Source organism: Urocitellus parryii, chromosome 1 (genome assembly GCF_045843805.1).
Source record: "Urocitellus parryii isolate mUroPar1 chromosome 1, mUroPar1.hap1, whole genome shotgun sequence".
NCBI classification, from domain to species: domain Eukaryota; kingdom Metazoa; phylum Chordata; class Mammalia; order Rodentia; family Sciuridae; genus Urocitellus; species Urocitellus parryii.
In genome coordinates, this window is record NC_135531.1 from 214,025,743 (window position 1) to 214,147,638 (window position 121,896).

Here is a 121,896-nt window from a genome sequence, read left to right on the forward strand (position 1 = left end):
ACCTGGCTTATGATTTTAAACCACAGAAACTTTCTCTTTTCTTGGATAAGGTTATGTCATGCCTTGACTCTAACTAAATGCCCACAGAAGCTGAGGTATGTATCACAGGGCTGATTTACGACTATTTGACCAGTGAATAAGCACCATGCCCTTCTACTGGAATCACCACAGCAAGACAGGTTCCTAGGGTCTTGACCCCCTTTCCGGTGAGATTGCCCACACCTGTGCATTCCCTAGAGCAACGTTCCAGAGCACCACTGCCCAAGCAAAGTCTCACACATGAGAGAGGGGAAGACATCAAATGCCAATTTACTAATTTACAATTAGAAATTCAAGGTGAAAATACACAATTAGCACCTTTGCTTAAGTTGCATGGGGAATGTAAACTCAATCACATGTCTTTTCCTTTAGTATGACAGTCATTCTGTAGAACCCTATCAGACAATCAGTCTCTCAACACTAGGCAGAACTACCCTAAAGACCTAAATCCTAACTAGGATTTTCGGTGAGCATGAATATGGAACAAAGGAAATCATGCTCATAGCACAAGGTAAGATAGTCTAATAACGTATCCATCTCACCTGAAGGATGTCCTGAGAATCCTAAAAACCTAAAAACTCCTAGGAGCCTTGCCTTTGGAAATCCAGGTCTCCTCCCTCCTAGACTGCAGAGAATATTTTTCTCTGGGCTTGCTTCTGCATGGGGGCTTTCCCCTCTCACCCTCTCTCTAGATACCTTCTTGTCTTCCTCCTTCAAATTTGTTTAATCAAGCTAAAATCAGGACAGATGGCCTAGGGAGCAACCCTCTATCTTTCTTGCTAATTTGTGCTCAGATACACTCAGAGTTTCATAGTTCTTTTTTATTTTTTTATTCTAATTTGTTAAACATGACAGCAGAATGCATAACAATCCATAATACACATATAGAGCACATTTTTTCATATCTCTGGTTGTATACAAAGTAGAGTCACAATTGTGCTCTATATGTGTAATAAGAATTGTAATGCATTCCACTGTTGTCGTGTATTTAAAAAATAATAAAATCAATTAAAAAAAAACAAAGCAGAGTCACACCATTTGTGCCTTCATACATGTACTTAGGGTAATGATGACCATCACATTCCACCATCTTTTTTATACTCTTGCCCCCTCTTTTCCCATCTCACCCCTTTGCCATATCTAGAGTTCATCTATTCCTCCCATGTTTCCTCTCCAACCCCACTATAAATCAACCTCCTTATATCAGAGAAAACATTTGGCATTTGGTTATTGGGGATTGGCTTACTTCACTTAGCATTATATTCTCCAACTCCATCCATTTACCTGCAAATATCATCATTTTATTCTCTTTTATTGCTGAGTAATATTCCATTGTGTATATATACCACATTTTCTTTATCCATTAATCTACTGACTTAAAAACGGCATACTACAGGGACACAGCCACATCAATGTTTATAGAAGCACAATTCACAATAGCTAAACTGTGGAACCAACCTAGATGCCCGTCAGTAGATAAATAGATATAGAGTTAAGTTCTTAGGGTAAGTCTCCAGTCGGGGGAAGCCTTCTGTGGAATATGGCCTGACCACCTGCTGTGCCCACTGGCTCCTTCATACCTTTAACACCATTTGGCTGTTGGTCCTCTAATACACTTATGCCAATTGTAGTGGATATTGTTAATTTTACAATTTAATTTAATTCCATAATGTAAAACATGAGTATAAACAGAGAATTCTTTTATGGAAACAGCTAAAAGCTTTGCCAAGACTCCATATATGTGAGTACCTAAAAATCTGTCATTGAGCAAGATTAGTTTCAACTATGGAGGAAAATTACATAGATTTAAAACATACTCAGATTGGTCAACAGACATTTGTAAATTTTTACCTAATAAATACATTGAAACTAAAGATTGTGAACAAAACTTTATAGATATGCTTTATGCATAAGGCTGACTAGCAGTAATATTAAAATGAATGATACTGTCCCTATGCTAAAACATTAGTATATAAATGTATATTTTTGTGTTCTAGTAGAAAATAAAGTGTGTAAACTCAGTACGCATCTCTCAGTTTTTGTGATCCCTTGTTATAAATGATTTTTTGGATTCTCTTACTGAGATCCCCAGTCAGATATGAGTGCTTCAAATGCAGTGTAATATCAATATGATAATTACCATAGCTACCATCCATAAGATTACATTTTGTAACAAATATAAGTTATTATTAAATTTACTTAAAACATGCAATTGCAAATTATCTTCTAAAACCACACAAATAGGAGGACTTCTTGCTCAGCATGTCTCTTTTCTCCCTACACTTCCCTTGGAAAGTATAAGATACAGTATCCAAAAAAAAGATACAGTATCAACTCCAGGGAGTTTATTGAGCTGGTTTCACCAAGCTTTCTGATCCTTCCCTGTGGCCAAGAGGTGCAGAGGCATTCTCTGTTAGTGACACCTTTAGGTATCATCTAGAGTAAAAATGGAGTAAACAATTTCTTGTCTGATTAGAGAAGCCCTTGCCAAAAGACTGAAGGTGGCAATGACTTGGATAAACACTACCTCTATGAAGGCACACTTTCTTCCTTTTTTTTTTCTTTTTCTTTTTTTTTTTAAATTAAGAGTACTGAGGGTCAAATTGGGGCTTCTCAAATTCTAGGGCAAGTGTCCTACCACCCAGCCCCTTGGTCTTGAACAACTTTCTCTTCAGCCTCCTGTCACAATGGGCAAACGTGCAACTTATGCAGTCGATGGGGAGAAATAAAGAATATCCATGTGCTTCTGCCCTTTCAATGCTTTATTTACTCAAATCACTGAATACAATTTCACTCTATAGGTTCTTAATCAAGAAAATGACAATCTTTAATGCTAGGCACTGCAATAGACATAGTCAATCCATAGCAAACAATTCTAGATTAATTCTAAACACTGTAAACACTCTTAATCATGACAAGCTCACCACAGATATTGTCTCTGTATGCTAAGCTCAAGTGCCAGATCTAAAGTCTCAAGCCTTAGGCTCTAAATCCAGCAGATGCACACTCACGCAGACCACGGTGATCAGGTCAGGGACCGAGGCAGGCTTCTCCTGGGGTGGATCTCACAAGTCCTTTGAAGAGAGGGTCGTAGGGAGAAGCTGCAGTTCTCACCAGGGTTAAGATGTGGCTGTAGAGTTTGAGAGTGGTAAGGAAGATGCAGGGGATCAGGAAAACGATGAGAAGAGTTGGGATGTCAGTCCAGGTCCTCATCAGGCTCTCTGGCATGAGGGCATCAGTGTTGGCTAGCTGAATGTCTCTTCATTTGCTCCATCATTTATACTAAATTTTGGGGCTTCTGACCACCCTTTCAATCCTTATCAGCTGCCACTGGATTTCTCGGTGACGTCATTTGTTCTGGGGTTAAGCATCTGGTCTGGTGGCTCCCCACCCTGATTTTCTTGCCTTTCCCCTTTATGGGGCAAGGGCAACATAACAGAGACTTCATTCTGGGCTTGTCAGGATGGTGAGAAGTGACTTGTTTATGTTAGGCTCTGCCTGATGATCATATTGGAGGGCTCCTTAGGCGTGCCTGGTGAGACTGCAGGTTTCAAAGTGGAGTTTTAAAATGGAGTTGCTTAGGTTAAGGCCTAAGGCCATCCTTACACCTCCATAGCACATTTTTAAAAAATATTTATTTTTTATAGTTGGACACAATACCTTTATTTCATTTATTTATTTTTTACGTGGTGCTGAGGATTGAACCCAGGGTCCCGTGCGTGTGAGACAAGCGCTCTACCACTGAGCCACAACCCCAGCCCCCATAGCACATTTTTAATTAGGAACTTCAAAACCCTTGGTGATTCACTAAGGTGACATTTCCTGTGAAGTCCCCACTCCTCCTGACTCCTTTCTGGGAATCTTTCCTGGTTCTGCTTTCTGTTCTTTATCTCCCCTTCCCCCAGTCCCTCTGTCTACCCAAGCAAGAGCCCTGCTCATTCCCACATCTATACATTGGGTTTCCAGCTCTGACCAAGCTCTATCTTCTAAGAAGTTAAAAAGTAAAGTGTAAGTAACTTCTGAGGACATGACCTCATAAATTGGGACTCAGGGAGCTCCAGCTAATTCACCAATCACCATGTGAAAATAATGATAAAGTCACAATTTCAAGGTTGGGGGAGAGGCAGAAGAAAACAGAAATGATCCTTTAATAATTTGTCATATTAAATTCAAAATATATTTATTTGAAAAATATCTAGAAAAATATACACTGAATCCAATGTAAGTATGAGACATAAAGGGAGAATTGGAAAAGGGCATTTTATATTAATTTTGGGAATTAATTTCCATTAATAAACAGAAACACAGGAAACAAATTGAAAATAGCATAGGCCAGGATGATGATGTTGTTGTTGTTTTTAAAGATATGGCATTGCTGCTTACAATTACAAGAAATGGATGATAATATTTTAAATGAGTTAACTTTGGTCCATCATGCTTACTTCATGGTGTGAAGAAAACAGCACTTGAATGACTTTTTTCCCTTAATTTGTTCTAAATTACAGCAAAGTGCTCTGCAAGAAGCAAGTGCTTGCGTTAATTAACTCTGAGTAAAGAAGGTCACTGGTATACAGAGGGCTCATTTTGTGGTTTTAGTTATAGATTTTCTTCTGCAATTAGAATTCATCATTAGGCATTGTAAGCACGTGCGGATTCTTGCTTTTTTATCCGGTACTTCAGAATTGGGCACATTTGTTGATTTTCCTCTAAAAACATTTAAAATGCAGCAACAATAATCAAACTGACTTATAGGATGAAACAAATGTACAACACATTTATAAGTATATCTAAAATACTGTCGTTTTCTCTGAACCTGAGTATTATTATAGCTCAATTTTTAAAATTGCATATAAATGATTGTACAAGTACTTCAAATTTTGCAACATAAAGAATGAACAAATCTGAATATTAGTCATTTTATATTGAATTGTGAGCACAGAGAAAAAAATTATAAATGCTGTAAATTCTTGTATATAATCCATGATACCAAAAATTTAACCAAAGCTTTAAAGAACCATAAACAGCTAAGTTAATATTTCTAAAATAGATATACATTTTAATGCTTATTCTAATGTTCACTTAATTTTAGTTTTTTTAAATGTAAGCCATTATTTTTATGCCTAACAATTATAAGAGCCATACTACATGTTAATTATGTTGCTGATACAACACATGATATAATATAAATGAAAATTGTTTATGTAAGTTAGTGTTTGAATATCATGATGATGAACAATCCAGACTTATTTACCTCTTCTAATTCACTCCAGTGTTAACTAAGAATCACTATAAACAAGCTGACTTAAGTGGATTTAGCCACAGTATAAAGGTAGTAACATGTCACTTCTGCTATCATGTTTTCCCTGAGTATTCAAAAGTTAACAGCACACAGATTTGGTCCATCTTTTCTTTGTAGTTGGCACTAAATGTAAAAGCTGCTTTCTGATTCAAAAAGATATCAAAGAAGCTGTTTTATCTAAATGTCCTACCACTTATTAGGCTTTGCTTACCCTATTAAGTCTTTTTTTCTGCCTCTGACAGGGTTAATTAGTACCTCCCTTTTTTTTTCCTCTCCAGATTCTGTTCCTCTTTTTCTTGTTTGTATTACTTGAGAAGTATCCCATTGTCAAACCAATGAGCCAAATAAGTCAATGATCATAAAAAGTCTGATTTCATTTTTAGTTAAAATAAACATGTTCATACTCATCTTCACTACTCAGAAATCCAACATAGATAAAACCAAAAGCTTTTTACCTTGATAACACACAATGTCAGTTTCTCAGCAGTATCTACACTCTCTTCATGTTGTTTTCACCAGATAGTCTTTCTAGAAATACATTCTTAAGCAATCGACAGTGGATGGATGAGCTAAGGTCTCAAACAAAGGTAGTTAGCACTGCTGCTGTTGCACTGTATGATACATGTCCATTTATCAATACAGAGTTATGAACATGGGGCCCAATAACTCATTTCTGACTCACTGTTTCATCCTTAACAAATGTATGAAAAGGGAAAATGTATGAAGGCAGGGAAAGACATGGGGCTCTTCAAATACAGTTTATGATTTCTTTATTTGAAGAAACTTCACTGATACCAATATTTTGCCTTTTTCTTTCTTTCTTTAGTGCCTTGGAGGAGTTTCCAAAGGCAAGCCATTGTAGCAAGATTTGGTATGAAATCTATGTTTTTAAAAAAGTTTCATAGATTTTTTTTAAGGTAGAAAAAAACATTTATACAAAGAGAAGTGGGAAAGAACCAGAGTGGTATTTTAAGTCACTTCCTATCAGGAATAACACATGAAGTTAAAATTCTAGAAATTGAGATCCTTAAAAATACCCATAGCCCTGTGTTCCTCGGAAATTTTTATTTACCATCTAGTGTGTGTCCCCAGCTTGGAGACTGTTGACTTCAAGATTGTACTTCAGTAGTACATGGGGCTTAGGGGTGTAGCTCAGTGGTAGGGCACATGCTTAGCATGTGCAAGGCCTTGGGTTCAATCCCCAATACATAAAACAAAACATAAATAGGCTCATATAAACTACATAAATCAAACGTAGATATCCAGTTAACTTACTCTGTCAGCAACAGGTAGGAGACCCATTGGAAGACTCCAAGCACTTAGGAAGTGCAGGTCCATTATGCAGCAGGGTCCTGTACCTATAAATGGCTGCATAAAACAAAGTCCTCCTGCTAGTTCATGTAGATGTGAGTGAGAAATAAACCTTTGCTGAGCTCTAATTCCAAGATTTGGAGATTGTTAATAGTGTTTAGCCTGTCCTGACTAATTGAGTAGCTGATGTGCTGGATAGGGTTTCTCCATTGTAGGCATGAAGTGACCTTGTAGCCAAGACTGCGGTGTCCTGTGAGGGTGCTGAATGGGAATCACAGCCTGTTTTCAGGAAATGAGGCAGTGCCAGAGAAAGTCAGGATAGGGCCCAATCAAAGAGAAGAGATTACAAACTACTCTACCTACACCCTCCTGGCAGTTGCCAGCAGATCTCTAGGGAATGGGTTCAGACAGCTGCTCTCAGTGGACACCAGATGACACCTGTCAGAGGTCAGTTATGGCCTTCTCCTCCCAGTATCAGAAGGACACAACAACTTCCCGTATATTCAACTGCCATTTTAAGGAGGGAAAAGAAATCCAAAAACAAATGTTCATCTAAAGAGATCATCTAATCCACCTTTGATGGGGGCGGGGATCCTTCAATAGAAGAAACATTTAACCTGGCAGAATACTGTTGGAATCAGAAATGAAGATATCCTAACTTGGAAAACCCAATATTCTTCATTACCTAGAGTTTATAAAGATACTCTATTAGTCATAGGAAATGACTGACTTTTAAAAGGGGAGAACATATTAGTTCTGTGTGAGTTTGTGACCCTACTAATCTTTTTTTTCTTTTTATGTTGTGACTATAAAATCTAGTTCAGATTAAAAATAGATATGAAAAAAGTTTTTAAAAGTATACATGCATTAGAAAGCATGTATGCTTTTAAATATTTTAATACTTTCTATTTCTGAAAATTCAGCAATGGCCAAGAATACATGATTTGTTTAAAGGGACAGTTTCTCTGGAGATGTGGCTCAGTACTAAATATCAAAATACAGAGCACTGACAAGCAATAGTTGTTTTTTTTCTTCAAAAGTACTTTCCTAATGACATCCTTTGTCAAATTGTTATGCGTGACGATATCCTTTGCCTGGAAGGCTAATTGGTTATAGTTTTTATCAAATCTGCAGAACAGAGCAGAATTTTAATTTCACTTGACAGATTGTTAAATTGAGCTTTTATGCCATCTGGTTAGCTCAAGTCAATTGTTATTCTTTTGAGTTGTAAATATATAACTTCCACATTATGTATCTTTGAAAAAATGAAGTCCTCAGACAGAAAAAATTATGAAAGTCGATTGTCCCAGACTACACAGCAGTAGCAAAAAACTGCTGTTGGAAGTTGTATGAACTATTTCAGTCCACTAGCACTCTGTTCTTAATAGTATGCTCTTCAAATGTGTTTGTCAAGATGGCTTGTTTGCCACTTGGAAATTCATTCATATTCTCTCTGGGAGCTCCCCCTTGTGACTAATGGTCACCAGTGTTGAGGCAGTTGGTTTTAACAATTAAAATGCACACTCTCAGGGAGGCCCTGAGATTCCCTATTTCTGTCACAGAACTGTATTTAATTTTCCTAACTACTTACTGTTTTCTATGTATGGACTCTTTGCTGGGTGCTATTAATTCTTCCTCATTGGAGAATAAGTGCCACAAACACTGAAACACTGAGACCTCCTTGATTTGTGTACTTCTTCTCCTTCTCCTTCTCCTTCTCCTTCTCCTTCTCCTTCTCCTTCTCCTTCTCCTTCTCCTTCTCCTTCTCCTTCTCCTTCTCCTTCTCCTTCTCCTTCTCCTCCTCCTCCTCCTCCTCCTCCTCCTCCTCCTCCTCCTCCTCCTCTCCTCCTCCTCCTCCTCCTCCTCCTTCTTCTTCTTTTAAGATTTTTTAGTTGTAGTTGGACATAATACCTTTATTTTTTAAAATTTATTTTTATGTAGTGCTGAGGATGGAACCCAGGACCTGCACATGCTAGGAGATCACTCTATAAAGCTGAGCCCCAACCCAGTGCTCTACAGCTGAGCCCCAGCCCTAGCACATTGTTCTTACTAGGAAATCAGCAAACACTTCTGCAATGAGTAAATTTGTGATTATTGATTTTGGAGCCATTTTTCTTTGTAAGAAATTAACAAAGGAAGATCAAACCTGTGATTTTTTTTTAATTTGATGGTAGTAATTATTATTAACTAACCAAACTATCTAGCCTAACACAAGGTATCTAGATCACTAGCAGAGGGCAATTTATTTAGTGCTTCCCGATGCAACCTCTAGGCTCATTCTTATGGGACTATAATTCAGACCCTCAATTTTTCCCTTTTAAATTCAAGTTTCATATCTCTGGTTGTTGATAAAGTTATGTATTATTTTATATATTTATAATAAATCCCACAGATTTTTAATAGTATCAAATATCAATATATTCCTTTAAGTTTATCTATAAGGTATCTTTAAATATCAAACTTGATAAGTCATTTAGCAGTTGAAAGATTCAGAGGTTCAGGCCACATTTCAACTATGTGGTTGCTCATGAAAGTGCACTGTTCACCAAGAGCTGTACTATTTAAAGAAAGATAATTTTTCTTCCCTTTAGCTTGAGAAGTCACACCTACTAAAAATTAATATATACTTGAGAGCCCAAAAATTGTTTGAAATTTAGAAATTTAGAAATAAATTAGTACTTTTCAAATCTGCCTATTATAAATGATTGACTTAGAAACAAACAAGAAATGTAAGAAGCCTATTTCTCTCCTAAATAAGTGTAGAATTTAGAAATTTGTTTTACTTCCTCTTTCTTGCTCTTTTAATGGAATGAGTTTTGGTGAATGTCTCAGGAGGTACCAGCTTGGTTTTACAATACCAAAAAAAAAAAATTTAGTAGGATTATATTAGTGCAAAAGCAATTATTCACATTGGTTTGAGAGTTTTCAATAGGGGTTTCTTTTAATAGTTCCTGTCTTTCTGAATAATAATCATTATATAATTTCCCCTTTCTAAGAATGGATCACAGTTTATAATAATGAATAAATCAAACCCAACCTGATTTGATTACAATTAAAAGCCAGTAATCACTTTAACAATAGTTAAAACGGTGACACAATTCCATTCTTATGGCATCTAGTTAAAGGGAAATACAGACAGGAATCCCCCCTGCAGTCTTCTCTGCTTATCTCCAGAGCTGTGCTAGTCTCTGACTTCATTATCACTGGTCATTCTTCTCAAGGTCAGAAATGAGAATATTTTCTTCTAAATGTGTTGTACTAAAATTGGTTGCAGGATAGTAAGGATTCCGAAACGCTGCAAGTCTCCGGAAGAAGCCACTATTCTGCTTGTGTATGTAGAAGGACAGTGTGATAATCACTAGGATTATTATCAATATCAATGCAACTGCAAGAGGAATAATGCTGTGACTTGGTCCTGAATGAAGATTTAAAAAAATTTAAAAAAAGAAAATAGGAAAAATTTGAGTGACAATGAGGAAATATGAATTTTCTTACCTTGTTGCTTTCTATTTTATTGTTTCTAAGAAGAATCAAAATACTCCTTCTGCTCCAAACCTACCTTTTCCTGGGTGCTCCATTACAGTGTGAATATCTAAAAGAAAAGAAAAGAAAAAAAAAAGTTGAAATGAATTTTTTCTTTTAATTCAGCAAAATTATCTCATTACTTATAGCAAGGATCAGCATACTATGGCCCATGAGTCACCTGTTCTTATGAATAATGTGTTATTGGAGCTCAGCCATATTCACTTAACGTATTATCTGTGACTGTTTATGAGGCAATGCCAGTGTTGCAGAGATCCTATGGCCCCCAGAGCACAAAATATTTACTACCTGGAAAAGCTTAGTGGCCCTTCATTTATAGTGATCATTCTATTATTATTAGCATTACAAACGTATGCACTGCAATCTTCTTAAAAAAATTATTTTGTACATATTTTTCTTTGTTGATTGACCTTTATTTTATTCATTTATTTATATGAGGTGCTGAGAATAGGTCCAGTGCCTCACACATGCTAGACAAGCGCTGTACCACTGAGCCACAACCCTAGTCCCACTGCATTCTTTTCTAAGCCAAAGAATTCCCATCCAGTGTGAGCACTGTGCTACAATGGAAATGAAAGTAAAACACGGTCCCCACACATCAGGAGCTCATGTTTTTTTTTTTTTTTTTTTTTTTTTTTAAATCTGTTGTGGAGTTTATCCAGCAAGGATAACCTGTCTACTTCTATGCAAGGATTTTACAGGCAGCATTTTCTCACCTCTGTGATCCCAAAAGTCTTGGGAAATTAATAATAGCTCTTCCAGTAAAAAAGTGAGATGGCTCCTGTTTTAAGATTTTTACTGTAAACATATATATTTTTCAAGTAGACTACCTCAAAATTCAACCTCTGCAATTTTTGATCTAGGTAAAGATCCAAAGGAAGATAGAGAGGATAATCTGGAAGAAGACGAGTGAGTGGATGGTGAGTGGAGGCGGTACCTTGAACTCTGTTTACACCTACTCACTCTGACAGACTTAAAAGAAACATCATTGTTATTACCTACAGCAAAGCTTCATTAAAAAACCTTGTTTCTATAATTTAAAAATAATGTCACATAATTTTACATCAAATTATTAAAAACATTTATTATTATATGTGGGTAAAGATACTTCTTAGTGAAAGACAGTTAATAGATATTTATTCTCCTGATAAAGGCAGTGGAGGCATAGAAGGAACTCTTAGAGAATTGGAACTATAACCTTTGATGTAGCCTCAATTTGGACAAGCATTTTTCTCATTTGCAAAGTGGGGATTTTTAAAAATTTGTTCTTTTTAGCTATATACCACAACAGAGTATATTTTGACATATTATATACACATGGAGTATAACTTCCCATGGTTGTACATGATGTGGAGTTACACTGGTTGTATATGAACTGTTCATATATGAATATAGGAAAGTTATGTCAAATTCATTCTACTATCTTTCCTATTCCCATCCCTTCTCCCTTCCCATAATTCCCCTTTGTCTAATCCAATGAACTTCTATTCTGCCCCTGCCCCTACTTATTGTGAGTCAGCGTCTGAATTTCAGAGAGAACATTTATTTGGCCTTTGGTTTTTTGGGATTAGCTTATTTCACTTAGCATGATTGTCTCCAACTCCATCTAAAGTGGGAACATTTTAATTGCTCCACTATCTTACAAAGTTGCTGTGAAGGATGAAAGAGGTGTCACGTATTATAAAAAGCTTTAAAGTCCTTACAGACATGAGGTACTTCTGATTTGTTCTTTCACTTTCTCTTATTTAAAAAATACTTATTTTTTAGTTGCAGTTGGACACAATACCTTTATTTCACTTATTTATTTTTATGTGGTGCTGACGATCAAACCCAGGGTCTTCCACATGTTAGGCAAGCCCTCTACCACTGAGCTACAGCCCAGCCTCTGATTTGTTCTTGATCCTATGTGCAGGTGGTAACTTGAGCACACCCTAACCATGTTTCCCACACAGAATGATACACTATTGGAGCCTCAAACATTGATGTCCACAGCAAGTTTTTTTTTCTTCTTTCTCAGTGTCTAATCAGTCATGAAGGCCTGGTGAGTCTCTCTTCCCACATCCCCCCCTTTTTTTTAATGTTGTCACTCAGGTTACAAATACTTCTCTTGACATTGAATACGTGCGTCGTGGCAGGTGTCTACAGAGAACACTGGGTGCTTTTCTCCTCTCCCATGTACTTGGCTCTTCAGCCTGAATTCTCTGTGAATGGACCTGCTTCACTGGTCAGTTTTATTTTCACCACTCCCAAACATGAGCCCCCCCCCAACTCTAATCTAAGCTTATTGTCCATTCTGCCTTAAGCCATGACGGGCTTTTTGTTTAAAATGCCTCTTTTCTCCTCTGTTCCATCTTCTAATAGTCTCTTCATCATTTTAGATTCCACAACCTTATCTCTCTGAGGTCTTATCCAGCAGCTCCAGGCATATAAATTCCTCCTTGCTGATAAGATTGTCATCTAGAAATTGTTCTGATTATTATAGACACCTTCTCACAGTTAATGATCTTTCTTGACATCTTACCTTAAAAATCTTTACTGTTGTTTGCAACTGACTACAATCTTCTGACTTGATTCCTAAATTATTTTTTGATCACTCTAAGCAAGTTACTCAGGATGAAGTTATGACTTTTATGACATATCATGCTTATGTCATGATATGTCATGACACAGAGAATCACTTCTACCTGTTCATGACAAATATGCCAGATATATAGAGTGTATTTTCTGAGGCCAAAGACAAACTTAACCTTGAGTAGCATCACCAGAATGGAGTTGACTGGTTTACATTCTAATTCTATTTGCTTGTTGGGCTAACAGCCAAGAACAAGAGTCTTTGAATGAGTTGGTTTATAATGTTTTTTTTTTCTTCGCATATAAGAGGAAGTAGCTGAAATGTTCTCTGACTTGTTTTATGCAGAACAAGATGATAATTCCAGAGTCTATCTGAATAGTCTCCAAATACTTAGATTTAAAAACTTGAAATGCTGAAATGGTGGGTCAACGTTAGTTAGGGTAGAATCAAAATGAAGACTTACTCTCTGATTAACCCACCTGCCTCCATTTTACATATGAACCCCTTTTTTTCTTCGCATGGGGTTAACTGCCACACTCCTTCGGGGACCTTCAGGGCAACACACTGGTGGGACTGGAGGTGGTCCATGTCTGGCTTCCGAATGCCCCAGTTTGATTGGTCTGTGGGTGTTCCATCAAACCATTTTATGGTTTCATCTATGAAAATATTACTGACTTATTATACGTTATATGCATGGTTTCAAACCCACTAAGACTGCAATGAACCCTAGAAATAGATCCCTAATTTAATGAGACTCTCTCCTCTGATGCATTAGCTCTGTGAGGACAGTCATGAACTCAATATCAAAGGTAGGTATTAATGAAGTTGACTTGTGAATCACCCTTTATTTATTTTAGATACATTGTTCTATTTAGTACATTTAGAATATCATGTTTATTAGTGTAACAGTTTGAAACATTCCATGTAATTTCTAGCCAATTTCAAAAAATTATTGAGTAAATGAAACTAATCAATGTAAGGACACTCTTTTGAGTCCTAACCTCCAAGTCTTTATCAAATGATTTACGTTCTAAAAGAATTTTACAGTGAATGTCTTTAAATAGCAAGCCAGTCATATGCCAAGGGATTAGAGGCAGTGGGAGACCATCCCATATACAGGAGGGATGCACTGACTGAAAAGAATTTAAAACTAAAACTAGCTAAAAGTTTATTTGCTTTTTATTATCACCATCTGCTAGAAACTCTATAAGGTTAGTGATTAAAATGCTCCCCTTAAGGGTAGGCTCACCCCACTGTTACAAGCTCTTCATGCTGATGAAAATAATTTTCTTTACAAGTACCTTTCAATAACCATCAATTACATAAAGAAAAGAATACCAGGCTTCCATTTTATTACAAACTCTGGTTTTTATGAGTAGCAAATAGGAATTCTAATAGCACAATTTATCACTGAAACATTTCCATAACTCTATTGTGCTTTTATAACATTTAGAAACCTGGGGCATTTTCCAGTCAGTCTGGTTTTGGTGTGATATGCTGAAGTCTGTGAATTCACAGTTCCAGCCAAGCTGTAATCGTAAAGGTAAACTTGTTGTTGTTCATTTTTATTTTTGCTATTCTGGGATTATTCCAGAGGATAAGAAGGTATAGAACAGGGTAGCAATGTTGTTTGTGGAAGAAATGGCTTCAGGATTCATGCTATTTTTTCAAAGCAAATGTGTGCAAGGAGATTTTTCTGGCTCACAGATGCCATTATCATTAGCCCTAACAACTGTGTATTTATTCATGCCCTCTCCTTTTCTCTACCCAAATCACTTACTGTTACTATCAAATTGAGCATTCAACCAAACCATCTGGACAGAAGAACCAAACGCAAGAAGCTCTTCCAGGAGAAATGAATTTTCAGCCTCATCCTTGATTGTTAAAAGATTAGATCCTATAAAAGAGTCAAGTAGCAAATGAGCAAGTATTTGTGTCTACACATTTTTAAAATGTCTTCTATGCCACTATTTGCAAAGTGCAGACTTTGAAAAGTAAAAATCTTTGTTATGAATAAAGTGATTTTGATTAAAAAGTTTAAGATAAAAGCACATTTACTAAGATTGCATTTAAGAAGTTAAAACATAGAATATTAATTTTAGAGAACACTAAAAATTCACAATGCAAATGCATTCAAAATGAACATTTCCTTCAGAAAATGCAATATACTGAGACATCATCTCAGGTTTTCAAATTCTACACTGGACATTAAGTTGCATATATTATCTGTCCCCAAACAAGCAAATTTAATAGTATTTATTGCTTTCTATAGTTTTTGTTGCTCTTAACATAACTAAATAATCAGACAAATGAGAAAAACACATTGTTTACTGAAATGTCAAGAAGGAGCACATGAAAGAATTTTACCATCACAAAAGAATTACCTTCCTTTTTGCAAAATTCATGAGCAGCCTCAAAACTCGTGCTGTCTAGGACTGTAGAAAAACTGTAGCAATTACTTTTAAATTTTATCCAGGGAATAGATGTTTCTGAGCACAACACTGGGTGTTCAAATGGTTTTGTTTCTATGAAGAAAAACCAGTTATGATTTCAGGGTGGTGACTGGCTCCATTTATTGAGATAAACATTACATTATATTCTATGAAAGACCAAGATAAATATATGTAATAAGGTTTTCATGGTAATATTCTGAAAGATAGGATTTAATGTAAATGATTACAAAACTAGGGCCAGTTTCTAGCATTTCTGGCAGAAACAATATTTACCTAAACATAGCAGTGTATATTAATACATAGCTTAGTTTTAGTGGTGACTGGGTGAGGGGGGCTATCTTTCATGTTTGCAATTGGTATCCTAAAGGTTGGGACATCTGGAGGATGTGATTCATAGAAACAGTGACAGCTCAATGATTCTGGCAAAAGGGACTTCCAAATGTACAAAATGTGTTTCATGCAGTGCTGAATATCATAGATTTAAAAAAATCCTTCCTTACTAATAAACCTATGAGAGAAAATAATGCAACATGACATGAAATAAAACAAATAAGATACATTTTTTAAAAAATATTTTTTAATTGTTGATGGACTTTGTTTATTTATATGTGGTGCTGAGAATCAAACCCAGTGCCTCACACATGCTAGGCAAGCGCTCTTCCACTGAGCTACAACCCCAACCCTAAGTGAGGTAAATTTGAGGGGACTTTACTTCAGAGGGCAAGCATGAGAGTTAGACTCAACCATCCTGAGATGGCTCTGCCACTTATTGGCTGTGTGACTGTGGGCCCATTACCCACATTGATTCCTTTATCTATAAAAGGAAACTAACAAGAATATCTTTTTTATAATCTGGGACCTTAAATTCATTAGTGCTGGATACTTCTAAAGTACTCAACGATGCATTGTTCTTGAAAAGAGAGAGATAGCTTTTATGGTGTTTCAGAAACAGAATTAATTTTTTTCATATACATTTAAATATACATATATTTATTTACATTTAACTCTGAATTGTTTTGATCTAAAGTTACATATTGTGTATGCTATTTGATATAGTACCAAAAACATAAGTAAGTCTTACATTTTTATGAAATGAGAGATTTAAAAGGAGAATAGCTAGTGCTATGGAACTTAAAAAAAATAACAAATATTTATTGAGGATTTACAGTTTGCTAAAGGTATATCAGAAGTACTTGTGACTTTACAAAGCTTATATTTTAGTGAAATATATTTTAGCTAGCCTCTTTGCTATCTGACTTTTGGCATATATAAGCCATCTCTCTAGTTTAGGGAATTGTCTATACACACTATAGTAATAAAGGAGGAGGGATCTTTTCAAATGGGATTAACATCATATTAGAGAGTGGGGGCATGTGGCTTTTGATTCTGGTCCTGTTGATTGACAGCTGAGATCTCAGGAAGCTATATAGTGCTCTGAGTTAAGTTTCACCTTTATTGTCCTATTTTTTCTTATTTACATGCCACCTATTCTTCAAGGCTCATCTTCACTGTTATATCCTTCAAGGTGCTTTTCTTGGGCTTATGGTTGTGGCTCAGTGGTAGAGCACTTGCCTAGTACGTGTGGAGGCACTGGGTTTGATTCTCAGCACCCCATATACATAAAATAAAAGTCCATCAATAACTAAAAAAATATTAAAAGAAGAGAAGCCTTTCTGCTTTTTCCTTTTTCTTGATAACTCCCACAACAGATGCTACCTCTCTTATCTCATTTGGTACCCATACTGGAATAGCAGTTATTTGTCTTTATATCACTGACCAGACACCAGAGATTTACTAGGGGCTGAGACTTCTACTACTCATGCTCGTATTTCCTGCTCAGTCCAGCCTTGCATATAGTTGAAGCACACGTGTTATTTGTTCAGTTGAATAGAATTGTACCTACCAGTGGGCACATGACAAATGGCACCTTGCAGAAATGACTCACAGGCTGTACTACGCCAGCGTCCATTAGTATCGGCGAAAACACAGTCACCGAAGAAGGATGACTCCTCATCTTTCCAAAAAGTGAAAGAGGATTTGGTGCCATCTGACCAGTCAAAATGAAGACCATTCTGTGGAGGAAAGGTGAGCCATCACTTCCTCACAACAGACTGCTGTGGTGTCACCCCGTGCTGTGAGCATCCACCCTTCCCACAAATATCTCCACTTCTATTCTTTTTTGCAGAGGGCCTAGAACTGCTTATGAATATGGCCTGACAAAAAGGAGCATCTACCACAAGTGATATATATATATATTTTTGGTTCTGAGAAATCATTGGCTTTTTGCAACCATAATTTCTTAGTAAGTAATCAGAGGGAAATAAGGTCAATACCTTGATTTTTACACCAAAATAAAGTCTAGATTGATTGAAGATTCAAGCATAATGTTGAAAACACAAAAACATTAATGAAAACTTTGCTTTTTTTATACTTTTGATGTGGGGAAAATCTTTTCAAGTCATACAAAATCCAGAGTCCATAATACAAAATTTACTACATAAAGATAAAACATTCTGTAAAACAAAAAATACAACAAATAATCGTAAAATATCATTCTTTTAGCTACCCCACTGACAAGGTTTAGAATTTTGATAATAGTGTTAAGGATGTAAAAAAACTGAGCTGGGATGTGGCTCAATGGTTAAGTGGCCCCTGGGTTCAATCCCTGGTACCAAAAAAAAAAAAAAAAAAAAAAAGGTATAAAAATTAGATGCTATCCTTTGGCATATAAAGTGGTGCAAACTTTTGAAAGGCAATTTGGCAGTACTTGTTAAAATTTAGTGTATTCAGCAATTTTATTTCTAGGAAATTATCCTACCTGTACAAGAATGTTTGTTGTGCATTGTGATGGTAAAAAAATGAGAAAAAAAATCAAATGCCCATTTTCAGGGGAATAGTTTAATCAATTGGGGTGTATTCTTACATACTGCTGTTCCAAGTGAATACATGAGATTTTTATGTGCTTACAGGAAGGTTATAAAAACTATACTAAATTAAAAGAGCAAATTTAAGGATAGCAAACACAGTGTGATCTCATTTGTATTTTAAAAACAATGTACATTTTCACTCATTATAGCTGCATACATGTATATCCATTGAAAATTTCTAGATGGCATACAAGAAACTGCTTACAACACAGGGAGTAGAACTAGGGATCAAGAGAGAATAGAATTTACTTTTCATTACTTTTATTAAAAAACAATAAAGCAAAAAACCTTATTCTCCAAATCACATTCCTAGAGGAAAACAAAAACACTGTTTAAATTTTAAGAGGTATGGAATTACTTAAAAATCAGGCAAGAAGTGTGAGCCATTTTTCTTGGTGATTCCTGAAATGTCACAAATGACCCAATTTGACCCAATTGCAGAGCTTGGGTTTAAAATGTGTTCCAGTATTCGTATGGGATGGAATTCAGATGTGTCTGGAAAATTTCAGAGACTTTTGAAGGCTCTTTATTATGTCTAGAAATCAGGCAAGTGGATGTTTATCCCCAAAAGACATATACTCTTGTTTTCTAGTTAAGCTGCTCACAAGGTTAGTCAGTTGTTTTAGTAATTATTTAAATGTTACATTTACTGTTATTTCTGGGATTTTTTTTTCTGTGCTAATTTCACTGATCCCATCATGAAGGAGGTAGACATGAAATTTAATTATGTAAAGATATTCCAGGGCACTTAGGACACTTACATCTGTGGTGAACAGTCCAATCCAGTGGGCGTGTCCTAGCCGGTTGAGGACAACAGTGAGGAAGGACTGGTGATACTGGTCTGTAATGCTAACCAGCTCTGCTCCATGCATCAGGCAGGCTTTTATTGCTGCATACCAAGTCATATTTGCCTTAATTATTTTGTACGTTCTGTTTCCATATTCCAAGGTACTGGGGATTGGGTACATATCAGATGTATTCACGTGGTGTCCAGAATTATCTACCAAAAGAACAACAACAAAATCATTTGTAGCATTTGGATGGGAAAGGAGGAGGAAAAATCTAGCATGGATCCCTGTCATGATGATCCAGGTTGACCAGAGAGTTTTTCTTCCTGAATTAGTATATGTATTAAATGAGGGTACCACCTGAAAGTATATGGGATGCTAAAAATTAGAATCTTAAGGGAATTTAATAAATGAGTTTCTTCAAAATTGTAAATATAGATTGCATTAATTTTGAAAGATTTCCCATTTTTGACCCTCTTTTGTCAAATAGACCACTTTTAGTAGAGCTGCCGGTAGTTTCCTCGGGCATTTTTCAGTAGCTACCAACACTAGCCTAACCCACTGTTATGGCAGAAATTCACACTTCATGAAAGAGTATTAATATATATTGTGTTGTCATCAATTACATTGCAAAACTAGTTTTACAAGTATATATTCTCAAATAAAACACTTATTACACTTTAAGACTATAAATCATTATCATATTTAGTCTATAATTTCTAAAAAGAAATTTAAAAACTCAAGTTAACAAATGCTAGAAACATATACTTCCTATAAAAAGTTACTATTAATATGTCACCTGTGAGAGTCAAGATTTATAAGTTAAAAAGGAAGTTTTTCCAGCCTGTAATTATCAGTACTTCCCTGTTTAGGAGTGGCTATGATCATGGGGAAAGAGAGTCTTCTTTGACTTACAGATATTTCCTTTTTAATATGTGTGTTTACCTTTTTGTTTTGTATTACATTGTGTACTAGGATAGGCTGAGTTCAGAGCAACTAAAACATGAAAACAAAATAAAAGTTTCTGCACTATCCAAAGTGCCTTGAGTTTCTCTCTGTGGTTTTACAACACTTAGGGTTAGAAAGGAACATGGCCAGGTGTGGATAGGTCAGAAGGTCTGGGGCTCAATCCCATTCCTCCTTCTAACTCTTTAAGAGACACTGAGCAAATTGAACTCAAATTTCTGGTCTATGAGACATTGATATGATCTCCCTTATAGGAGTGTGAGTAGGATTCCTTGAGATATCCACAGGGGATACATACTGTTATTCCTAGGAAACAGCAGGCACTCAATAAATGATGCTTCTTGCTTCCCTTTCCTTACTTCTAGACATAACTCCTACCCTCTACCTACTGCCCAACCCGTAAACATGGCAAAGTGGGAAATTGACTTTTACCTGAAACTCTTATCTCAATATAGCAACATATTGCAAAATCAAAGTGAAACTAATATATTTACCAACTTGTGAAGATTTGAATTCTATTATCAGTTTATTTATTGCTAGAAGTCTGTTTTCCAGTCTATATGCACAGTCTATGGTTATTTTTATAAAATCAATATAATAACGAAGTAGTTATTTATAAATGATTAGTGAAATTAAAGACACAAATTCTTACATATGTGCCCCAAACACCAATTTGACTGCCCCCAACTGAGTTATATATCTATATTTTTACACATATGAATTTCTTCCTATGTAATCTAGTCTATCAAATTTTAAAATAAGTGAATTTGAGCAACATGATCTTTCCATTCTTTCCCCTGAAAAAGAAAGATCTCTTGGAAGCCAAGTTCTAAATTGGGGGCTCTTAGATGTTCTTGTGGGATTTGTTTGTTTGTTTTGCAGAACCAGGGATGAACCCAGGGCGGTGTCCATGCTAGGCAAGTGTTCTACCACTGTGCTACATCCTGAACCCCAAACTGGGAGGGGTTCTTGACTTTGCCTTTCTCTTTTTATTCAGATTTCTTTGTTCTTTCAGGCAGACGAGTGATTTAGTTTCAAGCCCAAAATGAGTACATATATATAAGAAAGAAGAGCAGAACTTGTGTATTCATTGTAATTTGCAAGCATTTGTTAAGTCAAATAGTCTTAATTGAAAATACTCTATCACTTCTTAAACATGTGCTGGGAACAGTACTAAGCATTATATATGCACAGAGCATAAACGCTGAAATCAAAGTTTGCAGAAGATAAATAACTTGACAGAAGCTTGTTTACAGAGGTGGGGTAGGAAACCCTGGGTGGGGCACTCCAGGGTCTCAGTTCTCACCCACAACTGCTCTACACTGTCTCGGAAAGAACATCCCAAAATATCAGAGAGAGCAAGTGATCTGAGGTTAAATTTCAAGAAAAAATCAGTGTTACAGTAGTAGAATAGAATCATTTTGTTTAACTGAGAGACATCCATCACCCTCAAGGTAGAGTGCTAATTATTTTTTTTAAGCCTCAAGTTCTTTGTAAAATGGGGAGACTTTGACCTCTTTCATAGAATTCTTTATGGTTTTATGGCATAATGCTCATAAACCCAAGGTACAGTGCCAGGTCCATGTTAAATGTGAATGTACATGCTATTCTGATATCATTTCTTCCCTTACAAGGTGCTTTCCATATTATTCTTGCCATTACTGATCCAGTATCTTCTTATAGTTCCTGGCCGTTGTGCCTCAGTGATAACTGAGAACCAGAAATGGAGCTTCTCTGGAATTGCTGAGGATGGGTTGATACTTAGCATCCTCAGAGAGCTCACAGGTGTGCAGGACTAAGAAGTGTGATTCATATTCCTGGTAAGCATCATAGGCTAGGCTGCCCAGACTTCCACATAGCCTGATGCAAACTTCGACCATCTAGGGTGCTGTGGTACCAGTGCTCAGTGAAAGGAAGCTACTGTTTCTATTTTTATTACTTGAGATCACTCAAAATGCATTCATGTTGCTTGCTGAGCCCGTTGTCTATGTGTAACAGTGTGGTGATAAGATTTGGACAATAAATATCCCCTAAAAGTCCAAATGTTACGGGCTTGGTCCCCAGGGTTCATTGTTGAGAAGTGATGAAACCTCTAAGAGGTAAGGCCTAGTGGAAAGTCTTTAGGTCGTTGGAAGCATACCCTAGGAGGGGATTGTGGAACCCTAGTCTCTTCTTTTTCCTTTCTTTTTGCTTCTTGGCTATGAGGTAAGTGGCTTTGCTCTGGTGCATGCTTTAGCCATCATGTGCTGCTTTGAAATAGGCCTCAAGCAACAGGGCCAATCAATCATGGACTAGAACCACCAAACCTATGTGCCAAGATAAATCTTATCTCTTTATAAGTTGATGATATCAGGTATGTTGTTACACTGATGGAAAGATGATGAGCTAACACACATGGCTTTGGTAATTTATACCAGAAGTCATTGGGGGTTCTGCCTATTAGATCTAGAAACATACTACACGTCATATTTAGCCACAGAGACCATTTTTAGGGTTCCAAGAAGGTGTATGAGTTGGTTTATTTCTCTGATTCTTTTCCAATGTTTTCTTGGTGACTTTTACAAAATTGCTTGAATAGATGCTGCTATGGTTTATATGTAGTTTGACTATGTTCCTTAAAAGCCACATGTTGAAGTTTCATTCTCATTAATGAGGTATGAAGCCGGTAGAGAATTTATCTGACTACGAGTTTTACAAATGGGACTTTTAGGAGGTGATTAAGATTAGATGAGGTCATCAGGGTGAGCTATCATGATTTGAATGCTGGTGGCTTTATAAGGAGAGACAGACCAGAGGGTACACTTATTCTCTCTGTCTCTTGCCATGTGATGCCCTGTGCCACCTTAAGCCTGCCATCAAGAAGGCCATTACCATATATGAGCCCTTTACCTGGGATCAGAACCATGGGCCAAGATAGCACTCTTTTCTTTATAAGTTAGCTTGCTAACTTTGTTATAATACTTCATTATAGTGTCAGAAAATGGCCTAACACATACATGTAATCCCAGAATAAAGAAGGAAAATTTTTGAAGAGGCCAAAGTGAATGCATAAACTTAGTCACCAGTCAAGTGGTCTCTGCAGTCCTTTGAACACAACTAAAGGGCATAGAACCAGGGTGCTAGAAATTACATGATCATAGGTAAAGAGAAAGAATAAGTGCCTCATACTGTTAGCTGTGGGACTGCTAAGCAGTTGAGGAAAACAAATATGGAAGATAAGGGGGCTGAGACTAAGGAAATGAAAGGAATAAAAAAACCATATTTTTATATATGGAATAAAAAGAAATTAAAAAAAACATGTTTCTTACCTTGCATTTTTTCACAAACAAACCCATAGCGTTCTTTTCCACAATCTTCAAAATACCATTTGCCAGTGAAATGAAAATTAGGATTACTTGACAGCAAGGCACAGAGAGGAATGTGTTTTTGAACTTCTGTAGTGTTATGACTTGGAATCTTTAAAAGAATATAAATGTAATAAAAATATGATAATATAAAACATTGAAATTTGTATTTAGGACATTAAAAGAGCATTAATCCCTTATTAACATTTCTTTCTCTTTTCTTTTCTTTTTTTTGTAGTACTGAGGATTGAACCCAGGGCTTTGCATATGGTAGGCTAGGGCTTTACCATTGAGCTACATCCCCAGCCCCTCTTTCTTTGCATTTAATAAGTCAGTTCACAAATCTCTTCATAACCTCCAAAACAAACAATAATTGTAATGAGTAAAATAATTACATTTATGAAACACATGAAAATTAGGTGAAATTGCATTATTAAAATTAATGTTAATAATAAACTAATATAAATTTAGACCTACAAAATATAGGAAGAAAAAATCTTTAGTAAGCAAGTCTTGAATGAGAGTTCTGGCTAAAATGATTTCTACAAAATAAATCTTAAAACTTACATTTATTACATCAAATGGAGACCAGTTAGAATATGTCACAGGCTTTCCATTTAGCCATTTTTCATAATCGTTATTTTGTAACCCTATCCACACATTAGTGTTATGGCCAAAAAGATTCATAGTGATGAAAGCTGAAAGATAGGAATACATTATCTAATTTAATACCATATAAACCATTAGGGTAATCATCAAATTCTGTTTATAACTATAATTATATTTAAATGACAGTGAAACTTAATTATGAATCAATTGTAGGAATGTGTTACTTTGTCCTTGTTAAGGTAATGGAATTTTTTTTTCTGCACTTTTGTTTGAGTTTAAATTGACAGAAATTAGCTGGATAACAAGAAATTTTATCATATCATTAACAAAACAATTTCCAGTGCTCATTCAATGCCTTTTTAAACAAAAGAGGATTTATCTATTGTAGTTAAGCTACAGTATATAATTACCTAAATATCAAATAAAAGTGTGTAGTTAAATCTAAAGGGATCTAAAAATCATACTGTGCAATTATAGTAGACTGTACTTGAGATAATTTTAGCCATTTTGAAATGCAGATCTTATTCTTTCTATTACCTTCAAAACTCAGCAGCTTATGATCAATGCAGTACGAAGACATGTATAGATGTCATGACATAAAGCTTACTGGGTAAACTGAAAATTTATGTATCATCAGTACAATGTTTTAAATGTTGATTTGGAAACGTTAATATGTTTTGGAACATTTTAATTAATACCTGAATAAAAATTATTATTTTGGCCTAGCGGCACCCTGAATACTCTACCTTGTTCCACCTCACTTTCAATGGCAACCAGTGTCCCCCCTGTTTCAATGCAGAAGTCTTGAGCACCCATCCAGTTCTTCAGATCACTTGGGTCTTTGGGGATCCTCACCAAAAGGCACTATGAAAAACCACCAAAACAAAGTGCTCATTTCTGTAGTTTTATAAGTGAATTAAAAATTTCCTATAGATCAACCTTGAAAATTACTTAGGCAGAAAGAACTCATTCTTCTTTCAGCTGCTCCAACGACATTAAAGTAACCATCATATACACCTTAAAAGGGCCAATGCCTGTGTTGACATCAGGCAGATAAGAAACAAGGATGTGTTTTGTCATGTGGGATGTCAGAGCAGTGGCCATGGCTTCTCAAGAGGAGCCAGTTTGCTCACAAAGTTTGCAGTGGCAGATTTAATCTAATAAAAGAAGTCTATGAGTGGCAAGGAACAGCTTAGCTTGAATCGATTTCCAAGCATCCTTCCTCACTTTGAGTGAGAAAGGAATACGGGGAGATGGAGCCACATCAGGTGTTTCAATTTACCAAATATGTAGAGTCAGCCATTAGGTCAGTAAGTCCATCAGAAAAGCCAGAAAAGGAAAAAAAAAAATGAGTCCAATGGGAGGAGAAGCTAGGGCAGAACTAAGGACACCCAGGAAAAGGAGAAACAAAGGAAGGCACAGCCATCAGTGTTAAAGGGAACACAGAAAGGCTATGGGATTTGGCACTGAGAGTTCATGTCTCTATCATGGTGGAGGTTTCTTATTATGGGATGGGTGAGAAATGGAGGACTGGCCTGGCTGAAGATAAGCTTTTCTTCCCCACCGCCACCCCTAAAGCTCAATGAAATTTAAAATGTTGGTAGGACTCACTGGGCTTAGGTGAGAGGGAGACACAGAAGAAAAAGGTTATAATGGAAAAGGCAAAGTTCCAGAGAAGTCAGGAGACACTTTATGCAAAGCACAGTCCATCTAGAATTTCCCGAGAATTCCTCTCTCATGCTCAATTTGCTTATCAATGAACATAGCAACCCTAGTCTTTGATAGGTCAGATTCCAAGATCTCATTACCGAGAGACACTTCCAGTTACATGAGGATGTCACATTATGTAGAAATCCGACTTGAGGAAGCATCCTTCCTATCTTGCCTTAGAACGACGTCCATCCTTTCCCATCATTCTTCTAAATTCGTCATTTCCCACTGCTTCCCCACCATCATATACACCTTAAAAGTGAAGAGTAAGTCTTGTTCTTCTTTGTCACACCAGGGGAATGTGACTAATAAACATTTATGGAAAAAAAATTAGACAACAGATCCTAAAGTGGTTATCAAACGACATCCTCGGGCATTCTAGATTGAGCCCAGTGGTTCTCAAACAGTTTAGCCCCTCAGGGATCAGGTGACAATGTCTGAGGGTTGCCATCGACGTTGGCAGTGGAGTCCAGGACAGCAGCTCCACCCTGCAAGGTTCAGAACAAGTCACTAGTCCGCAGCCAAGAACCACCCAGCTCAAAGTGTCAACCTCAGGAGACCATCCTTTTCAAAACTCAGTTCTGACATATCATTATTTTTTTTGTTGTTGTTTAGTTATACATGACAGCGGAGTGTGTTTTGACACATTGTACATACATGGAGTATAGCTTGTTCTCCTGGCTATATATGACTGTGTAATCATGTATGAACATAAGGAAAATAATCGGACATGTCCTCCTCCTCCTCCTTCTCCTCCTCCTCCTCTACCTCCTCCTCTTCCTCCTCCTTAATATTTTTTATTTTAGATGGACACAATACTTTATTTTATTTATTTATTTTTATGTGATGCTGAGGATAGAGCCCAGTGCCTCACATGTGGGAGGCCAGCGCTGTGCCACTGAGCCACTACCCCAGCCCGGACATGTCGTTCTTGAGTTTACGCTCCTCAGAGGGTTTCCATTGCTTTTAGGATAAAAACCAGAACCCCCAATCTGGCCTGAAGTTGAGTTACCAACCAAAGGAGGAAGAGTATTTTCAATTCTTCTGCTTCCCTTTCCCTTGTTTGCTTCACAAAGAAACTGAATTGGCTATAAGGAGTTTAATTTTATAACAACTATCCTTTTATCTATTTCTTTTCATTCTGCCTCTTTCTTCTAATTACAAATTCCGAAGAGTGGCACACACTAATTATTGGGAAGTCTTATCACTTAATGCGAATTCACCTTGTGTTCAGATAGTCACACTAATGAACCATTCACAAATACCAAGGAACTTCATTGGTTCCGTTAGCGCATTAAATCTCTCCAGAAAAACACTCCGTCCTCGCTCCCCACACGCTCGCCTCAGCCAGGATTGACTAGCTCGGCAGTGTGGAGTGTGGCCTCCCCTTTCCACGACTTCATTGTTTCTGAAAATATAACATATTTACTAACACTCTCTGAAATGGTGTTGTTAATAATTAAAGCACAGCAGCAAGAGGCAGTACAACATCCTTAACATTGTTTACTGACTCATTTGCAAAATATGATCATCTTGCATAATGTACCTCTGATTATTGCTGTGAATTAAGGAGGTGCTATTGTTTCTCTACAAGTTTCACATATAAGATTATTTTATTCATTTATTTTGGGTCTCAAAATTGTTTCTAGCTCAACATTTGGAAATGGAATTCTTGACATTGGGTGGTTCCCCAGTGTTCCTGCTGACAACTGAATGGCACAGTTAGCACACAGTAAGCCTGGGCCCTGATAGGCATTTCACCAGCCCTCCTGCACTACCATTTGGAATTTCTGTTTTGCAAAGCACTCCCCCTTCTCCTACCCCCACTACCCAATGATCTTGGCCACCACCCTCTTAGCCCAAGTTACTAATTTTGCCTGTACTATTGCAATGGCTATCTAGCTGTTCTCACCCTGCCCACCTCCAATCTATCCTTGGCACTGTAGCTAGAGTGATACTTTTAAGAATTTGGTCCTGGTTATGTCCCTCTTTAGTTAAAAACCTTTTGGGGTTTTCCCATTTCTTTTAGGATAAAACCAGAAACTCTACAATGATAACACTTGCCTACTTCTTTTGTCTCATCTTCTATTAGCCTAGTTCTTCAGTTTCTTAACTGTTATATTTCCCCTCACCACAGGACCTTTAACACATGCTACTTTTAATGATCTTTATCTTATGACCACCTTGGTCAGGTCCTCCTATGACATACTTTTAAAGAACTGCATGACTTTATCACATACATCATGGTTTTAAATTATATAGTTATTTTCCTGGCTGGCTTATTAAAGTTTATTCTCCCTCTTGTCTGTAAGCTCCAAAAGAGAAAACATTGTGTCCTGTTTTTGAATTCTCACTATGCAACATAGTTAAGTGAAGGAATGGATAAAGTGTAAAGTGGGGACATGGAAAATGGTAACCCCCAAGACAATGTGCCCCAGGAGGAGGGAGGGAGGAAGGAGGCAAAACATTAATTCTTCCTCAGTAAATCCTTTCCTAGTGACAAGACAATCCCCGGGAAGGAGACATACATCAATCCTAAAATGGCAGTACCTAGAAAGAGGATAAGTGTTGATCCTTTCCCAGTAAATTCTTTTCCAATGACAGCAAAGCTACACATTAATCCTGTCCCAGTCACAATACGATGACCCCCAGAGGACAAGATAAGCACTGGGCACTGAGCTCTAAACCTTCCATCCTTTCCCAGTAAAACAAGTCTCAAGGGCTGGGGTTGTGGCTCGGAGGTGAAGCGCTCGCCTAGCACCCGTGGGGCACTGGGTTTGATCCTCAACGCCACATAAAAATAAAATAAAGATGTTGTGTCTACTTATAACTAAAAAATAAATATTTAAAAAGTCTCAAATTTTTACAATCTCTTTCCTGAATGCCCCAACTGACAGGTCACCTCTCAGTGTAACCTGTAAAACCCCAAGCCCCTTCTATAACCGGTGACCATTTTCTACCCAGAAAGTGAGTATATCTAGGATATACTTATATAGTCATTATCACCCACTTGTGAAAAACTAATAGTCACATACACGAATGAACAAGAAATGAATGAACAATCCAAATATAAGAGCTAACCCCAAAAAGCACTTAGAAGAAAACATAGAGGTAAATCTTCATGACATTGGATTTGGCAGTGGATTCTTAGGTATGATACCAAAGCACAAGCAACGAAAGAAAAAATAGATAATTGTGTTTCATTAAAATTACAAACTTTTGTGCATCAAAGGAAATTATACAGTAAGTTAAAAGACAATCTAATGAATGAGGGAAATATTTGACAGGAATTAAGTATATAGAAGGTATTCAGAATTCTTATAACTCAACAATAAAAAGACAAGTAACCCAATTAAAAAATGGACAAAGAACTTGAATAGACATTTTTCCCAAAGAAGATAAACAAATGGCCAATAAGTACTTGAAAAGACTCTAAACATCATTAGCCAATAGGGAAATGAAAATCAGAGCCACAATGAGATAACACCTCAGGTGTACTAGAATGCCTACACTCAAAAATGATAATAATAAGTGTTGACAAGAATGGGGAAAAATATAAATCCTCATACCCTGTTAGCAGAATAGTAAAACGGTTTAGTTGTTGTGGCAAACCATTTGTTCCTTAAAAAGATAAGCAAAGGATTACCATATGAACCAGCAATTCTACTCCTAGGTATATCTCCACAAGAATTGAAAATAGGAACTTAGAAATGTACATGTCAATGTTCATTGCAGCATTAGCCACAGTAGTTAAAAGGTGGAAATAACCAAAGTGCCTATCCACAAATGAATGGATATAGAAAAATATGGTAATTCATAGAATATGCAATGGGGTATTATTCAGCTATCAAAAAGAAGGCAGTTTTGATATATGTTAAAACATAGATGAAGCTTGAGAACACCATGCTACATGAAATAAGCCAGACAACACTGGGTGAGTTCACTTAAATGAAGTATCTAGAAGAAGCAAATTCATAGAGATAGAAAATAGATTAGAGAGGATGGGTGCGGGGGCACACACAATAAAAATGCTTTAAAAACCAATTGCTAAACGTTTTAGTAAAAGACTTAGTAACACTCAGTGTCTTATTGAATATAAGTGATACAATTTTCATAATGGAATGTAAAATTTACGACTGGTAGAAAGATTCTATAGTTTGAGAAAATGGGAAATAACAGAAAGTACTAGCTACTAAAAAATAGTATACCTCAATGCTATAGTAATGTATAATCTAGAAAATATTTCATAGTGCCACCAGGCTGACTTTATCATGGGGCTAAGCTGATGTGGCAATTATTTTTATTATCATTATAATTGAAGGCTTTATTTTTTTAAAACAGTTTTAGTTTTAGAGCAAAATTAATAGGAAAGGCACAGAGATTCCCCATAATAACCTCAGTTCTGCACATGCAGAGCCTCCCCCATTATCATGGCCCCCCACTAGCGTGGCACATTTGTTACAATTGATGAACCTACACTGACCTGTAATTATCACCCAAAGTCCACAGTTTTCATTAGGGGGTCATTCCTGGTGTTGTACATTGTATAAGTTTGGACCAATGTATAACAAGGTGTATTCCCCCATGGAGTGTCATATAGAGTATTCCAGAGCCTAAAACATCCTCTGTGCTAAGCCTGTTCATTTTTTTCTCTCCCCTCAACCCTTATTTTTTTGTGTGTGTGTGTGTGTGTGTGTGTGTTGCTGGGAATTAGAACCCAGGATCTTGTGCACACAAGACAAGCACTCTACCAACTGAGCTATTTCCGCAGCCCCCAACCCTTGATTTTTAAGTTGTCTTTATATAATTTACCTTTTCTAGAATGTCATGTAGTGGGAATAATATAGTATTGGAGTATTTTCAGATTGGCTTCTTTTACTTAGTAATATGCATTTAAGGTTTTTTTCATGTCTTTTCACGGCTCCGTAGCTTGTTTCTTTTCAGCACTGAATGATACTGCATTGTCTGGATATATCAGAGTTCTTATTTATCCTTTCAGTTACTGCAGGACATCTTGGTTGCTAAATTTAGTAATTATGAATAAAACTGCTTTATCCACATGCAAGACTTCACACAGATGTTGTTTTCAACTCCCTTAGATAATTGTCAAGGAGTGTGATTGTGGAATGTATGGTAAGACTATAATTAGTTTTGTAAGAACATTCCTACTGTTTTCCACTGGGGCTGTACCCTTTTGCATTTCCAACAGGAATGAATGAGACTTCTGGTTGCTTCACCTCCTCATCAGCATTTGGTGGTGTCAGTGTACTAGGTTTTGGCCATTCTAACAGAAAGGCGGTGTGTTCCATCATCATTTGCAATGCAGTCCTTAAGTTCTAATATGAAGTAGACAGTGTAGGAAAAGAGTAGGACTACCAGATTCAGGACAGAAAATGTGAGGTTGATTTTCAATCTAATGCCTGTTTACTGTGAACGTTCAGAAAGGTAACACAATTATTCAATATGCAAATTGTTAATAGTAATTCTGTATCTTTTAAAAGTTCAATAGGAGAAATGCATATGAAATCATCCAACAAAGTCAGTTGGAAGCAACCTAAATGTCTACCAATGGATGATGAATGAATAAACAAAATGTGGTATATACATACAATGGAATATTATTCAGACTTAAAAAGTAGGAAATCATATCACATGTTACAGCATGAATAAAACTTGAAGACATTATGCTAAGTGAAATGTACCAGTTATAAAACAAATATTGTATGCTTCCATTTATGTAAGGTATCTAAAATGGTCAAATCTATAGAGATATAGAGCAGAATGGTGGTTGTCTGAGGCCAGGGTGATGTGGGGAAAAAGAATAGGAAGTTATTGTTTAATGGGTATAGAGTTTCAGTTCTGCAGCATCAAAAGAATTTGGAGATTCCTTGCACAACAATGTGAACGTACTTAACACCAGTGAACTATTTACTTAAAAGTGGTTAAAATGGCAAATTCGGTGTTATATGTATTTTACCACAGAATAAAAGAAAATTAAAATTAAGTCAATGTCAAATATGTAGAGGGTGCTCAATAATTGTGTAGAAAATCCAAGTGACTTCATTTCATGAATTAACAATGAGAGGAAAATCACAAAGAAGGAGAAAATGCCCTGCCAGCATAACGGAACACTCAGATGGAAAATTGGCTGTCCACAATTGAAGACCAATTTCATATTAGCATATGAAATTATGACACAGTTTGGGTTTTTTAATTCTCTAGGAGTTAAACAATTATAATTTGGGATGCATTTTAATTACTTCCACCTAAGGCCTATAAAGTTATTTTATTATAAAACATAAGGAGTAGAAGGAAAGTCTAGGCCTTAATTGAAGGCAGTATCAGAAATAATAAATCTGGTTTACAATATCCCCACTGGCGATTTTTTTTTCTTAAATTCAATTCTGCATGGAAGCAGCAGCTTTATGAGGCTCAAGATGACATTGACCAAGCTAAGTTATTAGTTCATCAATTCGCAGGTGCATAGCGCTCTTTGCTGATTCCAGGCAGGGAAGACACAAAAGGAGAAGACCGAGTCTGGGTCCTCTGGAGTTCACAGCTCATTTGGAGCAGAGCCTAGACACATAAGCAAGCAGGCACATGTGCACACATACGTGTGCACACACATACACACTGCATATGTACACATACACACTTGCACACACAATACACACACCACACATGCACAAACATGCATCACACCTGATGAAACATTCAATACAGTGAAGGGCTGTGCCAAAAATAAGAACCAAACTGAGCATACAATGAGGAGTGGTGTCAAGATTGTTTTTGTCAGAGCCTTTTTAGTTGCAAAAGATTTGTTCCTATGTGGAAAACTTCTCCAGTCTCTTGAAAGTTGGACAAAAGCGGTCCAGATCTGATGGATAACTCATGGCTTTTTAAAGTCACCCCAACTTTTTGAATACTTTCCAAAGTGAAAAGCTACAACAGAGGCAGCTCATTGAAAACAATTTTACCTTAGAGTTAAAATACAGCCATCCTTTGGGACACGTTCCATGTTCTTTTGGTATCTCTTTCTTCTTCTCGATGATCCAAAACTTGGTTCTCTTACAAATGCTAGGCATAGAGACTGAACAGTCTGCACTGCCCCAGAGTCCTGGAGGAGAGAGTGGGTTAGAAATGGCTCAGAAACAGTGGTGACTCTTTGTAGGTATCCTCTATGTTATGCAACTACTATGGTTTTCCAAAATTTATTACTTTAAATATAGAAATGGAATTAAATTTAATTACTGACGATAGTGACACCAGCTATCTGGGAAAGGTGCTAAATCAGTAATTCTTAAGAATGTAAAGATTTTTTAATGCAAAAAATAAATAAAATAAGTAAACGAAAGTAACTCAACTAAAATCCCAGAATTGATTAAAGTTCTAAGAATATTTGACTTGGGTAGAATAATACTAATAGAGTAATATTTTTGTTTTCAGATATACAGCTTCAATGATCAGAAAAAAAGATTCCAAAACAACAGATGATCATTTTCACTTTATTATTATTATTTTTAGAAAATTCAGATTGAACATCCTCAATCCAAAAATCTGAAATCCAAAACTTCTTAAGCACTGCAATAATGCTCAATAAGTTTCAGATTTTGAAGGATTTCAGATTTCAGATTTTTGATTTAGGGATTTTCACCTGGCATAACCTATTCAAATAACCCAAATCCATAAAACCCTGAAATCTTAAATACTTCTGGTCCCAAGCATTACATGTAAGGGTGCTCAACCTGTATAATAATTTAGAAAAATTAATTTAGGAACTTCTAAGAAATTGGTAGTTCTCTAGTATTGACCCTTCACAAAACCAGACTCATATAAACATGTCCACTGCAAGATACATCCTCCAGTCCTTAGCTTCCTGAAAACTGATTTTAAATGTAGAAGAGTTGTTTTCAGAATAAGTGTTATAGAGTGCATTTCATTAGCATTCAAGTAATAAATTCCAGAACAGGGCAGAATGCATGCAAATTGTAAGGGCAAGTTCAGGAGTCCTAGTATCAGAAATATGAGCCAAAAAGACGCTGGCTTTAAAGTAGGGGCTGGAATGCTATTTTCAATACAGATGAGCTGCTAGTTTCCCAGACTCAAAAAAATAGCCCTTTTCTGTAGGCTATTGTGACACCTGCTGGCAAAAGCAAGCTGATTAACCACATGTTGTTTTCTTTTCCTAACTCTCTGCAGAGGCCCTCCCACTCAGGTTTGCTTTCCCTCTCCTGACATGGGTCCCAGGTTAGTTATGAATCTGTTAGATTCCAGGATATTGTGATCTTTAATTAGAAAGTGTGGGAGGAGACAGTGGACAAGCAACCCCAAAAGCTCTGTGCTGATGAAAATAAAGCAGACTTCAGCATCAGTGTGCTTTTAAATCCAATTTGTAAACCCTTGCTCTCACAAAGCATGCTTAGTCAATGCCAGGTATGTAAAGAAAAGAAAAAAAAAAAAAAAGCAAAAGAATGCCGAATTGAATCAAAATGTTTGCTAGGGAAAAATAGAAGTAAATTTCATAGAGGTTCAAGTTCTGAACATTTTTAGATTGGATACAAGAAATAGATAAAACATGGTTCTACATTGAAATTTCTTAGAGAAAACAGATTTGTCAGGCACATTTTTTTTTTTTAACAGTCTCAATGGGCCCATTTTTGGTGCTGTTTTGGCTCATGAGGAGGAACTTATCTAGATGTACATTATTTTCAAGGACACAAATACATGGATTAAATGGAAGGAATGTCATTAAGCCTTAAGATTATGACATTAAACGCAGTCAACTGAAAAGTCACCAAACTCCTCACTGAACTGATATAATAAAAAAGGAGATTTCAAGCCTCCAGAAAAGTCTGTATTATAAACTGAATCAAGAATAAATAAAATAACCTGTTATGGAGGAAATGAAGCCACATCTCTGGCTCTGATTATTCACAGATCTTTCTCTTTCTTTGTCCCAATTCTGGTATGTTATTGGTGATCCATCTCTCCAACTGTAGGAAAATTAAAAACTTTAAGGGTCTTTCATTTTACATTTTTAAGTATTGTTAAGCTTTAAACAGTATTAACTCTTAACACTATTCTGGAGTTCTGGGGCATGGATTAAAAGTATAATATTTTGTTAAACTCAGAAAAATATTATTGTACAGCAAAGCACTTATAGTTAACAATATTGTATCACATAAATATTTTCTAAGAGGGTAGATTTTATTTTAACTGTTATTATCACAAAAATAAGCAAAGAAATAGGGCAGGACAAAACTTTTTAAGGTGTGAATATGTTTATCGCGTAGAATGGGGTAATGGTTTCATGGGTGTAGACTTCAAAAAATATGTCGTTGTCTAGGGAAATGAAAATTTATAAGTTAAAGATAATGTTTGAAGGTTGTTTAACAAATTGATCGCTAAGATCTAGTTAGTCTAATCATTTTGTACATAAATCTTGTCAAACAAAATTAAGTGCAAATTAATCTAGGTTCATACTGAAATTCATCGTTGGCTCTTTCTTCTTGAAGTCCAATCCACCAATTTGCACCATACTTTGATAGCTATTGAAAACAAAAAAAAATAAAGAAACTGTCAGCATTTATTCTCCTTGTTTTCCCTTTTCACCATTAAGATTAATGGAGTCGAGGTTAATAGCTTTCTAATCTTGAATACTTCACCCAATTATCTAAGAAAGAGGAACTAAGGCCTAGGATCTTGAGAAAGCCTGAAACTTCATTATTCTAAAATATTATCCCCTCATTATGAAGGAAAATTGGAATCAAATATTGAAATCACTTTGGTTCCATACAACATGAAAACTAAATTTTCTAACTCTGTAAAAGGGATTTAAAGAGTTTATAAAAAGTAAAATAGAAGATGAATTCTTTTTCTGACTAAAAAAATTAGTGTTGTTTTCCTCTCAGTGAATTACAGAAGTTCATTGCAGATGTCACATTTATTTGAAAAACAATTCAAGATACAAAGACATCAATAGAATAAAGATTTTGAAATTTAGGTGTTAGTCTGATTGTTAAGCTTTAAACAGTATTAGCATTCAAATAGAGAGATAGAATACAGGACAAAAGAATACTACAGAATTCCAGTGTCTGACAACTAGAAAATTATCTTTATATGTTTTATTAATTTTATACCAGTTGTAATCCTTCAGTCTTAAGCACAAAAAGTATAAAATTGAAATATAATCTATATGCATGTGTGTATGCACACATAAACACATATTACAGCTGATATAATACTGGACTCATGACCTAGGGAATTATAATTTCTTCTTTATCCATAAGAGAGAAAGAGGGAGTTTCTCTGAGATCTCTGAGTCAGTATTTTTATGATGTATGTATTGTATGTTTGTGTTGAATTGGAACTTAGTTTTCTATGCTAAAAATCTGTTAATTTGAAGACATATATATTTAAGTCTGCATTCGTTTCTTTTGTAAAGATGGGAATAAATTTTAAGATCTATTATTTTTCTGCATGAATTTCAGGTCATCATACAACAAAACCTAATAGCTTGCTAACATTCCAGTTTATAAACAGGTATTTTTACTCCTTAAACAGTGTGGCTGTCTGCCATATCAGCAATTTGAGAATAAATGCAAGGTGGAACAATTGTAATTTTGGATCCCTGAGGTGTCGTTTCGTGGACATGTTCCTACATGCTGAATTTAGATTCTCATTGTCAGACTTGGGAATGGGTCCACTGAGACTGGCTGGGAACTTAGTGGGAGAACCACAACAATTTCATTCCATCTAAAGAGGACTCCTGTGCCACGATAGTGCAAATCATGGCCTGATTGTTCACTCCCCCAATTAAGGATCTCTAAAGGGAAATGGTAACTATTGCATCTTAAGAGGCATATTGATTACCGCCTCAATTATGGTACAGTCATCTCCCACACAGCCCATCATGACCTGTTGTGATAAGGCACAAAGCTTCACAGGACAAGCTAGAAGATACCCAGACAGAAAAATCCCTGTGAAAAATGGATCTTTTGCATTTTAGCTTAGGTATAAGATCACGACAATAGAAACATTATTAATAAATGCGATATGATCATGAATTTTATAAGATCAATTGTGTTTTGTTGTACCTAGGTAACATCATATGGGAAGAGCTTACCAAAAAGATATAAAATACAACAGTCAATATATTTAATTTACTAAACTATATAAAGAGGAACAGCCTGTCACCTTTTAAAATGTTTCCATAGAAAATGGCAAAAACCAAGTTACCTTAAGGGCTTAAAATTAGATTTTGGAGGAGGACTAATGGATTTGATATATATTTATAGGTATTTAGAAATAAAATTTAAAAATAATGATAATAGGGGCTGGGGCTAGGGCTCAGCAGTAGTGCACTTGGCTGGCATGTGTGAGGCACTGGGTTCAATTCTCAGCACCACATATAAATAAATAAAAATAAATAAATAAAGATCTATCAACAACTAAAAAAAAATAAAAAATAATGGTAATAGGTTGTTTTCATTTTGAAATGCAAATATTGTGTAATATAATATAAAAATGCTAATTTGTGTTAATAATATAAAATATAATATAGCTAAGTGAACTGATGATAGGTGTTCATATCTAATAACTCTTAAGTGCTTTTTACCTAAGGCATTATCTAACTATCAAGAATACTCAACAAAGAAATACTCAAAATTCACTTTGATGGTGTCTGTGGCCTTCTATTATTCAAAATTTCAGGGAGAAGGCACTGGCTGATTTCTTCCACAAGATGGAAAGATTTTAAAAACTGTATCCAGGTTTCTGGTACATAATTCTTTTATACTCCAAGTAAACTTTTTTTTTTTTGCAGTTCTAATAATAACTATTCATAGGGAGGGAAGCTATATAAAACACATTCACAATTTTAAAAGCATTTAGTTACTTACTCCAGTTTTTCCTACGTTTATAAGATGGATGTGCCACAGAAGCTAGTGGCATGACCTCTATGAGTTTGGCTCTTCATTCTTGAATAAAATAATTTCTCCTAGATTGACCCATTGCAGTAGTACATTCTTAGTTATGGGATTTCTTACTTATACATTAACAGATACCATTAATACCACCATCACCCCCACCAAGACAAAGTGGCCAACATAGCAGATATAATAATTGCTTGGAAATTTACAACTTTCCTTTTTCTAATTTGATACTCTTTTCCCTTGGCCCCTGCTTTAGGCTGAATGTTTGTGTTCTCCCAAATTTACAGGTTTTAAGCCTAATCCCCAAGGACCTTTGGGAAGGTGATTAGGTAACAAGGGTGAAGTATTTATGAATGGGATTGGTGCCCTTTTAAAAGGGACCTCAGAGAGTGAACTCATCCCTTCTGTCATGTAAGGACACAGTGAGAAGACAGCTGTCTTTGGACAGGAAGCAGGTCCTCCTCAGACACTGAATTTGCCAGTACCTGGATCTTAGACTCCCAGTCTCCAGGAATGTGAGAAATAAAATTTTGTTGTCTGTGAGTCCCCCTCCTTCAGTCTATGGTATTTTGTTTTAATAGCCCAAACGGACAGAGAGAGTCCTCATTCTCCTTTCTTAGTCTCCATACTGTGTATCTTCCAATAATTTTCTTTTGTGGCACAGTAGGCTATACCCATAAAGGGCAGGTCACCTATAACCTGACAGGGCACTCTATATTCCCACAGGCATAGGTAGAGTTACAGTTTTGCTGAATAAGGCGCTGCAAGGTTAGATCAGAGTCTTCAACTACATTATGGCATTGGCTGTCACTTCTCAAACTGCTGAACCCATGGAGCCTTATATTCTCTTCTACGGGAGGTATTAACTTTGCTATCTCCACTGTCTTCCTACCTCCCCAAAATTAGGAGATGAATTAAGAGGCAAGACGAAGAGGGACGACCTACAGAAATACCCAGAAGAGCTCAGCTCTGTTGGAAAGAAGTCCTTCACTGGGCACTCTTGTTCATTGCTGGTGGGACTGCAAATTGGTGCAGCCAATTTGGAAAGCAGTATGGAGATTTCTTGGAAAGCTGGGAATGGAACCACCATTTGACCCAGCTATTCCCCTTCTCGGTCTATCCCCTAAAGACCTAATAAGAGCATGCTACAGGGACACTGCTACATCGATGTTCATAGCAGCTCAATTCACGATAGCAAGACTGTGGAATCAGCCTAGATGCCCTTCAATAGATGAATGGATAAAAAAAGTGGCATTTATACACTATGGAGTATTACTCTGCATTAAAAAATGACAAAATCATAGAATTTGGAGGGAAATGGATGGCATTAGAGCAGATTATGCTAAGTGAAGCTAGTCAATCTTTAAAAAACAAATACCAAATGACTCCTTTGATATAAGGGGAGTAAACAAGGACAGGGTAGGGACGAAGAGCTTGAGAAGAAGATTTACATTAAACAGGGATGAGAGGTGGGAGGGAAAGGGAGTGAGAAGGGAAATCGCATGGAAATGGAAGGCGATCCTCAGGGTTATACAAAATGACATATAAGAGGAAAGGAGGGGTAAGACAAGATAATACAAATGGAAGAAATGATTTACAGTAGAAGGGGTAGAGAGAGAAGAGGGGAGGGGAGGGGAGGGGAGGGGGGATAGTAGAGAATAAGACAGACAGCAGAATACATCAGACACTAGAAAGGCAATATGTCAATCAATGGAAGGGTAACTGATGTGATACAGCAATCTGTATAGGGGGTAAAAGTGGGAGTTCATAACCCACTTGAATCAAACCGTGTAATATGATGTATTAAGAACTATGTAATGTTTTGAACGACCAATAATAAAATAAAAAAAAAAAAGAAGTCCTTCACTGCTCACATCTGAGACATAGCTGACAGCCACCTTTGGGAAGGGATTTTATAATGAGCATTTTAATATAGTGTAGATATTGTGCTTTTATTCACCCTGACCCTGCTGTCTGCTGTCACAGGCAGCATAGTGTAGGGTTTTTTAAAAGATCTGGGTTCCTTTCCAAATGCCATGGTTTAGTTGCTGTGTATCCAAGTTGCTTAGCTTATTCGGAGTCTTAGCTTCCTCATCTGTAAAATATACTAATAATAGACTTTCCACAGAGGGCTTTTGGAAAGATTAAGTGGAATTAGATGTTAGTACTTAGCCCAGTGCCTGGCTCTGTTCAGTAAGTATTGCAAAATCACAGCTCCTTTTGGAACCTGTACTTTGCATGTGGTAGACTGGTTTTCAGCCATTCACCTGATTTCCTGTTATCGCCACCTACAGCCAGAGTCTGGTATCTGGCTAAAGAAAAAAAAAAAGAATTTTCTGACATTGTGGTATGTGATGTGTTAATATTGAACATGACAGTTTTGGTTGGAGTGTTCCATTTGTAGCAGTAAAGAGGTGGCAAAATAGCATATGATCCAATAGTGGGAGGGCGCTGGCAGTAGAGGTTGTTCTGCTACTGAGTCTATGTGGGACGGAGTGGTTGTCACCTAATCTGTTTCTTGGCTTTTCCATCATAAGGAGGCAGAAGTCCCAACTTGCCTGTATCTTGCTGGCTGTATGTGTAACGCAAAGGATAAAGAAATGGAAAATCTCCAAGAACTGTGGGAAAAGATATTTTCCTACAAGTTCATGCTTCATTTTAACCATCAATTTACAAAGACATGAAAAGATTATTAAAAGAGTTGGGGAGATTATGAAATATGGTTAAATTAAAAAAAATAACTGGCTTTGCTTTCAAAGGTTTCTTAAGGGAAGTTAGGAGGGAGATTTTTCCTCCTTAGAGCTGCCATTTTACTTACTGCATTCTCATTTTTAGCATCTTATTTTATAATTCTGAAAAAAATTGGCAGGTCAAGTATATATATATTTATCATGTGTAACATGATGTTTTGAAGTATATGTATATATATATATTTACATATATATATAGTGTATGTAGTGTGTGTGTGTGTGTGTGTGTGTGTGTGTGTGTGTATCTCCAGCTTCTTTGAAAACTGAGACTGTCTCCTACATTTTTGTGTCACTGACAAATCTCACAGTGCCTGGAACATGCTCGATACTTAGAAAATCTTAACTGTAGACATGCACTGAAGACTATGTTATTCCTTGGCAGTTTATTTTATTGTTTATCAGGTCAGGTCTTGTATGTTCCTAGTTCCTCAAAAGATTCAGGCTGGTCTTTTATCTTAAGTGGAAACTGAATACTGTAATTTTCTATATGTTGAATCTTTACAAATTTAAAAGTCATATATTCATGTAAGATTTGAAACATCAGAACTGTCATCCCTCCACCCAATCAGGCATTCCTCATCCTTCATTTGAGCTATATTTTCCTTCATTGTATTTATCCATTTATGCTTTTCTAATGTATTATGTAATTCTGTTTACTTGTATTGATTATGATCTTTCATCCCAGACTAGATTATAAACTCCATAAAGGAAGGAATTTTGGTCAGTTTTAATCACTGATGGAATCTTAGTTCCTAGAGAGCTCTCAATAAATATGTGTTAAATAATCAGTGCACTTACAAAACAATAAACTTTACTTATTCACTAACGTTGCTAATAAATAATGAGATGTAAAATGATTAAGCAACATAGAAAATCCCTCTATTATTTTCTCTTAATCTCTATAACTGGAAGAAAAACAATTCTCAAAAATCCATGGCTTTTACTGAAATTTAAATGAATGTCTGAAGTCAAATTAAAAAAAAAATCCTGTACAAGGACAGAAGAAGGTGCTAATGAGAAATTCTCAAGGTGAATTATATTCAAGTACCGCTCTTATTTTGCTGTGGATGAATTCTTGCTCATGTTCGGAATGAATTGTGAGAATATCACTGCGCAGCCAGCCACAGACAAACTCAAAGGAGGACCACTCGGAGGCATGGGTATGAAAAAGGTACTCTGCATCCTGATAAAAGAGCCAGGGCGCATCTGAAAGAAAAATAAACCTGCAAATGGTGCCAAATCTGTTGAAGGTTATAATACACATGATTGACCTCAAATTTGTAATCTGGTCAGGACATATGCACACACACAAACACAATCACAGACATGCACACATATAAATAAATACATAATTTACTTTTTTTTTGTTCTACATCATATAAGAAACTTATACTAGTATTCAAAGGTCAAGGGTGGATGATATTTTAAAATCATGTGTCATAAAAATGGAATTAAGTTATGATATTAGTCTTCAATCATATTTAATGACTTCAATTATTAATTAATCAATTAATTATTGACTTATTAATTTGAACAAATTAGCTCTAGATTTACATGAGAAAAGAGAGGCTCAATTGGAGGAAGGTGATAATATAATAAAGGTATATAATAGCACCTAGATAGTTTATAATTAGAGATTTGAGAAATGCCAAGGTAGTTCTTACCATACTGGTACCAGGGTGGAATCTTGGGTCTCACATCTGTAAAGTGAAAGCAAACCACCTTGACTGACCTTTCTTCACAGGTGTCTCTGACTCACTTCAGCTCTACACATACTATAGTTCACTTCACCTTAAAAAACAATCATGTAAAAAACAGGTACTTTGTGTTGTTTGGAATATGGTCAGTTCAAGTTGCATCTTAAAAAGGAGGCTCCAGAGAGTTTTCTTTCTTTCTTTTTTTTTTTTTCCAGAGAGATTTCTGATTAAAGAAGAAAGGGCACGAGCCTACTGTGTGTTACATGCTGTGCTACGGGCTTCTACTTACTCATGGTCCAAGTAATCCTATTTTTTTTTTTTTATGGTTCTGGGGATTGAACCCAGGGCCTTGTGCATACAAGGCAAGCACTCTACCAACTGGCCTATATCCCAGCCCCAAGTAATCCTATTTGCTTGTAATGTCAGTGACGTTTCTTTCCAACTGTACTTGCATAATAAATATTCTGTAATATTGGCCGTTTGCCCTAATTCCCAGTGGACTAACGGCATACAGCACTGGTGGTTATCTTTCATCAGTTCCCTGTGATATATTCTTTACTAAAATAGTGCAACTTGCTCCATCATGCAGGCTGTTGGCGTTGTGGTTCAGGGTGCTTTGATTTTGAATCTCTAGATCTCTTCACTAGGGGAAGTGTTATACACATTATTAGTTCAAGCATAAAGTAAAAACCTTATTAATATTTTTACCTCTTGGGATTTTGCATATCCATTCACGGTGGGAACCACAGTGTGAGGGCAGCAATGTTTTATTTGCTTTATACACAGCACAATTTCTTGCATCTTCTTCAAAATAAATACTGTCTAAAAATGAAGAGACAACCTGCAGCAGATGAAGTTTGTTATTCCTTAAAGATTGAAGTTTCAGAAGATCAAAGAAGAATTCCGTGCACATAATCATTATAGATTTCTAGATGAAGCTTCAGAAATGTTTGCGTGTCGTTCTAGTTAAAGGTTGTTCCACATTTGTGAAGAACAAGCTAATTAGTGTTTAGCATCTTTTTTTTCTTAAAGATGCTTTTTCTTAAAAAGGGGGCATGCGACTCCTTTCTCTAGAAGGAAGAAATCTGGTGCAAACTTTGTTCAGAGTTAGCACTATTTTCTAACTGGCAGGATTAGTCTTACTCTGGGATCCTGGGTAAACTTCTTAGAGGCACAAGAATGAGCCAGATCTGGGCATCACCTTTGATGTTGGTTCCTTTGTGTATATGCTAAGCTTTTAGTTTCTCATAACTAAATTCTAATCCACAGCTAGCTTTTTAGTCAGGAAACTACCAAAAATTTCCATGAGTGACCACATAGGTCATATAGCTCCATAATTCATAAAGATTTAGCCTTTCAACTATTTAATGCTTATCTGACAGAAGAGTGGATGGATCACAAGTAAAATTGCGATTAAAAAATTGGAAAAAAAGGATGTGTGAAACCATTTATAATCCTCCTCAAATATATACAGTTGTGCAACAATTTACATTATATGCTTCAGCATTTCCACTGCCTTAGGGAAAATGTGAGAATTCCTAATTGTACCTGAAAAGGAACTCAGTGGTGAGTTCTCTCTCTCTCTTTCACATAGGTTTGCAAATAATGAGGCTGAATGAACAGCTATACTCCCCCCCCCACTTCTGGAACAATTTATCTGACATAAATATATTTATCCTCAGGTTCAGAGAATGTTGTGAATTCATTCTGCCCAGCAGGAAGTGGTCATAGGACCTCAGTCTATAGTTTCACGGCCTTTTTGTCATTGTTTTCTGAACCATAGTCTTTTTTCCTCTTATTACTAATGAATGTGTTTTAGTAAAACAAAATGAAGTATTCTCAACTTCTATGTAGCATGTTTGTTTGTCTTTATTTTTATTTTTTGGAGTACCAGGGATTGAACTTCACTTGACCACTGAACCACATACATCCCCAGCTCCATTTGGTATTTTATTTAGAGACAGGATCTCACTGAAATGCTAAGCACCTGACTTTTGCTGGGGCTGGCTTTAAACTTGTGATTCTCCTGCCTCAGCCTCCAGAGCTGCTAGGATTACAGGTGTGCACCACTACACCCGGTGCATGTTTGTTTTTTTAAGTGCTGTATTGACTTTAATGCTCCATTGTTTCTTGGCCTCAGTTTCTTCATTAACAAAATAGATGCAGCTGAGTGATCTCTAAGCTGTCTTCCCACTCTTGCTCCTGATACCTTTTCCAAAGAAGCAATATTGGAGCAGAAATATTATTTTTGTTTTTTAACTAGCAAGCCTTTATCATTATTTTTGTTACCATTAGAAGCACAGATTTTTTTTTTTTTTAATAAATCCCTTCCTGGCTACAAATTTGAGTTCCATCTATGTAGTGGACTTTTCTCTATTGGTCTTTACTATTTCAAAGCTTGGCAGCTGATATTTTGCCAACTAGGAAATATCAAATATTGTGGCTCTGGAATCAGACCACCTATATGCAAATCCTGGCTCTCTTCTGCATTATTCTGGGCCACCCACTCATCATTTATTGCCCACTGCTGTGAGCCATTGTGGGGATGAAATGAGATCATGCAGGAGTGCATTCAGCTTAGTTCGTGGAACACTGTGAAGGCTCAACAAACAGCAGAAGCATTAAAAATTCACTGCAGGCTCTTACTAGTCTCCCTGTTTCTCAGGTGAAACTGAATAACTTGATTTTGCACATGCCCTAGGATGGATCCATTTTGGTCTCAGATATTATATGCTTCAGTATTTCCACTGCCTTAGGGAAAATGTGAGAATTCCTCATTGTACCTGAAAAGAGAACTCAGTGGTGAGTTCTTTCTCTCTCCTTCACATAGGTTTGCAAATAATGAGGCTGAATGAACAGCTATACTCCACCCCCCACACACTTCTGGAACAATTTGTTCTACCTGAGATGGAAGTGATATTTCTAAGGCTGACATTTCTGTCCTTTTAGAGTGGTGTGTCAGTCAGCTTGTTGTTGCTGTGACCAAAGTATCCAACAAGAACAACTTAGAGAAGGGAAAATTTATTTTGGCTCTTGGTTTCAGAGATTTAGACCATAGTAGGCTGAATCCAGTGCTCTGGGCCCAAGGTGAGGCAGAAGAGCATGGTAGAGACTGCTATATCCTCAGTCAGGATATAGCAACCAGGAAGCCAAGAAAGGGGAGGAGGGGAAAGGGCCACAGAAAAGACGCACCCTTTCCAGAGTAGACCCCTAGTGACTCACCTCCTCTAGCCTTACCCTGCCTACCTCAATTACCCAATCAGTTCACTCAAAGAAGGATGGACTGGTTAGGTTACAGCTCTCATAATTTAATCATATCACCTCTGAATATTCCTGCATTAACACAGGAGCACTTGGGGGATGCCTCATATCAAAACCGTAACTGTGAGATAAACTAAAATCAGTTCTCCAAAATAGTCTCCTTTTCATTGTGACATGGACAAGGGTCCCATGCTGACACAGTCAGGCCCTATGCAGGCTGGGAGGGGTAGGGTAAAGGACACCTGGCATTATTTTACAGAATTGTTGTTTTTCTACGAAATAACTCTTCACATAGGAAATGGTTTGGGAGGACTTTGGGGGGATTTTGATTTCAGAATGAGACACTATAGGCAACCTTAGAACAATCTGGTTAGTGAAGGTTTTCCAGGACCTTGACAAAATAATTCTTTTGGTACCATGGTCCAGTGCCATGTGTCATAGGAGAATAAAGGTCATTATTTCTAGGAATCATTTAGAAAACCGACCAAGTTTACCAAGTGGTTCCAGGGCCACTGTTTTGAATTCATCTCCTTTTGTCCAGTTTGGGAAGACTTACAGGAGTTCCATCAGACCACTCCCACGAACCAGCACTTAGTGGGTTTCTTTTATTAAATCCAATCCAGAACTGCCTTTCTTCTGTCCTAAGAAGAGAAGAAACAAAAACTTTGCCTTTCTGATCAAATTTACATTATGTAAAAAGGTTCAAAAAGTCTTTTAAAATATTTATATGTGCAGGAAACAGCTGATGCTACTGGCAGGATTGAACCAATCAACACGAACTGATTGAATATTTTTAATGGCAAACCCTGTGCTACAAAATGAGCTGGGATAAGATTTAGAGTCATATCCTATTTCTCTTGGTTTGTGTGGCTTGTTCACTGGTGATGTGCAGATGGAGAAAAGTTAATGCATATTGAGGACATGGGGTTCTTATCAGAAATGGTGATGCCTCAGGATAACACATGAAAGCAGGTGGGAAAGAAATTTTGGAAAATATTTTTCCTAGAGAACTTCTTACTACTTTACTCCATATACAACATTACTATTTATACTTCTTTTCTGTGGTTTGATTTTGTTGCTCTTTTGTTAAATTTTCATGTATTCTCTTGAAAGTAAATCACCATCATTCCCACTTGATAAAAGAATACACAGTAGGATTTTTTTTTCAGATCACAACATAAATAATTCTGCAGCAAATCAGCCTGGGCCATGGTAGATTAACTTCAGCAGTCACCACTGGTTTAGACTTGGCAAGAAGCTCCTCAGAGAATAATCTTCCCTCCTATTAGGCAGAGTCCAAATATGTCAAATCTCAGAGTACTCAATAAATCAAGCAATAAAGCCTAATTGTACAATGAACCATCTCACTAAGATAATTTTCTGAGAATAATTTTGAAGAATTAAAGATTTAAAAGATTCAGAAGTCATGGCAGATGCTTTATTTTCCTTAGTGCAGAGAAGCAAGCCTACTCTGAAGCATTGCTTCTGAAATACGTGAGCTACTCTGCCTGAATGATACAAATTAAAGTCCAGTGCAACTTAGAGAGTCTGAGCTGTGCCTATCCAGTCAGTGTCCAGGTGACACGATGCAGTCAAGGTAGTGAGAAGGTGAGAATGACTGCCCTAAGGTTAAGTCAAGTCTATTAATCACCAAAATAGGCTGGAAACCCAACCCACACCTCTCTCCCCAGGCTGAGAATTTTTGTTTTCTTTCTTCACTGAATTCAGAGTTCTTCATTTTTCTTGCTGTATACTTGCTCATAGAAGACAAGTTGATACTTATTTTCTCTCCATAAATTCCCTCACATTGTATAATTTAAAAATAAACACCATGCGCATGATTTGACTGAATTCCCTTCTATAGTCTGGGCAAAAAATAAATAAAACATATATTATATAGTTTTTGTGATTAGATGCTGAAGATCAAGATGCTTGGCATAAAATTCTACTAGAAATTATAAGTGTGAGAATTTATGTAAATAGAAATGACATAATGATATTTAATCTTAAGCTAGGAGGTCTTTTGCATGTGATTGTTTTATTTAGCAAACCTCGCCAAAATCAAAGGGCAGAATATGCAAATATATTTTGTAAGGAACTAAAGCAACAAACCATGGCATAATTTACCACCCCTCCCTTGTATCTGTGACCCCACACCTGGTTTAATAATCCAGTTTACCCAGCCGGGCACAGTGTCGCAAGCCTGTGATCCCAGCAGCTTGGAGGCTGGGCAGAAGGATCACAAATTCAAAGCCAGCTTCAGCAATTTAGCAAGGCCCTAAGCAGCTTATAAAGACTCTGTCTCAAAATAAAAAATAAAAAGGGCTGGGGATGTGGCTCAGTCATTAAGCACCCATGGGTTCAATCTCTAGAAAAAAAAAAATACAGTTAGCCAGAAGTTTCTTAAATATTAGCTTCAGAAAGTCTGAGTTGGCAGCTGTGATATGGGACCAGAGTGTGGTGATTGGCCAGGCTCTGGAACCACTGTCTCCAGTTAGCATTTCCTGTAGGGACTAGCAGTTTCGGTGGGATGTTAATAAGTGTTCTCAAAAAAAAGAATTATAGGTAGGCACAGTGGCACCACATGTAATTCCATCTACTGGTGAGGCTTAGGTAGAGGATTGCAAGTTCAATGTTAGCCTGGGCAATTTAGTGGGAACCCTTCTGGAAATAAGAAAGTAAAAAGGGTTGGAGATGTATGCAGTTCAGTGGTATGTGTGTGAGGTCCGGATTCAATCCTGGGTACCACACCAAAAAATAAAAATAAAAAAATAACAAAGAAAGTGCTTCCTTCTCAAAAGTCTTAAATAATAATATACATAGCAAATTTCCAAGATTGCACATTGTTTTGCAATCATATTTAGCCACAAAATATCTTTTCCCCATGGAATACTATATGAAACTAAGTGGGGGAGGTTGTCAAAACTCCCACCTTTAGGACCATGAATGTGGTTTAGTGCTTACCAGCATGCCCGAGTCCCTGGGTTCAATCGCCAGAACCACAAATAATAATAAAATGGAAATTGTCTTTTTCCTGTACTTCTTTCTCATCAAAAACACACCAAAAAACTTCGACTTTAAGGTTATTTTTGTAAACACTAAAGATGAACAATTCAATAGATGTTATATATTAACTTCTTCATGGGAGTGTCCTGCAAGGAAACTTATGGGGAAGGATAGGATTTTCCTCAAAAAGTAGTTTGGTGTTAACCCAAGACCATTAGATTTTTTCCAATTCAAAGAATTGAATTTCTAACTCCATGGAACTCAAGATTATATAAACTTACAAATAGACACAAATAAGTGAAAGCCTCTTTCCTCAAATTTAAAATTACAGGGTTGGATTGGAGTTTTTTTAAAATATTAGGATTTGGGGGCTGGGGTTGTGTCTCAGTGGTAGAGCACTCACCTCACATGTGTGAAGCACCGGGTTTGATCGTTAGCACCACATAAAAATAAATAACTTAAATAAAGGTATCGTGTCTATCTACAACTAACAAAATATCTAAATAAATAAATAAATAAATATTCAGATTTTACTAGGATTTTCCCCCCCAAACAAAATCTTGAGTGGAACTCCTTTTATATAGAAAATAATTAGCAATGGCAATGGTTGGAGCTACTCTGGTGAGTCAATGAACAAGGACCTGGAGTGCTGTCCATTTGGCCCCCTCTGTTTTTGGCGTCCAGGACCTTTGGGATACTCAGACAACACTTTGAAAATCACTGACCTGGATATTGTTTGGCAGAAAAACTCTAAAAATCTGACTTGAGGTACACAGAAAAGATTTCAAATATCAAAACTATCATGACTATTTTCTTTGTTTTATGAAATGTGAGCTTGATACAATATAATGTGTATGTAGATTTTTTCCCCCCACAATTAGTGACTAGTTTTAGGTTTGAGACAAAATATTGGATTTTAAACAATTATTTGTGATACTCACCCATGAGAAGCCCTTACTAGGAGATGGTCTATAATTTTTCAAAATTACAAAATATTTACCGATTAAATTTTGAATGTAAAAGTTCATTCACAAAATTTTCTTCCTCAATATGGGCAAAGCTTGCAAGATGAGCTCCAAATTCTTCACAAAATGCCTCAGCTTCTCTCCATGTTCTTTTCATCAGAACTTTTTCAATATGAAATACCTGCATAATAAAAGAAAAATATTAACACTGTGGTGGATTGGGTGTGGTAGTTCACTTCTGTTTAAGAAAATAATAGTGATATGTTTTTTATTATTCTTTTCCTTCTTTTTTATCATTACTGGGATGGAACCGAGGTCTTCTCCCATGTTAAGCAAACCTTTTCATTATTATTTATTGAAAGCTTGACCTAATGGAAGTATCATTTATTGAACTAGAATGTGCCTAGTCATTGTAAAACTATTGGCTCATTTTATCCTTACAACCAATTCATTCGGAGAATATGAATAAAACTCAGTTTTATAAATGAGCTAATTAAAGCTCTATGTGTGTGGGTATGTGTGTGTTGTTGATGGACCTTTTTTTATTTATTTATCTGTGGTGTTGAGAATTGATCCCAGTGCCTCACACATGCTAGGAAAGTGCTCTACCACTGAGCTACAGCCCCAGCCCCTAACTGAAGCTTTTTATTAAAACAAACAAACAAACAAACCAAAACACCAAAACTTAATCTCCTATGACTTGCCTATATGACTGCTTGGCAAAAGATTAGATAGGTTGAGCTAAGCAAGGTTAAGAATTTCTAGCCACACAGCTACAAACTGGCAGAGCTATGATTAGACCCATGACTCCTTGCTTCCTGAATCCATGAATTTCCATCTCAGTAGACTGCTTTCTAACAGAATTAGCTGAATGTTATGGGATGTTCCCCAAATGTGTTGAAGGCTTAGTTTCCAGCTGGGGATGCTGTTGGAAGGCCATAAAAACTTTAGGAGATAGGATCTAACTGGAACAGGTGGGCCACTCTGAATGTGCCTTTAAAGGGTATATTTTGTTCCTGGGTGCTTTGTCTCTCCCGTTCCTCCCAACTCCCACTCTTTTTCTCTGCTTCCTGGCAGCTTTGCTCTACTTTGCCCTCCCTGACAGGATGTTCTGGCTTACAATAGACCTAGAATCAAGGGGGCCAAGTGACCATGGACTGAAACCTCTGAAATAATGAGCGAAAATAAATTTTTCCTCTTTTAAAGTGGTTTATCTCAGGTGTTTTTTCACAGCAACAAAAAGCTGATTAACAATATGATCATGAATCTGGCCAGGTATATTTATAGGGTCTTTGGGTCTTAGCTGAACTGGCAGATGCAGTGATTCGGTTATATCTAAAATATCTGCTATTTCTCTGCTACCTTCAGGGTAGCAGGAAGAAACTGATTGTAGGGAGGGTCTGTTTTTGGTTTTATTTAAGATCAGGGTGAGGGACTGAAGACCCAGAGCTCCTGATTCTGGGCCTCTGCATCCTCCTAATTTTAAATATCCAGTACTAAGCCTGAACCACTTCTGCCAGGCAGATATACCCTGCAGTCAACCTTCACCAGGCTCTGATTTGCTGAGACCAGAATGAATAGCTTTCCAAGTCCTGTGGACCACAGCACAGCCTTTCCATCTTTTAAATTATATGTCAAAACTTGCCTCCTCTGGGAACATCTTCCTGAATCACTCTAAATTCATAAATCCTACCACCATGCACATCAAACATACCATGCATTTGTTGACACATTGGGATGATATATAGTAGAGAAAGTGCTGGACCAGAGACTCAAGACCAGGGATTTATTCCAACTTTGTCAATAAATAATTGTGATCTTGTGCAATCACTTCATCTCACTAGCCTCAGTTTACTCATTTCTAAAGTTTAACTTATAGTTCTATGAGGTCCCTTGTGGGCCTATTATTCTCTGAATTTAGTGTGGAATTTTATATGTGTATATTTAAACAGAGTGCATTCATAAGTGTTCCATGTAACCGATGAGCTATAATATCTGTGGAGTTAGAGTTTGTCTTCATCCTGCTCTGCATGTGCCCAGCTACTGGAGAAGAACTTTCTTCCAGGACTTGGGGAATTTCTATTTATAGAACAAACCAAGACAAAACATCATGTTTCAAAATGTATTTTTGACAAGAAAATTGTAGGAACTGATTTAAAGCTATGATCTAAAGCTGATTTGCACAGACATATATAAATATATATTTTATGTAAATATATAAAAAATATAAATATATTTGAGCATCCTTAACTTAAAATGCTCTAAAATCAATGACAGTTCAATGCCCACAAACTTTATTTCATGCACAAGATTACTAAAAATACTGTATAAAATTACTTTTGGGCTATGTGTATAAGTTGCATATGAAATATGAATGAATTCTGTGTTCACATTCAAGTCTCATCTCATTATGTACATGCAAATATTCATATCTGATATATCATTATGAATATGCAAATATCCCCAAAATCCAAAATTCAAACCACTTTTGGTCCCAAGCATTTTCAGTAAGAAATACACACACACACACACACACACACACACAGAGTCTTTTTCTTCAAATACACACATACACAAACGCACATATGTATGCATGCAAGCTACACACAAACATATTTATATATTAACTGAATGTATTAATTTGTTTTATCTTTGGTATCTGGCAAGCTGCAAAAGCTATTCTTAGTGGCAAAATTGTATTATTCCATAATAAGCACTTTATTCACATTTTTACAAATATGGAATTTTACTATTTTAATACCCAGTGAGAACTGGCCTCCTTTATCTGGTATGTGCCTGGCAATAAGAACAATATTGACAAGGGTTTCAGTATTATATAGGATCCTAAATGACTTTGGCTATCCCAGCTCTTCCACTTCTTGATAGCAATTTGGGGGCAGAATGCAACATCCTGAGGGAAGGAGAAACTGTCCTTATTCCTCCTAGAACAGGATGTCTTGTAATGCTTTAGCCCAGTAACCCAAGTGGTGTCTGAGGTCTAAAGCCACAGAGAAGTGCCTCTTTGAATCTCCAAGCTATGGTGCAAAGTAGGGCATGTGCAGACGAGTCCATCTGCCCTGAGCAGTTTTCCTGTGGTTTGGGAGATGGGCTTGCTAGGGATCCTAGGTTTCTGTTTTTTCTTGCAGCCCATCTGTGAATAATGAGGTTGCTTTGCCTGATTTGTTGAGTGTTCTGTCTCACTGGACTCAGACTCTGGCAGCTGAGTTTGTGCAAAATCTCCTGCCAGAGAAAAGAAACTTACTAGCAATTTATCAGGTGTTTAGAGTCCTCCCCCAGAAATGATAACCAGTGCATGGAGTTCCCCTCCCTGGGGTCAATACTGGTGCATGGTATTTCCAATTAACAGATAATCTTCATGAGAAGGCCTTTGATATCACCAGGAATATGCCAATTTTTACTTAAAAATTATTTGAATATAAATGAAAGGATATAGACAGGCAACAAATATTGATTAAGTACCTGCTGTGTGCCAGGCACTGTTCGGGAAAACAAAGTGTTGGAATAAAGGAATTTGTGATACATGGATCAAATTGAAATAATGATACTGTGAATGCTCAAGTACACTTGGTATCACCTTGAAGCAACTGGTCAGGCCAGGCTCCGACTCCCAGTCCAAATAGCAGGGGTGAAAGGGCCATCTTTCTTCATGCTCAGTTTTGTCCCGATTTTCGATTGGCTGCTTGCACAAGGACATCGCCTTGAACCGTCTACAGTCCTTCACTTCCCAACGACCAAGTGGACTACTGCCTCGCATGACAACACAGCCACCCCTGGATCCTATAAAGCAGAAAACAAGCATTTAAAATACCAGACTACAAAAACACAATGTGCTCAAAAGACAGCTCTTCAGAGTGTTGAATAATTGACATCTCACAATGAAGAAGCCAGACAAGAACAGTAAAGATTAAAAAGGATGCTTTATTGGCATGATTATCTCATTTCTCTTCATCTCTGGAGAAAAGAAGATAGAAAAATGAGAGAAAAGAGGCTGTGAAGCCTGAAATTTGGACATTGTCTACTTTCAGCTCAGATGGCAAATCATGGGAAACTAGGAGTAGTTTCTACATGGAATGGCAATATCCCCCATAGCTCAATGCTGTGCTTTAAAATCCCATTGTAAAAAACCAACAAATCAAAGTGTATAGTGCTCATCCTCTGAGAACTAGAGTCAACAGGGGAAAATACATAAATAATGGATTCAAGGTAGACTACAAGGTACACAACAAAGAACCAAACTATCAGCCATAAACCATGGGAGAATGGAGGGAATGAGATAAATTCTTGAAATGGGAAAAAGCTTTGGGGGCAGAACAGGGGGAAGACATCAGGAAAAGCAGGAGGGGTAGGTGGCTTTTAAATGAGAAGCTAAATTCAAAGATCCACCCTGCCTCCCTGCATAGTTTGTGTGGAATATTGGGAAAAGTGATAGACTGCTTAGTTATGGCCCAAACTTCATTTTTTTTTCTTTTAGGCTTGTTGAATGTTTTATCATAAGAACTATATTTTTGCATAGAAACAATTTGCAAATTGATTTAAAAATTTTAAGTTTGTCAGCAAAATCTCCTAAGACTGCTTAAAAAAAATCCTTCAAATTTCAGCGAAGAGAAGTAGAAAACAATTCTATTCTAAAAATAGAATAAAAATTAAATACGAATGAACTTATTTTTTCTTGAATCCAGGGTAACCATTCTATGAACTAAATCCACATTCAGCAACCACAGAAAAGCATGTATCCTGGCTAGAAAGGAGACAGACCAAAACAGACAAGAACCAGCTCTTAGTTCGAGAAACAGATTTATAAACAATGGCAATAGACACTTAGGTGGAGGCTTCAGAGGACCAGGGCAAGCAGAGGCAGCAGTGGTGGATTCTGATTGTGACTGAGCCCTCAGCCCTTGGAATATGCAACCCCAAGGAGCCTCCAGTTAAGGACACCATGGCAAAGATGGGTGGGAGGCTTCAGAGGGGTGATGGAGCCTGCCTGGAGAGATCAGTCAAGAATTTGTGGAAAGGGGTCTTTGAGCTGAGTTTTTTTGTACTAGAGATTGAATCTAGGGCCTCAAACATGCTAGGCAAGCTCTCTACCACTGTGTAATATCCTAAGCCCTTGAACTGATTTTTGAAGGATGAAAAAGAACAGAATCTTCAAGGTGGGCTTGAAAATAGCAAGCCATAATGGAGGAAGCATCTGAAGACTTGTGACGATTCTGGACCTAGAGGCACTTAAAAAAATGTAGTCACTTGGTACTAGATATTTATCTTGCTGAATTTCCCTTCAGAAGTAATGGATTCAATTTTTTGTATTAGCTATCAGGTAACTGGCATTATCCTTGTCAACCATGTTTTGATTGTTTTATGTTCACAGAAAGATTAAAAAGAGGGAAATGAAGAATGGAAGTGAGAAGAAAGAAGATAGAGGAAAATGAACAAAGAACCTCTCATGGAGGAAAGGAACAGAGTTTGATGGAAGAGAGGAAAGAATAATGAACTGAAGAATGGATGCTTGACTTGGACAATCAAGGGTGCACACCATGCCTTAGGTATCAGGCATCGTGGTGACAAGATAGTCTACAAGACACAGACTTGTGTATATGTGTATCCTGATGCATCAAAGAGACCCACAGAGGTGAAAATGGCCAGACATAATGGAGGAAACATGCTAAGTATGGCTTGATGAAAAAGAGTTGAGAAAGAAATTCAATCCATACAAAGGCCACCAGGTATCTTCACTGGCCCAGAAGAACTAGTTAGAACTAAAGATGGAGAGTTGAGGGGTAGGCAAGGAAGAGAGTTTATAGTATGTTATTGCCTCTGCCATAAATGGAGCTTTATAGGCCTATTAAGTCTAATTTTGGAATGTAGCTCACAGCCCAGCTGGGTCATGAGCAATAGGGGAGATGGTGCATGCTTTGTGCAATGACTTGAACTGTGGAAATCCATATGGAAGCCCCAAATGTAATATACTTGTGGAACTGTTCTAGTTGAAAAAGGAAGGAAAATATGCATCTTGCCTGACTCGGATGTCCTTCCTTTGAGACAGCTTAGTGGAATATACATTTATTGCATAACAGAGGTAGAAAATCTCCAAGCAAGAACTTCTGACTTGGAACTTGAGGTCTGGGGTTCTAATTCCCAGCATAAATAGTAACTTGAAATTTGAGAAGGTTAATTAATTGCAAATAAGGCTTAGGCATATGGACAATAATTTCTTTATTTTTTTCCTCCTGGGTTTTCATGAAGATCATATTGGATCATGTATCAAAAAGCACTCTGTAAGATAGGAATAGCCCCAAATACCCTAGGATGTTACTATTCTTCTTATGGTCATTTTCATTATAAAAACTGGGATTTTGTGGTATGAGTTTCTGCCTGCACGTTCAGAGAATTTTTTAAAAGTTTGAATCAGCAACTTTAAAATGTAATATACTTTTTTTGTTGGTCTTGCATTTCGTCTCACTTCCCCACATCAGACAATGATTAAATAGCTTTGGTTTTAGATGCTATAGATATTCAGCTCATCTTCATTAGTGAAGAAGGAGATGTTTGCGAACCACCACAAAGATGAAAAGTGCTGCAGGCATGTTATTGGTATTCTAAAGTGGTTAACTTAATGGAACATTTGACCCAAATTTTAGAGTCTCAGCCCCAAAGAAGCAGTAAAGTGGAGTAATAAAGGGAGGCTGGGCTACGGGAGATATAAACCAAATTTATAAGCCAATTCATGGGGATGCTTGCAAAGCCAAATCATAAGGGGAGGGATGTGAGGAAGAGTGGAGGTGGTTTTTCTCCCAGAGAAATTGTTCTTACATTTGATAGCTCTTCTCATTGGAGGAAAACTATCATTGCTTTTCTCAGTGGTGAATCTCATATTTCGGCAGACTCTCCTTACCTGCCTTAGCCTCATTTCTGTTCACATGAGTGGAAAAACATTCTATAATTAACATTGTCTAATTCATTTTCCTAGTCTCTTCCATTATCCTCCACCTCTTATATCTCTGGTCAAATACCTAAATATAAAGCAAGCAACCAAGCCAACCTGTGGCTTCAGGGCAGGAGGGGACTGTGCCAGGCAGACCTCTCTGCCTCTGAGCGAATATTTTACTTGAATCTCTATAGTTATTCTCCCCTTCCCTGCAATAACCCTATCATATTCTCACCTCTCAAGTCCTCTGCCCTCCCCATCTTCCCTCTCCCTCCCTCTCTCCTTATCTACAGAAAAAAAGTGGAATTCTGCAGGCAGGGAAGCTGAGCTTTCATAGCTCTGTACCTCTGCCAGGCACTGTGTTATGCATTTATATGAATTTTCCCTTATTTAACTTCAGAAGCTCATTGAGGCAGCGATTAGCATCTGCATTTTGCACGTGGAAAAGTTGAGGCACAGAGGTTAGTGAGTTGCCACAGGCCACATAGTGAGTGTTTAATCCAGGATTTGAAATCAGATTTACTTGAGACTATTATGAGACAATGTCAAGGTACAGAGTGGGTGGGTATTCAATAATGAGTAGTTGAATGAATGAATGAATGAATGAATGAATTCTGCTCAAATTGTGTTCCTCCTTCTCCATAGAGTTCTCTCATTTCCCTGGTCATGTTTCTCTCCCTTGTGTGGTCACAGAATTTCCTTGAAGATCCACAATCACATTTTTACTTGTATGGCAATTACTTGTATGATTCTGAAAATACATGAAAATGTCCAAAAGGTGCTCAGAAACAAGGCTGAGTTTGTCCTCATTATGTGGTTCTTCTCAGAACTCTGATGAGCCTTAGAATAGATCATCAGTCTAGCTGTGTTTGCTGACCTGATGATGTCTCAGTACTCACTATCTATGGGGCATTCTCAGGAGAACAAACTGACTTGCTCTGCTAGGATCCCATTTTCCTTGCCCTTGGCAGATTTCCACTGACTTGGACCAATTGGAGCAAATGGGCCCTGAAGTTGTCTTCTTCCGGATCTAGATCTCAGTTATGCATGTTAGTAAAACAGCAATCTCAAGTGTTTCTTTCCCTCTATTAAGATTCCTATGAAACTCTCGTGTAACCTGGAAAAGCTTTTGTAATATCTTAACAACGATGTATTCACCTTTTTCTTTCCCATAGAGCAGCCTTCATTTATAATGGTGTCTTTAATCTAAGTACAAAGTATATTTCAGTTTTGACCCATTAGTTTCTCCCTGAATAGAAAATATCTTATCATCTTCCCCTTTAATCAGTGGCAATGGTTAGTGGACATCAAAACCACCTTTCCTGCTTTACCTGAATATTTTATTTCCTCTCAAAATACCAAGGGCTATAGAGTGCCTTTGTTGTTGTTGTTTAAAAATATATATACTAGAATTTTCAGTTTTTTTTTTTTTGAGAAAGGAGAGTTTTGGAGTGAAAGAAAGGAAATACAGATAAAGGTTAAAAACCTTGTAGACCTGAATTTGAATTGAAAGTATCAGTTATCAGTTTGAACTAAAAAAGTATTTCATCTCTCTCATACACACACACACACACAAACACACGCACACTCATACACAGACACACATCATTTACTTCCTATATCTGCCTACCAAAATGGCCTAGAAATTAGAAAAAAAACCCATAAATGTTTATTGAATACCTATATGCTCAGATTGCCTATGAAAATAATATCACTCCCCATTAAAATGACCAGGGTTCCTTGATGATCTGGATGATTCTAAGTCTGAGGCAGAAATTTACATCTTATCATGTTAGATAGCAAGGATGCTATCAGAGACAGTTAGCATCACATCAAGAGGACTCAGGAGGTAGTTGTTGAGGAGATCCCCATCACAAAGATGGGGCAACTTAAGCATTAAAAAAGGGTAAGTGAAATGAACTAAAAGGGCTAGGGATATAGCTCAGTTGGTAGAGTGCTTGCCTTGCATGCACAAGGCCCTGGGTTCAATCCCCAACACCACAAAACATAAATAAAAATAAATAAAGTAAAAAATGAAAAGGTCTGAGGATGTGGTCCAGTGATTAGGCACTGGGTTCAACCCCTCAGCCCCCAGGGTAGAGGAGGTTAAATGAACTAAAACATATCAATGTATCAAATATGTTTTGAAGTGCTTACTCGTTAACAGCTTTTAAAAATCCTGCAAACCTCTAATTGATCAATGCTGGAAGATGCTAATGAAGAAATAATTATTTTGTAAAGGGAAAGAATTAAGCATTTATTCTGGCTTTCCTATAAAAACCATACCACAAAGTTACTAAAATACTGGCCAAGAATTTCTTCCTTATAGGAGTATTCCAACTATGAATCAAGAACCCCCTAATGGGGGCTGAAAATATTGCTTAGTGGCAGAGTGCTTGCCTAACATACTTAAGGCCCTGGGTTCGATCTCCAGAAAAACAAAATAACACAAACAAACCATAATGAATCAAGGGGCCTATGCATTGATCATCAAAAACTGCTAATAATATTCCCTCTAAAAACTGGAACAAGACAGGGATGCCCTCTTTCGTCACCTCTATTCAACATAGTTCTTGAAACCCTAGCCAAAGCATTTAGAAAAAAGAAAGAAATTAAAGGGATATGAATTGGAAAAGAAGAACTCAAACTATCCCTATTTGCCAATCATGATGTGATTCTATATTTAGAACCCCCCCCCAAAAAAAAAAAAAAAACTCCACCAGAAAGCTTCTAGCATTCAGTAAAGTAGCAGGATATAAAATTAACACAAATAAATCAATTGTGTTCCTATACACCAATGAGGAATCAGCTGAAAGAGAAATCAGGAAAATTATCCCATTCACAATAGCCTCAAAAAATTTTGAGAATTTTTACCTCTAACAAAAGAGGTAAAATATCTCTCCAATGAACACTATAAAACACTAAAGAAAGAAATTGAAGAACACACTAAAAGATGGAAAGATCTCCCATGTTCTTGGATAGGCAATGAATATTGTAAAAATGCCCATACTACCAAAAGTGCTACACAGATTTAATGCAATTCCTATTAAAATTCAAATGATGTTCTTCATGGGAATATAAAAAGCAGTCATGAAATTCATCTGGAAAAGTAAAAGGCCCAGAATAGTCAAAGCAATCCCTAAAGAGAAAAGGGACGCAGGAGGCATCACAATACCAGACCTTAAATTATACTACAGAGCTATAGTAACAAACAAGCATGGTATTGGCACAAAAACAGATGTGAAGACCAATGGTATAGAATAGAAGACACAGAGACAAACTCATATAAATACTGTTATCTCATACCAGACAAAGGTGCCACAGTGGAGGAAAGATAGGCTCTTCAACAAATGGTGCTGGGACAATTGGAAATCCACATGTAGTAGAATCAAATTGAACCCCCTTTCACCCTGCACAAAACTCAACTCAAAGTGAATTAAGGACCTAGGCATTAGAGACCCTGCACCTGTTAGAAGAAAATGTAGGCCCAATGTCAGCTTAGGAACCGACTTCCTAAATAAGACTCCTAAAGTGCAATAAGTGAAGTCAAGAATCAATAAATGGGATTGTATCAAACTAAAAAGCTTCTTCATAGCAAAGGAAATAATCAAGAATATGAACAGAGAACCTACAGAACGGGAGAAAATCTTTACCTGTACATCAGATAAAGCATGAATCTCCAGGATATACAAAGAACTCAAAAAACTCAACACCAACAAAACAAAACAAATAACCTAATAAAAAAATGGGCAAAGAAACTGAACAGACACCTCACAGAAGAAAATGAAAATTAAAATGACACTGAAATTTCACTCCAGTCAAAATGGCAATTATCAAGAATACAAGTAACATTTATTTGATGAGGATGTGAGAGAAAAGGTTCACTCATACATTGCTGGTGGGACTGCAAATTGGTGCAACCTTTCTGGAAAACGGTATGGAGATTCCTTGGAAAACTTGGAATGGAACCACCATTTGACCCAGTTATCTCACTCCTCAGTATACACCTAAAGGACTGGAAATCAGCATACTATAGTGATGCAGCCACATCAATGTTTATAGCAGTTCAATTTATAATAGCCAAGCTATGGAACCAACCTAGGTGCCTTTCAATGGTTTAATGGATACAAAAAATTTTGTATACACAATGCAATATTACTCAGCCATAAGAAAGAATGAAATTTTGGCTGGTAAATGGATGGAATGGGAGACTGTCATACTAAGTGAAATAAGCCAGTCCAAAAAAATCAAAGACCTCTCTGATATGTGGATGCTAATCCACAACTAGGGAGGGTATGGAGGGGAAGAATAGAAGTCCATTGGATTAGACAAAGGGGAATGAAGGGAAGGGAGGGAGGATGGGAGTAGGAAAGATCATAGAATGAATTGCACATAACTTTCCTATGCTCCTATATGAATACATGACCAGTGTAACTCCACATAGTATACAACACAAGAATGGAATCCTAATTAAAATAAGTTATATTCCTTGAATGTATAATATGTCAAAATACACTTTACTGTCAGGTATAACTAAAAAGACAAATAAAAAATTAAAAAGCTGCTAATAACATAAAAAGAAAGAAAACTGGACATTATGTATCTCCAGACAAAACATGCAAGTGTGTGAGAAATAGTATTTCAAAATAAAATAAGACAAAACTGAATTTGATCAGGGCTCTGATTCTGTTTAAGAACAAAAATGTTGATTTTTTAAATGAAAAATAAAGAGGATAGAGTAACCCATTAGACAATATGTGTTAGACAATAAAGCATAAACTTTAGGGAAATTTAAGCCATACAATTCATTTGCATCATCAACAAATAAATTCTAAGAAAAACAAAAGATGAATGAAGGAAGTGGGAAACAGAAGTTAGGAAATCTATTAATCAATTGCAATGTGTGAACTTATTTGGATCTTGATTGAAACAAATTGTAAAATACCCTATATAATATTTATGGGTCACTTTGAAACATGAGCATTAACAGAAGATTTCTGATGTTATGGAAATCTATAGTTAATTATTTTCAGGTTTGATAATTGTATTATATCATGTTTTTATAAAAATGTCTTTATTTTTTGGTAATAATTCTGAAATACTTGTGGGTGAAACGATATGATGTCTGGGATTTGCTATGAGAAAATATGGGACGTGGGTGAGGGTAGAGCTGAGACAAGATTGACCATGAGTTGATCATTGCTGATGCCTGGTGAAGGGTATGTGGTGGTGTATTATGCTATTTGATGAACATAATACAAAATTGAGACAAAATGGCAGAACTGTGATTCTAGCACAGATGGAATATTTTGCTAGTAGGACATAAGGACAGAGTCTTAGCTGAGTTTATAAAAAGCTACAGGCTTCCTGTTCAGTGGTCAGTTCAGACAGTCAGTTTCTGCTGGATTAAGATTCTCATATGAGGCCCAAGATAATGGATTCTTTTTTGACAGGCAGTAAAGAAAATGTGATTTAGGGTGGTGTTTCTACAAGCTGTAATTTAAAAGAAAAAAAGGGGAACACTGGAGCTTTTATTATTGCTATTTTCTTCAAAAAAGATTTACATTTTCATCTTATTCAGAGACAATTTACTCAATGTCAATCAGCATGAGCAGCCAAACTGAGCATCACAGCATTATTTTTGCTTCAGGGAAAAGAGAAAAAGAGTAGTGCCACTCAAATAAATTACAGCAGAAACTTATGAATGACAAGAAGCTCTGCTTTAGTTCCAGACTTCAGACATCTAAATATGCCCCAAGGAAGTTAACGTTAAAAACCAAAAATTTTGTCTTCTCAAAATGTATTAATTTATTTTGACAGGTATATTCCCAACAATATTCCAAAGTATATAGAAATGATACCTGAGCTTTAATTTTTTTTTTTTTTTGTAGAATGGTGTGACATGGAACTTTACTGCTTTTTTCAATTTAATAATACAGAGTTGCAGAACCAGAAGATTGTTCTGTTGAGTGAATTGTGATGTTTCTCATTTTGGGCTATGGGAAGTCATCAGTTTCTATACAATTTCCTAAACCGATGCTTTTTTTTTTTTTTTTTTTTTTTTGGTGAGGGGTACTGGGGATTGAACTAAGTTATATCTCCAGTTGTTTTAATTTTTTGTTTTGAGACAGGGTCTCACTCAGTTGCTGAGGGTTTTGCTAAAGTTGCTGTGGCTAGCCTCAAACTTGTGATCCTCCTGCCTTAGCCTCTTGAGTTGCTGGGATTACAGGTGTCCCATTTATATGCAAACACACACAAAATAATTTGTCTTGATTACACCTTGCTTGTACCTTTAAAATGTATAATTTTTGAAAAATTAATGAATATTTTTTATAGTAGTTTTAGGTTCATAGCAAAATGAAGTGAAAGCACAGGGAGTTCCCATATCATCCTCTCCCCTGCCTCCTACACAATCTCTCTCACAGTAGACATCACATATCACAGTGCCACATTTGTCACAATTGAAGCTACACTGACACATCACAACCACCCAATGTCCCTCTTATCCCTGTCATTAGTTTCATTTACATAGAAGCAAATATTTGATAATTAGTTGTTATGTGTTTATAATTGAGTATATTGTTGCTATTATTATTTTGAACATATATTAGATAATTAAAAATGAGAAAAATAAAAGTTTTTATTTTATCTTCACTATTCATTCCCAATGCTCTTCCTTTACATAGGCCTAAGTTTCTATTTCATTTTCCTTCTCTCCCAAGAAGTTCATTTAATATTTTTGCAAAGCAAGCCTACTGGCCACACATTCAATAAAATCATAAAAGATTTAAATTCTCCTTCACTTTTACAGGATACTTTCACAAATTATAGAATTTTAGGTTGGGTTTTTTTCTCCCCTCAATACTTTATAAATTTCACGTTATTCTCTTTTTTGCTTGCATAGTTTCTGAGGAGCAGTCAGATTTAATTCTCATCTTTGCTCCCTCTCTGGCTTCTTCCAAGAATTTTTCTTTATATTTTTATTTTCTCAAGTCTGAATCTGCTTTTCCTAGCTATGGTTGTTTTGGGGGAACTATTCTGGTTGGTGTTCTCTGGGCTTCCTGGATTGTGGTTTGGTAATGACATCGATTGGGGGAAATTCTTGGTTTCTGTTGCTTTAAATATTGCTTGTGTTTCTTTCTTTCTTCTCCTTCTGATAATCCTATTACAAGTATTTACACATTTATAGTTGTCCCACAGTTCTTGGCTATAATATTCTGTTTCTTTAAGAAAAAAAATTTTTTTTTCAGTTCTGAAAGTTTCTATGGTCACATCCTCAAGCTCAAAGATTCTCTACTCAGTGTATCATAAGCCCACTAAAGCATTCTTCTATTATGATACATACAGATATCTATATATAGCATTTCATTTTCACTTTTTTTTCTTAGACTCTCCATCTGTCTTCTGCCTTTTAGTATGCCTTGTAATGTTTTTGTTGAAAGGTGGACATAATGTACTTGGAAAAAGGAATTGCAGGAAACAGGCCTCTAGTAAGATGGTGGAAAGTATGGGCGAAAGGGAGTGTCCACATCCTATGACTTGGCCTCAGTCTTTAAATGATCTGTCCTGTGCCTCTGGACTGTGGCCCTCCTCAGTGAGAGCCTCTCAGGTGTTTTTCTCTCCTCAGTGTGATAGAACAGCTGGAGAGTCCTGGAGCCGGGTAGTTCCTCTCCCTCTCAGGTAGGTTATGCTCAAATGAAACTCAAGCAGGTGAGACTCTGTTAACAGAATGTTGTGGTGTATTTAAAAAAGGTTCCTGGCTGGGCGTAGTGGCGCATGCCTGTGATCCCAGCACCTTGGAAGGCTGAGACAGGAGGATCATGAGCTCAAAGTCAGATTCAGTAACGGGGAGGCACAAAGCAACTCAGTGAGACCCTATCTCTAAATAAATACCAAATAGAGCTACGGATGTGGCTCAATGGTTGAGTGAACCTGAGTTCAATTCCCAGTACCCCTCCCCCCCCCCTGCAAATAGAGGTTCTTTTCCTTCTCCTTCTGGTGAAAGCACGAGGAAAATTTTCTCTGATCCTCACTGTGAGGACCTGTTAGAGTTTCAAGAGGAAGAAGCTATGAAAGTGTGTGAGCCTCCTGTGACCCGGGCCCTCCTGGAGTTTTACTCTCAGAGTTGTCTACGCTGAGCCTCCAGCAACTTCATCCATTGCAGTTCAGGATTTCTAAGCCCAGCACTGGTTTGAGGGGAGGTTTCTGCTGGTCAGTTTCTCTTCCAGTAAGTTGTGATCTCTGTATCCTCTGTCTCTCTCTCTCCAATTTGGGGGCAGTGGTTTGCTCTGTGATCTCATGTCTTTGGTGGCTCTAAGGAGAATTTTGGTTTCTCAGTTTGTTCAGCTCTTTGCTTGTTAGGATGGCATGGCAACTTCTAAGCTCCTTACATGCGGGGCTGGGAATTGGAAGTCTTCAAAAAGTACAGGTACTTCAACCATGTGTTCAACAGAGAGACTGTAAACGGATTTTCTTTGATCTCTCTTTTCTTTCTTTTAACCTCAGGAAGTCTAGGGAATCTTTTTTAAACAGTTAAATCTGGCTCATAAATGTTGAGGAAATATAAGCGTGTAGACAACAATCAGACCCTCCTGTAGGGTCCTGGGATTTTCCAGGGTGCTCACCTTGGTGGCTGGTGCAGCACAGAGGAGGCCCCACATCTTAGAATGTATGGGTGAGGAATCCTAACAGGATAACCATGATATTATATTCTATGTAGCTTTAGAAAAAAATTCTACACATTCTTTCTCTGCAGTAAGAGCTAGTATGTATGATTTACAGTGCAGCAGGAACTGTGTAATATTTCACTTAGTCCTCAGAGTAATTCTGTAGATACTATTGCTATCCTTAATAATGAGGAAACATATGGAGAGATTAAGTGACTTCCCCAAATCATACAGCTGCATGTGGACTCTATGTTAGAAACTGACTATATGTTACCCCCTGCAAACGGGGTGATCATTTTAGTTAACATAGGCAGTAAGAAAACATTAAGGAAGACTCAAAAGAGGTGACCAAGGGGTGGAAGGGATTTGGAACCAATAAAAGAGAAGGAAAAAGTGAGGGGGAGTAGGTGCTGCAGCCCTCTCTACTCACGGGGTTGATGTGCGTTCCAGTGTGTGTACTGCACCGACTCAGGCTTCTGTCCTGTGGTCTTCCAAGTGTATTCTCCTGTGTCATTTTGGTCTTGCAGAGCGATCCAAAAATAACTGTCCTTTGTTTTCACCACACTACTGATCAAACTGGTAATAAAAGCCTGTTCAAACCTTGGAAAGGGGAAAAGGAAATGGTTACATTACGTTTCTAGGCAATAAAAAAATCTCATTAAAACATAATGAAGTGCACAGAATGGCACCAGAGTAAGCATTTCTTGCTAATTCTTTAGAACACAGAGCAGGAAAATACACAAAGATACTGAACATTACTAATAAATGCCAAACATCAGTGTAATTTCCAGAAATACACGAGGAGAATTTCATTCTTATAGACTTTTATAACTGTGTGTTAGTCAGCCTTTTATCATTGTGACCAAAATAAACAGCCAGAATAACTTAGAGGAATAAAAGTTTATGTTGGCTCATGGTTTCAGAGGTTCAGCCCATGGTTGACAGATACCATTGCTCTGGGCCTCCAGGGTGAGGCAGAACATCATGGCAGAGGCGTAATGGAGGCATGATGGATAGAGTCTGTTCATGGTGGCCAGGAAGCAGAGAGTGGTAAGGGGACACAGGGAATGAACCCTTCCAGCACCTCCGCCTCCTAGTGACCCACCTCCTCCAGCCATGCCCCTCCCTCCTAGAGTTACCACCCAGTTAGTTCATCAAAGGAGGATAGCCTGATTAGATTACAGCCCTCATAATCTAATCATTTCACCTACTGCATTAACATAAGAGCTTTTGGGGAGAATCTCATATTCAAATCGTTAACAAACTGTTTCAAGGAGCAGAGGCTGACTTTGGTTTCAGAGTGTAGGTGGGAAAGTCCATGTAGCGAACCATACATTTCTTAGAGTAAGATGGGGCCTGTTTTGTGTTTAGGCCACATACCACACACCATGCCATAATGTGCAGGGAGGTAGGGGCTGGCAGGAGAGAGGAGGAAGAACAGTACATTTTTCTGAATGAGTGTTTAACACTACAGAGTTCACACACACCCACTCACCACACTTGCTTGGTGAGAAAAGAATCTGAGTAGTAATTGTGTGTCTCCCTAATCAGTTTGTTCACAGGCACATGGAGTTCTTGGCTTATTCAAATGTGCATTTTCACTGATGATAAATTCAAGCAGAAGGAGCTACTATAAGCCAGTACGTCCACTAGCATTTTCCCCAAACAGCTGAATGAATTAGTGTTCAATGATTGGTGGCAATTCTTCCTTTCCAGCATGAATACATTCACACAGAAAACGCCAATGCATACCTGATAAGAATTTAAAGCTAAATTTTGAAACTGTCTTGAGAAATCTATTTTCAAAATATATAAAGTTAGAAGGAATTTCCAACAGTGGTGACTTCTGGCCAGCTCTGCTGAGTCAATGGGAAATGAAGTCCTGATGAAGTTACCCAGGAACACAATGAGAAAGCAAATTAGACTTTTAAAATACTATTTGGATTTTAAAATTTTCCATGCATTCTTAACTTGCTAAGGGAAGTAAAAGCAGTGGGATCATTGGAAAACAGAGGTGTCACAAAGGAAATAAGGGGGGGTGGGGCGGGGAAGAACAGAAAGAAGTTAAAATTTGAAGTGACACCACTAGAAATGTTTAGTGACTAAAAACATCCGTGGTATGCATCTTTGCAGAGCTCATGGGTTTTCTTCATGCTTTAGTAAATATTTTCTGCAAATACTTTATTAACAGTCTAAATAGCACCCATTTGAAGTTAGACAAATTCTTTTGTAATTACACACAGGGGCAGAACCTTACATAAATGTGCTTCAGAAAGAAGGTATATCAAGCTGAATGCTGCCTGGATGCTGTCATAATTTTCCTTATACTTTGTTGGTCTGCTTTCCTGATCCCTCCGAGGCAGCATGGCATGGTTATTGTCCCCACATGGTGTCTGAAATTGCTGTGTTAGAGGCCAGCAAGGCACTGTGCACCACGGGTGCAATGATCAGGCACTGCTTGTTGTGCCAGTGTTTAGTCTGGGGATGTTGCTGGTTTTTCCATTACCTTATACTATGGCATTTATCAGATAATGCAGGGAAATGACCTTGTCTGTGAACTTGGCCTTGGGTATCATTATTCATGACAACATATTGCTTGTGTCCCCTGTTGGTTGTAGATTTATTTAGTCCCCTTTGATTTGTTATTTTATTTCTATTTATCATTGCTTGAGACAATAGAAACCTTCGGCTTTTTGAACTGGCAAGTGTATTTTTGAAGTAGTGTATATAATACTCATACATTAAATCCTAAAGCCTTTAAGTCAAAACAAGACTCTGGTTTTCTTGATCCAGTTTTAAAAGGTAAAGAAATGTGACAAATGTCTTTCTTCTAAACAATAAAAAAAATCTAAAAAAATTTCTTTTTTTCTAAACAATATGAAGATATTAAATCTGGATAATAGCGTTTAATGTCTCGAGTATCAGTTTCCACCCGGTAAAGAAGCAAGAGGTCATTTTATATTCTTTACCACTCACTATTTCAAACACCGATAGGGTAAAAAAAAAAAAAAAAAAAAAACTCTGCCTTACAGTAATATAGAAGATGATCTTTCAGAGGCTTTTCTAACCCTGTGTTTTAGAATTATTCATAAAAGAACATTCCAGAGTTTTGTATTATCTGGTCTTTTTGTCTGATTTGCTGAGCTTGTTTAATTCAAATGTTGTTGGGATTTCAGGAAACAAAAATAACCAAATATAATGTACATTCTTCCGTATTATTATTTGAACCAGGATAGCATGCTATCTCTAGGAACTGAATAAAGTAAAATCTATTTGTCATCTTAAAAAAAAGTGGTAAAATATTTTGCTTATGTGCACCTACTTACAAAATCAAATATTCTAGGAGAATAATTCTTGCAATCAGAAAGAAATTAACTTTTCCAATTAATGCCTTAGAAAAAGTTAAGAAATCACTTGTGTTTTCAATGTAAACAAGAAAAATACATCTTGAAGTTCCATTATGTTTGCAAAAAAATTATTCACGGTGCTAAACATTACATTTTAATTTAAAAATGCAATTTAAAGATAGCAACATATTTTTAATATGCATTAGTAAATTTTTTTCATTTCAGAATAAGCATTTTGCACTTTAAAAGTACATACTTTAAGAGGAGGTACTTTTTACTTAATATATAAGTGATCATTATGTTTCTTCATCAGTTTAGCAGTGATGGCTAACTGGAAAAAATTTGGCATGTAATTGGAAAAAAGGTTTCTTGTCTACGAATAACACAGCACGTAGCAGACAGCAGCACTATAATGATTGTGTTTGTATTATCCAAAATGAATTAAAAACAAAAGTAACACATAGAAAGTATAGCTTTACTTGTTAGCAAATGAAATTTAAAAAATAGTGGTTGTGTGTGTGTGTGTGTGTGTGTGTGTGTGAGAAGTTGAAGATTTCACTGGAAAGACTTGGTTTTGAACTAAGTAACTGTAATTTGCTGTCTCCCAATTACACAATTATCAACATTTTCTATGCCATTTGAAATAACAGACTTTGCTGTTGAAAAATATAAAAATGACCAGCTTCTTTCTCCTTCTTGTAAACGAAGAATGGAAATAGACTATCAATAGTTTTAAGTTGGAGACACGCATCATGATCATTGTTGTCACAAGTTTCTGGTGGCCTCCTGTAATAACCAGGAATGTTAAATTTTCGAAAATTGTTTCTTGCAAACTATTAGAAAACAAATGTAGACTTAATATAGACAGAAGAAATAAACCTAGAAGAACAAATTCCAAGCTGTTAGTGGTGGTTCCTTTTGGGGAAGAGAAGAGAATAGGCAGTAGGTGAAGGAGCACTGTCACTTTTTAGTCTATATTCTTGGTGTTTAATTTTTACTAATGAGAGTTTCTTTATTGTATACTTTAAAGTGGATAACTAAAACGTGCCTTTAAAAAGATAGCTTCTTTTTTGTACACACGGAAAAACTATTAGAACTAATAAATGAAGTCAGCAAAGTTACAGCATACAAAATCAACACACAAAAGTGAGCTGTGTTCTATAACAATGGATAGTCCAAAAAAGGAAATTAGGAAAAGAATTGCATTTAGGATAGCACCTGACAGAATGACATACTTAAGAATAAAGTCAGCAGAAGAGGAGAAAGTCTTGTACACTGAGAATTGCAAAATGCTGATGAAAGAAATTAAAAACACAAATAAACAGAAAGACATTCCCATGTTCATGGCTTGGAAGGATTACTATTATTACTATGTCCATATTATCCCAAATGATCTATGTATTCAAAATAATCCCTATCAAAATCCCAATGATTATATATATTATATTAATATATATCCTACATACATGTATATAATTTTTATTTTCAGAAATAGAAGTAATCCTAAATTTCATATGGAATTTCAAGGGACCTTGAATAGTTGAAAGAATGAAAAAGAGCAAAAAGTTGGAGGTCTCACACTTTTTGATTTCAAAACTTATTACAATTAGAATCCAAATAAAGTCTATACTATATTTTAAAAAACATACTACAAAGTGCAGTAATCAAAACTGTGGTACTGACACAAAGACTGACGTATAGATCAATGGAACAACAGAAAGCCCAGAGAAAACTCTTGCATATATAGTCACATGATTTTCAACAAGGGTTCAAGACCATTCATGGAGAAGGTCAGTCTTTTCAATAAATGGTGTTGGGGAAACTGGATGTACACTTGCAAAAGAATGAATTGGATTTCTATACCATTAAAAAAAAAGAACTCAAAGTTAATTAAAAACTTAAACATAAAACCTAAAATTTTAAAATTCTTAGAAGAAAATGTAGGGAAAAGTTTTGTGATATTGTATATTGTTGTGACACATGACTAAACCAGTCAGGGTCACTCCAGGTGAACTGGGCTGGCACGAAATTATCACACAGAGACAGAGAGATACCTTTTCTTTGGGTTCTTTGACGTCTCCTCTGACCCAGATCCCACAAAAGAGGCAAGTCAGGCATTAAAGAGAATGAGCATGCCTGGAACCCTATTTTATTGGGGAGAAGCCGTCCAAAGGAGGCAAGGGGTAGGATTACAAAGGGACAGGTGAGTGTAACTCAACCCCACTGGTAATGCCCACTCTTGGAGCCCCGCCTCATTACACAAGCGGAGGTAAAGCCCAAGTTACTGCGGGGCACAACAATGTTCAGTATCTCTTGCTTAGGACTTAAGGGTGTGTATTTCCAGAGGGGTTCCCGACAGTATATGGCAATTATATCTTGGAAATGACATCAAAAGTGTAGAAAATAAAATAAGATATGGATAAATTTGGCTTCATCAAAATGAAAAACTTTTGTGCATTAAAAGCACTATAGAGTGAGAAGGCAACCCATAGAATGGGAGAAAATATTTTCAAATATATATCTGATATAGGATTAATATACAGATATATAAATGACTTCTATAATTAAATGACAGAAAAACAATAATTTTGACAATTAAGAAATTAGCAAAATATTTGAATAGAAATGTCTCTAAATAAGATATACGGATGGCCAATATTGAAATGATGCTCATTCAGGGAAATGCAATCAAAGCCTCCATGAAATACCATGTCATATCTAGTAGCATGGCTATTAACAAAATGCAACAAAACAACCAGAGAATAACAAATTGGCCAGAGTGTGGTGACTTTGGAACCCTGTGCACTACTGGTGGGAGTGTAAAATGGTGCTGCCACTATGGAAAACAGTATGGCATTTCCTCAAAAAATTAAAAACAGAATTATCATATGACCTGGCAATTTTACTTCTGAGTATATACTCAAAGAATTCAAAGCAGGGACTTGAATTTGTATATTCATGTTCAAGGTAGCATTATTTATAATTGTCAAAAGGTGAAAGCAACCCAAATAATTACTGATGGACAAATGGGTCAACAAAATGTGGTATATACATATCAGGCTATCTTACCCTTAAAAACAAAGGAAATTCTGATGTTTGCTGCAACATGTATAAACCATGATGGCATTCTTCTAAGTAAAATGAGCCAGAGTCAAAAGGAAAAAATTTCACTTACATGAGGAATCTAGAGTGGTCAAACTTACTGTGACAGAAAATAGAACAGTAGTTGTCAGGAGTTGGTGGTAAGGGGGAAATGGGAGTTTTTTTAAACGAATACAGAGTTTCAATATGAGAAGATGAAAAACCTCTGGAGATGGAGATGGTGGGAGCTGTACCACAATGTGAATGCACTTAACGCCACTGAATGATACACTTAAAATGGTTTGTATGGTAAATTTTATGCTATGTGTATTACACCCACACACACACAAAAGTTAACTGCTAGGGTGTTTTGGATAAGGCAGTTGCAGGAAAATGGCAAAACTTTAAAAATACTTGAGTATAATGCATATTTAAACAGAAAAAAGTGAGACATTGCAGGATTTTTCTCTCTGAGCAAGCTTCACAAAATCAAATATCACTTGTATTATTTTTATTGCTAAATATTCCATAACTGATTGATCAAGATTTCAACATACAAGCACCTAGACAATTATCTATGGTAACTTTGGAATTGGAGTTTTGCATTCCTGCTCTGATTAGCAGCAAAGTCACCGGGCCTGAAAAGGTTTTGTAATAGTACACCAGTAAATAAAAATCTGTTACTTAGTAATAAGGGTCTGTTTTTCTGACTTTCTCCATTCCACAAAGTGTTAAAAAGTCCTAGAGCAAGAGGGGTTGCTGGATAACAAAAGAAATAAGTAATTTGTAGCAGGTGGTTCTAATTGTGCCCATCAAACCTGTCACTCAATTGTGCAGAAGAGTGGAAAATCAATTAGCAACTACAAGCCTGGGTGCTGAAGAGTGACAGCAGTGTCTTAACTCAAACAGGAAATCAGTAATGGAAGAAAATGATTACCAAGGCTAGTGGATGCCCCTGGGTCTGAGGAGGCTTTCCATCTACCGTCCAGCCTTCTCAGACAGAAGATACTGCTGGAGAACATTCCAACATGTGTGTTACTCAAAGATCGGTTTATTGCCTCATGGGGTCTAAATGGATAAAGACCAAGAGTCCAGCGTTCTTCCTTTTTCCAACATCCTGCTTTGGATGTGGTCTTGTTTGCCAGGTAATGTACTTGTTGCTAACTGACCTGGAAGGGCTACATTTGCTCAGAGGTGGTCCTGCAGGCATGGTTAGCAACTGGGCTGGTGGTCAGTACAAGGCAACTTGGACAGGCCTAGGTAGCTGAAATAGGGATTAAAACCAAATTTACCTCTGCCATAATTTTGCTTCAGAGTTGGAACACACATGAGTGTGGGCTACTGAATGTAGTTAAGCAAAGAAAAAAAATCATGTTTACAACATACACTTGTATCCAGTTTTGGGGAAACAAAACAGATTTTTCCCCCAGACACTTTTCATCATTTGCATGAGGTCCCCAAAGCATTGGTAGAATATGAAGCATCTGAACCCTAAGGCTGATTTCTGCCCTAGTTAGGGTCACTTTGGCACTGTGAACAATCTATAATGTGACTTTGAGTTCATCACTTTGTCCTGTTACTCCATCTTCTTCATTTGTTCCACATGTCTGTGTTCTCTTTCATCAGCTGCTGTATTGCAAAAGGCACTGGACAATTATACCATTTATCTATCGATCGATCAATCCATCGATCTACCTACCTACCTAATATCTTGTCGTTGTTTAATAGGGTGCATTATATTGGCATTCAATAAATACTTTTTAAATAAGCTCTTGACTATTAATTTTTTGCATGGTCAGATAACATATAAAAAGTAATTAAGAGCATGCCTGGTATGTGACAGGACCTCAATGAACATAAAGCAAACAAAAATTTAAAAAAGAAAAGGAAGAATGAGACATAAAAATAGATGAAACAATTATACTTATTTTCTTCAATACAGAACAATATAATTATAATGAACAGAGGACCCTGGTTTCATTGGTCAAGCTCCTTTTATGTCCAGTGTTGACTTGCTGACTTGGGACTTCTGATCCAAGGTGCTTGTGGAAGCTGCCTAGAAAGTTGGGGGGATAAAGGCTTCCTTCTGCCTGGTATCTATACCTGGGAGGGGGAAAGGCAGAACTAAAACTAATGCTGAGATACATCAAAGGTAGCATTATACCCTAAAGAAGGTCATTTAGTCTGTGACATGATGTCAACCCATTCCCCAGTGTATTAATCCATTTCTCTGCACACATGCGTGCACATTCTTGTGCATTTTTTGGAGTATATACTGGAAAAGATTCCAGGACAGATGGAGGGAGTGAGGAAAGAAAGAGGGTGAGAGAAGAGAAAAAACACTGGTGACTAAGAATGTTGACTTCCCAATCAAGGGAGAACAGAGAAAGCATACAAGGTCTCTCTCCAAAGTAGACAGATGCATGAAGAGTCTCTAGACAAAACCAAAGCACCAGTTCTCCTATTTCCTGGTAGTCAGTGGATTTTTTTTTTTCATACAGATCTCTCACTTCATTGTTCAGATTGGTCTTGTTCAAGTAATCTTATAGCCTCAATCTCCCAAGTAGCTGGGATTATAGGTATGTACCACCACATGCAGTTTTCAGTGGATATTTTCAAAGGTAATGGCCTTGGAACAAAAGCAAGAGACTTGTTTTGCAGGTGTCTTTCCTGTGGAACCACTGAAGAGTTGTATCCTGCTGCTCTGTTTTAGGCATGGAGAAACTGGCCTTCCAGCCCTCACTGTCCTTGACATTGATTGTGACAGGAGGTCACCTTTGTTATGGCACTTTTTATCCCCAGTAGCATGCTGCAAATTATATGAAGAGTAAAAAGGCACAACCCTCTGCAGGATCAGGAAGACATCTGTGCACAAAGAAGTCTAAGTCTAAACAAAATAGACCTAAGCAGCAATGGTGAGGTATTTGAATACCCTCCACATTTTCACTACACTTCCTTTTCTGCTAAAGAAAGACCCCATGCAGTTTACACATATTGTGTTTAAAAAATACTTGGTAAATATTTATTTTCCATAACAAGCAGTTAGAAGATAAAAGCCTAAATACAACTGAATATATTAGCAAAGCTAGTAATTAATAAATCTTTGTGGAAAGTACAAGTCATCTTAAATTTTACTATTTGTCATTCAAAAATCAATTTAGAAATAACATCAGAAGATTTAAATTCACCTCCATAAATGCTTTAGGTAATTGAATACCCTACTCTACAGCACACTTTACATTTTAAAAAGCTCTGATTATGGTTAGATTTTATCATCCCAAGAGCTCTCACATTGAAGAATAGTAATGTTTCTGCTAGAAAATTTTAATTTTACCTGTTTGTAATGGTCACAAGTGCAGGAGGACAGTAGTAACCGCTGGAAGCCTGGTCAAAGGTGCGAAGGACTGTATCAATTTTGTAACAGAATCTACCATGTCTCTCCCATCCCTTGAACAAGAAAAGGGGAAATTAACAATGTGTTTTATTTTAATTAAATACCCATAGGTCTTTTTTTGCATCTTCTCATATATATAACTTTTTTCTCGGACTCACTCAAATCTCCTTGAATTTTGTCTATATTTCTCCTATCTGGTGGTTCCAATAGCTATAGCCACTTTGACACTTTTAAAATTATCTGAACAAACTAGAAATTTTAATTAACTTAAAAATGCAAAAACTTTGACAAAAATGAAAATAAAGGGGGAAAACATAGCAAACAAAAGAACCCCAACTCTGGATCCAACCACAGTGTGACTTTATCTATTAATGTTGAATGAATTCCAATAAGTATAATGTCTCCACATCTAGTTTTCTCATCTGTAAAATGGTATAGTGTAATATTCATCAGGCTATTGTGAATCAAAAAGAATCAATGCAGGCAGAGATCTTAGAGTAGAGCCAGGAAATCAGTAAGAGCAAAGAAGAAAAATGTCTAGATAATATTGGAGTCTTTTTTTTCAACTTTCTTTCATATTGATTGTTTTATGTATCTCTTGGAGCTTAGGGACTTAAATAAAATCACCAACCAGTGGAGCAGCTGAGCCTGGAACCCAATTCTGGTGCAATTGAGGATGGTCTTAGTTCGATATAATACTTCCAAATAAAGAATGGCCAAAAAATATATACACATATATATGACAAAGATTCTATTCCTAAATTAACTGTCTGGCCTTTTAGAGAGGAAGAAAGCTAATTTTGACACTCGGACAAAAAAGACAAATATGTTGCTCTATGGCTTAGCCCTAGGAGCAAGTTAAGGTCACTCTGTTCTTTAAAATCACACGATACAGAAGTCATACATTCATTATATTTCAACTGAATTATTTTAGGTCTTTTTTGTTTCAGTATTATTAAACCACATTGCTTAAATGTGCCTTTTTTTTTCTTTTTACTTATTCACCAGTTTTAAAATACCTTTCACTTTGTGCCATGCCAATGCTTACCTGCTTTTGATGAGGCCTAAAATGCTTTCTAGAATATTTCTTGGAAAGGTCTCAATCTTGTCAATTAAAGAAAACCTTAATTTAGAAATCTGATATTTTGGCTCAAAACATTTCATGAAATGATGTGGTTCACATGGCACCCACATCCAGCCGTTCAGGGTCTGCTCTGAACTCACTCCCCTCTACCTCACTCCTGATCTTCTCTGTGTAACTGACAGCTCCAGAGAGACCCCTGTGAGCACTCTGTGGGCCAGGGGCAGGGAGGTTAGACTGCTTTTGTTCCTGGAAGGACAGGTGGAGGGAGGCTGACAATTTGACCTTTCTAACCAACTATTCCTTCTTTATTAGCAGTTTTTGGATCATGGGCAGCTTAGCAAAACAAAAATCCAAGAACTGAACAGCCTCGAGAAAAGGGAGGGTAAAAAGAAGTGGCTGAGTAGTAACCAGGAGAACAAAGCCTCTGCACTGCAAGCCCTTGTCCACATAATGGAAGAGTGGAGAGTGACAGGAGAGTCACCCTTTGTATACTCTAGCTGCCACTTCATTTCTAAATGAAAGGATGAGGGTAATAATGTTGAAGCATTTGCTTATATTGTCCAATCCCCGAAAGGTGGCTCAGAGGAAAAAATAAATCACTTTGTTTTTTTGGCTTTGAATAAGACTGATTTTGTAAATTCATGTTGCAAGGGGACACTATTTAGAGAGTTCCATTAAAACAAATGGCTAAAAGAAAGGAATCATTGGAAACCATACTCAGAGGCTGATGTAAAGCAAAAAATTATCAGGATTTTTTTCATACAACAAAAGAACTAGCCCTAAACTCAGAATCTTGAAATACTGGTAATTCTAGACAGAAAAGGGAAGCAGTAAAGTTCACATAGAGCATTCTGCTTTTTTGTATAAGAAGTTGATTGCTCATTCAGCAAAAAATAAAACATGTGGAGTTGCCTTGAAAGCCACATAAGATAGAGATTAGGTCAGTGGTCAGCTATAACTAATTCAGGAACTGGAGTCCTTAGATAAACTGTTTGGTGACATGTCAGCTATGGCACATATATTGTCCATCTGGAGTTTGAAGATGTAGTTTATATAAGCATTCATTAACAAATGGAATACAGTTTTTGCAGAGATGGATCACTGTTTAGTTTGAACATAAATAACTGGATTAAAGAAGAAAAGATTTAAAGTGGAGTTACATAAAAATCAGTCTGGGAATTTTTTAAAATATTTATTTAGTTGTAGATGAACTTACAGTATCTTTATTTATTTTTATGTGGTGCTGAGGATCGAATCCAGTACCTCACACATTCGAGGCAAGCACTTTACCACTGAGCTACAGCCCCAGCCCCAGGAAAATTTTTGAGAATAACATGTAGCATGAAAATTTCTGATGAAAAAGAGGGAGGGGGCAGGGGGAAGGAGAGAGAACATGGGTCCATATGCTGAGGACACTGAGAGGTCGATTTTTAAATGCAATTTTATCTCAGGGCAGTAAATAGTCAAGAAATTTTAAAGAGATAATTTTCTACCTTTTAGGTTTAAACCTAAAGTATTACATATTTTTATTTAAACTATCTAAAATACTTTGTTATTATATTAAAGTATCTTTATTATTGCATTTCTAAATAAAGAATATATCACAAGCATGCTCTCCTCTCCATTATTTTATTCTGTTCCAATATTTAAGTCTCAGAAGGGGAAGAAGAAGGCAAGATGCTGGGTGCCGAAGTTCATGGTGACTCCAAGGAACGCATTCGCTTTCTCTCTGACATCCCATTTGAGAACTATGAAAACCACGTGTGAGAGGAGGCATGTGCCACAGCCATTGTTTGTACAGATAGCATAACAGGATCATTTACATTTTTTATCTCAAGGAAAAAAAGAGTAGTCTTGGGTCAAAGAGCACAGCAAGACAACCATCTCTCTCAGGGTTGTAAATCCTTCAGGTGCCTCTAGCTGGGAATTGTTTGGTTTGTAAAAAGTAGCCCACACTCAGGAAAGAGAGAGAGAGAGGGGGGGGTGGGTGGGAAAGAGAGGAGGGATGGAGAGCCAAGAGAGGGAAGGGAAAGGAAAGGTGGGGAGGGCAGAGATTTACTTTAAATTGAGGGCAGATAGATTATTCTACCTATGTAGACCCTGTACCTAAATTGCAGTGTTACCCATACTTACCTCTTGACATCCTGATTCAGCATCAGGAAGAAGATAGCCTGCTTTTTTACAAATGTAAAAATAGGTTTCTTCGCAATTTTTGACTTTCCAATATCCCTCCTATGGGAGAAAATGTTATGAAGAATGAATACACTCTGTGCTCACGCTTGTGGGCAATACCCCTTATTATGACCCAATATCTGATTAATAGCCAGTGTTTCCAGTGGGGCCATGTTTCAGAACCCTGCCTAGGAAAGGGTCAGCAGCCCCTCCAGGGATGGGAAGCCCCACTCTCTCTCCAGCATACCACAGTTTTGATGCCTGCAATTTAGAAACGGGTTAGGAGGGAGGATACAACTGATATTTCTTGGTTGCTGCTGTGTACTAGACCTAATGTTGGGTGATTTTCATGAATTTCAATGTTTCTATCAGGTAGCAATTATTCTAATTTGAAGATTAGGCTTGATGCTTTGCACAAAGTTCTGTAGTCAGTAAAAAAATTAGAGCTAGGATTGATATCTGGGTCAGTCTGGCTTTGCGTTCAGCTGCTCTCAAATTTTCTTATAAAAAGATGGGATGGAGTAATGGTTCAAAAGCATTAGTGTGTAACAGAATCACCTGGAGGGACTCCTGAAACACTGATGGCTGTAGCCCTTGATCAGATATTTCATTCAGTGGGTCTGGTGGGACTTGAGGATTTGTAATTGTAAAAGGCTTCAGGTGATGGTGATGTTGCCTGTCTAAGGTCATGTCTTGAGAACCACGTGGATGGAGTCATCCCTCTGATTGATTGAGAGTGCCGCTTTCTCTTCCCAACCACTTCTAAGTGTTAAATCAAAGGCTCTGCTGCTTTTATGTATAAATTGATGCTGGGGAAATACCTGGAAGCCACTGTGAATCATCCTAGATAACTTTCACATGGTTGAAATTCATGTTCAACCCCCAAAGTCCTTCTCCATCACTAAGTTTTCAGAGCATCACTCAGCTCCTTATATATAACAGGCTGTCTTCTCCCAGCTCTACCAACGGCTGTTCTCAGATTCCTCATTAATAATAATATAATATCTGCCAGCAGATTAAAATTTTAATTTCCCAAATGATTTTTTATTTTAATTCAAGTCAGAACTTTAGATTAAAACCACACCATTCAAATTTCAGTTGGTATTTCAGGTATACGGAATTTTAGGGGAATATGGAGCCCTTCCGTGACCTTCAGAAGCATACTCTGTCAAGGGCTGACATTTTCACCTGTAAGAGCAGCACTGTCCCTCCCCATGGAATCTTCCAGCAAACCATCCAATTATAGAATAGTCAGGCATACCAGAGTTGCTAATGACTGTTGGATAGATAGGTGGATGAATGAATGGTTTCCTAGGCTTTCACATTTAAATTTAGGTGTTAATCATGATTAGGTAACTTATTACATATAACGAGTATTTCATTTTAAGGCTTACTTGATGAAAATAAGTGTTAATTTTTATATACCTACTACTTAAGGAAATAAGCTGTTACAAAGGGGGTTACAGAATATCCCACTTAGAGGAGAAAACCTACCTCACTCTTTTAAAATAATACTATCTATCTAAATGTTGGCTCCTGTTCTATAAAAAAGCTAAGTGAAATATTCTTGTCAGTCAATAGGAAATGAAGGTCATCTTAATTATATCAAAACCAATGAGTCAATAATGTTTCTACTATAGGAGCAGGAACTGTGGTGGATTTCAGCAGAGTCAGACCTATGGCAAAGATTTAGGAGGTCACTGTTTCTCCTTCCCCCAAAGGAACTCAGAGGCACTGCATTAACATGTATAATTGTGACTGCATATGTTATGCAGGCCTTAAGATCACAACAATAAAGGTGTCACAGAAGTAAGTGTCTTGGTCTCTGCTGTGGCCCAAGTCCCTGGCCTAGGAGTTCCTTGACATAGGTCCAGCAACATGAGCATTGAAAAAAATGAATCAACTTACAGATTGCTCTGATGAGACACATAGCTGGCTTCTATTTGGAAAAATTCGGGGCTCAAGTGTGTGCCAATTAGTAAAGATGACTGAGGAGCCATTAGACCATTCAAAGAAAACTGGAATTTTATTGCTGCTCAAACCAATCCATGTTTCGGATGCATTTTCTGTAAGAGACAATTGCAAATTACTTAAGAGATTCTATTATTTGCAAAGGTTATAATGCACTGAAGTTATTACCAAAACATACTACTTTACATGTGATTGCTTCATGTGAAGAAACCCGTTTAAGCTTCATATAAATACCTGTCTAAACTTTCCCCTCCCACAATATTCAGATCTGCTTCAAGAGCTTTTAAGTGAGGCAAAGGGTGAACTAAAGCCATCACAATGACAAAACCAAAGCATGTCAGACTCCTTGGACTCTAGTTCCTATTATAGTGAGTAAAATAGACCTGAAAATCTGGTTTTGCTTCTGCCTAGAGAAAGGGGAAAAATAATGGGAAGGTTGATTGGATTATCAAAAGGGCACATTTAAGAGAAAAAGCACTTGTAATGATATCTACCTTTAATATTTTTCTCTTTTTCATCCCCCCACCCTACATAAAGGAGAAAAGGAACAAAAGCTTTTAAATGAATTAAATTGGCCATATTATATTGTTATATCATGTGTACATATGAGTATGTAAAATGGATCCCACTATTATGTATAATTATAACTCACCAATAAGAAATATGAAAAAAAAATAAAATGGGAGTAATGGGTTTCTGGAAAAGTAACAAAGTGTGACAGCCTAGATAGGGTAAAGAGACCCCAGGTGGTTAAGAAGTGTCTAAGTGTCCTTGTGGACACAGAGGCAGCCGTAGGATTCTTTTAATCCCAAATGGAAAGGATTAGGGAAAATGACAGGAAGATTTGTGTTTTCATGCCAAAGTAAAACCTAACATTCAAAAGGTCATCAAAGCAGAGTTCTGGGGGTTTCTGGGTTTGTTTTCACTTTTAAAAACTGAAAACTGAAATGAATGATTTTAATGTTTTCCAGCAGGATTCCTGTGAACTATAGGACAGGGAGTAGCAGACTGGATCTGAAGGGCTGAAGGTAGTAGAGGCTGAAAGCCCAGAACCTGCACATGACAGATTGCCTGAAAATCACCATGCCAAATAAGTTACGCCTTTCTCACTGCCTGAAGTTATTTCATTTAATTATTTGCTTAAGGAATTCCCTTTACATGATCAGCACACAACTACTACATGATGACCATAAAACTAAATCATAGGTTTAGATTTTGCATTAGAAGTTTCAGAAAGTGATATTACCCCTTAAAACAATTAAAAGCCATCTAAACATATTTGGCGTATGTGGAGATGTTACAAAGTTTCTGAACATGCATTTAGTAAAAATCCAATTAATTTGCATTCCTGAATATTATTGAGAACCTTTAAATAAATGTGCCCAAAACACTTTTAAATAGCTTACATTTCTTTTAAACTCCACTAATAAAACATTACTGCAGATAATGTTTTATTAGTGGAGTTGTGGCTCAGTAGTAGAGCGCTCACCTTGCATGTGTGAGACCCTGGGTTTGATCCTTAGCATCACATAACAATAAATAAATAAATAAAGGTTTTGTGCCCAACTACAACTAACAAAATATTTTTTAAAAAAGTTACTGCATCATGTTTCATTCTTCTTAAACCTAAGGCAAAGATACTCACGGTCTCTAAGGAGGTTTACAAGGAACTCCACCTCTGCTAATGAAGCTATGTCTATTAATGTGCTGTTATCAGACTGGCAAGAATGCAAAGCCTCATTCCAGGTCTTTTCTTCTTTCTGAAGTTTGTAGCAATTACGATTGTAGGGATTCCAGCCAGGCTCACAATGGGTGGCATGATATTTCCAAGCATCTTTATCTTTTTTCAACAAAAAGCAATGTAATTTTCCACAATTATTTTAACATGACTTATTACTCTTTATTTAAATTGCCATCAATATGATTACTTTGAAAATGTGAAAATCAAGATAAATGCAATGACATATATATCGTGAAATTTTAGATCCTCAGAATTGAGCAGGGTCTAGTCTCTGATCTAGATCTAAGGTCTAATGAATCTCAGCTCCTTATTTTCCAGATGAGAAATCTAAGGCACAAAGCAGTAGGAGACTTTACAAAAATCATGTACAACAAAAGCTGAAAGTCAGAGCTAGTTAACAGGGTTAGGTATGATTTCACTGCTATCTGGGGGAAGAAAACATTCTTTTAAAATTGCTTCTTGGACTCTGACAACAATCAGAATCATAGTCCAAGAATGTAGAACATTTAGACATCATCCGGTGGTTTTCAAGCTAGGAAATGAAGCCACACAGAACCCTTTTAAAATATGGAGTTTTAAACCTCAGTCTAAAGGTACAATGAAAAGGTGAAAGAAGAACTTTTTCTGATGGAAGCAATAGCAGAGCCAAGCAAGAACCTGTGGTAGCAGAGCAAGATGGTGGTTGAGGGCTGGGATGCAGCTCAGGGGTAGAACGCTTGCCTGACATGTGGGAGGTGCTGGATCTGCTCCTCAGTATGTTTGCTCTTGTGAGCTTGCAGTGCACAGCCCCCTCACCCTCAAGATGGAGATGAGTAAGATCCTCCAGTGATGTCTCCCCACAGAACACCAAGCTGAACAGCTATTCATGCACCAAACTACCTTCACAAGAGCCAAGGAAATCAGATGAGAGACTTTAGGACCTGCTTTTAGTACAAAATGAAAGGGCATACCGAAGAAGGCAGGAAGGAAAGTGTCACCTCTCCTCCAACTCTAAGCGGTCGGGCACATAAAGAGATGCCTCGCCCTTGGGGGAAGTAGAGAGAACCATGTTCGAGGTTTTCAACTTGAAGCCCAGTACCAGGCCCACCATGGTGAAACCAGTGACCATGGCCCCTATTGCCAGACTAATACCTGTGGACTGACCCCCACGAATTATTAGGCTGACTGTCTCCACTAAGTTTCCTCCAATCTCCAGCAGCAGAGCAGGGAGCAGGACTCCCTTCTTGGGGAACAGGACATGAAAGCTAGCACAGGGCTTTGTGTTGGAGCCCCAGTGCTAGGCCCATTGCAGTGAGACCCAGCACCTCTTAGAAACTGAAGACCTCATTCACAGGCCACAACTCCTAGATAGAGCCTCTGTGTCAGCCCCAGCAACAGGTGGAGATCGGTTGAGTTTTTGCCTGCATCATCTCTGGCCGTAGAATGAAACTGGGGTACACCTACCCTCTTCCTGAGACTGTACAGGCCCCTGCAGCTATGAGACTCAAGTACAACCTAGTTTAATTCAGCCTTGGTGTCTTCCACCACCAGTCTCAGACAGCAGCTATTTTCTTTTCTTTTTTTGAGGTGGGGTGAGGTAGGTGGATACTGGGAATTGAATTCAGGGCCACTCAACCACTGAGCCACATCCCCAGCCCTGTTTTGTATTTTATTTAGAGACAGGGTCTCAGTGAGTTGCTTAGTGCCTCACTTTTGCTGAGGCTGGCTTTGAAGTTGCAAACTGTTTCAGTCTCCCGAGCCACTGGAATTACAGGTGTGTGCCACCTAACTTGGCTAGCCAGTTATTTTCTGAGGGCAGTGCTCTCCGATAGTGTCCTAGAACTGCTCATGAACTAGAAAGACCTACATCCCAGTGGCACAGACTCATGTTTTGGCCTGTTTCTCTGCCATCTGTGGTATGGGCCTCGGAATACCCCTGAGACTGTGCAGGCCTTTGCAGCTATGAGACTCAGGTGTTACAGCTTAGTGACAGTCTTAGTGGCCAAGGGACTGCCTTCACAACACTACCTCAACCTTGGGCAGTATAATGTGCTGCAAAATGCCATTGACTGTGGGTAGGAGAGGGTGTAAGTACAAGACTTTGCCCTAGACCTCAGTGCTAATTCGGGGAACCTTAACACCAGGCAGATCCTGGTGGGTTCATCCCCAGGCCTGCCTGCAGAGGAAGCCTCTGGAACAGCTCCAGTGCCAGGGGAAGATACATGGCCTCAGTCTATTGTATTTCTCTTCTAGCTAATGGCAGAATAGGCCACAAGTCCACCTCATCAATAGGCAGCCCATAGAGTGAGCCTTGCTCCTACCCAATTTGTGTTGGTCTTAGTGGGCTATGGGCTCAGGGTGTGATGCAGCTCTGGTGGCCACAGGTATGACATAGGAACTTGAGGCTGGTTCATCCATCTGCCTAGGGCCAGGTAGAATCTTGCAGTGTAACCCCAAGGCCAGTAACTGTGGATGAGGCATCTGGGGTTATTGGTGTTCAAGAAGGACTTGAAAATGCTGAAGGGGTAGAAAGCTTACTCCAAGAAATAATAACAGGAAACTTCCTAAACCTAGAGAAGGATACAAATATCCAAGTACAAGAAAGTTAAAAGTTACCAGTCAGATTTAACTTAACCAGGGCTAGCCCAAGGTATTTTATAATCAAGCTCTAAAAGGTGAAAGATGAAGAGAAGATTCTCAAAATTGCAAGAGAGACAAACAGCACATTGGAGTCTCCCAATTTACTCAACAGCAGACTTCTTAGCAGAGACCTGGTAGACCAGGACAGAGTGGCCTGAGATTTTCATAGTACTGAAGGAAAAGGAAACAAAAAACTATCTACTAAGGATTCTGTACCCAGCAAATCTATCCTTTAGAAATGAAGAACATATAAAGACATTCCCAAATGAAAACTTGAGAAAATACAATACTACCAGATCTATTACACAAGAAACGCTAAAGGAAGTTCTTAAAACTGAAAGAAAGAGACATTAATGAGTAAGAGTATGAATGGGAAGGTAAAAAACCTACTAGTATATAAACAAATTCAGAATGTTCTCATATTTTCTCATATGGTAAGTATGGTGTTAAACCATTCATATCTTTAATATAAAAACTAAAATTCAAAATGTTGAAAAATAATAACTACATTAATGTGTTAAGAGATAGGCAATATAGAAAGATGTAAAATGGGCTATCAAAAAATTTAAATGGGAGGAGGAGGGGGCTGTGAATGTGTACTTTTGTTAGTAGTATATTTTCTCTTGTTCTTTTGTATTTGGTTCTGTTCTGGTCTTTAAGTTGGTAAAAATTAAAAATAACTTATTATAATCAAAAGTTATGTTTTGTAAGCCTCATGGTAACCACAAAGCAAAAATCTATAATAGACAAAACAAAATAAAAAGCTAAGAATCAAAACACACTGATAGAGTAAATCACTTAACCATAAAGGAAGACTGTAAGAGAAGGAGAAATAAAGAATTACAAAAATACTAGAATACAAGTTATAAAGTGATTGTAGTAAACTTAGCTATCAATAATTACCTCAAACATAAATGAATTAAATTTTCCAATTAAAAGACATACAGTGTCTGGAGCAAAAAGGAAAAGAAAACAACAACAACAACAACAACAACAAAAAAAACCCAAGACCCAAATATATGTTGCTCACAAGAAACTCACTTTACCTCTAAGGACACATATAGGCTGAAAGTGAAGAGATTTCTATGATATGACTAGAATCAAAAAGAAAGCAGGAGTAGCCATATTTATATAAAATAAAATAGACTTTAAATCAAAAGCTGTAAAAAGAGAAAAGGAAAGTCACTATAAAATAATAAGGGGTAGCCAGGCACAGTGGCACACAACTGTAATCCCAGCAACTCAGGAGACTGAGGCAGGAGAATTGCAAGTCTGAGGCCAGCACCTGCAACTTAACAAGACCCTGTATTAAAACAAAAATAAAAAGGGCTGAGGATGTGGTTCATCAATATATGGAATGTGGAAAAACTGAAAGTTCTCTTTTTAAGATCTACAACAAGACAAAGTTGCCAATATAGTCACTTTTAGCCAATATAGTCTTGGAAGTCCTAGCCAGAGCAAGCAGGCAAGAGGAAGAAATAAAGGACATCCAAATTGGAAAAAAAGAAATCAAATTGTCAGTCTCCAGAAGACATGATCTAACCAAATAACTTTTAGAACTAATAAATGAATTCAATAAAGTTGCAAGATAGAAAGTCAATATATAAAAATCAGTAATGTTGCTTTATGTCAACAATGAATTATTTGAAATAGAAATCAAGATAGCAATCTCATTTTCAATAGCTATCAAAAAGTCTTGAAATAAGTTTAGCCAAAGAGATGAAAGATATCTACAATGAAAATTTGAAACATTGATTAAAGAAATTAGAGACAAAAAGTGGAAAGACATCCTGTGTTCATAGCTTAGAAGAATCAGTGTTGTTAAAATGTCTGTATTGCATGAAATGATTTACAGATTCAGTGCAATTCCTATCAAAGTACTAATGATATTCTTCACAAAACTAGAGAAAACAGTCCTCAAATTAATATGGAAACAAACAAAACTCCAAATAGCCAAAGTTATCTTGAACAAAAGAACAAATCAGGAGAACAAATCATTGCCTGATTTCAAGAAATACTACAAAGCTATAACAATCAAAACAGCATGGTATTGGCATAAAAACAGACACATAGACCAATGGAACAGAAGAGAGAACCTAGAAATCTACCCATGCTTCCATAGCCAACTGGTTTTTGACAGAGGTGCTAAGAACACACATTGGAGAAAGGTCAGTCTTTTCAATAAATGGTGCTAGAAAAATATCCACATGCAGAAGACTGAAATTAGACCCCTATCTCTTACCTGTTACAAAAAAAAGCTAAAAAAAATGAAGACTTAAATGTAAGACATGAAAGTACTTGATGAATAAAGGAGAAATGCTTCAGGACTTTGGAGTGGACAAGCATTTTTTGGTTGAGACCTCACAAATATAGGAAACAAAAGCAAAAATGGAAATTACTTCAAACTATAAAGCTTCTGCTAAGTGAAGGAATTAATCAACAGAGCACAGAGAGAATCTACATAAAGGGAGAACATATTTGCAAACTGTGCATCTGACAAGGAATTACTATCTAGAATATAGAAGGAACTCCAAAAATTCAATTAAAAAAAACCTAATAGCTTGATTAAAGTGGGCGATAGGGCACAGTGGCACAGGCCTATAACCCAGCAGCACAGGAAGGTGAGACAGGAGGATTGTGAGGTCAAAGTTAGCCTCAGCAAAAGTGAGGTGCTAAGCAACTCAGTGAGACCCTGTCTCTAAATAAAATACACAATAGGGCTGGGGATGTGGCTCAGTGGGTTGAGTGATCCTGAGTTCAATATCTGATACAAAAAAAAAAAAAGTCTAGACTTTGGGCAGGGGTTGTGGCTCAGTGGTAGAATGCTTGCCTAGCATGTGTGAGGCACTGGGTTAGATCCTCAGCACCACATAAAAATAAAAGTATTGTGTCCATCTAAAACTGAAAAAAAAAAAGCAGTGGGTGTTCCTTACTCCCATAGAGCTGACAGTTGGAGATAGAGAACTTAAAAAAAAAGTGGGCAATAAATCTAAGTAGACATTTCTCAACAGAAGCTATCCCAATGGCCAATAGACATAAAAAAAAGTTTAATATCACTAGTCACCAGGAAAATGCAAATCAAACCACAATGAGATATAGCCTTGCCCCAATAAATAAATGGCTATTATAATAAAGACTAAAGAGAATCAATACTGGCAAGGAGGTAGAGAAAAGGAAACCCTTGCATACTGTTGTTGTGAATGTAAATTAGTATAGCCATTAAGGAAAACAATATGGAAGTTCCTCAAAAAATAAATATGTAACTACCACATGATCCAGTAATCTCACTAGTGGCTATATTTCCAAAGGAAATGAAATCAGTATGTCAAAGACACATCTGTCTTACATGCTTATTGCAGCACTATTCATATTAGTCAAGAAATGGAAACAACCTAAGTATCCATCAACTGGCAAATGGGTAAAGGAAATGTGGTGAATGGAACAGAATACAGTCAGACATAAAAAGGATGAAATCCTGTCATTTGGAACAACATGGATGGAACTGGAGATTAGTATGTCAAATGAACTAAGCCAGGCATAGAAAGACAAGTACTGCATGATCTCACTCATATGTGGAATATAACAAAGTTGATCTCACCGTAGTTAAGAAAAGACTGATGATTACCAGAGACCAGGGAGAATAGGTGGGGAGAGATGGGGAAAGACTGATCAATGGGTGTTGAATTACAGTTAGATGGACATGGGAGGAACTGGTGTTTTTGCACTGTGAGGTGACTGTAATTGATAATGATGTATTGTGCATTTTGAGAAACTGTAAGAAATAATTTTCAAAGTTTTACTGGGAAATGAAATTGGCCAAATTACATTGTATGCATATGTGAGTAAGTAACAATGAATTCCACTAATAAAACTAGAATGCACCAATGAAAATAGAAATGATTTGAGGAGGTAGAGATTTTAACCTGATGTCAATGCTGTGCAATGTGTACATGTATCAAACCATTAAACCATTAAATTCTTATTTTCTTTATGTGTCAGTTAAAACAAACAAACAAACAAACAAAAAACCCTGGGATCCCAGAAGCACAGTGTGAAGACACTGGAATGAATCATCAGAAGAATTTCTTGATCTCAAAGCAACAGCATATACTGCAAAGAAACCTAATGCCACTATTCCCATTTCTGCTCTTCTAGCCTCAATTAGTGGATTAGAAAAACATAAAACAGAAAAAAGGAGCCAGGGGAATGCAGGGGGGCATAAGAAAAGAATGAAAAGATGAAGAAGAAAGACATGGACAAAGAAAGGTGAAAGAAGGAAGAGACAGAGGGAAAAGGACAAAAACAGCTGGCAGGATTTTTAGCAAATTCTTGAAAGAATGGAAAAATCCCTGTGGGGGAAAAATGACAGGATCCCTACTCTGTTGTACATTATTCGCAGGCTGAGCTATTTAAAGGAGAATAACAGTTAAAACCTGATTGTAAGGGGCAATATTTAAACATGACAATTTAGCCTTTTAAAAATGTAGAGTTGTTTCTAATTATTCTTGTAATGATTCTTTTAAAAATGGTTATGTTTTTATCTCTACTTTTGAGTTAAGACATTTATTCCCACAAGAACTAAAAGGAGGTAATAGACCTTAAAGACAGAAACAATTGGGCTAGATTGTAATTTGGTATTATTTAAGTCTTAATTATACCATTTTTTGTTATTTTAGGGAGAGGGTGTTACTAATAAGAGATACAGATGTGGTACAAAATCGACAAGGGTGTAAAGTTATAATTAAGTAGGGAGAATTGGTTCTGCTGCAGAGTAGGGTGACTACAGTTGAAAATAATGCATTGGGCTTGGGATATAGCTCAGTTGGTAGAGTGCTTGCCTCAAATGCACAAAGCCCTGGGTTCAATCCACGCACACACAGACACACACACACACACACACACACACACACAAAGTGCATTGTATATTTCAAAATAGCCAGAAGAGGGATTTTGAATGTTCTCACTACAAAGAAATGATGATCATTTGAAATAAAGGATAAGCTAATAATCCTGATTTGATCATTATGCAATGCGTAGATATATTGAAACATATCGAAACACAACATTCTATCTCATAAATATGTATAATTATTGTGTGTCAATTAAAAAATTAACAAAAAAGAAAATTAATGAAGTAAATAATTTGATATGCTTAATTTCTAGGGGAACCATAAATAAAACTCAAATCTAGAGTAGCAAAAAGAGCAGGCAGAATGATAAAATGCAAATTTTTTTAAAAAAAGGAAGAAAATGTTTGCTATGCTCAGGTTGTTTCAGCTTTTAGTAAAAGCCTAAATACATCTGTTAGATTCATTGTGCTTTTGGAATTACAGATATTATCTAGTTACACATTTTTATTCATAAAAACATAAATCAGCTTTAGCTAAATATAAATTATGAATTAACAAAAATAGAGGAATTTGAATATATTGAGAGGATGAGTAAACAACGTGCAAGAACAAGTTAAAACACTTACCAACTATTTCATGATCAGTGTGGTTTAGATATTTTTTACATATATAAGGCAAGGTGAACTCGCAGTCCCTACTTCTCCAGGCATTTGACATAAATGTATTAAATACTCCACAGCGATATTCAACAAATGGATCAACGTTTGTCTCTGAAAATACAATGTGTGTTTCAAGTGAGTTTAATACACACTGAAATGTAATTTTAGCATCAAAAGATACTTCTCAAAGATAGTCAAGCCTATTAGATATTATGATTTTGCAGCTAAAGTCCAGACATGACAATTAAATGATTTCCCAATGATGGCAAAAGAGCCAATTTCACTTTAAAGTGAATTTTTTTTTTTTTTTTTTGCAATTTGTTGTTATTTCTAAAAACAGCAGCTGGAACCTGAACTCTAACCCACATTCTCCTGCAGCCTCAGCTAAATAGCTTACCTTCCTGGCCTCTACCTTATTTGTCTGGAAAAACTTGCCTTACAGGATATTTAGTTAAGCTGAAAAATATTTATAAGCCACTTCGAGAATAATGTCTTGTATCTACTTGGGACATGCTTAAGGCCACAGAATGATGCCACATGTGGAAGGTAAGTAAAACACTGTGGGTACCTGTGTTCCAGTTCAGATAGATAAGTGGGGTGCCATCAGACCACTGCCAGCCAGTGTTTTCATCCAGCTGATTCAAACCTATCCATACTTCTACTGCTTTACCACTTACGTGCTCTGAAAAGAAAATCATGGAATTAGAAAGTTTTTAATGTTACACTTCTTTTTGTTTTCCTATTCCTGGTTCATGGAGTCATCAATCAATCTTAGTAACTGGATGGGGTTTAGGTGCTACTAAAACCCACCCTGATGCTTCAGAGGGACAAAAGCAAACCTCCACTGTCCTCAGAAACCCAGCGATCTCCTAAAGGTTCACACTTGGCTGTCAATGTTTCATTCAAGCATCCAAAAATGTTGTCCTTCAAAGGTTCTCAATGTACTCAGGGGTGCCTTGTTAAGATTCTGAAGCCATCTTATTTTCAAAGGGTTTTAAGACTTTTAGAGTGTAGATGAGGAAGTGTCCAGGGCCACTCCCAGAAAGCCAATGGAGGCAAGTCTTTAAATTTCAGAAGGTGTGCTGAAGCACAGCAGAGCAGGGAGAGCCAATCAGAAATGTGTGGCCAAGAGAAGCAGCAAAATGCAAGGGACCAGAGATCATTCAGAGGGATCCCCATCAGGTGTGGACTAAAGCCACATGCAGTATGTTAGGGTTTAGCTATTAGATGTCTCAAGAGCTCATGTGTGAGAAGTGCAAGAAAGTTTACAGGCAAAATAATTGGGTTATGAGAACCTTAACCTATCAGTGCATTAATTCCTGATAAGATTAACTAGGTGGTGGTTGTGGTTGGAGGAGGTGGGTCCCTGGAGGCATGCCTTTGGGGTATATATTTTGTCTTGATTGAGCAGAGTTCTCTCTCTCTCTCTCTCTGTCTCTCTCTCTCTCTCTCTGTCTCTCTCTCCCTTTCCTGGAGCCACGTCCTCAGCTGCTTTCCTCTGCTACACCTTTCCACCATAATGTTCTTCGCTTTGAACCCTGAGGAATGGAGTCAGCCATCTATAAACTGAGACCTCAGAAACTGTAAGCCCCCAAGTAAACTTTTCCTCCTAAAATTGTTATTGTCAGGTCTTTTGGTCACAGCAGTGAAAAAGCTGACTAAAACATTTGAGGCTGCTCCCACTACTTAGGTCAGAGACAGTTTATGGCAGGCTGGCTCTATGGCCCCTTTGGCTAACCACTGCATCTCGCATCTCATGTTTTAATTACCCAGGTTATGAGGTCAGGGTATTCACATAGCAAGTCTACAGCATCCTCAGTGATTGCACATGGAATCTCGTCCTAATGCTGATTTAATTATTCCTTTCAAATAGCACCATATGACCATTAACAGGTCAAAACAGGTTTTGTGATGACAAGAAATGTATTGAAAGATGCATTGATGCCAGGTTTGGTGGTGCACGCCTGTAATCCCAGCGGCTTGGAAGGCTGAGGCAGGAGGATCGAAAGTTAGGATCGAAAGTTCAAAGCCAGCTTCAGCAAAAGCCACGTGCTAAGCAACTCAATGAGATCCTGTCTCTGAATAAAATACAAAATAAGGCTGGGGATGTGTCTCAGTGATCAAGTGCCCCCTGAGTTCTATTCCTAGTACCCAAGCCCCCCCCAAAAAATGCATTGACAAAACAGGGAGAAATTTCCATAATTCATATCTAAGTAAGTGCCAAGTGATGTTTTAAAGTAATCTAATTAAAATATAAATTATTCTTATATTTTGAATGTCCATTGTGCAATTGTTTTATTAACACACATAAAGACATTCTGCAATTTATAATCTGTTTAAAGTTCAAAAAACCTGTCTACTTATCTTTACAACTAAATTGACCCTCAATATTGTAATAACAAACTCAAATGTAAATTCCTTTGGATATTGCTTGGCATATATGACATTTAGATAATTCTTTATTCCCATAGTTAATGTTCATCAGTGACTAGCAAGAAACATTAGATTATTCTCATCATTAAAAATACATTAATTAGAACAGAATTCTGTCTTTATGAATAGACTTCTGTTTTCCCAAACAACTTTCAAAGTCTAATTATAGAATTGAGGAATATAAATCAAAATATCTAACATTTTATTTTCAAAAATAGTTATTGAAATTCAATGCATAATTCCAAATCTTCTCATAAGATATCTTTGCAGTTAAGATAGATAAAACTGTAATTCATAAATGGTGTGCAAACTTTTACATAAAAACCAGTCCAGGTTAATAATAATTTTGGAAATTGGTGTTTTCCTCTAATATGACTCACTCAAACCTGGGGGGGAAGGGTAGGCATGCACTGTTTATCCATTTGTAACAATTCTTCTGGAAAATGTTACTGACTTTCAAAAGCTTTTAAGTAAGTGTGCCTCTTCTTCCATTCTGGGAATCCACTTCTATAAACTTATAGAGAAATAATTGTGGAATTATGAACAATGAAATGTGCAGGGATGGTTAATAATTATAACAAATTAGTAAATAAGATAATTTTATCTGTCTCTAATTAAGAGGAGATTACATAAATACATTACTGCCTAACTACACTACTAGGTAATCATTAACAATTATGATGTATACTATATATTTACAGACATGGACACATTTCTTATAGGTAGGCGAATGAAAAAGGTAGCTTACCCAACTGTGTGCATGGTTGTTAAATGGTCAACACACACTGAGTATTCTTTATGTGTGCTGGGCACTTTTCTAAGACTTCATCTGCATTATAAGATGTAATCTCCACTGAACAATAGGTACTATATTATTTCCTCTAGATAGTGGAGGAATTGAGGCACAGAGTGTTTAAGTGAGTTGCTTGAATAAATCTGTTAGTAAGTGGTAGAGGCAGGATTCAATCCCAGGCAGGGAGCTCTCTGGTTCCTGCACCTATATTATGTGCACTAGTTGCCTCATACTTTCATATGATGCCATTTGTTCCTATATGCTATGTATATCCCATGCATTTATATGTTTTTGCAAAAGGACATGGTTAACTCTGGTTTATAGAACTATAGGCAATTTTTCATTTGCTTTTCTTTCTGTAAAGCTGATTTAAAAATTATTTTCATTGTCTTACATGTGTAATAAAATTTGAGAAAAAAGTGTCAAAAACTCTTAATGAAAGTGACTAATTTTTTGACACTTTTTAATGTTTCCAAAAAAATTTTAAAGGGATTCCCAAACACATTTAATCTATAAAGAAGAAAAAGAATGATTTAGGAAATGGGTATAATACAAGTCTCGCTTGTTAGTACAAATCCTTTGACATTTTATATTATTGTCTTATACTGTTAGTTCACATGTGTGTGTTTTTGCTTTTCCCACTAAAATGTTCAATTCTTTGACATCTTCCAGAAAGTCAGTATGTACTGCATGCAGTGAGTGACAGATAAACTGTTAATTAATAGAGTACTTAATAATTTATAAATGGAATTCAATGACTAATGTCTTCAGAAGAGACATTTTTGCATATGTGAACATAACTGTTAACAATAATCATTTTATCATACCAATATCAATGTGCGTCATCCACCTACTTACTCCTTATGAAATTTTCTTCACTTTCATCTGCAATACTTAATAAAGCACTTCCTTGCATCTGGCATGAAGAATGTGCCTCAGTCCAAGAGAGAAATGAAAGCAGGTTGAATTGGTAGCAAATGTGTGAATTGAGGTCCTTCTCCAAGACAGCATCACAACCTATCTCTGTAGAGGCTGGAAAAAAATCCATTGAAAACATTCACTATAGTGTTATTTTATCCATACAGACATATATTTCTCAGACACTTTTGAATGGAATGAGTCCAACTTGCAACCTCTAAAACTTATCTATTCTTGATTAGGTCTGTTAGATGAAAATCTGCATTGTTATTTCATTGATGTCTTACAGTTAAACTTTTTCAAGATTTACCTAAGGATATTCAAGAAATTGTCAATAAAGAAGCTCTGATACATTCAAGGAAAATAATAGAAACTGGTTTTAAGAGAAGGAAATAGAAGTGAAACATCGATAAAAAATAAAATCTGTATTCATTGGTGAGTAATCATTTACAGCTTTACATCAAAAGCTGTGTGAATTAAAATGTATATTGGAGACAGACACAAATGTTGCTTCAAAAGATTTTTCTCCCTAAATACCCAAGTGCTAAGTGAAATACATAGAATATAATACATAGAATATAATAGTTACATGAGTCAATAGTGAACACAAATTTTCAAATAAACATCAAGCACAGGAACCTTGATATTTGAATAGTTCCTCCAGCCAAGAGGAATAGAAGCAAAATCCACTTGTAAGATATTGGCCAAAGATTGCATAGTATGCCTGAAAGTAAATTTCATGCAGTATGAAATGTGGATCTGAAATCTGAAGTTTCTTGAAATAACAGAAAATGAAGACCTAGTTTGGGTGCTTTTGCTAAAATGCTAAATTAAGCCCTAAGATAGAGTAAGCAGACAAAGAATTTCAGACTGTAGAAAATGTGATCCATCCTATAGCATGAATGTAGCTGATGGACAGGCCACCTACTACAATCTAGAACATCCTTTCCCAATTGTGGTCCTCAGAATAAGATGAATTCAAGAGTCTCCACAAAGTAGATCCAGGCCATAATGCACATTGGTGTCCTCTGGGAAATTCCCGGTGTGTATTAGCCTATTAAAGAATGAAATGTTCTGCAGTTCAGGTAATTTTAATTCAGTATTCTTTAAACTTATTTGATGGTGAAAGCCTTTTTAGTTTCTTTTCCCCATGCTTAGTTAGGTGGTTCTCTTGGGAAATGTGGAATTTTTTTTTTTTCATGTTTGGTTACAACACACATTCCCCAGAACGGAGTGAGTTAATCAGAAGTTATTAAATCACATATAAATCTCAGGTTGTTTTAGAATTTCCTGGCTGATACATGTATTTATTGAAGGGTCCAAAACTGAAGTGGGCAGAAGACAAGACTATCACAGAACAACAGATGAAGAAAGAAAAGGGAAAGAGAGAGGGAAATTAGTAACCATTTTGCCCTGGTGGCTGAAATTTCCCCATGAGATGAAATCCTTAGAGATGGTCTTCAGCTAAAATGCTAGGCCTTCCCGTTTTTTAGAGCTTAGTTCTGTCATGTTTATCCAGTGCAGCAGCTGAGACCAGAAGGGGGAGCAGGGAGGGAACTGTTTACTAATTAAGGGTGCAAATGATTCATTTAGCCAGATTATTTTTTAAAATGTAGATTGTCAGTCTCAGAGGTTCTGAAACAGTTGGTCTAGGGCAGGCTTCAGGACCATGTCTTTAAAACATGTTTTTAAAACATGGTTTCCAAGGCAGATGCTCCAGGAAGCAAATACTAGAAAACACTGTCTTAAAGGAAAAAATTCAAAACCCTTCCTAAGGAGGGCGTGTCCAAGTAGGCCTTGGCTATTAGAAGAGAGTAGAATGTTAGAAAAGCAAATCTGAGGGCTGGGGTTATGGCTCAGTGGTAGAGCACTTGCCTAATATGTGTGAGGCACTGGGTTCGATCCTCAGCAGATCTGAGAGGAGGCTCAGTCCTGGTGAGTGGGGTGTCTGCTTCTCATCTGCTACCACGGAGACTTGGCAATAAATCCTAATAAGCCTCCAGACCACAGCTAAATACATGACAAGAAAAGTTCTGCACGGCATTTCAATTGATCTCATTCCCATTTATTTATTTTTTTCCCCAAGAGTTAGTCTGGCTCTGTCAATATGACTTTGTGTAGAACCTGCCTGAATTCTAACATACTCAACAGTCAAGGTTAAAGGTTTGCAGGTGATTGTGTCTATGCTACACATCACATGGCCCAGTTGGTGTTAGGTTTTCCTTGGTTTTGAATTCTCAAAGTTATTTGATAGAGAAACTTCAGTCAAGTATTTGCAATAGGCGTTCATATACTCCTGACGAGTCAACTCATTTGTCATTGAAACTTGGTTTACCTGAAATGTAAGGATTTGTTCTTTTGTGCAGGTAGACACAAATGCTCTCTGTTTCCCTAGATGGACGGAGTGTCACTCCACAGATCTCACTGGAAGGTTGTTAAATAACAAGTCCAGGCATAGCAGTGAGCACTGTTCTGGGTGGCCCTGCTCCCCGTCAGGACAAAAGGATTTGTTTCTCCAGTTGCCAAGGGACACCCCTCAGCAAATGTTGCTTTGGCTGAAGAGTCTCTTTGTCCAGGGTCACTTCTCCCTTCCCTTCTCCACACCATGACTGGTCAAGGCAAGGACAAGATCCCCCTCCCAACTAGGAGCAACTTGGAAGGGACACACCAATTTGAGAACTCCTCATAGTATTGGTCTAGGGGTCATTAGACTACATTATATCTACCTCTATGCGCTTCTGCTCTCTTCCCTTCCTTTCCTCATAATCTCATCCTGCGAGGATTCCCCAGGAGACTCTCTGCATGCTAACCTCTGCCTCAGAGACTTCTCTCCAGGACCCACCTGCCACAGGCTCCTAGCTCTCTCTTTCTAAGCCACTGAAAACGCAAGACTGAAAGTTCACGTCTCAATATGTTTAATTATTCTGGAAAAAAAATTTAATCTAAGGGATAGAATTATCATCATATTTCTTTGCATATTTGGTTGTCTTTCTATTATCTTTTCTCTCACTGAATTTTGAACTCCTTGAGGGAAGTTGATTGTTTGCTAGAGATGATAGAAATCATTTGCATGATGTTGTAGGTTGGAGATCTTTCCCCTCCAAGCCACCTCTGTTGCAATGGGCTGAGGTGTTTTCATACCAACCCTGATTTTACTGTGAACTATGGCAGATATCAGCCTTTCCTTGCTCTTAAGTGTGGCTTGTTTTTCTTTCCTAAGGATATAGCTTCGCCCTTGTCCCAGGTGTACTGTTTCTTGTCACTTTTTTAAATTGTTGAATTGTTTTTAGAAAAATGAAGACTAGTACTATCAAAGCTGTTATTGAATGCCAACTTGTAAAGTTACTATTTTTTGTCTCATTTTGGTCTTCCTGGACTCAGCAAATAGTTGTTGAGTGTCTGTTCCCTGTAAAGTGCCCTGCTGGTAAATCTCGTTTAACAGGGTCTACAGGCCGAGTCAGGATCCTTGCAATGCACTTTTTGAATGCCTTATACACTCCTTGGAAGGTAGCTCTGATCATAATTGAAATTGGATGATACATTATGTGACTGCTTGTTGATCATCTGTTCCTCTTGATAGAAGCATTAGGAAAGCAGGAAGCGTGTTCTACTTAGCCCATTCTATCCCCTAAGCTTCCTATCAGTATTTAAAGATTGTTGGGTGGAGGAGGACATGTTATCAAAGGAAGCTGAGAAGTAGTAGTCACCAAGGAAGGAAAATTAGACTGCCTGTGTTACAAAGACCCCAGGCAAAATTGTCCCTTCCAATTTTCTTATGTGTTGCTCTGTCTTTGAATATGAAGAGTTAGCTCATTAGTGACTTTATGGTGCCCTGTTTCAATGAAGGAGCCCAATCATCTGTCTCCTCTGTGCCTGCATCCAACAGAGGAACATTGCCAAGGAAAGTCCTTCCACCCATCTCATTTATCAACCACCCCTAGTACTCCCTGGAAACATCACTAGCTTTCCAAGAAGCTTTCTCTCCAGTACCATGCTACCCATTTCACACCTTCCCCATTGTCCAAACTGCTCATTCTTTCTTTCTCCTCTACAAAGAGAAAGTCACGGCCACTAGACTGGTTTCTCTACTTTTCTTCCATCACCTAATGTAACTAATGGGCCTGCACTGTACCCTACCTCATCTCTCCTAGAGAAATTGTCTTTATCTATAAAAGGCCAATCTGTGCATCTTTGATCTGGACCCTACTTCCTTCTGTCTTCTGAGAGATCACATGGCCTCCGCCAGCTGCCTCACTTTCCTGTATTTTCAATGTCTTTGGAGATCATTTTCAGATGCATTCATAGATGGTTCAGCATCTCTCATCCTTAAAAAGCAAGAAATCACAACGAAGACAACCACCACCAGTACCACCAACAACAACAAAACTCCTTACTTGGCCTCCCTATCCCAGTTACTGCCTTCTCTCTGTCTCCACCAGTCACATACTATAATACACATATGATCTACATTTCTTCATTTCCTATTTATCTAAAAACAATTTTATTAAAATATAATTCATATACCATATAATTCACCCATTAAAACTTTACAATCCATTTCTTTTTTTTGTATATTCAAAACATTGTGCAACCATAAATGCCCTCGATTTTATTTATTTTTACTGTGCTGGGGATTGAACCCAGGGCTGCATGCATGTCGGACAAGCACTCTACCACTAAGCTACATCCCCAGCTCAACACCATCAATTTTAGACCAAGTTCATCACACCAAAAAGAAACCCAGTACCCAGTGGTAGTCACTCCCCACTTTCCCTTCAATCCTCCTCTCTACCTCCAGTCCACAAGAGCCACAAATCTAGTTTCTATCTCTAAGGTTTGACTATTTTGGACATTTAATATAAATGGAATTACACAATATGTGCTCTTTGTGACTGACTTCAGTCACTTAGCATAATGTTTCAAGAGTCATCTTCATTGTAACATGTACCAGTATTTCTTTTCTTTTACTGCCCAGTAATATTCCACCATAGGGCTATATCACACTATATTTATGTGTTCATCAGTTGGCAGACATTTGTATTGTTTCTACTTTTGGGCTGTTATGAATTTGCTGCTATGAGTATCTATGTACAAGCTTCGTGTGGGCATGTTTTCCTTTCTTCTGATTATATGCCTAGTAGCAAAATGCAGAATGATAGGGAACTTTATATTTAATCTTTTGAGGAACTGACAGGTTGTGTTACAAAGAGCTATATCTTTTACAATCCTAGCAATAGTGGATGAAGTTCTAATTTTTCTACATCCTCACTAGCATTTATTATTATCTTTCTTTTTGATAGTGGATGTGAAATGGTGTCTCACTGTGGTTTTTGCTGAATTTTCCTGATGGCTAGTGATGTTGAGTTTCTTTTTATGTATTTATTAGCCATTTGTAAATCTCTGGAAAAGTGTCTATCCACTTTTTAAAATAGAATTATTTGTCTTTCTATCGTTAACTTGTAATAATATTATAGATATAAGATCCTTGTAAGATACATAATATTTGCAAATATTTTTCATAGGAAATATTTTCTATTTCCCCAGTGGAAAATATTTGCAAACATTTTCTCCCTTCTGTAAGCTTTTGTCTCATTTTCCTTCTTTAGTTTTCCAGTGTTGGGACTGGAACCCAGGGCCTTGTGCATGTTAGACAAGTGCTCTACCACTGAGCCACATCCACAGCCCTTCTTTCAAGTTTCTTGATAATGTCCTTTGAAGTGCAAAAATTTTTTCACTCTGATGAAGAGAGACATAATAGCTTCTCTGATTCTTGTTGGAGGCTCAGGTGAAGGTGGCAATTATACACTGACACTGGTATCAATGTGCTCTATCATATCAAAATCATATCAACTGAATAAGGTTCAAGGGCCATCAGATCATTCCAGAGATTGGTATTCTAAAAATATCTCAAACCAACTGTGACTCTCCAGCTTTGTAGGGCATAGAACCCTGGGAGACCAAGAATGGCCCAAATGACCTCTGAACGAACCCAGAGAGATTCCTATGCATCATGCTTATTCCTGAAGATCTTTAATCACACCCTTCACTGTGGTGTGTGTGTGTGTGTGTGTGTGTGTGTGTGTGTGTGTGTTCATCAGTATTAAGTTTTGAATTTAAATCACTTACAATCAACTTAAAAAAAAACAACCTCAGCATTGTGAGAAAAGATTTCCATGAGAGAAATGTGAGATGAAATGCAGAAGTATGAACCTTTCCTCTCTGTCCCATCCACTTGTTGACCCCATGGAAAGAGCTATCAGCTTGCTCAGATTTCAGTCTCTGACACATCATTTTGAGTTATGTTGGCCACCTGGAACCGAAAGTAACAAGAAAGGAAGAAACTGGAACAGCAGTTCAGCACTGTCCACACAAACATGCTCCCTTCTGGTTGTGGTAAAGGTCAAGAGAGGGGAATCTGGCAGTCTGTCAAGTGGAGGAAGCTTCTGAGCTGTAGGAAGCCGAGCAAAGAGATAGTCTGGGGGGTGAAAAGTCCTGAGCCCCATGAAACCCAGGCTTCCACTGAGAAGATGTAATGGCTATAAGTAACAGAGCTTTTCTGAGAAGCTTAAAAGAATACTATCATTCTTTTTCTTTTTTTTTTTTAGTCACTACTAATAGATCCATGTGAAATATGTGTTAATTCTATTAGTATTTGTTCGTTTATTTGGTTTTAATGACATCTACTGGAGATAGAAATAGAGAAGATAATGCAAGTAACGTGACATTTGGTTGAGGAATTGAGGGTGTGTAGGGATTACTTGCATGTACACCTGGATGTGAGATGGATGTGGATGGAGAAAGTTGGTGATCTGACACTTATTAAATGACAAAATATTGTCATGCTTGTAGAATAGCTAATGTCCCAAGCACCCTGCTACCTCAAACTTCCCTGCACCTCTTCATTCACATTCCAGCAGCTTGGGGGTTAATACCAGAAGGGGGCTTCTAGAACTCCAAACCCCACACTAAGATCTCTACTTGGATTGTTTAATAGCCTATATCATATTGGTTGTTAACTGTCCTAATGTCACCCTATTCATAGATGTGTGTTGCATGGAATTACCTGCCTCCTATGAATTCTTTGATGATGAATTATCTGCATCAGGATCACCTAAGGACTTGTCAAAAATGCAGATACTTGAGTCCTGAATCCTGGACTCTCTGCATCTCTAGGAGAAGAGCAAGCACTTGCATTTTTAACTATGTCTCAGGTGATTCTAGAACATCTTATCAAATATAGTCTGCGTTTTCTGGCATAGAGCCAACCATAGAGCCATGCCTTCCATGTAGATGCCAAGTTCTTTCGAGGGAGAATCCAAAGTTCTAAAACTCTTGGTATTCACCACTATGCTTAGCCTAGTGCTTGTTGATGGGCAATAAAGAGGAAGGACCGTTGATTGAGAAGTGTATGCAGAAAAGATAAATTAAGTTTGATGATGATGATGGTGGGAGTGGCAACCAATCCCTATGAGTACATACTGTGTGCCAGGTGCTGTAAATCCCTCAGATGGATTAACTTTGAATCCATACAATAACACTAATAGGTAGTGCAATTATCTCCATTTTATGACCAAGGAATCTAAAACCCAGAGAGACAAAGGGAACTTCCTAAAATCTCATTGTTGGGAGGAAACAGGACTCTAGTGTTGGCTTATCAGACTTCAAAGCCTATCCTCCTTTGTTTTACTAAGCCATATTGGCTCTTAGATTATAAAACAATTCTATACATAATTTGTAAATCAGATTCTTTGGACTTAATCTCTTCAATTAGCTTTCTTTTAAAATTTTTTTCATTTCATTACATAAGTGGAGGGGAAGTAGGCATGAAAGATGAAGAGGTTCTAAAAACTATACTCTGACTTGCAGGAGCAAAGATGGAAGAAATGGAATAGAGAAAGCAGAAAGTGTAGATAAATATTATCCAATATGTAGGAACAATTAGAAACCTTTATGTTAAATAAAAATAAGATAAAAATTATAAAGCATTAATTTGAAAAAAAGAACTTTGCATCTGTCACTGGAACTTGAAAGTCAAGAAGATAAAAGGATTTTGAGGCTATAGCTAGAGAATAAATAGTAAGGAAAGGGAGACAAGATGAGAACCCATTGTGGAGAAATAATGAGGGAACTGTGATTTTATGTAAAGATCATCAAGGGGCCAGTTGACGCCTGGACTTGACAATGGCCAAGACAAGCAGTATGGATGTGGGGAAATTAGGGCACTCAGAAGAGGCAGTGGATTGAAAGGATAACTGGGCTTTATGTGCATTCAGGTTTGTTTTGAAGTACCCTACCGGGAAGCTGGGATTAATGAGATCACAGAGTATTATAATTTGATTCTGGTTAAAGCATCCTTATGTACTGAGCTTAATGAAGAATGGCTAATTAACATCTTTTTGAATGTAAGTGGGGGGAAGGGAATATACATCTGAATTGTTTTTTCCAAGGCAAAAACAAGCCCCAAATCAAGATCGGGATTAATGGAATCAGGGTGCTTATTCAGACTCCAATACATCAATGCTGGTGCTTTTCTTTAGATACGCATGCTTTCTAATCATCCTCGATTCATTCATGACATACAGAGAAGACTAAATTTATTCTTACTGGGATCTGGGCAAAATCCCCACTTCTCATCTCTTTCGTATCGGCTTGTGGTGGCACACCACAGCAAATCATCTTCCCGGCCTTCTCGGGTGCATTCGTGAAACCACTGATGGTTATACTGGAAGGGAAACATGCATGGCATCCCGTGGGCATTCCCTTTGATTGTATACATGTCTAGGAGAAAAAATAAATGACAAAGTCAGATAAATACAGTATCAGCATTATCTTGGCACACTGTCATCTTGTTATGCATTTTTATCGACTGAAATCCTCCTAGCTGCAGGCACTAACTAACCCTTCTGAGCTCCCAGGTCATCATTGTCTAGTGGCTGTAGAAGAGCCAGTTCCAGGCCTGGGTTCAGAGGAAGAACTGTTAAATGGTTTGCTTGTACATTCATCCACTTGTTTATTTACTACAGTGGGCTGCTACGGTAGCACAGAACTTGTGAATGGATGAAAAGGAAAATTTAATGAAGATTTTACTTCAAAGTATCTGCCAATTCCCCAATACACCAGTGTTGGTATTTAAACGTCAATGGTTTCATAGGAATTTATTAATTTATTCATTCAATAAATATTTGGTGAGCACTTAATGTACCTTGCACTGGGGATATCTTAGTGAACAAAACAGAGAAAAATTCCTTTTCATGAGGAGTTTCTGCTTTAGTGGGGAGAGACAAAGGGAAAGCAAAGAAACAAACATATGATAATTTCAGGTCGTGGTAAGTCCCATGAAGATAAATAAAATGGGGTAAGAAGACTGCAAGCATGCGCAAATGTGCGTGCATGAATGTGTGTGTGTGTGTGTGTGTGTGTGTGTGTGTGCACCAATGTAAAGTCTACCTGAATAAGAGCTGGGTAGAATGGGGGTGTTAATTGTGGAAATATTTGTGCCAGCAAAAGGAACAACAAATGTAAAGGTGTGGAGAAAGGAGTGTGTGGGGTGAATGAAGAAGAGCAAGGCTGCTCAGGGGAAGGGGTTGCAGTGAAGTCCTAGAGTGTCTGCACCCGTAGGACTATCTGCCATGTTGCCTTTTACTCTGAGGGTGGTGGAGAGTATGGTGAAAGGTCACAGGCAAGTTTTGAAAGGGAAAGTGACATGGTTAGATTTCCATTTTAAATTTATTTTTATTTATTTGTTTATTTTATTTTTTTTTTACTAGGGATTGAATTCAGGGGCACTCAACCACTGAGCCACATCCCCAGCCCCCTCTTTTTTGGTATTTGATTTAGAGACAGGGTCTCACTGAATTTCTCAGGCCCTCGCTAATTTTCTGGGCCTGGCTCTGAACTCACTATCCTCCTGCCTCAGCCTTCTGAGCTGCTGGGACAGATTTCCATTTTTAAAGAATCTCTGGGTGCAGTGTGGCAACCAGCCTAAATGGAGAGAGAGTGATGGAGGCCCATTGGCTAGAAAGATGACCACACAGATGTGGTCTGCTGGCTGGGTTCTCAATACACTGCAACCATCCACCATCCTTTGAGTTAAGAAGGAATCAACAAAAACTTCATGACTCAGCTGGGGCTTCCTATGGTAAGGGGCATTAAGGCCACCCTCAATTTAGTCAACAGGTCCTGGGCAAAAGGGTCAGCTATGGAGTTGGCAGGGACTAGACTGAGCTCACAGCACACCACCAGTCTTAGCAGTTATGTCTGTTAGGAGCCAGAGGCATTTTAGGACACAATGCTTTGGTTTCAGTCCCCTGCCTTCTACTCAGAAGCATATATTGCTGGGTCTTTCCCTGTGTGCACGTGAGTTTGGGTATATGGCTAAAAAATTGAAGCAAAATATTGAGTTCTTCTTTAGAACTATGGCATTTTGAGTGCTGGTTTGTAGCACTTGCTTTATTGTATGTAGGAAGCCCTGAAAATGTCTTGCTCTTAGCTCTCTGTTTACTCATTCTTTGAAGCCCAGGAGATGATCTCACCTTGGGCCTTAGGAGTTCCATTCTCTGCTTCCACGGATGTTCTAGAGTCCTTCGGAGGATGTGGTTTTATTGAGGCATAGTTCTGCAGGGCACCATAAGGGGAGGCACCAAATCTGCCTTATTGGCTTTTGTAAACCAGGCACCTAACACTGTGCTGAAGAATAGTTACCACTTAACAAGTTACAGGATAGATGGATGGATGGACAGGTGGGTGGAGAAAGCTACAAAAGAAACAAACCCTGAGGGAAATAATTTAACTATGTGACTTTTTTGTTTTCTGTTTTAAAATGCCAAAAATAATAGAACTATAGAAAATATAAGTCCCCTGATAAAGTGTGCCTCCTCACAGACCATGCTTGGTAGACAAAAAATAGAATGTCATTTATCATCCAGTATCTTTAGCATGACCGTTTCCTAAATACTGCATACCATCCCATGTGCACTTTGATTTAAAGCATTTTTTTACCTTTGTGAAGATGTTCACAAATGTCCCCACCATCGGACATGTAGGAAATCCACTTATGGAGATGTTTCCTTGAGGCCACAACCATGTCGTCCTGCTTCACCTGCACCATGTACTGGAGCGGGCCGGTGATCATCTTCCTGTTACAGCGCCACCTCAAGGAAACGTAGGTGGCGTCACATTCATATATGCTTAGTGGCTGCTCTGGATTAGATAAATTCAGGCCCAGGCAACCACTGCCTCCTACGTTAAAGAGGTGGTGGTTTGAAACCCATTTCCACAGCATGTACTTGTTTGGCTGTTTGCAGTTCTCCAGGGTCAGTGCAGATTTACCTGCTTGAATGCATTTCTTAAGACTCTCACTTTGGATAATGAATATTCCTTTATCTGTAACAAAAAATAAAAGATGTGGTATGTGACTTTCTTATGTAATTAACTAGTGCCACAAGGATCCCGTGTATATATCTAAGCTGTGCTATGTTGTAGCTGCTAGCCATTCCAGATAGATCTGGAGCTGATGGGTAGGGTCTACTTGAAGGGCTTTCTTTGCATAAAACAGGAGGTTTTGGGGAGGGAAATATAAAGGACTTATTGGAGATAATGGAGACCTCTGATCTAAGATTCCCTTGGCCATAGAAGAACAGAACTACCTGTCAATCATTTGGTGATACTGATGAGAGAAAGCACTCACCACAACTGGACAGAAAGTGATAATAATCAGAACAAGGGGGAGGGGCATTGGGTGTCCAGATATGTGGTGATACTTTAGGTTTTCTTCAAAGGCGTGCCTGGATGTTAAGAACATGACAGCTGAGTTACTGAAATGAAAATCTCTACCACCAAGAGGATATAGGAAAGTGCTAGATAATTCCCCATGCTGGTGAAAAAACAATGCTTCTTAACATTTGCTTTCTGTGCTGGATCCATCAGGAGTAGAAAAGTGGCAATATTTTTTGTTTTGTTAGGAGTAGCCTGGTTGCATGGGACTATCAGCAGCAGGTAAACAGGACACTAGCTAATGCTCCATACCTAGATAAAAGACAGGTGGCTAGAACATCACAACAGTGGTAGAAACCAGAGGCCACATTGCCATGTGGAGGAAGTAGACATTTTGTGACATAGTACTGAACTCTTCCCTCTGGAGCCAGAAGAAGGGATCTGGGTGAGTTTCCTGTGCAAAAGCTAGTGGGACCCGGCCAGGGAATATGCTAGCTCCAACCTATTACCTGACTTAAGCTGCTGACTGGAAGTCGCCAATTGCACAATCATCATGGCTGTGTTTTCTCACAGATTTTTTTTGGTTTTCATTTTTTGAAGATGACAATCATGTCCAAGCACAGAGTATCCTGAACACAATGTCAAAGTTCAGTAAGTGCTCAATATTGACTGAACTTGCCAGTAGCTGTTGTTGAGGCCCATGAATGCTGAAGCTCCCTTCTGCACTGAAAGTCTGATCAGGGCTCTTTTGCTCTCCCCTCAGCTAAGCTCCTGTCTTAGACTTTACTTCCTGTCTGTCCTTCAGAGCTCCCAAGGCACATAGTCAGGTTCCTTTACAATGGCCAGGGTTTAGGGAGGGTTTTGTCATGCAGCAGAGGCAAGATACAGCTTTCAAGAGATTTGAAACAGTGCAGAATGAACCTCCTCATGTCTGGGTTTAAGGGAAAAATGCTTCACTTTTGGTAAAGTTCTTTGGTTTTTCCAAAATTAATCTGGCCAAGGAGAACTGATGTATGGTAACAAAAATCACTTAAGACACCATTAAAAAAATTGTCAATGTATTAATGAAAGCCATACCTCATTTAATAATTGATAACCTTTCTTATAGCCATGTGTTTGAGAAGTTAAATTAGTTGTCAGAAAATTGCTTTGATCACCATACATCAGAGCAAAAGAGAAGGGAGTGGCAGTGGCCGCGGTGGGTTAGTGAGAGAATAAATGGTTTTAAGGAGATTTCATTTAGATCAGGAAATTTGTTTTCCTAATGAAGGCCATGTCTGTATGGTTATTAGTAATAGTCATTCAAAATCAAATCCACCTTTCATCAACGTGATATGGACTCTGATAATTAACCTTCCTTCCAACCCTCCTTTTCACCTTTTCATGCCTGGGTAGAATGTTAACTTTAATTTCTGTTGTAATCTACTAATTACTTTCTAGCTAGCTCAGAGTTCCATTAATTTTTCATTAAAGGATAATTATTTTACTATGATGGCACCATAGCCATGTATATTTTATACATTCAAATATCTCCAGATCTGGGCCTCACCCCTTAATATACCTAACATAGGTAGGTAGAATAGCTGGTCAGTGGCTAAGAGCTCTGGAGACTAGAACTGGGCAGATTCCTTGATCTCTGAAAGCAACCCCTTTCCAAAGCAGAAGATATGAGACAAACCCAATCCATGCTTCTTAATATTGGGGTACCATTACAATTCCATGCCAGCTGCCTGTAGGATGCAGCTTTGGAAAAGTTCTTCAGAATGTTTCATAAACAAGCACCTGGGGATTGCCTATAAAAATAAACATGCTACCTTCAAATATGTTAAGCTAATAAATGACCTGAGCCTATTTCCCAAAGTTATAATAAAATCTGATCCTAAACACATCATAAATCCATTAAATATAAGGGTGTTTCAAATAGACTGTGAGGAGACCCACTATAGGAATCAATATTCTGATTATTACTATATGCACATGAGTTGTCTCTAACAAAACTATAATGTGGAAATGGGCCAATAATCCTTAGTGTGTATAGTTGCTGGGTTTCAAAAAGGATGAAAATCAAATGTGGGAGGAATCAAGATTGATTATATATGTCAAGGACATCAGTTCTGCTTGAACACTGATTAAGTGATTAATGAAGTACTGCCAGAATTACTAAATCTCTTTGCAGGAAAATGTTATTATGCTTCCCTTCATAATTATAAGTTTAGGAGGAGAAGAAGAAGGATTGATTTACTAGAAGTAACTTATAAGCTAATTTCCATCCTTTTAAAAAAAAATCATAGGAGTTAGTGCTCCTACTTTCTACTTCTGAGCTCCTTCTAGTGGGAGCCATAGATAACATACCGTAAGATAACACATACTCTTCTGAGGAGTGGGCTAAGAATGTTTCTTTGGGCAACTGTTAAACTTAAGTTTAGGAAATTTCTTTTATGACATTATTTCAATAAAATATTTCCTTCATTAATTAATTCATTCCATAAGCATTCACTATATGTGGTGTTAGAGATAGAGAAATTATTTGCCTAAATATCTGTCCTTTGAAACTGTATCTATTTGTTCTGAAACCATGGAAATTTTCCTAGTTAATAAAAAGAAGGAAGTTCCATTTGTTCTAAAGGAAATACTATAATTACAACTCAAGATAAGCCCTTTAAAAACAAGTGATAAAAGTCATGATCAAGAAAACAGACCAAAATTAAAGACATCTTACTGGACCCTCTGCTGATGTCATGTAAGGGGTGGACAGGGCTCCTTTCTGCGTGGGAAGTGTCCGCACATTTTCCAGGGAGGACAAGAAAGAACAGTCCTAAGGAATATGGGTGTGGAGACTCACTTTACCCATAAACCCAGAACCATGAGCTTCAGAGCTGGATGGAACTATAAAGATTATTTAATTGAATCGTTCTTTTACTCTCACCAAATCCATTTTGTCCTAGAAGCTTTAGACCCATATACCCAGTGAGGACCATGTTCAGTCCAGACATAGCTGTATTGACATGCACTCATTTGTAAGCTAGAAAGAAGAAAATGAACTAGTATAGATTGTTGTTGAATATTTTGAAGTAGGAGACTTGAAATTTCAAACCACCAGCATGTATTGGGTACCTAATACTGCATGTGCTGGACCCCGGCAGGTGGAGGGGGCTGTGTTGCAATGTGTGCCCTCCAGCCACCCATGTTCTCCCCAGCAATCACTGAAATGTATGGAAGTAATTATAACTCAGTGTCAAAATGTATTTTGACTAAGAGATAAAAGCACAACGGGGTGGAAGTAAAGGGTAAAAGGCAGTAGTTGAGGGTAGAACCAAGAATCCACCAACTGCCTCATATTTTCATCCTACAAACACTTACCAGGGACCTAATGTTTGTAACAACAGGGGTGCACTCATGAACAAGACAGGCAAAGATCCCTGTCCTTGTCACAGTGGTCAGGAGAGTGGGGGAGTGTCAATCTCTAGAAGGAGAGGCGAGAAATCATGCAGAGGAGACATTCTGGACAGAGAATGTCACCAACGCTGAGAAATGATGCAAACAATCAGCTCCTGGATGATGACAGTCTGGGGAATGAAGGGAAGAGAAGGGGGATAGGAACAGGAGGGACAGTGGAATGAATCTAACATGACTTTTCTACGTACATATATGAGTATACCACAATGAATCTCCACATCAGGTACAACCATAAGACTGGGATCCTAATTAGAGTAAGATATACTCCTTGTTTGTATAAATATGTCAAAATATATACTGTCATGTATATCTAAAATAAATAACATATAAAAATTTAAAAAGATATTGACCATAGTAAAATGTGAAGTCATAAAGAGGTAGTTTGGGATCATTTTATGAAGAACTTGAATTTTGATGGGGGGGTACCAGGGATTGAACTCAGGGGCACTTGACCACTGAGCCACATCCCCAGCCCTATTTTGTATTTTATTTACAGACAGGGTCTCACTGAGTTGCTTAGCCCCTCACTTTGGCTGAGGCTGGCTTTGAACTGGTGATCTCCTGTCTCAGCCTCCCAAGCCTCTGGGATTATAGGCATGCACCACTGTGCCCAGCAAGAACTTGAATTTTATTTAAAAATTTGTATATTCTTCTTCAGGTGAAAGGGAGCTTTGGGACAAGACATGACTGAGGCTATGGAGTAAAAGATGAATCAGGGTGGTAAGTCATTCAACAAAAACATTACTGAGCACCTACTATGTGCCCAGCATTGTTTTAGGTGCCAAGACAATCAAAGAAGAATGACTAAGCTCCTGCCCCTGAGGAGTTCTGAATTAGGTGGGAGGAGATGGTACCCTAGCACACTTGGGGAGGAGTCTGGAGACTATTGCTGTGATCCACCTAGAGAGATTAAAGGTGTCAGTGCATCAGTGATGCAAAGGACAGGAGAGAGCAGTTAGACCTAGCCAATAGGGAGACACCACATACAGGGAAGAGGTAAGTGGATTAGGTGATGGGTGGAGTGTGATTGCTATGGTTGGGACATGGTGTGAGTGTGTCCAAGGATTCATGTGTTGGGAGCTTGGTTCTCAGTGTGGCAATGTGATAGGATTTTAAGAAATGAGGCTTAGTGGGAAGTAATGAAGTCATGGAGGGTGCTGCCCTTGGAAAGAACTGATGCAGTTCTCACAGGACTCTGGTTGGTTCATGTGAAAGGATTGTTTAGAAAAGATGCAAAATTGCCTCTTCCCCTCTGTCTGGCTTCCTTTCTTGCCATGGAGGATCTCCTTCTCACATGTATTTTGGCCAAGATGCCATCTGCCATAAGATACTCACCAGATAAACCTGTTTTCTTTATAAAGTCCAAGCCTTAGTTATTTCATTATAGTAACAGAAGACTGACTAATACATGATGATTCTGGAAAGGTATTGTAATGAATCTTTTTTTTTTTTTTTTTTTTTTTTTTTTGCCTTCAAGTACTCAAAGGACTGTCAGAGGCCTGCCAATCTCTATAATGCCAAGATGTCAGAGTCCAAAGCCTGGGCCGAGAGTACAATTTGATATGAACAGTGCCAACTGGAGGTTCTTTTAGGAAGTGAACTTAGTGCCGCTTCCAGTACCTCTCCCTGCCTTCAATACTGTCTTCAACTTAAGATAACTATTCTCTTAGCACTGGCTGATTGAAGGTTTGGAGTGTTAAGTGACTAAGATGAGGTTTGAACTGTTAGGCCTCCATGAAGTGTCTGCACTTTTACCAAAAAAAAAAAAAATAAGTAAATAAAAATTGAAACAATAAAATAAAATTCCTAAAGAAATACTATTTTTTTATGGTGGCATTTTAAGCAAGCAAAGGGTTTCCTGCTATTCAATAAATTTTACGGCGATGGAGTTCACTGAATCCAACTACGTACATACAGTTGGCCTCTGTGCTGCTCTATGTTAAGAGAACTGAAAGGAAAAGTTCAAGTGTATGGTTCACGTCAAGTGCAATGTTTAAGACAAGCTATTAGGAAGCCACAGTTTACAAGCTGCAATCCAATTTCAAAAGCCTAGCCCAGTCCTCTGGGCACAACCTCCTCCACTCCATCAGCCCATGTAGCTCATGCTGGGCTCACGTACTTCCTGCCTGCATCATCTCTTGAGTTGGTTCGTTTTCTTGCTGTTCCTATAGCATTTCTGTTTTGGCAGGGATGGGGCTCCGAAGTTAATGGGGAGGGCATCTCTCTGTAACCAGAAGGTGGTCAGCTTTTTCTGAAGCTGTGCCCGTCCCCCTTGTCCCGTGTCACAGATTTGGGTTTGTCACATCCCCTTCAGTGAACAATGAAGGGATGTTGTAAGCTGCAGAATCAAGTCCTGCTCACTGCTGAGTGATATGGAAAATCTGGGTTCTTCACATGACTTTCCAAACCAGTAAGTGAGGAATTTCCCATGCCTTCAGGAAGTGATACCTGCATGGTTCTTGAAAGAACAGATCCACAGGACTAAGCAAAAAGTGTTCCAGCCCTTCTGACCCTTTTCTGCATGAAATGTGCATTTTAGGTCAAATCTTCTGAGTTTTGGTGTGTCTATTAATAATCTGAAGTCTGAGTTTCTGTCAAATGCATTTTATTAATTAACTAAAAAGTTACATAAGTACTTAAAAAATCTTCTCCTTGAATCAGGATGCTGAAGCAGGAGGATTGCAAGTTGGAGGCCAGCCTTAGCCACTTAGCAAAACCTTGAGTCAGAATAAAAAAGGGCAGGGATATAGCTCAGTGGTAGAGTTTGATCCCCAGGACTACAAAATGCAAGCAAGCAAACAAAAACAGAAATAAAACAAAAGCAAAACAACCACCTCTCCTCCTCCTGTTGCAGAACATCCTTCTCTTTCCCTGTCCTAGCATTGTCCTTGACTCTGAACCTTCTTTATTCTCCTGCAGCTTCTGAACCTGGATAATCAGCAGCTCCACAGGCCCTTGGGACCCCTCTTGCTAAATCTTTTTACATGTTCTCTTCCTCTTTCTCTCTAATCTCCCCAAATCACTGCTCCAAGTTCCACGGAAGAACACAATACTCTTTCACATGTGGGAAAAATGAAACCCAGCTTAATCAGCTCTGCTGGGCTGCACTTTTGTGAGGCTTCAAATTGCCTGTTACCAGCCCCCTGTGGGAGGGTTAACCCTTTCACACTGTCCTTGCTTCTTGCATTCCATCCTGTCTCCCTCTCTTTGTCCCTGGCTCTTTGCTACAACTTGCTATCTTAGCAATGCATTTTTAAACCTAGTTGAAAACATTTTTCATCCTTTTAGCTTATGGTCTATTCCCCCATCACTTGGCCTTATTTAACTGGAAGGTACCCAACAGACATTGCTGGTATAAAAACCATTATTCACAGTGGCTTTGTTATTATCCTATAGACAGTGTTGAAAATGTATCATCTCAGTCACCAGGGAGTCTCCGAGTTATGGCAAGCACAAGAAGACAGACATTGTTCAACATCTCACAGATGCCTGCATGTTAAAGCCCTGGGGGAAATGATACAGAGACTAGATCACCAAAGCAAACAAAAACAGAAAACAGCTCCACCATCAACCAAAACAGGTCTGGAAATAATGCAACATTATTGAAGGCAAAAGCGTTTACACTGAGCTATCTGTCTTAACTGCTTTGAGAATATACTTATTTAAAATATCTATATATTTACTTAATTTCTAGGTAGGAATTAAAACAAGACATATTTAATCTCTGGTGCTAGGGTTGCCCTAAGAAAGGACCATGAACTGCGTGACTTCAATGACAAATTAATTTTCTCCCTATTCTGGAGGCTGGATTGTAAGATGAAGGAGTGGCAACCTTGGTTCCCTCTGAGGGCCGAGGGGAGGAGGGCAGGAGCTGCTCCAGACCTCTCTCCTTGGCTGTCTTCTTCCTGTCTCTTAATAGAATTTACTTTCTATGCATGTTTCTCTGTCCAAGTTTCCCCTTCTGATGAGGATGCCATTCATATGAACTAGGGCACTTCAATCACCCCATTTTAACTTGTTTACCTCTATAAAGACCCTATCTGCTAACAAGGTCTCATTCCAAAATCATGTTTGGGGGTTCCATCCCTCTTATTTGGACTGCCTACACGATTTGCAGGGTCCAGGATAAACTGAAAATGCGTGGCACTGGATGGACATGGGGAAGTCAAATCAATTTTTCCTTCCCATGGGCCCACAAGGGATTGCAACTTCTGTGAATACCGAGGACGGCCCACACTCGGTACACTCAGTACCTGGATGGGACAGAGGTCATGGGCTCCCACTCAGTCCTCATAAAACATGAAGTGGGGCTGCCAGCTCAGGGCATGCAGCAGCCTGCCCTGAGATGCCACAGGGTGTCCAATCCCAGGCCCCAGGCCTCTGCCCCCAAACCTCTTGGCAATGTTGTTGCCCTCCGGGTGGAAGGTAGCAGTGACTGTGGAGCAGGAATGGCAACTGGGAAGCTACCCTGGGAAGGATTTACCAGGTGGAGCTGAGCCCAAAGCCTCTGGCTTGAGTGTCATTATTCTATTAGATTCACACAAGGCACACAAGTTCAAAGACAAGAGTTAAAAAAACAAGAGCCCAAACTACAGAGCACCAAACCCTAATCCCTGAGTAACTGTGCTGGTACATGCCCATGAAGCCCTCCCTGTTCTTATCTGAACATGATTAGCACTGGGGAAAATAAAAAACAAACCAAAAAAACTTTGATGAACTACAGAGCCCTTCTCTTAGGGTAGATCTATTTGAAGCTAAAAGACTATCTGGCTTGGTTTTTTCATCTATCCTATAAGTGCTGGTGACATAATTTGTGTGTGTGTGTGTGTGTGTGTGTGTGTGTGTGTGTATACACAGGGGATTGAACCCTGGGACACTTAACTGCTGAGCCACATCCCCAGCCCTTTTTATATTTTATTTTGAGACAGGGTCTTGGCTAAGTTGCTTAGGGCCTTACTAAATTGCTAACCTGGCTTTTGCAATCTTCCTGCTTTGACCTCCTGAACCACTGGGATTATAGGCTTGCATAACTGCACCTAGCTGGTGTCATGGCATCTTGATAAAGGTGGCTTCAGTTCTTCAGTGGTAATGAGAGTAAAAGCAAGCTGTGACTTTGAACATGGATGGTACCAAAGAGCAGCAAAATAAGGAAATGTTTACAGTTAAAGAATTACTTTGAATTTCCTGTTTACAGTTTCATCATTGAAAATTTCTCAAGAGTAGAAGGCAGAAAATAAGAAATAGCAAAGCTTTTTAAACACATTTCTTTGGAACTATAGTAGTCTGGAAAGTATCATAAATTGAAAAGTCACGGGGTCACTCATAAAAGCAGAGACCTCTTGTTGTTTTTTTTTTTTTTTTTGCTCTGTATCATAGAACCCACGATATAGAAATCCTAATCATAATCCTCAACTTTTTTCATGGGTTTATAAAATATTTCCCCCTAAATGTCTTAAGACAATATTTATAAGGCGCTGTTTTGTAATTTTATAAACAATAATATTTCTTTTTATTTTGATCAATTCAAGCTATAAAATTTATGGTCCTAGCTGTGTATTGGAATATCTCCTAAAAAGCTTTCAAGGATAATTTCTGAAAGCAAATGGAGGGAAGTATCTATAAATCCCTTAAATATCTTACTTTGATAGATGATATGAGGGTTTGCCACATGGGGATGAATTCAGAAGAGGTAACACAAAGGCACGATTACTTCAGAAAACCTGAGATAAATAAGCAGATTGTTAGTCAAGGAAGAGGAGCGGAGGGGACACCTGGGTTATCCCTGCAGCTCAACCTTTCTGGTCATTGGCTGGAATGTGCACTGTGTGGTATCAGTTACTGTGACAACCACCAATGGGAAAAGACTTCAGAACATTAATGAGAAAGAATAAAAAGGACCAGGAAAGCTGAAAATCTATTCTGATGTGCAAAGATTCATGAGGAAAGAAGCCTGTCAGAGAAGGTGGGATTAAAAAAAAAACCTGAAGTGGGGAGATGCTGAAAGATGATGGACAGAGACAGCAGAAACCATGTCCAGATGGCTGGAGTGATTCATACCAGGAAGGGCAGCTAAGCTACTCTCCAATCATGCTTTTACTTAAATTCCAAATCTCCAGATTAAGGGAATGGCTCATTGCCTAGGGACATGGGAATTGCCTAGAACAATAAATAAATCAATAGCTCTGCACATTTCTGCTTTATGAAAATATTCACTCCCACATGTAGAACTAGTGGGTTGGAAAGGGAGGAGTTACAGAGAGCAAGGAGCTGACCTCCTGCTCCTCTTGCAGCAAGTTCAAATTATATGCTCCTGTCTTGCCACAGGGTACAGAGTTAACTATGTCATGGGGTCACAGAGTTATGGCCAGGGGTTCTCTGAACTAGTGAGTGCCTGAAAAGTTGAGGACATATTCATTTACAGATGAAGAAGGGTTAGGTATGCCCACAGAATTTTCCAAAGTTACTTAACTTTGCTTCATCTGTAAAAGAGGAGGTGTTAATACTACCTACCTTGTTGTTATGAGGCTACAGTGTGTGGATGTATGTAAAACAACACAGAGTAACCACTCCCCAAGTGTCAGAAAACATTAGGAGCAAAGAAGAGAGGCATTTTAACCTTTGTGTTAGAAATAGAAGCTCTGGAGGACTCGCAGGGCCACAGCTGCTCGGCACTGCTGTCTCCTCTCAGAAACCTCTCCCCCACACCAATTCCTTTTCCTTTTCTTGCCACATGGCCCCACTGTCCTGAATCACTCTTCTCCACATTTGGTATGACTTTGAGAGCAGCAGGCTCTCTATTGTCTTCCCACCCTATAGTTTTTAACTTTCTTACAGATGACCCAGCACTCTAGCCAAGTGCCTTGTGTCATGACCAGCAAAACAAAATGGAATCGAGTATGAGAGAGGCAGCATGTCACAGTAGGTAAGGATATTTTTTTGAAGGACATTTTTGTTTCAAATACAGATGTATATGTGTGTGTGTGTGTGTGTGTGTGTGTGTATTGCAGGTTCTGATGTAGCATATATATGTATATATATTTTTCAGGTTCTCATGTAAAATATACTGCTTTTGGTGGGGGGTATGGGACACTTTACCACTGAGCTACATCACTCAGCCTCTTTTATTCTTTATTTTGAAACAGGGTCTCACAGCCTCACTAAGTTGCCTATCCTCCGGCCTCAGCCTCACAAGTTGCTGGGATTACAAGCGTGTGCCACTGTGCATGGTGCAGAATATTTCTTATTGTGGCTTATCAACGAGAGAGTTCTTAACTCTCGAGCTCCAGATTTAATACTGCTCTGGATGTTTGGTTCCTTGAACTTCTCTGCTGTGAGGACCTTCTTTCTCCACTTTAGTGACCACTTCTACAACCGCATCTTGCATCTGGTCACTACCCAGAATGGGTTCATCTCCCAAATCTGGAATTTCCATCGAATTACCAGTACTCTTCCTATTCTATATCTTCTTAATAAAGAAACTTTTTATTTTTAAAACTTCTTTCTTCCTTTTTTTGGGGGGGTCTCAGGTATTGAACTCAGGGGCACTCAGCCACTGAGCCACATCCCCAGCCCTATTTTGTATTTTATTTAGGGACAGGGTCTCACTGAGTTGCTTAGCACCTCACTTTTGCTGAGACTGGCTTTGAACTTGTGATGCTCCTGTCTCGGCCTCCTGTGCTGCTGGGTTACAGGTATGGGCCACTGCGCCCAGTTAAACCTTATTTCTTCAATCCAAACTTCCGACTCTTCACCATTCCTACTAGAATTGACTCAGCTCAATTTTAACTTTTTAGGTGATGTCTTGTTGCCCTCCATGATTACCCTCTTCAGAACCCAAACTGACCATGGCATTCTTAAACCTGAAAGTGTGATCTAGTTCCCCTTTGTCCAAATGCATGAGGCCCTTCTCTGCTGTACCCCATCCACTCACCCAGACTTTGTTTAGAACGAATGCCTCCAACTCAACTTCTCACTTCCTTATTTCTCTCAGGCTTCCAAATATAGACATATCACAGCTTCTTGTCCTGATTTTGACCCTGCTCTGGGGATCTACCCCATCCATAGCCCCTGATGAGGCAGCACCCCTGTGTGCAGCTGACATCCCTACCATGGCCAATTAGCCATGGGAAAGCCCTTAATTCAGTGGTAGAGCACAGGGATGGGCCAGCATGCTGGGAACAGTGTGACCAGCTCCTCCTAGGAAGTCAAGGAACTCTTCCAATGAAGCAGTGGGAGCTACACATGAGAGGTCCTGAAAGTAGAAGCAGAAGAAACCAGACAACAGAAAGAACCAGCAGGAGCCACCATGCAGCCCTGAGAGAGTAACAGGAGGTAGCTGCTTCATTCCAGTGGCCAATTCCCAGGTTCCAGGAGGCCTGGGTACATAGGAGAACCTATTCCTGGGTCTTCTTGAGATCATGGGACCCTTACAACCCCAGTGACTTTCAGTGGACTTTTCCCCTTGCACCTAAAAGAGCTCAGATGGAATCTTTCGGCTCACTGAACTTCATTGTTGCTAATTCATGATTCTGTTTTTCACATAAAATATGCTTTACCAGGAATGCTCTCTCTCACTTCTTCCCATATGGCAACTACCTACTTAGCCTTTAGGAAAACAAATGCCCCTTTGTGAGTGTCCAGCTCCCAGGCCAGGCCCTCCTCTGCATCCCTTCTGGGCTTTGCTTATTGCTGTTATAACACCTACGGCTCTGTTTTGTAACTGTTTGTGTTTCTGCTTCTGTCTCTGGACTCTCAGTTTCTTGGGGGACAGTGTCATATCCTACACATGATTTGATGTCCCCAACATGGGGGAGCTCAGCAGGTTCTGATGGTTCAGGACTCACACCCCTACCCTGGAGCTCACTCTCCTACTGGCAGTTCCATGTGCCCCAGCTCACTTTGTGACTTTGTCTGAGAGTGTTACAGGAAGGCCAGAAACATGGGGGCTTAGGTGCCAGGAGTGACCCCCATTCAGTGAGAGGGGGAGTTCGGGAGCAAACACCCCAGCTTCTGGCCCCCCAGGAGGTCACGGGGATCCACACAGGGCTCCAGAGGGTCTTTTATGAAATTGAGCCCCAGTTGCCTATAGAGGCTTCCCTTTCCTGCCTCCCTTCCTCACTCCTTACTGTATTTTCTAGACTCACCCCCGAATAAACTACCTGCATTCCAATGAGTAATGAAGCCAAACCAAGACAGTGCTTGACAGATAGCGAGGGAACAGTCAAGGCCTCTGGCGGCTCCTCTCTCCTCCCACTGGCAGAGATGTCAAGAATTGCCATCCCTACCATTTCACCTTCTCTCTTTACGTAGCACCACATGCCCAAGCACGCCGACCTCACGCTCATCCACATCCTTACTCCCCTTCCTCACTGGTTGTTCAGAAGAGCCTACTCTGCCTGTCCCTAGGCCTGATAGAGCCTGGGGCTCCTCACACTCCTGCCACCAGCAAGCTGAGCATTGCTGGAGGAAACTGTCCTACTGTCTTGGTTGGGGTCAGTTCACATTTATGATATTCAACCCCCAACATGGCTTCAAAGCATTTTTCTTGTGTTCAGGTAATTTCCTGTAGCAATGACTATGCCCACGTTTCACTAGGATGCTTGGACCCTTCTTCATTCTGCTTATCAAGTTTTAGCATTTGTTAGAAGAATGGACCGGATTCTGGATAAAGAGAAACAAACGCAATATGGCTTCTTGGTATAGCCAACTAGAGGTAGGAGACAGGTTCCAGAACTACCAAGTACAATGCTGTACCTGTATTCAGAACAGTGAATAATTGGTACAGGGCTGTCAACTTGTCAGAATGGTCTGGACTGGTCAGAGGAAGGAGAAGCCTCAGTGACAGTGCAACAAAAGGACAACACTTGGGTAAACATTATTATTAGTTCTGTTTTTACAAAAGAGGAAACTAAGGCATAGAGAACTTAAGTAACTTACTCAAAGTCACACAGCTGGTAAATGGCACAGTGGGGTTGAATTCAGAGTCTGACTCTGAAATGCATGAACTTAACTATTATTTGACATTCTAACTATTGATTTTTGAATACAAAATTATTGATAAATGATTGAAAAGTCAGCACAATGAAATCTTATCATGTCTCCCAAGGCTGGTATACTTATAATACATACCTGATCAGTCAACAAATATATATTAAATAATTCAGATGAAAAATACTATATGTATAATCTGATGTGAGTTAGTATATATCCATTATTAGAGGGTATGAAACAAAAATGAGTGATTTTTTTCTCCCAGTTGCTCTTGGATGTTAATCATGGCTAAAGGTGAATTGGTGTGGTATAGTGAACACAATGGTAAACTGAGGCACCCCAAACATGGCTAACTACATGGTAGCCGTACCCTCAGCTTCTGCATCTAAAGAATGTACAGTTGGAGTGGACAATGTTTCACTTCCTTTCCAATACTAAGACTTTACTTTTCTCTCTTTATATAGATAAAATCTTGATTTTAAACCTGTCTAGATTACACTTGAAATCCCACTGATGCAGGTGACTGGAGTCTGGGAGGTCAGTCTGGGTGACGATTACTACATACTCTTTGCTCTTTGGGACACCAGTAGTAGCATTTTCATATCTGAAGAATCTCTATGTTGACTACATGGAGTTCCTTTAGATTTGCAAACTGCACTTGCAAGGTATTGAAGGTAGCAGAGAGAACTGATTTCAGAGTGCCCTTGACTATTAAAGAGAAGCACTCTGTAACTATCTCAGGCCAGGAATTGGGTCTGCCACATATAGAAAGGATTAGCCCATCGTGCTAACTCTGGCTCAGAGGATCACCAGCACCTGCTCTCTGTGTGGCCCAGTTCCAATTTCTGTCATGTGAGCTCTGTCTTACCACAGAGTGCTCAGGCAAATCCCACATGTCAAAATAAAAAGAGAAAATCACTGCATGGCAGACTCTTCATGGGGATGGACTACATCTATGGGGTCTTAAATGCATGCACAGGAGCAGTGTTTACTGAACTAACTAAGAAGGTAAGAGTATTTCTAACCTTTGGCCACTTTTGAATGAGTGGTGTTGTTCAACCTGTCTTGATATTTTAGTACATGAAAGAATATCTCAAAAAATATAAACAAAATATATTGACAAAGTAAAAAGAAAAATGCAGACATTGATCACACCTTGTTTTACACAAAGGCAGAGAGGATGAGGCTCAGACTTTTGCTCTAGAATGTGGTTTTTCTCCACCTTAGAGATGGCCCATTCCTGAATAAGTGTCCCTGCAGGTCAGAAACCTCTCTTCAGGTTTCCTTACACGTTCCTTATTTAGTCTTACCGGTAGTACATGCTCAATAAATGTTTACTGAATTGATCCGTGTGTGCATGTGAATGTTTTGGGGTAACTTATTTTTCAGTGGTTCATGGATATCACAGACCCTATTATTCTACTGAGAGAAACTAAGAAGCGAAGAATAAATTTGTGCTAGTTCGTATAATTCATCTGGAACACAGAGCTCCTCTCCCCTAGCTGGTCTGAGAAGAGTTAGTAAAGATGAAGTGCCCCCCCCCCCGCCCATCTATCAAAGGGCAGAACTGAAATGCCTGTTTGGGGCCACTCAGGCTAGGAGGCTAGGAGGCGAGCTTGCTTTGGGAGGGGACAAAAAAATAAGTTTATGTTTTGAAACTTTTCCTACCTCCAATCTCAGCCTGCTCTGAACTCCTGAGACCCCTTCAGAGCTGAGTCAAAGGATTCCAGGCTCCGCCCCTCGCCGCACCCCGGGTGGATAACCTGGAGGATGCGCGGCCCTGGGAGCCAGGTGCACCCCGGCTGTGTCGGCTAGGGGACTGCCCGGATTTCAGGGCATTGGAACCGCAGCCACGCAGCCACCACACAAACTGGCTGCCCCCGCCCATCTCCAGTATAGTCCCTTTTTCTTCTCCCTCGACCATGCCCCGCTCCTGCTTCCCTGGCCCTGGGGACACTCACCCTGCCACTCGAGGACCCGCTCCCGGGGGAGCGCCGCCGCCAAGCCCTCGGCGCAGGCCCGCGGCGCCCTCAGCAGCGGCAGCAGTAGCAAGGACAGCAGCAGTGGCAGCTGCGACAGCATCGCTAACCACTGGACTCACTGAGCGCTGTTCGTGGCTCCTGCTGGGGCTGGAGCTCCCAGGCGGCACCCCGCCTGCGGCGTGGGAGGCGGGACCGCAGCCTCCTCCGCGCTCCACTCTTCTGCGGGCCTCGCCACCCCTGCCCCTCGGGGAGACCCACTCTACCACCCCTTGTCGCCGCGGTGTGCAGGCACTTAGGGCTCTGGGCTGCGAGACGGGAGGAAAGTCGTGGGGTTTTCCCCGCCCTACCCACTCGGGCTCGGGGAAGGAGGAGGAAGAGGGAGTGGACCATCTGCCCATCCCAGAAATTCCTGCCTTTGGGGTGGGGAGAGAGGAGGGGTGAGGCTGCTGGGTGCAAGCGCTCCTCGGGTTCCTAGCAGCATTCTGGTTTTGCCGGGAGGCCCAAAAGGACGTGAGAGTGAGAGAACTGAGAATCTCTGGGAACAGGAAGTCTGACATGTGGGTTTGCAAAGCCTAGGGTTCGGGTAAACACTGAGGGTTTGGCAGCCTCAGTGCTGAGCTGAAACCGAGCTGCTCCCAGCTGCTCCCGGAACGCAGGCGCTTTGGGAGGCTCTGAATGTGGAGCACTGGAGACCCCTGGGGGCCCGTGCTGGTCTCTATCCTTCACGCTTCAGAGTAAACTGAAGGTATTTCATTTGTTGACCTTCTTTGAGTTTTAAAAGAGCCTCTACTTCCATCTCCTTTGATCCCCCATATTATCCAGAAAAATATGTCACCCTCTAACTCAGAAACCTTGCCCAGAAAGGTTAAGTGATTTGCTATGATTTATTCCCCAATCCAACAAGTTACTCCC

The 121,896-nt window shown here is 38.0% G+C and overlaps 1 protein-coding gene across 1 annotated transcript; it reads right to left on the minus strand.

Annotated features, from left to right (window-relative positions):
- Window positions 1–8,552: 8,552 nt before the first annotated feature.
- On the minus strand, window positions 8,553–121,334 carry Pla2r1 (phospholipase A2 receptor 1). The gene is given in 31 exon segments (XM_026393095.2): window positions 8,553–9,857; window positions 9,859–10,064; window positions 10,209–10,241; window positions 13,244–13,420; window positions 14,545–14,661; window positions 15,149–15,289; window positions 17,121–17,289; window positions 18,906–19,144; window positions 23,207–23,354; window positions 23,810–23,940; window positions 24,598–24,715; window positions 32,539–32,678; window positions 34,451–34,554; window positions 35,045–35,109; window positions 41,293–41,450; window positions 41,909–41,944; window positions 42,650–42,782; window positions 45,759–45,843; window positions 49,209–49,354; window positions 52,769–52,971; window positions 65,213–65,382; window positions 74,545–74,657; window positions 77,822–77,920; window positions 79,769–79,926; window positions 81,477–81,671; window positions 89,668–89,811; window positions 90,269–90,382; window positions 93,785–93,958; window positions 102,449–102,622; window positions 104,843–105,226; window positions 120,964–121,334. Coding segments are annotated over 31 exon segments (4,422 nt in total). The 5' UTR covers window positions 121,085–121,334; the 3' UTR covers window positions 8,553–9,830.
- Window positions 121,335–121,896: the final 562 nt, after the last annotated feature.